The sequence below is a fragment of the Dendrobates tinctorius genome, unplaced genomic scaffold (genome assembly GCF_039654945.1).
Source record: "Dendrobates tinctorius isolate UK_male_01 unplaced genomic scaffold, ASM3965494v1 ptg000021l, whole genome shotgun sequence".
NCBI lineage: Eukaryota > Metazoa > Chordata > Amphibia > Anura > Dendrobatidae > Dendrobates > Dendrobates tinctorius.
In genome coordinates, this window is record NW_027361689.1 from 28,118,334 (window position 1) to 28,262,512 (window position 144,179).

Below are 144,179 nucleotides of genomic sequence, written 5' to 3' on the forward strand. Positions count from 1 at the left end.
TTAAATGATCCTTAGGTTTAAGGGTCTACCCTAAAAACACCCCCTCCTGTCACTACCCCAAGAGGTCTGCACAGCAGGTACGCCCAGGGTACAGGACACCCACCTCCATGACTGCCTAGTTAACAGCTCCTATTTAGGCCACAGCAAAGAAAATGAGCAAGGCGAAGAGAAAGACCAGCAACCAGATGGCTTGATACTATCGGCAGAGAAGACCCTCGTGGACCTATCTAGGCTTGTACAAGATCGATCTTCCTATAGAGCATTTGGGTCGCCCTCCCAGGGCTGCGGGGTACTCGGTACCGGGCCAGTATCAGGGGGACGTGTCACAGCAGCGGTGACCCGGACCGTGGCCCTGGGCACCCAAGCAATGGCGGTTGATGTTGTGAATGGTGGAATTTAGTTAGATGAATAGTTTGTGACGCCACCTGTGGTGTTCGGCAAGGGAGGTGTTAAGCCGACGCTGCAGACAGATCCTCTGGGACAGATGGTGTGGTGCAGCAGTGATGGTATAACCCTCCACAGGCAGGGCTGTTGTCCCAGGGCAGTATAGATGTGGAGATACTTAGAGGGTGTAGTGTCCGGTGCAGGGGATGTAGCGGTGTTAGGCGGACGGACGCAGGAAGGAATGGAGGATACCAGGGCATGTAGTTCAAAGCTTTACTCACAGTCTGTAGTGCCCGCTTCTGTGCCGTGTCCTCCGGGTCAGGGACTCAGTCAACCTCCAGGCAAGATGGAAAGCTCCCTTCCACACTCCGCCAACTTATGTGCCTTTTCTGAACGTCTCCTCTATAGCGCCTTTAAGTGTGAAGATCTCCTAGTACTGTGTTACACTGGAGTTCCTCCTAACAGATGTTCCCAAGAACTCTACTTGCACGGCAGACAGCTGTAGCCTGCTTCGGGGACTCTCTACTCCTGAATCCCAGCTCTCTATCCGTGTTGCTGTTGTGCCCTCAAGTCTTAGGCTGGTTTCACACTTGCGTTTTTTTGCGCTGTATTTTAGCGCTAAAAAACGCATGCGTTTTTTTTCCTATATTTTGCATGGGAGGCGCTTATGTGCGCATACACATGCGTTTGTATGCGTTTTTCCGCGCATGCGTTTTTTTGTGGTGTGCGCTTGGGCGCACAAAATGCATCCTGTTGCATTTTTTGGGCGTCCGACTTGCCTCAAAAAAACGCATGCGCGCACAATGCATTTTTTTACAGCAAGACACCCATTATAAGTCTATGGGTGCGCATATGTGCGCATTGCCATGCTCATGTATGCGTTTCTTTGCACATGCGTTTTTTTGTTGACCATTAGTTAGACAATGGAATTTAGGGGTTTGGGTTAGAGTTAGGGTTAGTTAAGGGGGTTTAGGGTTAGGGTTAGGGTTTGGGTTAGGGTTAGTATGGTTTGGTTAAGGGTTAGGGTTTAGGGTTAGTTAGGGTTTAGGGTTAGGGTTAGGGTTTGGGTAGGGTTTGGTTAAGGGTCAGGGTTAGGGTTAGTATGTTTGGTTAAGGGTTAGGGTTAGGGTCAGGGTTAGGATTAGGGTTAGGGTCAGGGTTAGGGTTAGGGTATGGTTTGGTTAAGGGTTAGGGTTAGGGTCAGGGTTAGGGTCAGGGTTAGGGTTAGGGTTAGGGTTAGGGTTAGTAAAGTCATGGTTTGGGTTAGTGTGAGGGGCCAACTAATGTTGGAAAAAAACGCAAACGCGGTAAAAACGCACTAAAAACGCATACAAACGCATAAAAACGCTGCGTTTTTTTCATGCATGCTCATAAAAATGCTTGAAAAAAACGCAGCATTTGTATGCGTTTTTTCCATGCGTTTTTTTGCGGGAAAAACGCGCTGCAAAAAAAAGCAAGTGTGAAAGTAGCCTTAGATGGGAATAGTGCATTTACAGCCCACTACTCCACCGGTGTCTGCTGCAGAACCATTAGCGTTCCCTTTTACTCCTACGTTCCGTACTTGTCTTTTCCCCTCTATAGAAGCTCAGGCTTCGGTTCAATGTCCGGTTCAATGTCCTTCTCCTTCTTTCCTTTCCTTTCTCGTGCCAGCATGCTCAGGTCACTGAGGCAGCTGCAGCACTCCTTCCTCCATCCCTTCTTCCAGGGATCCCCACTCCTCCCGAGTGGCCTTTGACCCTCCTGTCAGACTGAACCCCGACTGAACCTCAATCCTGGAACTGTCCCACTCTTTTATATCTTGTCTAAACTCCACCCACCTCCCAGCACGTCTAGTGTTCCAAGCAGGGAACCACCAAAGGTGCTCTAGTTCTCTCTAAGCAAGGAGCCGCAATGTGGTTATGCTGAACTACTCTATTGTGTGGGGTGCGAGTGTTGGAGCATGGTCAGGAGCCTCCAACTTACCTGGATGGTGGGGCACCACACCTTAGGAGAAGGTGCAGTACCTCTGTGGCGACTGAGCCTCAGGGGAGCCACACATTCATCCATCAAGTCAAAATAACTCAGGATCGAGCCGAAAGCCATGAAAAAAACCCTTTCTAATGTGTGCCAAAAAAATAACTTTGGCCGTCACAAACCATCCACTTTCATGAACAAGTTTCTTCAGGCCCAATGACAGCCCAAATATCAGGTTCCGGAATTCCACTGCATTTTGGAGATTTACATGCATTATTCTCTTCATAAAATATAGATATATATGTTACTTCCTCAGTGCACAAGTAACGTGACCCAGTCCAAAATCTGTAGCAAAGTTTCCCTACCCACCACAGGGCATTTATATTACTTGGGAGGGGCATTTATCATCGTGTTTGCGCATGTTGCAACATTACCTTGTTGCAAAGGCACCTATTGATGTTTTACACCATTTCTTACACCGTTTTTAATATTTATGCCAAAACATAATATTTACTATTAAACAGGTACCAGGATGGTTTTAAGCAATTTTGCTTAAAGTACAACATATTTATCACTTTGCACATTGATGTATTTGTGGATTTTATTGCGGGTATTTTTTGCCCTTGTTATTTCCCTTATATAAAATGGCGTTTTCAGAGTGAGCGCATGCTCAGTGGGGTGGTCCCCATGACGCATGTTTTTTATATGTTTAATATATTTACACTATTTATGGCACGTTTCTTCACAGTATTAATGAATTTATTTGTGTATTATGTTGTGCCCTTCTTTTGCCCCTACATAAGATGATGTCTTCAGTGTGAGCGCATGCCCAGTGTGGCTGGTCCTATGGTGCATCTCCCCGGTGGCTGGCTGTGACACGGGAGGCTGGTGACGTCACGAGGGATTTCCCTCTGCCTTCCAGTCACATGAGCGGCTATGGGCGTTGACATACAGGGTCCTGCTTAGCATTGCGCATGCGCCGGTAATGGCGCTGATTATCGGTCACACCTGGGTCCCATGCATAAATGCCCACATTTTTCAACACACAGACACAGCCCCCCAAGGAAGCCCACGCGAAACGCGTGTCGGGGCTGCTCTTTTCTGTGCCGCGCTCACCTGCAGACATCTATGGGTAAGATATCAATTGTATCTGCAGTGGTCTTTTCACTTATTACTATTTTGATATATATTTTTTAGGCCACAGTAGTTTGTGAGTGTTACAGCTCTGTCTGCTTATGATTAATGATCATGCACGATGCATTTTTTGAAATTTATCTGATGGCAGTTTGAGAATTACTGTTACATTCTGATGTTGCCCTTTCTGCTACGTAGTGTGTTGCTGCGGCTACCATATATGAGCCTTGTATGAGCACTTATGTCCTTTGTCTGTACTATGTATGTTTCTATTCATAATTTATTAATAAAGTAGATCTTTTATTAAAATAAATCGGATTATATCTCTGTGGTCTTTTGTAGGATTAAAAACATATTTATGAATGCATTTCTGTATAAAATTAGCAAAAGTCGCATATTTTGGACAAGTCATAGTTGTTTTGAAAAAGGTGTGGAACAAATACAATTCGGCTGCACCTTTATTGTGTTCAAAATTCAACATTTACCTGCAACATTTTGATATTGGTCTCCCATTCTTTTCTAACATTAGAAAATGCGTTAAACATGTTTAAAGAGGTGCACATTTGCACCAAATTTCCTATTAAGAGACGATATTTGATAAATATGGAGCCATGAAATTGAAGGGAGTACACTAAAGAGTTGGCACAAATTATGTCTTTGTTTTTTGGGGGGATGGCTAGAAATGAGCAAATTGGTTCCTGTTGGAATAAGTTTGGTGCAACAACTCCATTCCTGTCTATGAGTGTTTAGTTGCTAGATTTGTATGATGTTTATAAAGTTAAAAAAAACTCCCAAAGGCTCGCACAGGGAGAGCATGTGACTGTATTTTCCTGTTTTTCCTGTGTGTGTGTATGAGAGAAGCAGCCTGCTGTAGATGCTGCACAGATAGAGACAAACAAATTATTTATTTCTGATCTATTAAGCTTATCATATGTTGCTCCTGATTTTTCCTGGATAAACAAGTTCTGTTGTCACACGCATGGAGACTATTGTGAATAATCAGCTGCCAACAGTTCCAGGCAAACAGAATTTTCCTCGACTATTGCAAAATGGTTGAATTCTTTTGAAATCTGAATTTTTAGTCATTCGATTCAGAAAAATGAAGAAAAATGGTAGGAGTCCAGCCATCATTTTATTGAATTACACAGGGAACTTGGGATAAAAACAAAATGAGGAAATACCCTGCAGTAAGTGAATAAATAGTAATAACATATATATATATAACAGATGGTTAGTTAACATTATTTTGATCAAAAGGGCACCACGACAAGGTGTACCCAGGATGGTCCCTAACTCTTGTAGTTTACCTATCTACATGCCAACAGGCTTCAAAATAGACAGATGTAGAGCAAGACCCAGACCTGACTGTTAAAATACACCTGTTAAAACCTGCTGGAACATAGAGAAGTGAACTAAAAGAGTGCGGGACCTTCCTGATTGGGTACACCTTGTTGCGATGGGATGGATTTTGATCAAAACAGTGTCAACTAAGTCCATTATGTTACTTACATGTACTATTATTATACTATATATTCATTTATTTAATTACTACAGGGTATTTGTTCATTTTGTGTTTTTCCTAGGTTCTGTCTGCTAATGGCCACAGTGTGAAAGTACAACTACACATTGCACTTATATCAACATGTGTTCCGATTCATTTATTTGGTTTTGATTTACGGGGGGGGTCAAGCCAAAAAATATTCAGTCTGCCCTTACCTGTTTTGTCATGTAGCACGACTCTGGTCTGATTGTCTTCTGTCTGCTCACTGCAGTGAAGCCTCCACCAGGGGGAGCTGGTGAGGGAAGAGAGGTTACACACTACGGGTAGCAACACTGAGCAACCGCACAGGTGTCACCGATAATGAGAGAGAATGGTCAGACGAACCGAGTCAGAAACTATCAGGAGCAGACGAACCAGAAGCAGCAGCAATACACGTAGTCAAAATACCAAGCCGAGGGTCAGAAAGCCAAACATGAGCATGGGGTCCAAAAACGTGAGGCGAAATACATGGTCGGGGTACAAGCCGGGGAATCAAATGCCAGAGAAGGAATGTAGCAGCAGAGACGAAAACCAAGAGATCGGGACAGAGATCAGTCCGGGTCATACACGTGGATACCAGTCAAAGGCAGGAGGATCACCAAGGTACAAGGGTCAGAGGCTCTAAACTGGAAGCTAGAGCTATCACTAACACTGGTCAGCAGGCTGTGACAGACTGAAATAGCCCAGCTAGCTCCAGAACGGGCTGAGGAGATTAACCCCCGCATGACCAGTCCAGAGTGAAGACAGCAGAAAATAAACTCTGGACTGGACCATGACACTCACCAGTGCGGTCTCTTCAAAGGCATCTTCTACCCGACCACGTTGACTAGGCTATAAAAAGTCATGTGTCACCGCAAGCCAGGACCCAGGAGGTGTTGAAGGTGCATTTTACGAGATCACCCAAGGTCACTGTACAGGGAAAGACAAAAAAACTGGAGTGGTACTGTTTGTCGATGACATGAGGGCCGGGTGAGAATATTTTTTGTATTTTGTTTCACCTATGTTTATTATACTCTGTGATCTGAAGAGGCCTCTGATCACATTAATGCACATTCAAATGGATTTTTCCAGCCTAGTTCGAGCGAATTTGCCTAATTCAACATTAGGCCTGTGTAACAAAGGAACCTTTGGGCCTTTAAGTCATCAGGGTCCAGGTACGATTATTATCTCTGCAACCCTTATTACCATGCTTCTGATAAAAGCGGTGGCCACAGCTGGTGACATTTACACGGTATTTTCTTACCACTGTGTGCATGAAGCAGGGCATATGCTAAACAAAATGCAAAAGACACCCCTGGGTGCGTTCATAATAGTTTTGAGGGAGCAGGCTTTCTCAGGCCTTGGGAACGTTCCTGTAGAAGGTGTGGATCTGGCACGATCTACGGACAAGGCTGCACAAGGAATTCCTTTGGAGCTAATGAATACCATTAACGTGGCTGGCTTTCACTTCTCTGGTTTGGATCGGTGCCATCTTAAGTCTAACATTTACAGTGTCAAGCTGGCAAATACTCATTTTCAGCTGATTGTGCTCTTATTAAACAGGCCGTTCAACTTAATTATGGTCCGGAGCTCCAGCTGAGGTAACAACATATAGTTATAAGCACAAGCACAAATTACTCACCATAAATATCCAACTTCTCGATCATTTTCCATGAAATGTGATGGGGACAAAATCGAGATCTCACTTGCTCTAAGTGATTCTACAAAAAAAACTTCCAAAAGATTAAAGGACCACTCCAGGCAAACACTGTGCTCCATCTAAGTGCAGGCCCAATGGAGGGGACATGATACAAAGATTCAGAGGACATCAAAAGGAAAATTACAATTTTGTCAGTTTCAATGAAGATAGCCAAATGGATAGACAACAAAGCAGACTTAAAAAATAATTTTTGTCTTTTATTTAGATATTATTCGTAGATATGCCATAAGTGTGTGATAAGGGTCCAAAAATTATAATAGGAAAATGATATTTATTGAAGATGAAGTGAAAAAAGTAGAAAACAAGGAAGAGACGGGTTTTCCTAGAATTCCTAGCGGAGGACCTAAGGTTACTTCACAAGACATTCTCAAAAAGGAAAAATACGTCCGAAAAACGAACGTTCAATCATAACCATCCAAGTTAATCTTAAGTGAACATTAATAAAATCAAAACACTTCGAACCGTATCTTCAATTTTTTACTTTTCTTTCTTGGATCCAGATTGCTATCCGAGTCCTGTATCTGAATGTCAATATTTTGTTGTCCAGGACGAGTTGTACAGGGTGGGCCATTATATGGATACAGCTAAATAAAATGGGAATGGTTGGTGATATCAACTTCCTGTTTGTGGCACATTAGTATATGGGAGGGGGGAAACTTTTCAAGATGGTTGGTGACCATGGTAGCCATTTTGAAGTCGGCCATTTTGGATCCAACTTTATAAATGGCCAACCCAGGTGTATCCATATAAATGGCCCACCGTGTAGATTTCGATGACACCGTTTATTTTACCATATAATGTACTGAAAACAGAAAAAAATCTAAGTGAGGCAAAATGGTTAATCCCCCTTCCTCAATCATGCCATTTTTTAAGGCACTCATTGTGCGGCAAAAATTACCTGGCAGCATGATTTTTCAGGTCAGTACGATTACGGCGATACCAAACATGCATACATTTTTTTAACAGAACTTTTAAAAAAAAAAAAAAAATTTGTGTCACAATTTCCTGAAGCCTGTAACTTTAACTTCTCCATTTTTTTTAACTACATGAGGACTTGCTTTTTTACCTTTTTTTTTACATGATGAGCTGTAGTTTATTGAAACCATTTTGGGCGTATACAGTATAGAGAATTTTTATTTAATTTTTGGAGGGAGATGTGGTGATCTAAAAAATGTAAATGATCATGTTTTGCTTTTTTATCTCTGTTTATAGTATTGGTTAATAAATGTCATATTTTTATTGATAGGACTATAATATATGCAACAATATGAAATATGTTTATTTTTTAAATCCATTTATTTTTGGAATGAGAAATAGGATTATAACTTTTATAGTTTTTAAAGAAAAATGTAATATTTTTAAAGGTTTTTCTTTATGCTTTTCATTTAATTTTTTTAGTCCCTCTGGAGACATGAAACTGAGATGATCAGATCTCTTTTATTGTAAACTGCAGTAATTTAGTATTGTTGAGACGACAGCACATTAGTAGCCGGGTTGGGGATTAGGTGTAGGATTGGACACAACATCAGAATCGCACTGCTTAAAGGGAATCTGTCACCCCTTTCTTGAGATATCATATAATGATATCATTCAATTGTGTGTCACATAAGGATTCTCTTAGTACTTTTGCTTCCCCCTGACCCCGCACCTTTCATGCATAAATACCTTGTTTATATCGGTTCAGATGTATGTAACCTGCCGCGGTCCGGTCCGCTGGGCGGGGCTTATTCAACTGCTCCTCCCCTCCCTGTCTTGCTCTACACAAGAAGAAATGCGTAGAGCAAGACAGGGAGGGGAGGACATTTTCTGATTGGTAGATCTAATGCAACATAATGCACAGAGTTGGACTGGCCCACCAGAGAACCAGAGAATCCTCCGGTGGGCCCTGGATTATCCTTCAGGAGGGTTCATAGTGCAAACCTTGCATTTGCTATGGGGCTCATCAGTGTGGGAGGAAGGTGGTCCCCAGGAATCAAATCCTCCGGTGGGCCTAATGTTCTTCAGTCTGACACTGGTCATGTATATGTCAACCCAAAACAATGAAGTTGCACCAGATCTACCAATTAGAAAAAACAGAGATAGCCAAGAGAAAATGAAGTTATGTTTTCCCTTTAAATGCTCACTTCCAGTTATCGGAGGTGAAGGAGACTGTAAGGCTGGGGCCACGCAGGCTTATTATGCTATTGTCACTCAGATCAAACTTGGTCAGAGATGTTAGTGATCCGAATGTCACCGAGTGTGATCCGATTCTCTTGAAAGAATGACTCACTTCACAGGAACTTAATTTCTCCATCATCTCTGTGTCCACTGTAATCGTACTGTACTCGAATGGCATCCGAATGCAGTCCAGTGTTTCACACACATCCACAGACATGTATGGGCGCAGGTGATCCGATTCACTGTTCAACCACATCCAAGAAGTATTGTTTCTCCTTGTGGAGATTGACATGCTAAGCATGCCGAGATGAGGAGACGTAAAGCTGCAATGCTCCTCTGGGAAATATGCAAATTGTCTCTTCAGAGAGGAAGAGGACTAGAACTCTAGTGCCACCTATTGGAAGTAGCAATCCTATTGCTACTTCCAATAGGTGGCACTAAAGTTCTAGTCCTCTTCCTCTCTGAAGAGACAATTTGCACTGTTCAACAAGAAAATCGTAAATTGAACAAAAGTATCCGAATCATATAGATTTGATGCTGCTAAAATTGAAAATGACAGATAAAATTGAAAATTAGCTCTATTAAGTGTCAATCGTGGAGAATTATGTAGTAAATGTATGGAAGTGAAGACATTTTTACATATCAGGCTGGTGAATGAGGGTATCTTTGTTGGCCTACAGATTAGGGAGCTTTACGAAGACATTCGGTTTCTTTGACGTACTTCAGTCTGTCGAGAAGGCAGCGTGGAATAGTTTTAAGATTGTTCAGGATTTTTAGGAAACAAACGTGCATCAAGTTACAAAGAGCTGGTGAATGAGATGTTCATGTGCTACGATAAACTTGGGGTACACATGTCTCTGAAGATTTACTTTTTCTATTCCCACCTCGACTTCTTCCAAGTGAACTGTGGAGCCGTCAGTGATTATGATGGTGAGCGATTCCATCAGGACATTGCTGCCGCTAACTAAAAGTATGAAGGGAAATGGAGCCCAGCAATGTAAGGAGACTACTGCTGGTCAATCAAGAGAAAAGCTCCAGAGCTATACTGCAAACAGCAGCCAAGAGAAAGCAACCAACTTGAAATTGCTATAAATGTACTTATGTAGTTCCCCCTTCTCACTCTACCCCTCCACCAGACCTATCCATCAATGTCAATGGCTGCCCTCTTTCCCCAGTTCCGCATGCTCTGTGCTTCGGGGTAATCCTCGTCTCTACCCTCTCTTTCAAGCCACATATCCAAGCCCTTGCCTCCTCCTGCCGACTCCAGCTCAAAAATATTTCCCAGGTCCACATATTCATTGACCAAGAAACTGCAAAAAAGCGCGTGTACGCCCTCATCATCTCCCACCTCGACTATTGCAACCTCCTAAGGCCAGGTTCACGCTTTCAGTATTTGGTCAGTAACTGACATCACTATTTGTAAGCCAAAACCTGGATGGGCAACAAGCAGGTTTTTCAATATAGTCTATTGTGGAGATAATGACCTCTAGTCTGACTCTGCACTCCTCCCATTAACCTACCGGTGATTTTAGCCAATTCTACTTGCCCATTCAAGTTGCAGGCTTGTAACCCAAAAAGACAGGTTTGTCCATTATTGTAAATGCTTTAGCCTGAAAATGGCATGTTCAGTAGGACAGGAAAGAGGTATGATAGGATCCATTAGAGAAGTGTCACCTTGCCATGATTGATGGGCACACATGAATTGGCCAATGTATGCGATAAGAACCTTCGCTTTTTTGGAAGTGCATCTTACTTAATAACAATACAGTTTGGAGTTAATGTTCTCAGTGTTTTTGTATGTCCTGGCCCTCATAGAGTGCTGCTGTGTTTTCTTTTTGCATATCTATTTCTCTATCTATCTATCTATCTATCTATCTATCTATCTATCTATCATATATCTTTCTATGTAATATCTATCTATTATCTGTTATCTATCTATATAACATCTATCTATCTATTCTATATTTATATATGTGTGTGTTTTGAAGAATATTTCCTTTGAAAATGATGTGTAAATGACATAGCGAATTGCTGTATGTAAAAGCTCGTGTTAAAATCGCATTGTATTCGGATAGCAATCGCACTGCACTCGGATGTAAATTGGATGCTAAGGCTAGTTTCACACTAGCGTTTATTCCACGCAGCGCACGGTGCCACTAAGCCCCGCCCCCTGCCGGCTCCCTGCCCACCCCATCCGGTCATCGCCGCCTACTATCGCACATGGACGCTTGCGATCTGCGCACCCTATCTTTAGCATAGGGTGCGCAGATCGTGCGCTGGCCGTGCGCTAGTAGGATTTTGGCGTGCGCTGCGCACCTTTGAAGGTGCGCCGAGTGCGCCGAAATGCAACATGCTGCGTTTGGCGCACACGGGCGCACCTTCAAAAGTGTGCAGCGCACGCCAAAATCCTACTAGCGCATGGCCAGCGCACGATCTGCGCACCCAATGCTAAAGATAGGGTGCGCAGATCGCAAGCGTCCATGTGCGATAGTAGGCGGCGATGACCGGATGGGGCGAGCAGGGAGCCGGCAGGGGGCGGGGCTTAGCGGTGCCGTGCGCTGCGTGGAATAAACGCTAGTGAGAAACTAGCCTAAGTGTTAAAAATCAGATTGCACTTGCATGTAAAACGCATGACACTTGCCAGACTTTGCTAGTGTGTCCCCGGCCTTTGTGTTAATTCTGATTTATATATTGTCTATTACATTAATTTCCAATTTTTTTAGCTCATTCTGTTCTTGCATTCTTGTCTCCTATTTTGCACAGCCAATTAGTGAGTCCCAGAAATAACCTTCAGCAGGTAACCAGTATGGCAGACAGGTTACACATAGCATACGACTGGGAAATAGATATTCTCTGCCAAGGGTGCTTTAAAATATTACCTTAATGAAATGTCATTTGAAATTCTCGGTGTTTGCTGCACTGGGAGGCTGGATAACATTCAGGAGCATATGGAGCCCTTGGCTCTAGCGCAGAGCATCTGGTTAATTTCAAAGGTTCTTTTAGAGTTGACTTTCAGTGATAAATGTTTGTCACTTCTTATTTATTGGCCTCTAATTTTATTTCTACTGTTGCTTCCAAATGTTATTCGCCAAGTTTATTTTTTTAGATATTTTGGCACCTTAGTTAACCTATCACTTTCATTCTTACAGTAGAATCTCATGATGGCTAGTGGCTGCTATGTTGAAAGCTTGCCCTACTAGGCTCGCCACTGTTCTCAGATTTTATCCTTCCGCTACGAGTTTATAGAGTGAAGTTCTTATTTACTCTGGTTTTCCTCTGGCAACTATGGATGTGATGATTTTCAGACATTTGGTTTTGGCTTGTCTTATATCACTGGTCATGTTACAGGCATGTTAATGGATAAAATAATAATTTTGCTACCACCCAATGTTGCCTCTAGAAAGGTAGCACTCTTTCTTTGTTGGTCGGAGCTAATATGCATGTTTTGTTTTCCATGGAACATTACTTTTCATACCGATGGTTTCCTTGAGCAGAGCCAGTTCTCCCCTTATGTAGATATTTGTTTGAAGGGTAGCACGGTGACTCAGTGGTTAGCACTGTGGCCTTGCCGCACTGGTCTACAATGGGGACACTGATCATGATGTCTGTAAAGCGCTTAAAGGGAACCTCTCACCCCCCAGGGCGTTTTTAAGTAAAAGAGCCACCTTGAGCAGCACTAAGGCTGCAATCTGAGAAGGTGGCTCTTCCGTTTCTGACCCCCAGTAATGCCGAAATATTATCTTTTATAAATAGGTCCTCATACCTGTTATGCGTCCCATAGGTATGGAGCCTCCCCCTGAAGCAGCCGCCTCCCCGCCATCAATCAAGTCTCTGCAGCGTCTGGGCCCCGCCTCCCATATCCGTCCATCATGCCCCTATGCTGCCGTTTGGGCCATGCCTCCCATAGACATAGTAACATAGTTATTAAGGTTGAAGGAAGACTTTAAGTCCATCTAGTTCAATCCATATCCTATCCTAACTTGCCCTAACATGTTGATCCAGAGGAAGGCAAAAAAAAACCATGTGGCAAACAGTAAGCTTCACATTGAGGAAAAAAATTCCTTCCCGACTCCACATACGGCAATCAGACTAGCTCCCTGGATCAACGCAATATTAAGGAAACTAGTGTATATACCCTGTAATATTATACTTTTCAAGAAAGGCATCCAGACCCTTCTTAAATTTTAGTAGGGAATCACTCATTACAACATCATATGGCAGAGAGTTCCATAGTCTCACTGCTCTTACAGTAAAGAATCCGCGTCTGTGAGTATGCTTAAACCTTCTTTCCTCCAGACGTAGAGCATGCCCCCTTGTCCCCATCACAGTTCTAAGAGTAAAAAGATCATTAGAAAGGTCTTTGTACTGTCCCCGCATATATTTATTCATTGTAATAAGATCACCCCTAAACCTTCGATTTTCCAAACTAAATAACCCCAAGTGTAATAACCTGTCTCAGTATTGCAGACCCCCCAGTTCCCTAATAACCTTGTTCGCTCTTCTCTGCACCCGCTCCAGTTCAGCTATGTCTTTCTTATACTCCGGAGACCAGAACTGTACACAGTATTCTAAGTGTGGTCGCACTAGCGACTTATATAGAGGTAAGATTATGTTCTCCTCATGAGCATCTATGCCTCTTTTAATGCATCCCATTATTTTATTTGCCTTTGCAGCAGCTGCCTGACACTGGACACTAAATGTGAGTTTGTCGTCCACCCATACCCCCAGGTCTTTTTCAGTGACAGTTTTGCCAAGTGTTTTACAACTAAGCACATAATTATACATCTTGTTCGTTCTACCCAAGTGCATGACCTTACATTTATCCCCATTAAAGCTCATTTGCCATTTATCAGCCCAAGCTTCTAGTTTACATAAATCCTCCTGTGATATAAAATTGTCCTCCTCTGTATTGATTACCCTGCAGAGTTTAGTGTCATCTGCAAATATTGAAATTCCACTCTCTATGCCCCTTACAAGGTCATTAATAAATATGTTAAAAAGAAGCGGGCCCAATACTGACCCCTGTGGTACCCCACTGCTAACCGTGACCCAGTCCGAGTGTGCTCCATTAATATAACCACCCTTTGTTTCCTATCCCTGAGCCAGCTCTTAACCCACCTACACATATTTTCCCCTATCCCCATTGTTCTCATTTTATGTATCAACCTTTTGTGTGGCACCGTATCAAAAGCTTTTGAAAAGTCCATGTACACCACGTCCACTGCATTCCCTTGGTCCAGTCCGGAACTTACCTCTTCATAAAAGCCTATCAGATTAGTCTGACAGGAACGGTCCCTCGCAAACCCATGTTGATATTGGGTCATGAGGTTATTCTTCTCCAGATACTCCAGTATAGTATCTCTTAGAAAACCCTCCAGGATTTTACCCACAGTTGACGTTAAACTCACTGGCCTATAATTTCCAAGTTCAGTTTTTGTCCCCTTTTTGAATATTGGCACCACATTTGCCATACGCCAGTCCTGTGGTACAGACCCTGTTATTATGGAATCTTTAAAGATTTAAAATAATGGTCTATCTATGACTGTACTTAATTCCTGCAGTACTCGGGGGGGTGTATCCCATCCGGGCCCAGGGATTTGTCAATTTTAGTGATTTTTAGACGACGCCGTACTTCCTGCTGGGTTAAGCAGGTGACATTTAAAGGAGAAATTTTATCCCTGATCATGTTGTCCGTCATGGGATTTTCTTGTGTAAATACTGTTGAAAAAAGTCATTTAGCGTATTGGCTTTTTCCTCATCCTCATCCACCATTTCACCCAGACTATTTTTAAGGGGACCAACACTATCATTTTTTAGTTTCTTACTATTTATGTAGTTAAAGAATATTTTGGGATTATTTTTACTTTCTCTGGCAATGAGTCTCTCTGTCTCAATCTTTGCTGTCTTGATTTGCTTTTTACAGAATTTATTTAATTTTCTGTATCTATTTAATGCCTCATCACTACCTACTTGCTTTAATTCTCTAAATGCTTTATTTTTATCTCTTATTGCTCCCCTTACAGCTCTATTTAGCCATAGTGGTTTCCTCCTATTTCTCGCATGTTTATTCCCATACGGTATATATTGTGCACAGCTCCTATTCAGGATGCTAATAAACGTCTCCCATTTTCTTTGTGTATTTTTATGTCTCAGGATATCGTCCCAGTTAATTGCACCAAGATCATCTCTCATCCGTTGGAAATTTGCTTTCCTGAAGTTTAATGTCCTTGTAACCCCTCTACTACATATCTTTTTAAAGGATACATGAAAACTTATTAATTTGTGATCACTATTACCCAAGTGACCCTCAATCCTTATATTTGATATGTGGTCTGGCCTGTTGGTTAATATTAGGTCCAGCAGTGCCCCCCCTCTTGTTGGGTCCTGAACCAGTTGTGAAAGGTAATTGTCTCTCATAGTTGTCAAAAACCTATTACCTTTGCTGGAACTGCAGGTTTCGGTTCCCCAATGTATTTCAGGGTAGTTGAAGTCCCCCATAATAATGACTTCTCATTGAGTCGCTGCTTCATCTATTTGCTTTATGAGGATATTCTCTGTTGCTTCCATTATTTTTGGAGACTTATAACAAACCCCTATCAGTAATTTATTATTTTTTCCCCCTCCCTTTAGCTCCACCCACAGGGACTCTACATTTTCATTAGATTCATATATATTATCACGTAGGATGGGGTTTTAAGGATGATTTTACATATAAACACACACCTCCCCCTCGCTTATTCATACCGTCATTTCTGAACAGACTATAGGCCTGTAAATTAACCGCCCAGTCATGGCTCTCATCCAGCCATGTCTCAGATATCACCACATGTCATAATTATGTTCCAACAAAATTAACTCCAATTCCTCCATTTTGTTGGCGAGGCTTCTGGCATTAGTATACATGCACTTTATGTATCTCTCTGTACCTCTATTCTTTCTTAAATTATTAACTGTTCTAACCCCACCCCCCCATGCCACCCCCACCCCCAATTTCATTATTTGTGCCCAGGTCTCTATCTGCACTGTCTTCCCCTCCTATAAAAGGAATACCCTCCCCCGTCCCTAGTTTAAACACTCCTCCAACCTTATAGCCATTTTCTCCCCCAGCACAGCTGCACCCTCCCCATTGAGGTGCATCCCGTCCCTAGCGTAGAACCTGTAGCCAACTGAGAAGTCAGCCCAGTTCTCCAGGAACCCATACCCCTCCTTCCTACACCAATTCCTGAGCGTGGCACATGGTACAGGAAGTTTTTCCGAAAATACCACCTTGGAGGTCCATGCTTTAAGCTTGCAGCCTAATTCCCTGAAATCATCTTTAAGGACCTTCCAACTTCCTCTAACTTTGTCATTTGTGCCAATGTTCACCATGACCGCTGGATCCTTTACCAGGCCCTCCCAGTAATCTATCAACCCGATCAGCGATGTGTCGGACTCAAGCGCCAGGTAGGCAGCACACCCTTCGACGATCCCTGTCTTTGTGACAGATTGCCCTATCTGTTCCCCTAATAATTGAGTCCCCCACTACCAGCACCTGTCTGGCCTGCCCTGCTCTCCTATTTCCCCCCTTACTGGAGCAGACACTCTTCCGGCTTTCAGAGGACATGCCTTGCTGCCGCAGTGCTACTCCTGCACTGACACTCCCCTCATTTGCCAACTTAGCAAACTTATTGTGGTGTGCCAGATCAGGACTAGCCTCCCTGGCACTCTTCCCTCTACCCCGCCTTCTAACTGTCACCCAGCTGACTGCTTCACTGTCCTGCAGCTCCAGCCTAGCATCACCCCTCATCTATCCCATTGAGCGTCTGCTCAGTGAGCAGAAGACTCCTTTCCATATTGTCTATGGATCTCAGTGTTGCCAGCTGCACATTTAGATCCAGTATCTGGGCTTCCAAATGCACAACATGCTCACATCTCGCACAGCAGTATGCACCCTCGACCGGCTGTTCAAGGATTTCATACATGCGGCAAGACGTATGTAGTGCCCCTGAGGGTTCAGTCGCCACAGAGGTACTGCACCTCCTCCTGAGGTGTGGTACCCCACTATCCAGGTAAGGTGGAGGCACCTGACCACACTCCAACACCTGCATCCCACACAGCATAGTAGTGTAGCAAAGCACCTTTGGTGGCTCCCTGCTTGGAACACGAAGAGTGCTGGGAGGTGGGTGGAGCTTAGACTGCACAAGAGAGCGGGAGAATATTAGGAAAAGGTCAGTCGGTGAGAGAAGATTCCCTGAGAGGGATGGAGTGAAGGAAGTGCTGCAGCAGACTCCTGTGACCTGGAGCTGCTGGCACGGGAAAGAGCCATAGAAAGCCTGATTCTTCAGAAGGAAGATAGCTTAGTACAGAACGTAAGGAGAAGAAGATAACTAAGGACTAGGATCAGAGCAAAGCCCTTCCTCAAGTTCGAAGTGCATGGCCGGGGTCCGGTCCCCGAGATTGTATGGATGCTGATGTTCCTGCAGCAGACACCGGAGGAATAGAAGTTGTCACCACTTTATTCCCACCTAAGACTTGGGGGCACAACAGCAACGTGAGTGAGCCGGGACTTGTTAGCAAGGAGTCCCCGAAGCAGGCTACAGCTGTCTGCCGTACAAGTAGAGTTCTAAGTAACATCAAGAAGGAGGAACTTGAGTTTAATACGCAACTACAAGTACTTCAGATTAGGCGCTAGTGTGGTGACGTTCAGAGAAGGCACATGTTGGAGGAGTGCTGGAAGGGTTTACTTTACCTTGCCTGGGAGTTGGCTGAGCCCCTGACCTGGAGGACACTGCACCGATGTGCATGCTTTTGCATATTTCCCATAAGGGATGGGGGCAGTGCTCTAGAATCACTGCGTTGAGAAACACGTGATGGTGTCTCCGCAGTGTTGGATGTTGATCTCCATGAGGTCAATCATCCTCATGTTTCATAGTCTTCTACTAGGCATTGCTCCTACTAGCCAGTTTCCTACTCCACACTGATGAGGGGCAAATACCCCGAAACAGCTGTCTGTGGATGGATACCATGTTTTGGCATAGGTGGTTTCCTTCATTGGAGACTGCCATTCCCGTGGTTGTTCCTTCCCGGTGAAAGACCTGGCTAGTCATTGCTTGCGTTGAGAAACATGTGATGGTGTCTCCGCGGCTTCTGTTTTGCATGCTTTTGCATATTTCCCATAAGGGATGGGGGCAGTGCTCTAGAATCACTGCGTTGAGAAACACGTGATGGTGTCTCCGCAGTGTTGGATGTTGATCTCCATGAGGTCAATCATCCTCATTTTTCACTGCACCGAAGCGGGCACCTGTATGCGCAACAGACTGTGAGTAAAGCTTTGGAACTACATGCCCTTGTGTCCTCCACTTATTCTTGCGCCTTACACCCGGCTCTGCTACATCTACTTCTTTACACCATCTCCCCACTTGCCAACCTCATCTACGCTGCCCTGGGACTACAGCTGCACCAGTGAGGAGCTTCAACATCATTGCTGCACCACACCATCTGTCCCAGAGAAGCAACCCTGCAGCGCTGGTCAAACTGACCAGAAACCACAGGTGGCGTCACGAATCATCTCAATGACTTTATCCCCATCACTCTACCCCTTTTACATCGACCGCCTGAGGCCACGGACCGGGTCACTGCCGCTGTGACATCACCCATTGTAATCAACGGACCCAGAACCGAGTACCCCATGGCCTCTGGGGGCGAGTCACGTACACTGGATGGCATTGGCAATATTGGAGTACATCCTAATGGGGATTGCACCAGACAGAAAGATAAGCAAAAATAAATAAAAAGTATTAATAAAAATATAGCAGTAATTCAGTAATATCTCCCTTGGAATCTCCATGAATCCAAAGTCACTGAATTACAAGTCTCACACTTACCACAGTTCGCACTTACGCTCAGGTCACACTCAGCTCGTTCACACTCGCTCAGGCAGAAGATTTAAAAGAGATTTTTTTTCCCTTTTACCAACACACCACCCTGCTGCTCAATGCACTTCCAAAAAAAAGTAAAAAAAAAATCATGCCCCTGTGCTGCCATCTGGGCCCCGCCTCCCATAGACGTCCATCATGCCCCTGCTCTACCATCTGTGCACAACCTCCTTCTGTCTCCTATGGCGGCGCCTGCTCTGTGAAAACAGTTCTCAGGCATGCACAGTGCACGTTGCCCGTGAACTGACATCAGGCGATCAAGCCTTTGTGTTGTGGAGGCGCACTGCGCACTGCGCATGCCCGAGAACTGTTTTCACAGAGCAGGCGCCGCCATAGGAGACAGAAGGAGGCGGGGCACAGGCGGCAGAGCAGGGGCATGATGGACGTCTATGGGAGGCGGGGCCCCGATGGCAGCACAGGGGCATGATTGACGTCTATGGGAGGCGTGGCCCAGACGCTGCAGAGACATGATATGACCAAAGTAGCCTCTCCCATTTCACAAGAAGGGTTCGTCCTGCTTCCTTCCTTCTCGGATCACACCTACCACATACCAGTGATGTTGTCCCTCCATTTTGAGTGACACTGGTTCCAGAAATTAGCTCTTGCAGCCTTGAGGCAAGTGTTCCATCTCTACTGCCGTTAATTTAATAAAATGCGATGAAGGGTTCCAAGTTCTTCTATGGACCCCCAGCTCTACTGCTGGTCGTGCATAAAGACCTCTCCCCAGGATGCCAACACTCGGTACCTTGTGGCTAGCTCGCCTGCTAGCAAGCCTCCAGCCCTGGTCCTGGCACATCTCCTTCTCTCTTCTGACAAGCTTAGGCCCCACAGTCTGCTTACCAGTTGCTGGATCTTGGTTCTCCCATCCACAGTCTGCAAGAACCCCAGTAGTGAAAGCTGCGGCCTGAGTTCAGGCCTTGATGGTTTCGGTAAAACAGACGGTTACGGACCGCAGGCTCCTGCTACCTCTGCTCTCATGCCAGCTTTGTCTGGCTTCAATATTCCTCCAGTCGCTATCTCTGGAGTCTCACGGGATTCTGCCATCTTAAGCACATTACACTGTATCGATTACTAATTAAATCCAGAAAAAAATTTGAATGCTTTTTTGGAGTGGTATATACCACCCAAATGTAACACAAACCCTGTAATACTCTATGGATGACTAACTGAATCCAGAAAAAAAATTTCAACCCTTTTTTAAGGGTTATATACCACTAAAATATAATTTACTATGAATGTCTAATTGAATCCAGAACATTTTTTGAATGATTTTTTGCAGTGTTATATACATCCAAAATGTAGAACAAAGCACTCAATACTCTATGGATGACAAATTCAATCCAAAAAATATTTTGAACACTCTTTTGGAGTGCCAAGCACATCCTAGCACCCGGATAATCAAGTGATATCCGAGTATCACCAAGCACATTCGCTCATCTCTACTCCTAATCTCTAATAGGAAAAACTTAGCATGTGTCAAAGTGACGTCAATGTGAATAAGGGCTGAGCATAACGAGGTCCCAAATATGGATACCCACTCACAGCAAATGGGAAGCTATATAAACATAATGTCCAGCTCAAAGAAAGGGCGGCCAGACCCTCATCTGCACTTAGTGAAGAAACCTAAAACTTAACTGAAAAAAAATAACTGGAGTATAAATTCGTAAGCATGCAAGATAGGAGCATTTTGATATACTCACTGTTCCCCACTCCAGCATCATGATCATCTTGACACTGCTTCAACTTACCACACTCTAGCCTTGTCCTCCTAGCTCTGACTCATGGCTTTGTCTGATTATCCTTAAGTGCAGTCCTCAAGCTAACAGCTCCATCTGATCATGTTCCAGACAAGATTTTTGGCATTGATCCACATTTCCATCTCACCACTCTTCAATCTGATCTTCCAAAATCTGATATCTAACCCTGTTCCTAGTCTCTATCACAGCCTGTTTTTCCTTCTGTACTGTATTGAGTAGAATTGCCAACTGCTGAACAGAGGGTCATCTTGAACCCAAATCTATACCGACAAATGGCACTAAGGGTTTAAATATGTTGATCACTTAACATTCCCACTCCAGTCTAGCTTACTTCACCCAACTTGTAGGATCTAATTTCCAAGCCACAATAGATTGTGGTACCATTTCCCGATACTTGTACAGCTACTTCAGATTTCACAAATACGAATATGCAAATAAAGTCCGTGGAGCCTCATTCAAGAGTCTCAAACATGGGACTAGCCAGATCTTCCTCCAGGGAAGGACCCAGCCAAGGAGTGGCTCCTTTCGGAAAACCACCAGGTATCCATCCACAGACAGCTGTTTCGGGGTGTTTGCCAGGTATCCATCCACAGACAGCTGTTTCGGGGTGTTTGCCAGGTATCCATCCACAGACAGCTGTTTTGGGGTGGATGGATACCTGGCCTTGGTATTTCCCTTGTTATATCTGTATACTCGTAAAGAGCTGGATATTGACTTAAAGGGCCACTTAATATGGTGGTAATGGTGGTTTCCGAAAGGAGCCACTCCTTGGCTGGATCCTTCCCTGGAGGAAGATCTGGCTAGTCCCGTGTTTGAGACTCTTAAATGAGGCTCCACAGACTTTATTTGCATATTCGTATTTCCCAGGGAGCAATGCACCTAGGATTTCACTGATTGAGCGCTTTTGCCGGCTGTCGCAGTGTTTTCTTTGACTGGTCTCCCTGATGTCAGTGATTGTTTCGAGATTTCACATATAGGGAGACATTCTACCCTAGAACCAGGTTTATTTTTTCTAATTTGTACGGGAAGCCTCTGTAAACCTCAAGGTTAAATTGGAGGCATTGGAAGGTGCAGTAAAGGACCCATACACTAGAATGAGTGCCTTTTTCCCCTCCATATAAAACAGAGCCAAAATACATTCATGAGCATGATGCCTGTAACATATCTGTGGCTTGAGTCTTCTTTTGGAGAAATTTTTTTAGGTGTCCTTTAAAAAAAAAAGGGAGTAAGTGAAACCCAAAAGCCAGAATATTCACAAGCTCCTGGAAAATCCCATTGCAGTTTGTAGCCTTGAGAAGAGGATTGAAAGCTCCCCACATGGGAACCCCTAGAGATCAGCTTAGGGCAGGGGACAATATTTTTAAAGTGGGGTTGTTATGTTGAATGCTAATTGAATTATTGCTTTGAAAAGCAGCAGAACTTAATCCCGGTTCACATTGCCTGAATTTTAGGGGTTCAAATGTCAAGTGACTGTGCTAACGTTCTGTTTTTAAAATGCTAGCTGTTGTAGTTTCCCGTCTATTTTTCCTCTAACTTCAAAGAATGTCACATACGGTTTATATTTTTAAGAACACACAGCTATTCAGAGGTTCATATTAAATTTGCTTCCTGCAGGCTTTAACATTTCTGTTTGGGTCCATAAATTTTGGTAGGGCCGTCTTGAATGGTACTTAGCTTTCTTTCATTTTACCTTACTTCATCACCTTACCATGATATTTTTTTTAACTACATAACAAGTAACAGCTGATACCTTAAATATATATATATATACGTATGTGTATGAAGAAATGTATACATGTAGAGATTTGACTTTTTTTGCCATTGTTCTTTTTTATAGTCACAAAGTTTCTCCAACTTTTTCAGCTGTTGTTTGCAATTAGAAATTATAATTAAAAGTTCATACAATAGGATTGATGCTACAAACATAAGAGTAACTACTGAATTATGATAGAAAGTGCTAAAGGTCCGAGGAACCGAAGTGGTAAATCTCCTTTTGGAGGCGTGATTCAACATTTGATAGCAATGAATGATGAAAATGAGAATAAGATGCAAAAAATGATGAAAAAAAATAGAAAACAATGCAAATCACTGAGAAAGACTCCAGGGACAAAAGTAGAAACCAATATAATCTTAAATAGTTTGAAGCAAGTTGTAAAGTCATCATTTATTCATGTGATAACTTGATGATCACAGGGATCCCAACCAATCCAGAAGATATGTCTCTCATATCTAAACAGAACATGGTTGAGCTTGAGCAGCGGCTCTACCGACAGCCCATTCTCAGACCTAATGGTAGTCTCAGAGATCAGCAAATTATCAACTTTAAAACTTGGTACAAACCTCTTTCAGCTTTTCAAGCTTTGATGGAGGAGATCAGAATTTTCAACCTAACTATGTTGTCTCATGGTTATGTGTCATTTTGCAATTATTACACTGGTCCCTAGGTCTTATATAATGAAATTTATTGAAAGCAAGTGCTCTTATAGTGATTGCGACAGAATGACGTTTCGGTCATTCAAGACCTTGATCACATAAGTCTCCGTAGTAGTTCTGAACTAAGGGCTGTCCTGAATTAGGTAATGGTCACTTATGCCTTTAGGTTAGCCAGGGTCAGAGCGGTCGCTCTATGTGGGGTGGTGGCGAGACGGTGGAGTGTGTTAACACTCAGTTGTAGCAAGGAGGAGTCACTCCACCGTCTCGCCACCACCCCACATAGAGCGACCGCTCTGACCCTGGCTAACCTAAAGGCATAAGTGACCATTACCTAATTCAGGACAGCCCTTAGTTCAGAACTACTACGGCGACTTATGTGATCAAGGTCTTGAATGACCGAAACATCATTCTGTTGCAATCATTATAAGAGCACTTGCTTTCAATAAATTTCACTAATAGGCAAATACTCCTTAAGTGTATGTGTGCAGTGATTCTAATAGACATTTATGTGGGACTCATGAGCCTCCTTCACTAGCACCATACCCCCTTACCTATCGTGTGCTAGCCATTGAATCTCATACTAGGTCTTATATAACGCGTATGAGCGTATGAAGTATGATTCTTGTTCTTCATATGGACAATTATAGCAAAAAAACTGAATGCACTATTTGTTTTCATGGAAGCCATGTTTGAGCATGCTTTCATCTGGTCAAAGACCATTATGTAGGGAGGGGGAGGAGGTGAGCTGTGATATCACCTATTGTGAAGGGTAGCAATTATCACCAAGCTATGACTTGCCGAATTTGGACATATCATGCGAAGACAGCAATCACTGTAGAAGGACAACATGGTCTGAAGAATAGACTGAACAAGGCCAAGGTGAAGAGGAAGATCAGAAACCTGATGGCTAGATACTATCAAAATAACAGTGGAGAAGACCCTGGTTGACCAATGTAGGCTTGCACAAAATTGATCTTCCTACAGAGAGCGTTCATCTGTCCAGTCGCCATGACATGAAATCTAGCTGAAGGCTGTTAACAAAAAAAAACAAGGATCTTGTGTAGATTCTGTAATTTTTAATTGTTACCGTGTCTGTAATGATAATGAGACTGCTGAAACGTTGTTTGAACAGAATAGGAAGTATGAGTCTAGTGGCCAGTGCAATAATTGCAACATGTGTGTGTGTATATGGATATATGGAGAACACCACTACCAGACACCTCTTTTTTCTCCTCTCTTTTCCTCTCTCTCATCAAGTCAGGATGGATGACTGTCTCCTGAGCAGCTTTCTAATTAGTATGGCCACGATTAGACATGTACCCACCCACATCAGATGGGTGGCAGGACACACTAAAATGGACATGTTTCACTTTTTTCTAATATATCAAGAAAAATACATATTAGGGGATCTGTTAAGATTAGGTCACCGAGGAGGATAGCCGGGGAATAAGCTAGGCAACCAGAAAACCAGAAAGGTGTGTAACTTAGCGGATTGCAGACCACTAAAACTAACAACACAACTAGAATTAGCCGTGGGACGTACCTACGATGCCCTAGACGCCTCGACACAGCCAAAGAATTAACTAAGCCTAAAGCAAGAAAGGGGAAAGCTAAACTGCCCTGGAGTAGAACCGCAAAGGAATAGATAGCCCCCAAACATATATTGCTGGTGAGACAAGATGAGGCACAAACACAGGCAGAAAATAGAGTAAGCAAATGATGGGGTGCAAACTGTCTAGATAGAACTGGACAGGAAAGACACTGTCTGCAATCACACAAAAAACTAAGAAAAATCCAACACGTCTGAAATGCAAAAATACTGAGGCCACACACCTCTCCCCCACTAGATCACAATTCTGGTGTGAACTGGAAGCAAAACAAAAGATGCTGATATAACAGGGGAATAGCAATACTGAACAGACTGACATAAGCTGTGGCATATAGAACGGGGTCCAGCACAGGTCCCAGCAGGGAACAATGCTGAATCCACACAGCAAAGCAGAAAGCAGAGAATGGCAAACACTGGATCAAATGCAAAAAGATTCCAGCAAACAAATAACTTATCTGAACGATGCAGGACCAAGTAGGGGGCAAGCAGACTTGAAAATGCACAGGAAGAAAACCAAATCACCAGCAACAACTGAGGGAAGCTTGCTGACTTAAATCTCCCAGTCTGTAACACCTGACCTCCAATCATCCTCTTCAGGTGATTGACTTCTGTCAACCCGACCAGCTCCATTACCCGCAGCAACCACCAGAGGGAGCCCAAACTCAGAAGTCAGGTCAAAAGTGTTCAAAACAGGGACCACATTGTGAACTTGGGAGGGATATATATGTAATTATTCAAAACAATTAGGGAAACTCCCCCAAAAAACCTCACTAACAAGCCCTAAAACTTAACTTTTATTATTATTTAAAACAGTGGGATACATAGATATCTATACATTTGTTCCATACACTGCCTAAATGATTATAATTATGTGTATAGGCGATCGCCTAGGATATCAAGTGGTGACACCATGGAGTGACGACCCTATTTGTCAAGAAAGGACAATTATTTAAAAGCACACAATAACACCAAACATGTTTCACCACAGAAGCGATGTCATCAGGGGATGGGACAATAGCTAGAATCAATACCTGTTATCCCGTCCCCTGATGACGCTGCTTCTGCGGCAAAATGTGTTGGGGGGATGTGTGCTTTAAAATAATGGTCCTTTAGTGCCAAATAAGGTCGACACCCAAGGGTGTCACCACTTGATATCCTAGGCGATTGCCTATACACATAATTATAATCATTTAGGCAGTGTAGGGAATAAATGTATAAATATCTATGTATCCCACTGTTTTAAATAATAATAAAAGTTAATTTATAGGCGTTGTTACTGAGGATTTCCCCAATTGGTTTGACTAATTTCTCTTTATATTCCACAAATATTCATGAAATTGCAGCAATTACTAAACATAAAAGCATGATTTTGATAAAAAAAAATCCTTTAGAAAACATGAATACAGGCCAGAAATATTGACAATAATTACCCTTTAACCCCTTCCTGCCATCCGACGTACTATCCCGTCCACGGTACCCGGGCCCGTATGACCGGGGACAGGATAGTACGTCGGCGCGATCAGCGGCGCCCACGTGGTGAGCGCCGCTGATCGCGGCCGGGTGTCAGCTGATTATCACAGCTGACACCCGGCACAATGTGTCAGGGGCGGTCACGGACCGCCCCGACACGTTAACCCCTTGCACACCGCGATCAAACACGATCGCGGTGTACCGGGGGTTAAAGGGAAGCATCGGCAGGGAGGGGGCTCCCTCCGTGCTTCCCTGAGCCCCCCACGGCAGCGCAATGTGCAGCGCTGCTGCGAGGGACTCCCTTCCTCCAGGCCCCCGAATCCAAGATGGCGACGGGGGCCTTCGGGGTCCTGCGGAAGCTGGCTTCCTCAGTGCCTGCAAAGCGCAGGCATGAGGAAGCCTTCTGCAGTGCCTGTGTCAGATCGCTGATCTGTCACAGTGATCTGTGATGTGTCAGATCAGCTATCTGTCACAGGACAGTGATGTCCCACCTGGGACTATTTAATAAAGTAAAAAAAAAAATAAAAAAAAGTGTAAAAATAATTAAAAAAAAAATCGCCAAATAAATTAGAAAAAAAAAAAAAATATTCCCCCAATAAATCCATTTTTTGGAAATAATAAAAAAAAAAACAATAAAAGTACACATATTAGGTATCGCCGCGTCCATAATGACCGGCCCTATAAAACTGTCCCATTAGTTAACCCCTTTAGTGAACCCCTTAAAAAATAAAAATAAAAAACGAAGCAAAAAATAATGATTTATTATCATACCGCCAAACAAAAAGTGTAATAACGCGCAATCAAAAAGACGCATATAAATAGCCATGGTACCTCTGAAAACGTCATCTTGTCCCGCAAAAAACGAGCCACCACACAGCATCATCAGCGAAAAAATAAAAAAGTTATAGCTCGCTGAATAAAGCGATGCAAAAATAATTGTTTTTTATATAAAATAGTTTTCATTGCATAAAACCGACAAAAACGTAAAAAACGACCTAAATGAGGTACCGCTGTAACCATACTGACCCGAAGAATAAAACCGCTTTATCAATTTTACCGCACGCGGAACGGTGTAAACGCACCCCCCCCAAAAGAAATTCATGAAACGCTGGTTTTTGTTCATTCTGCGTCCCAAAAATCTGAATAAAAAGCGATCAAAAAATTTCACGTGCCCGAACATGGTACCACTAAAAACGTCAACTTGTCCCGCAAAAAATAAGACCTCACATGACTCGGTGGGTCAAAATACGGAAAAATTATAGCTCTCAATATGTGGTGATGCAAAAACTATTTTTACAATAAAAAGCGTTTTTTAGCGTGCGACAGCCGCCAAACATAAAAACCGCCATAAATAGTAAATCAAACCCCCCGTTATCACCCCCTTAGTTAGGGAAAAATAATAAAATTAAAAAAATGTATTTATTTCCATTTTTCCATTAGGGTTAGGGCTAGGGTTAGGGCTAGGGGTGTGTTGGGGTAGGGTTAGGGTTAGGGTAGGGTTAGGGTTAGGGCTAGGGCTAGGGTTAGGGTTAGGGCTAGGGTTAGGGTTAGGGCTAGGGTTAGGGCTAGGGTTAGGGTTAGGGGCGTGTTGGGGTTCGGGTTGGAGTTAGAATTGGGGGTTTCCACTGTTTGGGCACATCAGGTGCTCTCCAAATGCAACATGGCGTCTGATCTCAATTCCAGCCAATTCTGAGTTGAAAAAGTCAAATGGTGCTCCGTCCCTTCCAAGCTCTGCTATGCGCCCAAACAGTTTTTTACCCCCACATGTAGGGTATCAGCCTACTCAGGACAAATTGCAAAACAATTTTTGGGGTCCAATTTCTCCTGTTACCCTTAGGAAAATAAAAAATTGGGGGCAAAAATATCATTTTTGTGGAAAAAAATGATTTTTTTATTTTCACGTCCGAGTGTTATAAACTTCTGTGAAGCACTTGGGGGTTCAAAGTGCTCACCACACATCTAGATAAGTTCCGTGGGGGGTCTAGTGTCCAAAATGGGGTCACTTGTGGGGAGTTTCAATAGTTTAGGTACATCAGGGGCTCTCCAAACGCACATGACACCCGCAGACCATTCCATCAAAGTCTGCATTCCAAAACGTCCCTGCTTCCCTTCCGAGCCCTGACGTGTGTCCATACAGTAGTTTTCTCCCACATATGGGGTATCAGCGTACTCAGGACAAATTGGACAACAACTTTTGGGGTCCAATTTCTCCTGTTACCCTTGGGAAAATGAAAAAATTGGGGACTAATTGATCATGTTTGTGGAAAAAATACGATTTTTTTATTTTCATGCCCTGGCATTATAAACTTCTGTGAAGCCCTTGGGGGTTCAAAGTGCTCACCTCACATCTCGATACGTTCCTTAGTGGGTCTAGTTTTCAAAATGGGGTCACTTGTGGGGGTTTCTACTGTTTAGGTACATTAGGGGCTCTCCAAAGGCAACATGACACCCGCAGACCATTCCATCAAAGTCTGCATTCCAAAACATCACTACTTCCCTTCCGAGCCCCGACGTGTGCCCATACAGTAGTTTTCTCCCACATATGGGGTATCAGCATACTCAGGACAAATTGGACAACAACTTTTGGGGTCCAATTTCTCCTGGTACCCTTGGGAAAATAAAAAAATGGTGACTAAAAGATCATGTTTGTGGAAAAAATACGAATTTTTTATTTTCACGCCCGGGCGTTGTAAACTTCTGTGAAGCACTGGGGGGTTCAAAGTGCTCACCACACATCTAGATAAGTTCCTTGGGGGGTCTAGTATACAAAATGGTGTCATTTGTGGGGGGTTTCCACTGTTTAGGTACATTAGGGGCTCTCCAAAGGCAACATGACACCCGCAGACCATTCCATCAAATTCTGCATTCCAAAACGTCACTACTTCCCTTCCGAGCCCCGACGTGTGCCCATACAGTAGTTTTCTCCCATATATGGGGTATCAGCATACTCAGGACAAATTGGACAACAACTTTTGGGGTCCAATTTCTCCTGGTACCCTTGGGAAAATAAAAAAATGGTGACTAAAAGATCATGTTTGTGGAAAAAATACGAATTTTTTTATTTTCACGCCCGGGCGTTGTAAACTTCTGTGAAGCACTGGGGGGTTCAAAGTGCTCACCACACATCTAGATAAGTTCCTTGGGGGGTCTAGTATACAAAATGGTGTCATTTGTGGGGGGTTTCCACTGTTTAGGTACATTAGGGGCTCTCCAAAGGCAACATGACACCCGCAGACCATTCCATCAAAGTCTGCATTCCAAAACGTCACTACTTCCCTTCCGAGCCCCGACGTGTGCCCATACAGTAGTTTTCTCCCACATATGGGGTATCAGCATACTCAGGACAAATTGGACAACAACTTTTGGGGTCCAATTTCTCCTGGTACCCTTGGGAAAATAAAAAAATGGTGACTAAAAGATCATGTTTGTGGAAAAAATACAATTTTTTTTATTTTCACGCCCGGGCGTTGTAAACTTCTGTGAAGCACTGGGGGGTTCAAAGTGCTCACCACACATCTAGATAAGTTCCTTGGGGGGTCTAGTATACAAAATGGTGTCATTTGTGGGGGGTTTCCACTGTTTAGGTACATTAGGGGCTCTCCAAAGGCAACATGACACCCGCAGACCATTCCATCAAAGTCTGCATTCCAAAACGTCACTACTTCCCTTCCGAGCCCCGACGTGTGCCCATACAGTAGTTTTCTCCCACATATGGGGTATCAGCATACTCAGGACAAATTGGACAACAACTTTTGGGGTCCAATTTCTCCTGGTACCCTTGGGAAAATAAAAAAATGGTGATTAAAAGATCATGTTTGTGGAAAAAATACGAATTTTTTATTTTCACGCCCGGGTGTTATAAACTTCTGTGAAGCACTGGGGGGGTCAAAGTGCTCACCACACATCTAGATAAGTTCCTTAGGGGGTCTAGTTTCCAAAATGGTGTCATTTGTGGGGGGGTTCAACTGTTTTGGTACATCAGGAGTTTTCCAAACGCGACATGGTGTCCGATCTCAATTCCAGCCCAAAACGTCAAATGGCGCTGCTTCCCTTCCGAGCTCTGCCATGCGCCCAAATAGTGGTTTACCCCCACATGTGGGGTATCAGCGTACTCAGGACAAATTGCACAATAACTTTTAGGGTGCTGTTACCCTTGGAAAAATAAGAATTGAGGGTGAAAAGATCATTTTTGTGGAAAAAATATGATTTTTTAATTGTATGGCTTTATGTTATAAACTTCTGTGAAGCCCATGGGGGTTCAAAGTTCTCACCACAGATCTAGATAAGTTCCTTAGGGGGTCTAGTTTCCAAAATGGTGTCATTTGTGGGGGGTTTCCACTGTTTTGGTACATCAGGGGTTTTCCAAACGCGACATCGTGTCCGATCTCAATTCCAGCCAAAAACGTCAAATGGCGCTGCTTCCCTTCCGAGCTCTGCCATGCGCCCAAATAGTGGTTTACCCCCACATGTGGGGTATCAGCGTACTCAGGACAAATTGCACAATAACTTTTAGGGTCCTGTTACCCTTGGGAAAATAAAAATTGGGGTGAAAAGATCATTTTTGTGGAAAAAATATGATTTTTTAATTGTACCGCTGTACGTTATAAACTTCTGTAAAGCCCTTGTGGGTTCAAAGTTCTCACCACATATCTAGATAAGTTCCTTGGGGGGTCTAGTTTCCAAAATGGGGTCACTTGTAGGGGGTTTCCACTGTTTAGGTACATCAGGGACTCTCCAAACGTGACATGGCGTCCAATCTGAATTCCAGCCAATTTTGCATTGAAAAAGTCAAACGGGGCTCCTTCCATTCTGAGCTCTGCCATGCGCTGAAACAGTCGTTCCCCCCCACATATCAGGTATCTGCGTACTCAGGACAAATTGCACAATAACTTTTGCAGTTCAATTTCTCCTGTTACCCTTGGTAAAATAAAAAAAATTGAACCTGAAGTATTTTTTTTATGAAAAAAAGTTAGATGTTCATTTTTTTTTAAATATTCAAAAAAATTCCTGTGACGCACCTAAAGGGTTAATAAACTTCTTGAATGTGGTTTTGAGCACCTTAAGGGGTACAGTTTTTAGAATGGTGTCACTTTTGGGTATTTTCTATCATATAGACCCCTCAAAGTGGCTTCAAATGTGATGTGGTCCTAAAAATAAAATGGTGTTGTAAAAATGAGAAATCGCTGGTCAACTTTTAACCCTTATAACTTCCTAACAAAAAAAAATTTTGGTTCCAAAATTGTGCTGATGTAAAGTAAACATGTGGGAAATGTTAGTTATCAAGTTTTTTGTGTGCCGTATCTCTGTGATTTAAGGGCATAAAAATTCAAAGTTGGAAAATCGCGAAATGTTCAAAATTTTCAAAATTTTCGCCAAATTTCCGTTTTTCTCACAAATAAATGCAAGTTATTTGAATGAAATTTTACCACTAACATGAAGTACAATATGTCACGAGAAAACAATGTCAGAATCACCGGGATCCATGGAAGCGTTCCAGAGTTATGACCTCATAAAGGTACAGTGGTCAGAATTGTAAAAATTGGCCCGGTCATGAACGTGCAAACCACCCTTGGGGGTGAAGGGGTTAATGACAACAAAAGCATTTCTCTTAAGAATCACAGACCAGAGTGCACAGTGGACAGATTGAATAGGAAAGAATAGTAGCACAGTAGTGGCGTGCAGGTAACGTGACTTCTCGCAGAGTGTAATTTCTTATAAAGGCGCTATAAATATTGTGTTGGCCCATGGCTTCTTGCTCTTGGCTTGGCCACATACACAGAGCCTGTATGGAGATACACCCTCTGTTTATTATGGAGCTCCTATGTTCTGCTTCTAAGAATATATCAGTGTATAAAATGATGGTATATGGAGGTACAGAAGAATGGAATTCACACACCCTACCGGATGCTGCATTACTGCTCTGCACAGGTCACAAGTTTTTAACCACTTAACGTCCAATGACTCCACCAACTCCTCCACTATGTGCAACGGGCTGTGCTAAAATATTGTAGTCTCTTTCCCCCTGAGGAAGCCATGCAGTGAGGCGATACACGTGAGGTTCTATTTCCTCCACTCACCATGACGTGACCGGGGGGCGACCTTTATCCAAATATTTCTACCACCAGGTCTTATACAGTCTAAGGCTAGTTTCACACTAGCGTATGGAGGAGCTGCGGACGGCTGCAGGCTTCCTCCGTGAAGCTCTGCCCCTGGCCGCACCTCCTCCGGTCAACTCCGCCTCTGTCGGCATGCAGCCTGCGTTTCCTATCTTTAGCATTAGGTATGCAGGCCGTGCCGATGTATGCGGATGCCTCCGCATGCGTCGTTTCGACGGTGTAGCGACAGCACCAAAATGCAACATGCTGCATTTGGCGCATGTCGCCACACCGTCAAATCGACGTATGCAAAGGCATCCGCATACATCAGCATGGCTTGCATACCTAATGCTAAAGATAGGGTATGCAGACCGCATACCGGTTTTAGGTGGAGCTGACCGGAGGAGGTGCGGCCAGGGGGCGGAGCTTCACAGAGGAAGCCCGCAACCGTCTGCAGCTCCTCCTTACGCTAGTATGAAACTAGCCTTACTTACCGGTTTCTTTTTGTGTCCTTCCATTTGTGTTTCTGTATCCCCCACCTCTGGGATACCTCTACATTTGCCTATACTTTTACTACCTTCCTACAGGAATTTTTGTTTTTTTTGCGGGGCTAAATGGTTAAGGATTTTGCATTTTCTTGTGTTGTCAAATCCATGGTATATAAACTTTATTTCATAGACTGACTTTCTACAGTGCGCAATATTTTAGCACACCCCAGTGCACATTATGGAGGAGTCAGGGGGGGTCCTTACACAGTCCTCCAGTTGTTATTTACCCTTAGTCTTTTTGGCATTTTTAATTGTTTTTAAATGTACATCTTGTCTTTCTTGTTATTTTGAACCTCAACAAATTTCATTTTTGTATATTAATGGTGATCCTTGCCTTTTAAACACTTCTTTATTCTTCTCTCCACTGGTACCTCTGTAGGGTCGGTGGGGGGTCGGGCCAGCTGGGGGGGTGATCCCTCTTTCACTACCGCGCAGAGATGACACAGAGACAAGATGGAGGCAGGTACTGGGTGCAACAGGTCCAAGTTTATTTCTTCACTTGCCGTCCGCCTGACGGCCTCCGCAGCACACCGCACGTTTCTTCACTTATCGGCCCTCCGTTTCTAGAGCCGGTTACACACCGTACTTTTACAATAGAGACGTACATATGCGTAACGTCCCTCCTTTACTGTTTGACGCTCCTGACAGGTCCGCCACTGTGGCCGCCTTAGGCCCAATAACCAACAGCGCTTTCACTGGTCAGTCGTCGTGTCCAATACGGTATATATCACTCACTGCCTCGTCTCTTCTGCGGTATCTTCCTGTCAGGACCACCCCCCTGACGTTTCCTCTCCTCAGTCCCCTTGGTCGGATTCTCCTCAGAGCGCACAGACTGGCGCAGTCATCCTGTCACCTGGGCTCCCCCTGGAGACTGGAACCTTCTGGAACCCTCCCTCAGTATTTATAACTCTCCCGGTTCCTTGAAACTGTCACTCTAACTGTCACTCCGCCCCCCATGACCAACGGTTTCTAAAGCCCTAAGCTGATGTCACGTCCTTTGCTCACACTCCACCCTGCCATCTAATGGTCATCCCAAGGTACTGCACGTAACCTACACTTCCTAGCTGTTTCCCCACTGTAATAACTGACACCTACCTACACTGTGCAAACCTTTCCTTCCTCACTCTGACTAGTCCGTCCATCCGTCAGGTCACCTTCCCTACACCTCCTAAGTGTGTGGCCAGTGATCCCATATACTGTATATACATCTTAGGCTGTGTGCCCACAATGCGATTTTTAGCATTTTTGCCGTGATTATCGGCGCGAAAACGCTGCGAAAATGTTTAAAAATCGTGTACAGAACGCCCCCCATGCATTCCTATGGCATTCCGCACATGCTGTGCTAATGCTGCGCTTTTTTCCGCGGCGGAATCGCATCACGGAAAAAATCACAGCATGCTCATTCTTTTGTGCGGAATCGCAAAGAATTGCCGCGATTCCGCACCCATAGGAATGCATGAGAACCGCTTACTTCCCGCATGTGGCTATGCCCACCATGCGGGAAGTTAAGCGTCTTATGTGCGGTTGGTACCCACGGTGTGGAGGAGAGGAGACTGTCCTCCAGGCCCTGGGTACCATACCCCTGTAAAAAAAAGAATAAAAAAATCGGGGTATATTGACCTTCCGGCGTCCCGCGCTGCATTCCCGGCCTAAGCGTTCCCAGTAATGCCTTGCGGCAAGGTCCTGTGATGACGTAGTCTTGCGTGACTCTAGCAGTCTCGTGAGATCGCTATAGCAACGCGAGACTACGTCATCACAGGTCTCACAAGGCATCGCTGGGAACGGGAGCGCCGCTGAGACTGCGCGGGATGTCGGAAGGTAAATATACCCCGATTTTTTATTTTTTAATTATTTTTTACATTCTTTCTTTTACTATTGATGCCGCATAGGCGGCCTCAATAGTAAAAAGCTACTCACACTTGTCAAACACTATGTTTGACGAGTGTGACCAACCTGTCAATCACTTTCCAAGCGATGCTTCAAATCGCTGGGAAAGTGCTTGAATATTGCACGTGAAAATCGCTGCAAAATCGCGAACATAATCGCGGTAAAATCGCGTGGAAAAAAATGTGCGATTTCTGGGAAGGAGTCCGGTTTTCAGTGTCCGGATTTAAACACAACGTGGGCACATAGCCTAAGTGGCGGCCTCAGTTTGTTTCTCTTCACCGGTAGGTGCCATCCTAGTGCAGTTTTTTGAGGCACTTACCTAAATACACTCAGGAGGATAACACGATCTTGGGTGTTTAAATAAAACAAAATATAATATTTTACATATGGGATGTCTTCTTTATGCCATATTAGTAGATTTTACCTATAAACCAATGTGTTTTAGGTTTAATAGGGTTTTCGGGTCAATAATCAATAGGGGCATTATTAATGTCGATTAAGTCATAATACAACGGTAAAACATCTTTGCATGGCTGCCCGCATGTTTATAGCTGCCAACTGGATGCAGGATCTGTTACACTTGTAAAGGTCATTCAACAAATAAATTTTATTAGCAATTACATAAGAAACAAACAGAAAACATGAAACAACTAATGAAGCTAATGGCCGTAACTGTGAGGCTTAGGTGAAGCAAGTGCTGTACTTAGTAGATAAAAAAACACATCTAGGGTCTTAGGGGAGTTGTCAAAAGTAAACATGATTGGACGGATAAAGGGAAGGGAGTCCGGCTTAAGATGCACCAAGCTGAGCCAAAATGATATGTAAGATGGCCACTGGATAGGTCCTTGAGGGGAGATATGTATCATGGAGGTTGGTAGCTTTGGTGATGTAAGCCCGAGAAAGCATGACCCAATACGTATACTGCTGAGTTAATAGGGCATTTCAGGGTCGGGTTTAACGAGCCGTCAAATGAGGTGGGTGGGAATGACTGCTCACATATCCCCACCCCAGGGGAGTAGTTTGGCAGATAAAATGGAGGCAGAGTCTCTCATTCAGTGTCTGGACCTGGAGATGTGTGGATCTCCTGTGTGTTGGTCTGTGCTAAGACCTAAAGAACCAGACACTATCCTGAGCAGGCGGACCCACAATATTGTATGGACTTTATACTTTGTGTTTTTACTTTGTGCCGGAAAAGGCTGGTCTTTTGTTTGGTTTCCTGAGTGACTTATGCAGTTCTAATAAACCTGCCTGGACTTTATAACGAAACTGACCTCATCTGCAGGTGAGTGACTACAAACCTCTACAGTTGGCATAAACAATGTTCTAAAGTAAGCCAACCGTGGGGGGCATAAAGTGAAACAAAAGCAACTAAAGATATCTAAGCTGAATTAAAAAGTTTTGATAAATGTGTCATAATGTATTGTATTTAGAAGTATTACTTGTTCCCTTTCCTCTGTTTTAAAGTGGCTGTTAAAGAAGTTGTACTGTATATGTTTCACAGCCTTTTTTGTTTAAAGGGAATCCGTCATCAGATTTTTACTATGTAATGATAATGTGTGCAAACTTGTAAAATGCTGCGGAATATGTTAGCGCTATATAAAAATAAAGATTATTATTATTAGTATAAGTCTGACGGCATCATGAGGTAGGGATAGAGACCCTGTTTCCAGTGATGTATCACTTAGTTTACTGGGTGCAGCAGTTGTGATACAGTCACAGTTTCCTCTGCTGCAGATCTAACAGAGCTCTGAATGCTGAGCTGGGTATAGCCCCGCCCACACCACTGATTAACTGATTTCTATGTATACTGTATATTGACAGAAAGCTGCTAATCAGTTGTGGGGGTGGAGTTGGACCAGGAGGCACGTGACACCTAGTCCTTTAACGATACTCTCCTGCCAATAAATCACTGATTGTATTGAAACAGCAAAACACAACCTAGTAAGTGACACATCCATGGAATCAGAGCCTCTTCCCCTACATTAGGCTGCTCTCAGATTACTTAGTATTCTGTGACAGATTCCCTTTAAAGGTTTATGGAGCAATAAGTTCACTGGCTGTTTGCCTGCTGGGATCCCTATTGAGTAGTAGTAATCTGGTTCTCTGCATTGCCACAACAGGTGAACTTGAACATTAGACAGTTTATAAGCTACTGTATGGGTTATCCACTTAGAGTGAGGGGAAAAAAATATGTGTTCTGTAGGGAAATCCTCCAGAATAGGTTGCAGTAGAGAGCAATTAGAGGTAAGGAATCCAGGGGCTGGGGTGATCCCAAGAAAATGAATATTTCCCAGTGTTCAGCAAAGTGAACAAGAAAAAGTAAAAAATAAAATGAAACCTGATGAAGGCTGATCACAGGCGAAACACATTGTGGTTTTAATACATTTTCAGTTCTTTCTAGTTTTATTTTTACTTTTTCTTGATCACTTTGGTGAACATGTAGGGTTGAGCAGGTTCGCAGGATGCAGTGACGAGACACTAGACGACTGATGGTTTGCAAAATAACTTTTATCTAATTTTAGCCACTGGGCTTGTTTGAAGAAACATACAATTGTGAACCAAACAAACAGTCCACGCAGGGACTCAACAATCTTATTCAAATTCTAAAGCCACTTAGCCTTCCAGGGACTGCTGGCTTCGTGAGCGTGGCTGCGTTGAGGTCGCTGAGGCAGCTGTCCTGAAGTATCGCTTCCCCAGGAAGGAATGGGGCTCAACAGGCCCTGAAGAAAGTGATGACGGTGGGGTGCAACAGGCCCTGAAGAAAGCAATACCGTTGGGGCGCAACAGGCCCTGAAGAAAGCGAGGCCGCTGGGGCGCAACAGGCCCTGAAGAAAGCGCTGCCGCTGGGGCGCAACAGGCCCTGAAGGAAACGCTGCCGCTGGGGCGCAACAGGCCCTGAAGAAAGCGCTGCCGCTGGGGCGCAACAGGCCCTGAAGGAAACGCTGCCACTGGGGCGCAACAGGCCCTGAAGAAAGCGCTGCCGCTGGGGCGCAACAGGCCCTGAAGGAAACGCTGCCGCTGGGGCGCAACAGGCCCTGAAGAAAGCGCTGCCGCTGGGGCGCAACAGGCCCTGAAGGAAACGCTGCCACTGGGGCACAACAGGCCCTGAAGAAAGCGATGCAGTTGGGGCGCAACAGGCCCTGAAGAAAATGATGGAGGTGGCGCGCGGTGATGACGCAGTTCCCCAGATGACCTGTAGCCGTCCTTTATCAAGGAGTCTCTCCCAAAGCCAGGGTAGCGAGCCTTTTATCTCGCCTGTGACGAGGTGGCGTATCTTCAGGCCGGTGACGGCCGGGTCGGCGTGATGGGGGAAGGCTGGGGGGAAGTGCCCAGGCCTTTGTGACCTGGTTTCGGGTACTCACGGCCACAACCTGAGGTAAAGTTCCTCTCTCGCCAAGGCGGGGGGTAGCGGGGATGCTTCTCTCAGAATGGGAGCGGGGAGCAGTCTCTGGGAACAGTCTCTCACGTCTCTCTTGTCGGTAAATGTCCAGCTTTTTCCTCGAAGGCTCCTCTCGGTGCCCCTGCAAGTCACCCTGCGTCCTGCCTTTACTCGCTCTCTTCCCCAACTGCCACTTCAGCGTTTCCCCTGCTCCTTTTACACTAGCCCCGCCCCCTGTTGCCCTGACAACCTCAGTCGCATGTCTCCCTTTGTAATCCCCCTGATGTGATTCCTTGAGTAACTCTGATGGCGGTCCCCTTGGTTTCCGGCCCAAACACTATATGGGGGTCCTCCTCCCCACAAACACTGGGAATTATCCATCTTCTTGGGAGCGCCCAGCATCTGGATTTCTTACCGCTAACATTTCTAATGATGTGATTCCTACACAGGGCAATCTATTGAACTATGATTTTAGGATATAGATCCCCCCTTTTATAACTGACTGCATTAGCCTTTACCACAATCAACAATCAATGCAACCAAATGTTTTCCAGAATTTGAGGCACAACTTGAATTAGGCCGGGGTCACACTGGTGAGGAATACAGCCGAGTGAGAGGCGCTAAAAGCACGCATTAGACACGGGCCAATGATTCTCTATGGGGTCCCTCGCACCAGCCGTATATTTCTCATCCATATTCTACGCTCCATGCCAATCGCAGCATGCTGCGATTGTCAGCGTACTACGACCGTAGTACACCAATGCAAGTCTATGGGTGCGCAAAAAATACGGATTACACACGGACCACACATGTGACTTGCGAGAAATACGCATCCGGTGTCTTTTACAAAAGCCGGCAATTCAGTGCGCTATACAGTAAACTCACACTGACAGGTTTAATAAAGAAACAAATGAATAGATATAGACACATAGAATACATATATATATATATTCATTCTATGTGTCTATATCTATTCTTTGGTTTCTGTTAGAAAACCTGTCATAGGGCTCCATTATATGTCCATTTTGCAAGCCTGCGAGAAAATCTCGCCATACGGATGCCATACGGATTACATACGGATGCTGACATGCGCAAAACACGCGACCACACCTTGATTACGGATGACATACAGAGCACTGTTTAGGGGCCATTCATCCGTATTACGCATGTAAAATACTGACCGTATTTTGCGTCGGTTAGTGTGACCCCGGCCTTATAATTAACAAATTTTATCCAGTTGTTATTTTTAAGAAATGCTCTTATATTAAGGAAAGCTAGGCGGTATTTGTGCCGTTTTAAATTCTGGCATTTTTTGATGTGATGACAATCGAATGTGCCCCGACAACTTTTAAAATGCTGTTTGCTATACTTTGAAGTCTCCCAAAGAGCAAAGGAGAGGTTGCAAACTAATAAAATATTCCACTCTCCTAGCCCCTGACCTGTTCACACCACAACATCTTTCCAGGTGTTTTAGGAAGCAAGCAGAGGATCAGAGGAAAGGTGTGCTGGCAGGGTGTAAGGCTACTTTTACACATCAGGTTTTTTCCAACAGGCAGGATCGTCTATTTTTAGAAAAACCAGATCCAGCAAAATCAGGCGCCGGAACCGTTTTTTTCTCATTGAATTGTATTAGTGCCGTTCCGTTTCTTCCGATTTTCGCATGATCCGGCAAAAATTTTGATTCCAGCATCTGGAAAAAACATTTCTAGTAACGTTTTTTGTCTGCGACGAAAAACTGGACAGCGCTTTTTGCCACAATGGAAGTCTATGGGCGCCGGAATGCACCGAATCTGGAAAAGATGGATCCGGCCACCGGATCTGTTTTTTTTAAGTCTGCACATGCTCAGATCCAATTGGCCAGCCCCCAGGAAACAGATATAAACCTGCTAGACGGATCCGGCAGAAAAACTGATCCATTTCTTCAGTTCTCCAAAATTTACGCCGGATCCGGTTTTTCTAAAAATAGCAGGATCCTGCCTGTCGGAAAAAAACTGATGTGTGAAAGTAGCATAAGTTATACAACCTTTATTAGTAAATGCCGTGATAACTGATCATGGTGTAGGGAGGAGGACTCCCGTAAGGTGTCTGGGCCGGAACCAAGGGGGCCGCCATCTGGGTTCCGGAAGGAACGGGAAGCGGGGGACAATGAAGGAGAGCGGGCGACTGAAGGGGACAGAGCAGCAGGGGGCGGGGCAAGGTTAAAAGGAGGAGGGAGCGCGCTGAGAGGGCAGTTGGCAGAAAGGCTGACAGGAGACAGGAAGCTGTGGAAGGTAGAGAGGGCTGGTTTGACAGACGTTGATCCGCGGGAAGACCGTCAGGGGTCTGTGGAGGGTAAGCGATGAACACACCGGCAAAAGACTCGCGCTTTACTTCAATCCGGGGCCGCTCTCCGCCTGCGGTCAGCCGCAGCCGTTACCGCTGCTTCTCTCGCTGGTGTGGCTTGCCCACGACCCCGAGTCTCCGCTGTGACGATACATCAGCCCTCGGCGGCGTCCTGTACACTGCCTCCCTGCCTCAGCCCGCGGCTGCGACCTTTTCATCACCGACTACAGTGGATGTCATCTTGCCACAGTCGTCAATCGAGGCCTACTTCCCGCCTACCGAGGGACCCTGAATGTAGGCCTTCCAACCGTCATTTCTGCAACTGTGACGCATTCCCGCTTTGGAGACGGGAGTCCGTTGAGACTTTCTGAGAGTCCGTCCCTGCTGAGTTTACAGGGGGTCATTTCCCAGAGGATTTCCCCAGGGCCTGTTGTGCCCCAACAGCCAAGATCCTTCAGGGCCTGTTGTGCCCCAACAGCCAAGATCCTTTAGGGCCTGCTGTGCCCCAACAGCCAAGATCCTCCAGGGCCTTCTGTGCCCCATCAGCCAAGATCCTTTGGGGCCTGCTGTGCCCCAACAGCCAAGATCCCCCAGGGCCTGCTGTGCCCCATCAGCCAAGATCCTTTAGGGCCTGTTGTGCCCCAACAGCCAAGATCCTTCAGGGCCTGTTGTGCCCCAACAGCCAAGATCCTTCAGTGCCTGTTGTGCCCAACTTCTCCAGGGTGTTGAAGCGCCCAGAAGTCGCAGCCGTACTTCAGCAGCTGGACTCAACAGTTGCGACATCAAAGCAGCCACACCCGTGGCGTCGAAACAGGCACCTCGGCGTCTTCAAAGCAGACACACCAGCGATGCCGAAGGACGTCTGGAAGGATAAGTTGACTTTAGGAGATAAGGACCCATAGTTGGCCATTTCGAGGCCCATAATAGCCGGCTTTGCCGGGTTAGTCGCATTCTCGATAAGCAAAGTACTGTTATTGTTGTTGAGTCCCTGCGTGAACAATTGGTGTTATCCCTTTTTGGGTTGCTCAGCACAGCCCTACTGGTTCCAGTTCATAAAAGTTGCTTTTACAAAACCACACCGTCTCGTGTCTCATCACTGCATCCTGAGAACCTGCTGGTACCTACAATGGAACGACCTTGGTTCAATCAATCTAATATTACATTTTTTCTTACAAAAATGAACAATCTTTCGAGGTGACATCTGAAATGAAGCAAATCCTTTTCCTCCACATTTGCTATTTTTTTTCTTTTTCTTTTCACCTTCAACCTCTGTGCAATTATCCTAGGCAGAGAAGAATTTTCCGTGGCTTATGGGCTCATTCACACGTCTGATTTTTCCACATATGAGAAAAACGGACTGATCATTTTGATCAGAGTTTGATCATAGCGTGATCCGAGCGTCATCCGTTTTTCTCGTACCTGGATAGAATATAAAGATAAAAAAATTCTTCAAACTCTGAGTGCTGTCCAATTTTTTTCACACACCTATAGACTTGCATTGCCGATTTTGATCCAACCCTGGGATCAAGATTTGACATATCTCCAAGAGGTCCGCGAAAAATCAGGGACATGAGAATGGCCTCATAGACTCTCAGAGTGTCATCCCTTTTTTTCTCGTATATGGAGAAATTTTAAAAAGTTTCTCTGAACTCGGCGTGCGGTCTGATTATTTTCACCCACTAATTGACTTGCTTTGCTGACTTTGATCCAACCCTGGGATCAAAATCAGACCTGTCTCCAAGATGTCCACGAAAAATCACTGACTTGGGATTGATACCACAGACTATCCTAAGTACGTGAAAATCAAAGAATATATATTGTACCCAGTTTTATCAAATGGTAAATCATGGATCAGTGTCCCAACTCTAAGTACCTTCCATCTTTCGACATGTGTTCTTTTTATTCCATGAATAAACCAGACACTGCCATTCTCATATGTTCTGGAAGATAAAATTTGAGGGTCTTTTTTTTTCATTTTTACGAGGCATCATAACTTCCCGGCGTTGACAGATGCCACATTCGAGAGGAAAATAAGATTTTCTATCGGGATGAACATGCACATGATTTAACTGGCCTACTTGGCACCATGGCTAAGACGATATACTGAAAAGATTATCAGTCTACACCTAGAGATTTATAATTACCTAATTGGAAGTCAAATCCTCTCAGGGCAAGCTGGGTGATTCTCATTCAGACGAGTAACTCAGGCCACACTAATTGCACAGCGCTATTCATGGGGGTCATAATCTCTGGAACAGACTGGTGTCTTCCGGTCACTCCTAATGAGGCGATGCCCATGGAGAGGTTACTGTGGCTTCAGCTTCAATGTCATGGCAGCTATTAACTCTGACAGACTGCCAATTGTCTCATAATACATCTCCCCGTAGCTCTGAATAACCTACAATGATTCAGTCGGTTGAGGTTGACAGCCTGGCTTTAAAAATACCGTGCGCAGAATTCCTTAGGTCATTGTAAGTTTACAGACTTGAACTCCAACAGTGATGAATGGATGTCAGCCAACGAAACCTGGGTTTAGGCAACAGATTGAACCAATTGCGCTTTCTAATCAGTAGCTCACTTGGCAACGTGTGGGGAAAAACACCTGTCTGCTTTCCAGTGGACACCGAAATGATTTTTTTTCTTTTTTTTTCTTTCGGAAAAATTCCATTTGAAAATGTTAAGGACCATAGGGGGTTTATGGCTAATGGGTATAGAGCCAGACAGTATAATCATTTTTGGAATACTAATGACTGTTCTGTGTCTTATAAAAATATAAAACTAGTCTACACCATTGCCAAAGTGCCAAGGAAAAAAGTTTTAGGGGAATTAGCAAATGTTATGAATTTCAGTTAAAGGAAATCTGTCACCAGGTGTTTGCCATGTGATCTGACAGCAGCATAATGTAGAGTATCCCTGATTCTAGCAATATATTAATTCATTTACTGGGTGCAGAAGTTGTGATAGAATCCCAGTTTTCTCTGCTGAAGCTCTAGCAGAGCTCAGAATGTTGAGCTCTGTATAACCCCGCCCACACCACTGATTGGCTGCTTTCTGTGTACAGTGTATAGTGACAGAAAGCTGCTAGTCAGTGTTGGGGTGGGGTTGGACAAGGAAGCATGAGACAACTTGTCCTATGGTGATAATCTTCTGCTTATAAAATACTGATTGTGCTAAAACAGGAAAACACAGCTCAGTAAGTGACACATTGATGGACTCAGGATTTCTCCCTACTACATGGTTCAGTCAAATTGCATAGTAAAAACCGCCTAACAGATTCCCTTTAATTATAGATGGTACTGTTATCCTGGAGCTTCTTATGGAGGATATCAGATGATAAAGCTTCTTAAAACGTTCTTGAAATGTATGTCACTATGTTAGTGTGGTGTCACTAGGTCTAAACCAGGGGTAAAGACTAAACGATCTGTCATTTTTATGTGAAAATGCCTTTCATGGTTGTAGTGGCTGAAGCTTGCAGTCCTGAAGATGTCCTTCTGTTGATTGCGATTCTGAAGCATCATACCCAAATCTGATAAATGACTGGATTCAGGCCTGGCAGAGATACCAGTCAGCGCAGATAGTAGAAATCACAACAATCAATATTCACATCCGGTGAGTGCCATTCCCGCAATGTTGGCACTGCTATGAGGCAGAGATCACATTACATTGTTTTGACTTTTAACCACTGCAGTCAATTAGCGGATGCACCGCATCGATATTCCAATAGAGCAGATGTCTGACAGACTCTGATTGGCTGCAGTGGTCAAGTGACAAAGCAAAAACAATGTTGCATATAGTGGCTATGGAAGGTCAATGTATTGCTTTGCTTTTTTTCTACGGGGCTCCCAAAATAATTAAGGAAGGGGACAACATCTTTAACTACTTGCTTTTCTTGAAGTGTGATCATCTTACTTGAGATTTAAACTTCTATTATGGTCCACAGAACATTTGGTAGTGAGCCACAGGTTGCACTGCTAAGCATGGGAGTATTTTCTTTGTGTAAAGATCCAAATAGTATTCTTCTTTATCTTTACAGGTATATTATACTGGTACATATAGATACAACTCCATGTACCAGAACATACAGTGGGGAAAAACGTATTTAGTCAGCCACTTGTGCAAGTTCTCCCACTTAAAAAGATGAGATAGGCCTGTAATTGATATCATAGGTAGACCACAACTATTAGAGTCAAAACGAGAAAACAAATCCAGAAAATCACCTTGTCTGATTTGGCAAGATTTATTTTGCAAATTATGGTGGAAAATAAGTATTTGATCACCTAAATACATGCATGATTTCTGGCTCTCACAGACCTGTAACTTCTTCTTTAAGAGGCTCCTCTGTCCTCCACATGCAGCAACTTTAATGGTATACAACTCTGCTTGCTTTCTATCATCTACTGCCTTGTTATCCTGCAATTACTTTAATGATACTCAATACTCACTGCTGTATATCCATAGTTGGGGTCACTGTAGATATTATCTTGGTAAAGGTGTTATTGCATAGAGATGGAGCCATGACTAGTGTCTTTGATCATCTATCCACCCCTGGTATGTTGAGCAGCTGCTAATTTATCCCAAACCAGCTCCCACAATCCCTCTTTCCTTACACTGTAGTGTGGCCTATAAATTTAGAAGCATTCTAAGGGGTGCATGCAGTGTGGGGTGCATGCACGCATCCCCTCAGCAAAGCATCCCAGTAGCTAAGCATCTAGAAGAAGCAGTTAATCCATGGTAGTTAGTCTGGGCAGGAGACAGGTAACCCACAGTTTGCTCACCCTTTAAGCCATGTGCTTTTTTTCTATCCTCCTGTGTTCCCTTGCCATCCACATTCTTGCCACATCCCCTCTCCCTCACAACTCATACACATAAGCCCCTCTATACTTCCCTCTCCCTTGTACAGATCCCATGTACTTCTCACCTTTCTGAAAAACCTCAGCCCATCTTACCCAAACACATCGCACAAAAAAGCTTCCTAAAATTCTAATAACTACTTGCTCTTTATCTTCCTACTCCTGCTGATTTCAGGGGACATCTCCCCCAACCCTGGTCCACCATCCCCCAACCTCAACTCCTACCCTACCTCACATCGAAACCTTACTAACCTTATTAATAATAGTTGCACTCCTTCATCTCCTGCTTTTAATTGTGCCCTCTGGAATCCATGGTCTGTATGTAACAAACTTCCTTTCCTGCACTATTACTTTCTGAACTCTCTTAATCTGTTGGCCCTCAGTGAAACCTGGATTCAGGATTTTGACACTGTCTCCCTTGCTGTCATTACCCATAGTGGCTTACAATTCTCCTATTCCCCGAGACCAACAAACAGACTTGGTGGTGGAGTCGGCATACTCCTGTCCCTATAATGCACTTTCCAGGTCATCGCCCCAGTTCCATCACTCTCTTTCCCTTCTTTTGAGGTTCACACCATCATGCTCTTCTATCCCCTCTCCCTCAGAGTAGCGGTCATATACCGGCCCCCAAGCTCACCCACCCACTTCCTTGACCATTTCTCTGCCTGGCTGCTGCACTTCATTTCCTCAGAACTCCCAACCCTTATCCTGAAAGACTTCAACATCCCCATTAACAGCCCCACTTCCACATCTGCATCCCAGCTTCTATCACTAACAACTTCTCTTGGCCTTTCACAGCTCTCAACCTCGGAAACACACAAATACAATACCTGGTCTTTGTCCAGCACTGTTCAATTTCCTACCTAGATACCTCACCGCTTCCTCTCTCTGACCACACCATTCTGTCCTTCACACTCAAGAATCCTCGCCCATCCCAGCACACTCCTACCTACCACACATTCTGAAATCTACAAGCCATTAACCCTCATACACTTTCAGACTCCCTACACTCATCACTGTCCCCAATCTCCTCTTTTTCCTGTCCTGATCTGGCGTACATTAATACAATGACACTCTCAGAAGCACCCTTGACCAAGTAGCTCCCCTTACCCTCAGAACTTCTAAGTACAGAGTAAAACAGCCCTGGATCACATCGCAAACTCTATTTCTCCAGCAATGCTCTAGGAGTGCTGAACGCTTATGGAGGAAAACGCGCACACCAGAAGACTTCATTCACTTTAAATTTATGTTAATAACCTATAATTCTGCCCTTCACCTCGCCAAACAGACCCACTACACCACCCTGATCTCCTCACTATTCAACAACCCCAAGAAACATTTTGACATTTTTCACTCCCTAATCAGGTTAAAAGCACAAGCCCCTATTACAGACATTTGTGCCTATGACCTGGTGTCGGAATATATTTGGTGTAACAACTCCATTCCTGTCTATGAGTGTTTAGTTGCTAGATTTCTATGCTGTTTATAAAGTTAAAAAAAACTCCCAGAGGCTCACAAAAGAAGAGCATGTGACTGTATTTCCTGTTTTTCCTGTGTTTGTGTATGAAAGAAGCAACCTGCTGTAGATGCTGCACAGATAGAGGCACACAAATGATTTATTCCTGATCTATTAAGCTTATTATTCCTGATTGTTCCTGAATAAAGAAGCTCTGTTGTCACATGCTTGTAGAGTATCCGGAATAATCCGCTGCCAACAGGTTATGGGCCCAGAGTGACACAGAACCCCAGAGTAAAGGCCCCATTATACATAGCGATGTCCCAGCAATCCCACCAACAATCCGACATGATGGGATCGCTGGGACATCGCAAGGCTGATCGCTGGTGAGCTGTCACAAGACAGCCCCTCCAGCGATCAGGACCAGCGACGCTGGACGGTGGTTTCTAATGTAAACATTGGGTATCCAGGAGCTGCGGCTCTTGGATACCCAATGTTTACCTTGGAAACTGGCGTACATGCTGGTTTCCAAAGTAAACATCGGGTATCTAAGAGCCACGCGGCTCCTGGATACCCGCTGTTTACCTTGGAAACCAGCGTCCAGCGTCACTGATCACTGGTCTCTCGCTGCCACATGCAGCGATGCGTGCTGGGCAGCGGGAGACCAGTGATAAAAAAGGCCCAGGCCGATCCAGCACAATCAGTGATACCCGGCTGGGGGGCCGGTCACTGATCCCCATCACACACAGCGATCTCGCTGGCGAGATCGCTGTAGCATCACAAAATCAGCGATCTTGCTAGCAAGATCGCTGTGTGTGACGGGGCCTTAACACAGCAACAGAAGCCCAAAGCAAAAGCAGCACAGAGCAACAGAGAAGATGTCCACTAGCAGCAATCCTGTCAAGTTCTCAGTGCCAAGCCTCACTAACCAAAACTTCCAGTTCTGGAAATTCAAGGTGAAGATGCTGCTTATAAGAGAAGGTACATGGAAATATACTCAGGAACAAGTGTCTCATCCATTACCAGATGGTTGGTTAAAGAAGGATCAGAAAGCACAAAGCACAATCTCCCTCAGTGTAGATGATAATCAGATTGTGCATATATGCAAGTGTGCAACTGCAAAGGAGATGTTGGAAGAGTTACAGAAAGTGCATGAAAGATCAAATCTCAGCAATAAGCTTTATCTCATGAGAAAGCTGTATCAGTCTAAGCTAAGTGATGGACAGAATATGCAGGACTATATAAGAAACACCATAGAGATTGTGGAGCATCCCAGGGGTATTGGAGAAGAAATTAAAGATATTCATGTGGCTGCACTTCTAGTAAGTGAAAAAACAAGAAAAAGCACTACTGCAAGAAATGCACAATACACCAAAATAAAAATATACAAAAACTTTATTAGCGTGTGTAAGCAAACAAGTGAAATAAAACATAATTAAAAACACATGGTATACCCACTCAGGTTACCCCCAATAATACATAGGCAATAAACATATTTCACTTATGAGTATGCATGACCAAGCGTCAAAGGTAAGGAACAGGAACAATGGCTTATACGGCTAATAAGGTATGGGTCCCTAAGCCTGGGGTCTAGAAAGACCCTTGCTGAGCAAAAATATGCAAAAACATGTACAATAATAAAACCAAAGGGCAATGGAGCCCAGGCAGAAAATATATATGTATAATGCCTCAGATGTAACTGCAATCACCAAGCTGCCCAATAGTGGGACCATATAGTAGCAAAGCCAAGAAAAATACCCAAGATAAACCAATAACCACAAACAGGTCAGCACAAACAGCCCAGTATAGTTACCCAAATGGTATAAATAGCCCAAATCCTAGGGGCATAAACCTGAGTAGGGACCAAGGAAGAGGCCCCACGCGTATCGCCATAACCCGTACGGCTTCGTCAGGGAAAGTGGTCTTCCAGAGAGTTTTGACACACTAGAGTATGTTAAAGGCAAACTTGTGGATGAATTCAAGAGAAAAACGCAATATGTGCGCAGCAGTAATGAACCCAGAGCAGAAACAGCATTAAAGACACAGGATTTCCCTAAATATAAGAGCAATATAAGAGAAACTCGTGAATGTTTTGTCTATAAAAAGCCCGGCCACCTTAAAGCAGACTGCAGACTCTATAAAGCAAGAATGAGTCAACTTAAAAAGCAGAACAGTCATCAAAGAGTTAAAACAGCTGTAAAGTGAGATTCTGCATGTGTTGAAACTGCATTTAATGCCAGTGCAGACCCATCTGCAAAGCATATATGGTGTATAGATTCTGGTGCAAGCATTCATATGACAAATAACAAGGATTTCTTTACTAACCTTATTGAAAGCAAGTCAGAAAAAGTCATCTAAGCTAATGGTCACTATATGACTTCAGAAGGCATAGGAGACGGATACCTCCACTGTTCAGTTTCCTCAGCACAAAGCAGAAAGATCCCAATAAAGGATGTTCTCTTTGTTCCCAGCCTTGAAAGCAATTTTCTGTCAGTAAAGAAGCTTATCCAAAAGGGGAATGTAGTTACTTTTAGAGATAACAGCTGCATCATCTCAAAGAAGATGATCACACTCTTGCAGAAGGAAAAATCCAAGATGAATTTTATCAGCTAAAATGCAAAGAAAGTGTGTACAGTGCTAGACAAGATCTACATAAGAACTGTATCAATGTACGGCACAGACATCTTGAGCACAGAGACCCAGAAGCAGTAAGGGAGCTAGCTCAACTTGCAAATGGTATTGAAATCAACCAGTGTAGTCAAATGATGAAGTGCACTAGCTGTCTTAAAGGGAAAATGTCCAGAAAATCAATTCCTAAAATAAGCACCACTAGATCTCCACAGCCCCTGGATCTGATACATACAGATGTATGTTGTCCAATGAGTGGTCAAACTCCTAGCAAGAAGAGACATTTTCTCACAATTTATTTGATGATTACTCCAGATATACAGTCGCCTACATGCTTCACAGTAAGGCTGTGTGCACACGCTGCGGATTTTGCTGCGGTTCCGCAGTGGTTTTGGCCGCTGCGGACCCGCAGCAGTTTTTGCTGCGGTGTACAGTACCATGATTCCCTATGGGAATCAAAAACCGCAGTGCAGACGGTGCGGAATTTTCCGCGTGGATTATCTGTGGTTTTCAATCCGCAGAAAGAATTGACATGTCAATTCTTTCTGCGGATTCTCCTGCGGTTTGCCATCTGCTCCATTGAGGAGATGAAAAACCGCAGGGCAAAACCGCAGAACAATCCGCAGGTAAAACCACAGGTCTTTTGACCTGCGGTTTCACCTGCGGATTTTACAAAATCCGCGCGGATGAATCCGCACCTAATCCGCAGCGTGTGCACACAGCCTAAGGATGAAGTTTCAAAGAAACTTGAAGAATATTTTACTGTAGTGTTTAACAAATTTGGAAGAATGCCAAAAGCCCTGCGTGCAGATAATAGAACCGAATATACAAGTGGTAAGGTGCTAACCATTTGAAAAAGGATGGAATCATGTCCCAGACTACCATTCCATACAACTCAGAACAAAATGGCATTGCAGAGAGAAAGAACCATACTTTCTGTGAACGTGGAAGTACTGTATGTTGTTTGATGTGAATCTACCTGCAACAAATTGGGGAGAAGCCATCATGACAGCTTGCTATCTTCAAAACAGAATGCCAGGTAAAGCCACAAATAAAACTCCATATGAGCTATGGAACTACGAGAAGCCTAACCTGAAGCACCTCAGGATATATGGAAGCAAAACGTTTATGTATGTTCCCAAAGAAAAACGTTCCAAGTGGGAATCACACGCAAAGCAAGGAGTCCAGGTGGGCTGTAGCAAAACTCAAAAGGGACACAGAATCCTGCACCCAGAAACCAACATAGTAACAATCAGCAGAGATGTAGTGATTGATGAAAACTCTGTATCGCTCAAATTCCATGAAGTTGCACCAGTTATTCAACCTAAGAATCAAGAACAAGAATCTCAATCACCAAACCCAGATGCCAAAAAGGAAAACACTGAAGTGTGGATAAACTCTGAAGCCACCAAGAAAGACAAAGAACCAAGTCAACCTCCAGTTAGGAGATCAGAAAGGCCAAACAAAGGTACCCCAGCTAGACGCCTTTCTTATATTGTCAGAACACTTCCTGAACCAGAGGCACAGACATGGCAAGAGATGCAAAACATGCTTGTCCACGAGAAGCAGAAGTGGATAAATGCTGCTAATGACGAGATGGAGTCCCTTCATCAACTCCTGACATGGCAGGGCAGTACGTCTGCACTGGAGCCACAACGGGAAGCAAGGAAGAGGACGTCATCGCTAAAAGATGGGAGGTGCCGGACCCGGACCGCGACACCCCTCGGACCGAACCGCCCCCTGGGTGAGTATAATATAACTTGTTTTTCTTATCTTTCAGGTTACATCAGGGGCTTATCTACAGCATTATAGAATTCTGTAAGATAAGCCCCTGATGGCGGGGGCGGCATTGTATATGTGAAAAAATAGGTGACAGATTCCCTTTAAAAGATCTCAAGCTGATCCATGTTTGTATACGAAAAATGCAGCGAAGGAGTGGATGTATGTTTTCCTATATGTAAATGATATGACCATGTCTCATCAAGATGAAAAGGAAATTTCAAACCTAGGTGAAATTCTCAACCATCACTTTGAGACTAAGGACCTTGGAAATGTGACATTATTTGGGAATCCAAAGCCAGAGAGAGGAAGATGGGAGTTTTCTTCTCAACCAAAGTTCTAAAATTTCCGAAATACTAAACAAGTTGGGAACGTCAGAAGCCAAAGATGCGTCAACAACACCAATGGATCCATCCTACTTAAAGTTGGAAGGAGAAGAAGATCTGCCACACAGCAATGAGAGTTACAGGCAAGCAGAGGCTCTTCTGTACATAGCAACCACAACTTGTGTGGATATCACAGCCAGAGTTGGAATTTTCTGCCAACGTGTAAGCAAGCCATGCCAAAGAGACTGGAATGCAAATAAGAGAATTCTTCAACATCTTAAAGAAACTCAAAGACTAAATCTTAACATATCTGCATCAGGAGATCTCACTCTCAGAGGTTACTTGGTCAAACAGAAAACAAGTGTCAGTCGCATTATCTTCTACAGAAGCAGAATATATGTCTGCTGCTTATGCAAGTCCAGAAGTAACTTGGTTGAAACAACTTTTGGAAGATTTCGGCAAGCCATTAGCTCAACCAACAGTTGTCTAGGAGGACAACCAAGGATGCATTAAACTTGCCAGCAGTGAGATTAGTACAAGGACTAAGCACATTGATGTAAAACATCACCACTTACGTGACTTTGTGGAACGTGGTGTACTCGAGTTTGTTTATTGTGAGTCTGACAAGACGATAGCTGATGGTATGACAAAGCCATTATCAAGAGCCAAGTTTGTGGACTTCAGAACTGCAATGGGACTAACAGGATAAGTAGTTGTTGAGTGGGGGTGTTGGAATATGTTTGGTGCAACAATTCCATTCCTGTCTATGAGTGTTTAGTTGCTAGATTTGTAAGCTGTTTATAAAGTAAAAAAAAACCTCCCAGAGGCTCACACAGGGATAGCATGTGACTGTATTCCCGTTTTTCCTGTGTCTGTGTATAGAGAAGTAGACTGCTGTAGATGCTGCACAGATGGAGATGCACAAATGATTTTTTCCTGATCTATTATGCATATTGGTCCTGAATAAAGAAGCTCTGTTGTCACATGCTTGGAGAGTATACTGAATAATCCGCTACCAACACCTGGCCTCCCACTTTATAGAGAAAATAGATAATATCTATCAGGAAATCTGCTCCCAGCCACCAGGTGCTGTGACTCCCATCCCTCCCTGCATTTCCCCTGGCTCACTCTCCTCATTTGATCCCATCACAGAAGAAGAAGTCTCCAGGCTCCTCTCTTCTTCTCATCCGACTACATGCACTACTGATCCCATTCCCTTACATCTCCTCCAGTCTCTCTCTCCAGTCGTCACAACTCACCTAACTACAATCTTTAATCTATCCCTCTCCTCAGGCATTTTCCCCTCCTTCTTAAAACACTCTATCATTACTCCATTATTAAAGAAACCCGCTCTCAACCCATCCTGCACAAACAACTACAGACCAGCCTCTAATCTCCCCTTCATCTCTAAATTCTTGGAGCACCTGGTCTACTCCCACCTTACCTGCTACTTCTACACTCATTCCCTCCTGGACCCTTCACAGTCCGGCTTCCGCCTCCTACATTTGACAGAAACTGCACTCATCAAAGTGACCAATGACCTTCTGACTGCAAAATGTAACAGTGACCACTCTCTGCTCATTCTTCTCGACCTTTCTGCAGCTTTCGATAATGTTGACCACCATCACCTACTCTCTAGGCTCCAGTCACTAGGCATTAAGGACTGCTATCTTCTGGTTCTCTTCCTATCTTTCTGACCGCTCCTTCAGTGTTTTGTTTGCTGGCTCCACTTCATCTCATCCTCTCACTGTTGGGGTACTTCAGGGCTCAGTCCTTGGCCCCCTTCTCTTCTCTCTCTACACGGCCCCAATTGGACAGACCATCAGCAGATTTGGCTTTCAGTACCATCTTTATGCTGATGACACACAACTATACACGTCATCCCCTGACCTTACCCCCGCTGTATTACAGAACACCAGTGACTGTCCGCAGTCTCCAACATCATGTCCGCTCTCTATCTGAAACTCAACCTTTCCAAAACTGAACTTCATCTGCTCCCGCAGTCTACTGACCTCCCTAAATCTGACATTTCACTCTCCGTGGGTAGAACCATAATAACACCCCGGCAGCAGGCGCACTGCCTGGGTGTTATGTTCACCTCCAATATACACACAAAATTTGCGTGCACACCTAGTATAATATAATGTATGCAAAATCTTTTATTGCAAAAAACCCAGGACAAACAACAACATTAAAAACATCTAAAACCAGGATACAGCATAATAATCCAAACACACCCTCAATAATAGTAACATATGTATAAAGCAGTGATATTACAAAGCTCCACAACCATTGCTTAATAACAATACAGCAAAATTCATTAATCTCCCCCTCTAAGAAATAAGTATACTAATGACTGACCATAATGCACAATCCTATAAGGCTGGATCTGTATAGTCACCTAACAGAAAGCCTAAAAAAGTTTGGAATTGCATGATATGGATGTCAGAGCAGAGACACAAATTATCAATCAATCAATCAAATCAATCAAATTTATTATCGCCAAGTACATATTACATATATACAAGGAATTCTTTGTGGCAAAGAGGCAACATAATATATAACAACAGATACAACAAGTAACATCTAACAAGACAGATACAGTATATAGTCTACACATGACGATTTAATTGTTGAACAGAGAGTGGATAGAAGCTGTTCATATGGCGGTTGGTACTGCATTTGGGGACTCTGAAGCGACGTCCTGAAGGGAGTAGTTGGAATGAGGAGTCTCCCGGGTGAGAGGGATCGGATGAAATTTTCAATGCGTGGGATCGAATACTCTTATCATAAAGATCCTGGATTTTAGGCAGGGGGGAGCCTATAATTCTCTCTGCTGTTCTGAAAGTCCTTTGTAAGCGGAGTTTGTCATGCGCAGTGGCTCCCCCATACCTGACTATCAGAGAGGAACAAATCACAGATCTGATGACAGCATTAAAGAATAAGATCAGCAGATTCTTAGACAAACCATATCTTTTCAGCTGACACAGGAAGAACATCCTCTGTTGTGCTTTTCTTATAACAGCATCCACGTTTTTCCCCCATTTAAGATCATGAGAGATGATAACACCAAGGAATTTGGTCTCTGTGACCCTAAGAACCACTTCGTCATGGATGTAGATTGGAAGTATCTCATGTTGATCTTTCCTAAAATCCACAACCATCTCAGCAGTTTTTTTAATGTTGAGTACAAGATTATTGGCTTTACACCATTCACATATTCTTTCCACCTCACTCCGATACAAGTCTTCAGCATTTCCCCTGATGAGACCAATCAGTGTCATATCATCGGCAAATTTCAAGATTTTTACTGAGTCTGCTGAAGAGATGCAATCATTCGTATAGAGAGAAAACAGTAACGGGGACAAAACACACCCCTGAGGTGCCCCGATGTTTGTGACCAAGGTGTCCGAAGTGAATGGTCCAACTTTTACACTCTGTATCCTGGCTGTCAGGAAGTTATAAATCCACAAGCATAAGTTGAGAGGGACTCCAAGAGCTACCATTTTCTTATGAAGTAAATTCGGATCAATGGTATTGAACGCTGAGCTAAAGTCCATGAAAAGAATCCGGACATATGAGTGCCGTTCATCTGTATGATCCAAAATGTTCTTCAGTGCCAGATTGACAGTGTCGTTTGCCGAACGATTCTCCTTATAGGCAAACTGAAGCGGGTCCCATAGCTTCTGCGTGAATTTTATCAGGTGGGACATCATAATTCTTTCGAAGACTTTCATAGCTACAGATGTGAGTGCTACTGGTCTATAGTCGTTCAACTCAGAGGATCCCACTTTCTTGGGGACAGGGATAATTGTGGAATTTTTCCAACACTGAGGTACAACGCACTCTTTCAGTGACACATTGTATATATTTGTCAGTATAGGGGCAAGCTGGGTAGCACATACTTTCAGACACATTGGAGATACACCATCAGGGCCAGGTGCCTTTTTGACCTTAAGTCCCTTCAGGATGCGTATCACCTCTGCCTCGGAGATCACTACTTGGGTGTTGCACAATGAATGATCTTTATATGAACAGACTGAGGAGCTTAGAGATGAATAGCCACAGTGTGTAGAGCTTGCCTCAAATCTGCAGTAGAATTCATTTAACTCTGCTGCCAGACTTCTGCTGGGGTTCACTATAGTGGGGTGGCTTTTATAATTGGTGACCTCTCTTAATCCTCTCCATGCAGATCTAGTATCTTTTGATGAGAACCTTTCCCCCAGAATCTTTGCATACTCGTGTTTGGCTAACTTGATCTCTTTAGATAGCGAGTTCCTAAGTTTCTTGAATTCAGTAATATCGCCTGCTTTATAAGCCTCCTCTTTTCTCTTACGGATCAACCTGACTTTATTTGTAAACCACGGCTTGTTGTTTCCCCGAAAGTGGACAGATTTGGATGGAATAAACATGTCTTCACAAAAACGGATATATGAGGACACTGCATCAACCCATTCATCCAGACCCGAGCATGTTTCCTGGAATACCTCCCAGTCCGTGCATTCAAAGCATGCTTGCAGTTGCAATTTTGCCTCCTCAGACCATGTTTTCTTTGTATAAACTGTAGGTTTGGATGTTTTCAACCTTTGCCTGTAGGCTGGAATTAAATGAATTAGACAATGATCTGAAAAGCCCACTGCTGCTCTCCTCACTGCCCTGTAGGCCCCTTTTAAGACAGTATAGCAGTGATCAAGCGTATTGTTCTCTCTCGTGAAGCAGTTTATATGTTGAGTAAATTTGGGGAGATCCAGGTTGAGTTTTCCTTTGTTAAAGTCCCCCATTACGATCACAAATGCTTCAGGAGATCCTTTCTCCCATTCTGATATTTTGCAAGCTAATTCACCAATAGCAGCTTTAACAGATGCTTGAGGGGGAATATATACTGCAACCAGAACCATAGATGAAAACTCTCTTGGAGCGTAAAATGGTCTACAATTGAGTGCAAGGTACTCTAGATCTGGAGAGCAACCTTTTCCCAGTATGTTAACATCACAGCACCAGCTAGTGTTGATGTAGAGACATACCCCCCCTTTGTTTACCTGAAGCTACACAATCACGGTCAGCTCTGTAGATAACAAAACCAGGTAGATCCAGACTACAATCAGGGATGGTGTCATTCAACCAGGTCTCAGTAAAACAAAGAGCAGCTGAATTGGCCATATCAGATCTCATGTTACAAAGTAAGTTCAGATCCTCCATTTTGTTAGATAAGGAACGGACATTAGCCAAGTGGAGTGAAGGAAGAGCTGTTCTGAACCCTCTCCTCCGAAGGCGTGCCAGGATGCCTCCTCTCCTACCTCTCTTGCAGTACACCTCCACAGGTTTCACAGAAGTAATGGATTTTATGTACTCAATTGTTGAATTAGCAATCATGCTCCAAGAAGGGGAGTCCATGAGAAATTGCGGATGATTCAAGAATAATAAATCGTCCCTTGAAATCATAAGAGTAGGTTTACAGAGTGCAGTGGCCATGACTACACTCAGCTTGTAGCTATGAAGACTGAACAGTCACAGCTTAGCAGAGTTAAATGTACAACTTTCCATAAAGGGTGCTCCCAGCACTGCTGGGGGGGAGGGCATGGGTGCAACAAGACAGGGACATCAGGGGACACGCCAACAGTCAGTCCAAACCTGCCCAGCTCACCCTTTCAGCTCCACCTGGATCACAAGATCTCCAGAACATCTCCAGCACCGCACACTCCACCAGCTTTCCTATCCCGGGATCATCTGCATGCTGGAAATGGGTACAAGGCAGGTAGCCAGCAGCTTCACTCTCTCCCAGCTGAAACCAGGCACGGAGCTCCACGAGGACAGAAAGACACCGGTCCCAGCTGGTCGCAGTCTCCACACTACTCCCAGCTCTGCCGAATCCTGTAGCCCTACAGCTCCATGTGGACCACAAGATCTCCAGAACAACTCCAGCACCGCACACTCCACCAGGTTTCCTATCCTGGGATCATCTGCATGCTGGAAATGGGTACAAGGCAGGCAGCCAGCAGCTTCACTCTCTCCCAGCTGAATCCAGGCACGGAGCTCCACGAGGACAGAAAGACACCGGTCCCAGCTGATCGCAGTCTCCACACTACTCCCAGCTCTGCCGAATCCTGTAGCTACGCAATGGTGAGTGAACCAAAGGGAGAATTAACAATTAAACGGGGTAAAAAACTAAAAAACTCAGGAGCCTCATGCCAGAGCAGCCATCTCTCGGCGCTCCTCCTCCTTAATCCTTAAAATTATATATGTATGCTAGTGTTTTAACTGAAAGCACCAGCTGCAACATACCAATAGCTCTGATAGGACACAAAGAACTCATAAACAGGGAGGTAAATCTAATGATAGCTACCCGGGTAGCTCAAGAGAAAGGAGCCATCATCAAATCTAAAAGGACAATCAATCACGTGCCACAGAGGTGTGTGGGAAAGCCCCACGCGTATCGCTGTGCAAGACAGCTTCGTCAGGAGAAGTCTGTACCGGGTCCAATAGACAAACATTATATAGATTAAATTAATGAGTCCAAATATTTTACCGGTGTGTAGAGAATGTCCCACCAACATTAACCGGGAGGCAAGCGAGGATGCATGACGTCCAGCATACTGAACAACAGCGTGCAAGCCGATATGAGTTTGAGGAAGCCAACTGTTATATTGAACTTCACCTGAGTAATGATGACCTTGCTGCGCCTGCGCAATAGAGCAAAAAGCACTGTTGCACCCCACTTCACTTAAGCAATGATGACCTTATTGCGCATGCGCAATGAACAAAAATAGTCCACAAAGATATGGGGATCAAATGATGTCTATTACTAAATGAAAATATCCCCATAATAGACATCAAAGAGCGGGCTAAGATGCATAATACCCAATGTATAATTCAAAGCAAGTGCGAAAATCAGCTTGCGCAGACGCATTAGGCTACTTTCAGACTAGCGTTCTGAGGCGCAGCACAGGGCCGCTGCTAAGCTCCGCCCCAGTTAGCTCCTCCTATGATCGCATGACGCTGCATGCGATCAGCGTACCCTATATTTAGCGTTGGGAACGCTGGCCGTGCGCTGGTATGATTTTGCCATAGCTTGCGCCCTTTTGGCGCTGCGCCAAATGCACCGTGTTGCATTTTTGTGCTCTCGATACCCTGACGAAGGAGACTTCCGAAACGCGCGTCGGGGGCGTTCTATTGGCACACCGCTTCTCCCACCTCCTGGCATTCGCAGGTAATCATTTCTATTATTACAGCCCTTCATGGCACTATTGACTGACCCAGTCATCAAGGCAGCAGCCTGGATATATATGCTTTTAACTATAGTTAACTCTGCATATCCCTTGCACTTTGCAAACACAGCACATGTGATATTCACTATTGTGATTTGCCTGGATATACATATTTTTGATTCACAGTTAAACTCTGCATATCCTTTGCACTTTGCAATCATTGCACACTTTGTGAAATTTGCATATATATTCTTTTGTGGTATATATTTCACATTTCTTTAACAATTGTTTACATTTTTGCACAATTTGCACATCTCAGCAATTTTTGGCACTTTTTGCACAATTTGCACTTTTTTTTGCACCTCCAGCATACTTTGCACATTTTACAAAAAATCTTTTGCTGTATCCATTCAAGATACAGATTCATGCATCTTCAAGGTTATTGTTTTTAGCACCATTTCTTGCACTTTTTGCGCCTTACACAACCTCATTCTGCTTAATAATTTTACATGGGTTCAATCTAAACTGTGACAGGTTGTGTGGTACACAGAGATTACTAACATTTGAGTAAATAATTGTCAAATTAATTATTTGTGTAAATTGGACTCTATATACTCATTTCTCTTCAGCAGTTCAACTGCCTTATGTACCAGTTTTTCATGATATTTTATATTTTATATATATAACTTTTATCTTGTTGTGCCAAAAAAAACATTAATTAATAAAGGCAATTTTATTGAATATTTTATTCTCCTCACTTTTTTCCATCCACATTCACGGTCCTCACCAGGTTTTTCACTCACCATCTTCAGTTGGTTCTTCTCATCTATACCGGGTGGTCTGCCATCCACTTGTCTGGGAGAGGGCACTTCGTTCACATAAGTGCTCTCTATATTGAAATTATTGAGTCAAATAAATTCATTTGAATTGTTCCCTCCCTTCTCTAATCCTGACAAAAGAGTCACGTGGGTAGGTAAGTCCGGAATCCAGAATCTTGATGTGAAATGAGAAGATTATTCCCACTCATAGCTCCACCGAAATAACCGGGTGAAGAAAAGAATATATAATACAAAAATCCTGATTTTATTAAAGCAAAATATTTAACCCAAAAAACCTGTAGATAATAATTCCTCATTGAGGCCAGCAGGAGCGACAGTCTGGAGTTCAAAAATCCATCTGGACTCCATTTGTAAAAGACGCCTACGACTATTGCCACCCCTACCACTATAAATGATCTTTTGAAGACCAATAATCTTAAGATTAGAAGGGGACCCACAGTGTGTTGTCAAAAAATGGGCAGCCAACAGGAGTCAAAGCATTGCCCTTTTTCTGATCAGAAACCGCTAAATGAATCGTAGAGATATGTTTTTGAGCTGTTTTACGTAGCTCCTGTGAAGTTTGTTCAACGTAAACTTTCCTGCATGGACAAATGATAGCATAAATAACATCCTTGCTTTTTCAATTAATATATGCTTTAAGGGGATATCGCCTCAAATCCAGAGGAATCAGAAACGCATCCCGTGTCGGGTCCATATACGGACAAACATTGCAATCTCCACATGGAAATGATCCCTTCAAAGAAACACCCCTATTCAACTTATTCGTAGGTCGTGAAAAATGACTCCTAGTGAGCAAGTCACGCAGATTTGGAGCACACCTGGCTGTAAGCAGGGGGCATGAACTTGTCACCACTGAGGTTTGGCCATCGGTGGTCAAAATTGACCAATGTTTAGTAAGTATATTTCTCACCTGATGCCAACTGTTGTTATATTCGTGATGAACCTTGGATAAGGATCTTGTTCACGTACAAGAAATCTGCGAAATCTGATCTTGCTGTTTAGCCCTCTGAAAAGCGAAAGAAATAATCGTCCTGGGATAACACCTTTGTAAAAAGCGATTGGTAAGATTGCCAGCCTGAGAAAGGAAATCATGACTACTACTACAGTTTCGTCTAATTCTGAGGAATTGACCAGTAGGCACTCCTACTTTGGTGTGCATAGGATGAAAACTACTGAATTGGAACAAGGAGTTCGTAGCAGTCGATTTTCGATGCAGATCTGTGGCCAAACGGTTTTCATGTGGGAAAATCCTGAGATCCAAAAAGGTTGTGGTACTAGAAGAAATTGTATAAGTCAAAAAGATGTTATAAGGATTCTGATTAAATCTTTTTAAAAATTGCTCACATTCCATCTCTGTACCTACCTATAAAAAGATGTTATCAATGTAGCGATGCCAATGGCAGACATGTTCCTCAAAAATCTTAGAAGGATATACCACATTCTCTTCCCACCATCCAAGGAAGATATTTGCCTGAGCGCATCACGCCCCCATTGCGACTCCCGATATCTGTAGAAAAAATGTTCTATCAAAGACAAAATAATTGTGATGGAGGATGAAGTTCAATGAATCAATAATGAAGTAATTATGCCTTTGATTAGTGTGATTGCATTTATCCTAAAAGAAAGTGACCGCATTCACTCCATCACTGTGGCTGATATTAGAATATAGCGATTCCACATCGCAAGTCACTATAAAGAAATTCGATATCCCTAATAAAAGAGGGCAAGGTTTGTACCAGTAGCTGTAGAAAAAATTCCACATAAGCACGGGATTTTTCACATATGTTCCCAATGCTGGAAACTATTGGCCGACCGGGTGGCTTGTTGGTATCTTTGTGGATCTTTGGCAACATATAAAAGGTGGAAATTGCAGGATGTTCTACCCACATGTATTTTTTCTCATTGGAAGTGATAATACTCAACTGCTCTTTCATAAGTAAAGAATGGAATTTAGTCAAAAAGACAGATGTCGGATCAGAGGGTAACTTCTGGTAAAACCTGGAGTTGCCCAATTGCCTGTTGGATTCCTCTAAATACATGTCGGTAGGCCAAAGAACCACATTGCCACCCTTGTCGGCCTCCTTGATTAGGAAAGCATTGTTGTTTTTTAGTGAAAATAATGCCTGTCTCTCAGTTGTCGAAAGATTAGGTAAGGTACCAACCTGAGGAGACATACACAAAATATCCCGATTGACCAGTTCAAAAAATATCTTCACTGCAAGAACAAGTGAGAAGGAAGGAGCTCTTGTAGACTTATTTCTAAGAGGAAATGGTGTTCTGGTAGAAGTAGAATAATTCTCTTCAAGAAGTCCAAGTAGATCTGTAAATACTTGCCGATCATCTTCTGAAAGTGTCTGCATAATGTCAGATTTCCAATACATCACCTGGAATGTCAAATTTCTGCAGAATAAATAAAGATCTTTAATAACATTAAATTTATCAACTCTGTGGGTAGGCACAAATGTGAGACCCTTTTGTAAAACAGAAATCTCCGGGGGAGACAGCACATAGTCAAATAGGTTAATAATTTCCAATGACTGGGAACTAACTTCCAAGTCCTCAGTCATGGAAGATGGCACACACTCTAGAATTGTTTGTGCCTGGTTCCGTGGACCTGTCGAAAAAGTTATATCCGACCCCTTTATCTGGTTGGCCTTCTTCTTGTTACCCTTTCGTCGTCCTTCCCACCAGGTCCGGTGTCTAGCTCGCTTCCGGCCAATGATAAAAAAAATCACTGGAACTGGCCTCACTAGACGGGAGGTCTGTTACATTGGTAGTCTGTGGTTTTTTATTATTATTTGCCTTAATATGGCGAGAATTAAAAATATGTCTCCACCTGAACACTGCCTGATGTTCGAAATCCAGTTTGTCTCTTAGGAACTTTTTCCATTTTCTAGAAGTTATATCTAGTTCCTATTTGTCCAAAGACTCCTTTAATTTGCCCAATTTTGACTTCATATCTTTAATATGTGTCCCTTCGCCGTCGGACTCGGGGGCTGGTGTTCTGGCCTCGGCCACTGGGAGGCGCCGGACTGTCACATCGCCATCAGACTCGGGGGCTGCTGTTCCTGCCTCGGCCACTGGGAGGCACCGGACTCCTTCTGGTGGTGCCGGCGATAGGAGGGCTATGTTCTCATGTGGGTCCGCTCCTTTGTCGCATGCATCTGTCATTGGGCATCGCCGTGGTTCTCCCATGGGTGATGGTAGTGACAGAGAAGGGGCTCCTGCGCAGGCATCTGGTGGGCGCAGGCTCTGCTCCTCTGTCAGATGTGAAAGGGTTGGTGCATCGCCATCTAGCCTGGTTCTGGGGGCGGTCCAGATGAGGTCATCAGACTGTGAGCCTGTGAGGGATAGCCTTATCCTTCAAATGCTTTGGGGCCTGTCCTGCTGTCCGCCAGATATAGTCTTGGTTTCCCCAGTGTGCTAGTGTTTTATTTGCTATTTCTGACTCTGACCTTAGCCTGGATTTCTGACCTTTTCTACAGCCTGTCGATTTTGTACCTCTGCTACTCTTCTGCTTTTTTGACTCTGACCTTGGCCTGAATTTTTGACCCTTCTTCAGCCTGCCGATTTTGTACCTCTGCTGACCTGGTTTAGACTTGGACTCCTGACTATGCTTTCGGTCCCGTTTATTAGTCCTTTTCTGGCGACCGTCCTGCTCTGGTCCGCTGCTCTTATACAGACAGCTACCTCCTGGGCTCTGCTTTAATTCCAGATCCCTGTATAGGGGTAAAAGGTCTCGGGGTTGCTCAGGGTGCTGTCTTACTTTCAGCCCAGACTCGCACCAGACGGACGTCACAATATGGGTCTTAGCAGATTAAAAAAAGATTCTTATTATGCTCAAGGAACATATTAATTAGAATATTAGAACATTGTATGAGCCCCTGTTCCCAAGTTTTACGAAACGAATCAGAGGGTTCCCAAGCAGGAAAGATATAGGCCCCGAGGAATAAAGCCTGATTTCAAATACTCCTCTAAACTTCACATATTCCACCAAAGCATTATGTTAGGGCTAGCGGAACGCACCAAGTAATAAAAAATGGTATCAAGGTGCATTCGCAGCCCGGGGTCCACCGTGCAGAGATGTTACCTACTGCTTGGTAACGGCGTATGCTATAAGGCAATATAATACCTGAACACAGGCGGGTGTTTACAGAGGCAGATTCTGTTACTGCACAGAACCGCGGAACATAAACGCTGGAGCCTGTTAACGCTTACAGAGCTCGGCAAGTGAGCGCTAGTGTACAGTCACAGGACTCTGCCCCAAGGACACAGGGTTAGAATCCCTCTAGACCACTAGCGCTCGGTGCCGCAACTGCGGAGCCAGCAACAGAGAAAACTAAAGATATAACTCACAAGTGTGCACAGCACTGTTCTGGCGGATTCCACTAACCACCCAGAGTTGGGCTAGGAAAGCACACAACTTGCGCATGGCACTGCACTGGTGGTTGCTGCTACTTGACGTGGTACGATAGCGCCTTGTGTTGAATGGCAATATCGGGCGCTAAGTATGTGCTGATAACTAGAGAGTACGGTGGCGTAAGCAATGCCACTAGAAGGCGCTGACCCTAATTCTTGTTCCCTATACACAAGCACAACCAGAGGGAGGGAGTCATCACACACACAAGTAGCAAGAAGAGTCTATACTAGCGCATGGCCGAACGGCCATGCAAACCTTTTATAGCAGCGACCTTCCGGGACCTTCCCCGTGGACCAATTGGGGAAACGATAGGACCTGAGCATGTGACCCCTGACCTCCAATGAGAGGTCGACCCACGGGCATGCTCAGTAGCCCAAAAGAAGGACTTAGTCCCAGGAGCTGCTAGCTGCTGGCTAGTGCAGGTTGTTATAGCTGACCCCATGATGGCAGCAGCAACCAGACCGATAGCACTAGCTTGGGTAAGACGCCGGGATCGACGTCTTTGCTGAGCAGCCTCCTCTGCGGTCGGGAGTGAATGAGAGACTGCAGAAGGTAAGGCTCAGGATTCCTCTTGTGCAGAAACAGGAACCCGACGCCTAACATATTATATCTGCTTTATGTGCATTAGTCAACTCAGAACAAATCTGTGAAAAATCAGAACCCACAGCAGGGGTATCAGGGACCTGAAACACATTAGATGGTTGTGCATGCCATGCTGCCTCACACACATGCCAATCCATATTGGAAAGAACAACAAACTGTGCAAACACCAGAACAAATCACATAAACAATGAAAATATTTAAAATAATGGATCCACCTCAATAGGCATGTGCAATCGTAGGAAAAAGTTCCCTGGGTCACAGGGAAAGTGTCACGATCCATTTTCAGATCTGTGGCAGAGTCTGGACTCTCTCATATGAACCTTTTTCCTTTCTGGCCTCGGGGGTTAATATGGAGTTTTGCCCCCGGTGGCCGCTGGTGTTACTACAACTGTAGTTGGTCGGCTGCTGGGTTTTTGCCCCCGGTGGCCGCTGGTGTTACTACATGTTTAATTAGTCAGCAGGTGGTGACCTCCCCCCTCCTTCCTATAAAAGGTCATCAGCTGCTGCTGCTCCCTGTTGGTAATACTGGTCATTCACTAACCAACCTTTCTGAAGAGAGGAGCTATCTGGAGAAGTGCTGTTGCAGCTTGTTGTTTCTGCTGTAAGCTGTATCCGGGTGCCTTACTGTGCGGTCCTGTCCATGACTGCAGAGCAAGCTAAGTGTTGTTTGTGTTTCCCTGTCTGTTGTTTTCCCTGGTGTCTTATTAGTGCAGTGGTGAGGACCAATGTCCGCACTTGCCAGTTCCCTAATAAGGGAAAGATGCAGGGCAAGTGAGGGACCTAGGTATCCTGGTTGGCGACAGGTTGAAAGAACCTGTATAGGGAACGTGAGGAGAGTTCAGGGCTCTTCCTTAGGAGAGTGCAGGAGGTGTTCACTTCCCCATTTCCTATTATAGGGCCCACCATTGTAATTGTTTCCCTGGTGTCCCCTTGTCTGTTTTGTTGTTTTGTGACCGACCGATCATTGCGTCACGTCATGCAGAGCCAGACATATCGTGACAGAAAGAAATGCATACAATATATAAAAGATATATAGCTTTGTACCGTGTTAGCCAGTAGATAGAAGAATATGTTTTATTAGTCTAGCCTGATGAAGAGACCTGAGTAGTCTCGAAAGCTTGCAATGTGTTACCATCTTTTCAGTTAGCCATTAAAAGGTATCAACCACTGAGGACTCTCAATTCTGAATATTCTTCTACAATATATTAAGAATAGGATGCACCTCCATAATAAAATACTAATGATAGGGACTTGACTGTATGGCGGACAGGTATGGGATATTGTTGCTTTTATTTTGGATTTTTCACAGGAGAACGATGGCTTTGCTTGGATTGAGAGCTAAATAAAGATGGAAAATATGTGTCTTTATTTATTTCATTAAAAGTCTTTATTCTTAATGTCTTTGTGTTTTTTTTAAACACTTTCAAACTAGTGAATTAATAATGGAAAGGTGTCTTATTGACAACTTTCAATTATTAACCAGGCTTAATGTCACCTTACAATAGCAAGGTGATATTAACCCCTTATTACCCCATATGCCACCGATACATGGCAGTGGGAAGAGAGTGGGTAAGTGCCAGAATTTGCGCATCTTACAGATGCACCTTTTCTGGGGTGGTAGGGGGCAGATATTTTTAGCCAGGGGGGCCCTAAAACAATGGTCCCTCTCTAGGCTATTAATATCTGCCCTCAGTCACTGGCTTGCCCTCTCTGACAGAGAAAATTGCGTGGGAGACCAAGCAAGTTTTTTCCGTGAATTAATCCTTTAATTTAACACCTACAGCTCCAAAATTTTACACACTACTAACATTTTTAGTGAGGGACATATATAAATCTAACTGATATGCAATGGTCTGCTGTATGTAAAACATGTCTCATATCCTGTTGGGTTCTGTAATGATTTTGCAGATAAATATAACTGAATTTTCACATATTTTGCTATCTATATCTCTATGAAATATAAATATATACTGTATATATGTGTGTGTCAATGACATATATATATATATATATATATATATATATATACACACACTTATACTATGTGTATACATGTATTCTTTCTATTCTATTTTAACCTGACAGTGTGATTTTACAGTTTAGCTCACTGAATTGCCGGCATTTCTAAAGAACACCGATGATGGGAGCTGCCCCATATATTAACAATGGTCCGAGTATTTCTTTCTAGTGTGACTCTGGCATTAGTGGGAGAACTTGCACAATTCATGACTGACTAAATACTTTTTTTCCCCACTGTATACTTGTATGTTAGGGGTAAAATAAAAAGTTAAGATTTTTTTAATATATAAAATTAATCAAAAATAATGAAAATCCATTGCAATAATCAACATTTTTTAATATACTTTTTAAAATAAATGTCACAAACATGTAAATAGCGTGGAATTTCTTGTAAAAATCTGTACAGATTATTTTCGGTGATTGGTAAATGATGCAAATAAATAGTGTTTGTTTATTTGCTGCTCTATTAAATGTCACTTAAAAAAAATCTACAGCTGATCTAGCAAGAAAGCAAGACCTCAAGTATTAAAACTCACTAAACATAAAAAAGTTATGGCTGTTAAAACTATGAATGAATTAACAAACAGATCAGCTGGTTGTCAAAACAAGTGCATCGCAAAAATGTCATTGTGTACAGTATATGCATGTGCTACGTGAGTCATTTTTTATATACCGGCATGTCTATGCATGTTTGTACCACGTATATGTGTTTCTAATATACCAATGTTTGTATAATGTGCATATTTTATATCTGTCTGTTCAGTGTGAATATGAATGTATATATGCAGCTCAGCATATAAAACAATCATGGTGACATAAGAAGGCACTAGAGGTAAAATAATAGCAGTTTGGTAAAATGTTTAGGGATGTGCCGACTGGATGCCGTTTGGCAGTCGGACAGCTATTCCTTGGAGATGTCACCTCCATTTATTGGCTTGGGTTTTACTACGGAAACAGATATTAAGGCTTTCACTTTCAATCAATAGTGTTGCACGTACCGCTCCATCATTGCTTTAGCTTCTTTTTCACCCTGAGTAAAAGCAATGTCACGGCTAAGCTATAAACTTTACAGACGCAATTTGGATTGTAGGATGTTCTGTGCCTTTTGCCACCATTACGAAATAATACTTTTACTGGCGTCCTCTTATAAAGAACTTTTATAGTGCTGAAGGGGACAATCGCGGTCAGTGCGAGTGTCAGCATTCAAAAACAAAAAGTTTTCCGATTGTTTCCAATGAGTCTGTTTGAACTGGAAGCAGATTGTAAGAGTTCTTCATTTCTCCGGCTTTGTTAATTATTTCCTTGAGGATGTTGAACTAAGCTGAAACTGCATCTCTATAAATTTGAAATCTTCTGTCCTATCAGATATATTCGCCTTATTAACCAGCTAACATATTTTGTTATCTTCATTATTATTCAGTCATAAACTGGAGCTTTTTCTAAGATTGGATCTTCAAATGTTCAGCTACAATTTTTTCCAAAAGATTTTGAAAGCACAGGATCTTGTTCTCTGTGGAGGAAGTGGATCCTTAGGCTGGGTTCACATAGCATTCAGGTAGTCCGTTTATCGGATTGCGCTACACCACAGTATTAACGCGATGCAACGCATCCGTTAACGCTGCCATACGTTGCTATTATCGAGCGCATCGTTAATGCATGTCATAATCGACCTGCGTTAGCGATGCACTGTCATTCTGTGATGGACCCTCGGATGCGGTCTGCAGCGTTTGGGGGTCCATCACTGCTAGCGAAGATGGAGAAGCTGCGCTAGCGCGATCTCATAGCGCGATCGCATTAGGGGGTAGCGTTAACGCAGTCCGTCAACACTATGCATTGAATGGACTGAATTAACGCTATGTGAACCTAGCCCTATAGCCCAATTGAGCTAAAGTGCTGAACTTCCTAGAACTTCCCTCTAGGACTGCTCCTCACAGAAACTCCAGCTTGTGATCCAAGTGCTCTATGGAAATATTTGTAAATCCAGAGGCAAAGTGAAGCCATGAGGCATTACTGGGTGAGTACTCATTGTGTGACAAATCTGATGGAGCAAAATGAAGACAAAATTCAAAAGCAAAGTTAAAGGGAATCTGTCACCCCATTTTCGGCCTATAAGCTGCGGCCACCGCCATCAGGGACTTGTCTACAGCATTCTGTAATGCTGTAGATAAGTCCCCGATGTAACCTGAAAGAGAAGAAAAACAAGTTAGATTATACTCACAGGGGGGCGGGGGCGGTGGGTGCCGCGGTCCGGTCCAGCGCCTCCCATCTTCTAGAAATGATGTCCTCCTCCTTACTTCTGCTGTGGCTCCTGCGCAGGTGTGGGGAAGGTGACCGGACGAACGGACTTGTCAGAAGGAAGAAGGGACGGTTTGTGCACTTTAGACAGATGTTAGTAACGACAGAAGGGAAACAGCTGGGAAAAAGTGTAGAATGAGTGCAGTACCTTGGTTTGACCACAAGATAGGCGGGGGGAGTGTGAGTACAGGACTTGACAGCAGCTTATGGCTCTAGAAACCATTAGTCATGGGGGGCGGGGTTGCAGGGACCCAGGAAGGTGATAAATAGGACAGGAGGGTTCCAGAAAGCTCCAGTCTCGGGAGGAGCTCAGTAGGAGAGGAGTCAGTGAAGGAGTACGAACAGTGTGGGGAGCTCAACTAGGGGACTGAGGAGAAAAGAAGTCATGGGGGTGGCCCCCGACACGAAGAACCGTAGAACAGACGAGGCCCCGGGGGGTACCAAATTGACGACGACCTCTGACCGGTGAAGTGCTGGCTGTAGATAGGCCTAGGGCGGCCCCAGTGACAGAGCCATGAGGAACGTCACTACGACAGAAGAAAGGTGTAGGTACCTGGGCCTGAATACGGAGAGCTGTGGAAGTGCTGCGGTGTATTGCTGAGGTCGTCAGGAGGACGGCCAATAAACTCGGACCTGTTGTACCCGAAAACTGCCTCCGTCTCGTGTCTGTGACGTCTGTTCGCGGTAACCAGGGGACCACCCCCCAAGCTAGGCACCTTACTACATTTGGCGTAGTCGGCAGGATCGCTGCTGCCAATACTTCAACTTCAGTGGCAGGCCTGCGACAGAGGAAAGCAAAAGGATTTGGGCTGCTTTATTTGTGGATTACAAATTTGGGACTTGGTTTCTGTCACCAGAGGAACCAGAGCGGTACAAGAACTGGAAGAATGGCTGTGGCGATTTGGCGCCAAAGAGAGACACACATTTCTAATTGGACTGGATGATCCGGGGTTATATCAAATTCGCCACTGGGGGGAGTGGTGTTCATCTGGAGACAACCGCCCCCTCATGTTAGACCCTGGAAGATGGGTGGAGAAGCCGACCACCGCCCCACCCAAGAACGGGAGTGGACCGGGTGGAGAGACCTGCTGCGGCTGTTTGGCGCCATTCAGCTACTGGACACCGGACGGAATGAGACACTGCAGCTGTCGTGGTATCGGACGCCTGGAATGGCGGTGGTGCCAGGAGTTCGAGTCTCGTCAGGAGACCTGCCCAGGGAGCCTCCCCGCAGAACCATCGAGCCTGGAGGCCAGCCCTGCTGGATGGCGGGGTGAAGATCAACGGCTGGGGAAGGAGCGGTGGGAAAGCCTGCTGGGAGCCGCGGCGCCTGGGAAGGTGAGCGTGTCCCCAGCCCCGCCGGCGGCACCCCAGGGAAATCCCGTCCCCACGCTCCGTGTGCCAGATAGACCTCGGGGCCCCGACACAGGACCTCGGCATCCCCGCCCGACTTCTCACTCTTTTGTGTCCCCGGCTCCGGATGACTACATGGTCCCTGCCAGGCCGACCGTCGCCACTTACAACGAGCCCGAGCCACCCCTCCCGGCGACACCTCGTACTGTGTTGCCGGCGCGGAACCAACCCGTGGCCGCCCCTGCCATGCTCCATCTTCCAGCGGCGGCCTATCCATCGGGGCCTGCCGCCACGTCGGCCCCACTCCCGGTCACTGCGGTAATCGGCCCATCAGTCACCGCGGTTGACTCACCGGCATCTGCGGTATCTGCTCCATCTGCGGCCTTGACTGCGGTCGACTTGCCGGTGCCCGCGGCCGCCTTGGTTCCAGCTGCGGCCTCCCACGGAACCCCGCCAACTTCACTTCTGAAGCCGGCTGCGGCCTCCTCATTGGAATCTGTGGCCGCCTCTGGCCGGCTCTCGACCCCGACCGCGGCCCGCCCACCGGACTCTGCGGCCTACACCTGACCCTCTGCTTGGGTTGCGGAGGTCATTGAGGGAAAGAAGACCAGAGAGCAGGAGATCTGGGGGCTACTCCATGAGAAAGGAGAGGCTGGCATGACGGCTCCACGGTCCACCAGGCGGCTGGTATACACAAATGTGGAAAAAGGCTATGGGTTCATCTGGGACCTCGCCACTGGTCAAAAAGTGTACTTGAATGTGACTTCCATCCGTCACGGCCGGGCTCTGCAGGAGGGAGACTTGGTCTCCTACTATAAGGAGTACTGCCCCCGCGGCTACTATGCTGCTGCAGTGGTCGCCTACTCCGAAGACTACAAGCCTCCTTCAAAAGACTCACAGAGACACCTCAAGTATCCCGGGGACTTCACAGCTGTGGAGTCCCCTGCTGAATTGGCGGAACATCAGCCGTCAGGAGATGGCCCAGACAACCGGGATTGTCATGCACCGTTGTGCAGTCTACAGGACAGTTTTACGTCCACATTAAGGGAAATGTTTTTTTTTTGTTGTTGTTTGTTGTTTTCTCCTGACACAGCGGGGATGCATACGGGAAAGTGCTTATGTTAAAGGAAGGGGGAGTATGCCTGTTTTGTTTTTTATGTTGGTTTAAAGAAAAATTAAAAAAAAAAAAAAAAAAGGGGTTACTTATGCTATTAGTAAAATCTGGTTATACAAAAGTTGGTTTAATGTATAATATGCATAAGGAATATGCAACAGGTCCCGGGTACAAGTTATGTGTGACGAAGACGCCGACCATGACTTTTTAAATTGAAGGACAAAGAGATGGAAGATATTGAATCAGACAGTGGTCCCAAGCGAGGTCCCTGACACCATGGACACCCCAGAAGAATAGGCGGACACTGACAATGACCTGGTAGGCGTAAGGCCTCGGTCATGGCGTTCGGGACAGTTGAGGGTGACAGAAGAGGAGAGTAGTGGGAGGTACATGCCGTAGAGTAAAGCAAAGAAGTTCATCACAATCTTAAAAATTTCAGGTAAAAAACTTTTAACCCTTTCATGACATGCACCATAAATGTAGGGCTCATGTCAGGTCTCCTCCTTTGATGTGTACTTCGGCGCTGAACCCACATCTTTTTTGGCACATGTCAGCTGATTTCAACAGCTATATATATATATATATATATATATATACACAGTATACAGTATCTCTATCTATCTTTCCTTGATCTGTCACAATATATATACAGTAGCGACCAAAAGTTTTGCATTTTTTTTAAAAGGGTGATTACTTCTGTCTGGTTGTTGTGATGCCATTTTCCTGGTGATGAATTGAAAGTACAGGAAGTTATCATCATACAAGACCTCACTTTTAACCAAAATGCTTTAGATTATAGTTATGGTCATTTAATTAAAGAAAAGTGACTGCCAAAAGTTTTCCATTTACTGTTCATTGATCACAACATAGAGAGATATTCATTGATTACAATCCCATAACTTAGTATTTTGAAGCATAACATATTGCTTTATTACTGCACTCCACCAGCGGGGCATTGAATCCACTCGGGTATCCAAGACATCCTGAGGGATCTTGCTCCATTCTATTTCGCAAATTTGCAAACAATTCATCTTTATTGCTATGGGTACTGGCCTGAACTCGTCACTCTAACTCATCCCAAAGGTGCTCTATAGGGTGTAAATCAGGTGATTGGCTTGGCCTTTGCAACAGGCGAACATTTTTCTTTGCTTGCCAATTTTAAACTAAATTGGATGTGTACTTAGGATCATTGTCTTCCTGGAATTTCCTACCTTGGTTTTACCATGTGTCAGCATTACATTCTCCAGTATTTCCTTGCACATGGTAGCATAAATATTTTCGTCAATTCTATGCAGAGGGCCAATGACAGATACAGAAAAATGGCACCAAACCATGACATTGCCACCACTATGTTTCACTGTAGGTGTTTGGTACCTTACATCATTATGTTTCCCAGTAGGGCAGTATACAGTGGGGCAAAAAAGTATTTAGTCAGTCAGCAATAGTGCAAGTTCCACCACTTAAAAAGATGAGAGGCGTCTGTAATTTAGATCATAGGTAGACCTCAACTATGGGAGACAAACTGAGAAAAAAAAATCCAGAAAATCACATTGTCTGTTTTTTTTTCCTTTTATTTGCATATTATGGTGGAAAATAAGTATTTGGTCAGAAAAAAAATTTCATCTCAATACTTTGTGATATATCCTTTGTTGGCAATGACAGAGGTCAAACGTTTTCTGTAAGTCTTCACAAGGTTTCCACACACTGTTGTTGGTATGTTGGCCCATTCCTCCATGCAGATCTCCTCTAGAGCAGTGATGTTTTTGGCTTTTCGCTTGGCAACACGGACTTTCAACTCCCTCCAAAGGTTTTCTATAGGGTTGAGATCTGGAGACTGGCTAGGCCACTCCAGGACCTTGAAATGCTTCTTACGAAGCCACTCCTTCATTGCCCTGGCGGTGTGCTTTGGATCATTGTCATGTTGAAAGACCCAGCCACGTTTCATCATCAATGCCCTTGCTGATGGAAGGAGGTTTGCACTCAAAATCTCACGATACATGGCCCCATTCATTCTTTCATGTACCCGGATCAGTCGTCCTGGCCCCTTTGCAGAGAAACAGCCCCAAAGCATGATGTTTCCACCACCATGCTTTACAGTAGGTATGGTGTTTGATGGATGCAACTCAGTATTCTTTTTCCTCCAAACACGACAAGTTGTGTTTCTACCAAACAGTTCCAGTTTGGTTTCATCAGACCATAGGACATTCTCCCAAAACTCCTCTGGATCATCCAAATGCTCTCTAGCAAACTTCAGATGGGCCCGGACATGTACAGGCTTAAGCAGTGCGACACGTCTGGCACTGCAGGATCTGAGTCCATGGTGGCGTAGTGTGTTACTTATGGTAGGCCTTGTTACATTGGTCCCAGCTCTCTGCAGTTCATTCACTAGGTCCCCCCGCATGGTTCTGGGATTTTTGCTCACCGTTCTTGTGATCATTCTGACCCCACGGGGTGGGATTTTGCGTGGAGCACCAGATCGAGGGAGATTATCAGTGGTCTTGTATGTCTTCCATTTTCTAATTATTGCTCCCACAGTTGATTTCTTCACTCCAAGCTGGTTGGCTATTGCAGATTCAGTCTTCCCAGCCTGGTGCAGGGCTACAATTTTGTTTCTGGTGTCCTTTGACAGCTCTTTGGTCTTCACCATAGTGGAGTTTGGAGTCAGACTGTTTGAGGGTGTGCACAGGTGTCTTTTTATACTGATAACAAGTTTAAACAGGTGCCATTACTACAGGTAATGAGTGGAGGAAAGAGGAGACTCTTAAAGAAGAAGTTACAGGTCTGTGAGAGCCAGAAATCTTGATTGCTTGTTTCTGACCAAATACTTATTTTCCACCATAATATGCAAATAAAAGGAAAAAAAAAAACAGACAATGTGATTTTCTGGATTTTTTTTTCCTCAGTTTGTCTCCCATAGTTGAGTTCTACCTATGATGTAAATTACAGACGCCTCTCATCTTTTTAAGTGGTGGAACTTGCACTATTGCTGACTGACTAAATACTTTTTTGCCCCACTGTATATAATGCTTGTCATAATTTCCAATCAGTTTGAACTTGGATTCATCTAACCACAACACCTTAGTCCAATCTGTCTTTTTCCATTTGCTGTGTTCTTTTGCAAACTCAAGTCAGACCTTCTGGTTCTTTGATGAGATAAAAGGCTTCTTGACTGGAACTCATGCTTTCAACCCTACTGCTCTTAGCCATCGCCCCACAGCTTTGCGACTCACTTTGACCCCATATTCTTCATTCATTTCATGTGAAATCTGCACAGCACTTTTATGGACATCAGGTACTGACTTTTTCTTAATATTGAGATCTACTTTGGAGGAAGTTTTCTGTGGTCGTCCAATTCTAGGTTTGTCAGCTGTTCCATAACCTTCTTTTCGTCTTTTCATTTCCCTATTGTATGTGGCACTTGACTCTGAGGACAGATGAATTCCATAGCTCCTCTTTTTGGCCTTTGTCTGACTTCACTCTCATAATAATAAGCTTCTTGACATCTGGTGATAAATTTGGCTTTGTCTTGCCATGTTTTACCTAAAAACAAACAAATCAAAAATAAAAAAAATCAACTACTCATGACTATCAAAAATTTGACTACCCATGACAAAATATGCAAAACATTTGGCCCAACAAATTTTGAAAACTAACTCATAAAGGGATAAAACAATGTCAAACACAATTTTCATCCTTATAGCTGACAACCATTTCCTTCCGGTTTACTAAAATCACCAGGAAAATGGCATCACAACAACCAGACAGAAGTAATCACACTTAAAAAAAAATGCAAAACTTTACTGTATATTTAAACACATTTATGTACGGTGTGTACACTATTTGCCTTCAAAACAGCATCAAATCATCAATTCCTCTAAATACTCTTGCACACAGTTTTTGAACCAACAAGGCAAGGAGGCTGTTCCAAACATCTTGGAGAACTAACCACAGATCTTCCAGAGATGTCCCTTGTGCAAATCCTTCTATCTCTTCATATAATTCCAGATTAATGGAGCTGTGGGGGCCATATTATAATTTCCAGGACTCCTTGCTCTTCTTTTTGTCAAAGATAGATTTTATTGACATTGGCTGTATTTTTGGGGTCATTTTCATACTGCAGAATAAATTTGGAGCCAATCAGACGCCTTCCTTATGGGATCACCCAATATTGATTTCATATAGATTTAATTTTTCTTCATTCATTTTGCATTTTGTTAATTAACAAAAAATAAACGATTCACACTTCTATTTAGAGCACGCTATGTTATTGCCTTGTGTGAACATTTTTATGTCTCTTTCCCTTTTGTAGCAGCTCTTGCATTTTGCTGCAGTATGTGCGGCCTTCTTTCTACAACAGTCAGTGATCTGATTAGCAGCAGCTCTTCAAAAGTGATGGAAAGTGCTTTGTGAGCAGACAGGAGGAGACGGGAAGTGGAAAACCTACGGTTGGTCATGTCTGGAGTCCGGGGGATGTCACACAGCCTGCGATGATCTTCCTTTCTCTGTTTTCCTGCATCTTTCCTGAAGTCCAGCCTGTTCCTTAGCGAGTACATTCAATGTCAGCCATACAGTATACAGTATATCTGGGTGACGAAGGCCACAATTTAGGCACAGGTCTAAAATAAGCCAAACAAAAAGTGGCGTAAGTTAATGAAGTGTGTCTAACATCCCTGACAAGATGTGTCAAATTACCTGTCTCCTTTTGTTTTATGATAGAGACTAGATGGTGGCCCGATTCTAATGCATCGGGTATTCTAAAATATGTAGTTTATTTATGAAGTTTTAATAATAATGCAATAATGCACCCCCCAATCCTTATATGCATGGTTCTCTCACCCCCCAATCCTGGTATGCATGGTACCCCTCCCCCCTATCCTGATATGCATGGTACTCCTCCCCCCCTATCCTGGTATGCATGGTCCCCTCACCCCCCAATCCTGATATGCATGGTCCCCTCACCCCCCAATCCTGGTAAGCATGGTCCCCTCAGCCTCCAATCCTGGAATGCATGGTCCTCTCACCCCCCCAAACCTGGTATGCATGGTCCTCTCACCCCTCTTTCCTGGTAAGAATGGTCCCCTCACCCCCCTTTCCTGGTATGCATGGTCCCCCTCACCCCCCGTTCCTGGTATGCATGGTCCCATCACCCCCCTTTCCTGGTATGCATGGTCCCCTCACGCCCCAATCCTGATATGCATGGTCCCCTCACCTCCCAATCCTGATATGCATGATCCTCTCACCCCCCAATCCTGATATGCATGGTACCCCTCACCCCCAATCCTGGTAAGCATGGTCCCCTCACCCTCCAATCCAGGAATGCATGGCCCTCTCACCCCCCAATCCTGGTATGCATGGTCCTCTCACCCCTCTTTCCTGGTAAGCATGGTCCCCTCACCCCCCTTTCCTGGTATGCATGGTCCCCCTCACCCCCCTTCCCTGGTAGGCATGGTCCCGTCACCCCCCTTTCCTGGTATGCATGGTCCCCTCACCTTCCTTTCCTGGTATGCATGGTCCCCTCAGCTCCCTTTCCTGGTATGCATGGTACCCCTCCCCCCTATCCTGATATGCATGGTACTCCTCCCCCCCTATCCTGGTATGCATGGTCCCCTCACCCCCCAATCCTGATATGCATGGTCCCCTCACCCCCCAATCCTGGTAAGCATGGTCCCCTCAGCCTCCAATCCTGGAATGCATGGTCCTCTCACCCCCCCAAACCTGGTATGCATGGTCCTCTCACCCCTCTTTCCTGGTAAGAATGGTCCCCTCACCCCCCTTTCCTGGTATGCATGGTCCCCCTCACCCCCCGTTCCTGGTATGCATGGTCCCATCACCCCCCTTTCCTGGTATGCATGGTCCCCTCACGCCCCAATCCTGATATGCATGGTCCCCTCACCTCCCAATCCTGATATGCATGATCCTCTCACCCCCCAATCCTGATATGCATGGTACCCCTCACCCCCAATCCTGGTAAGCATGGTCCCCTCACCCTCCAATCCAGGAATGCATGGCCCTCTCACCCCCCAATCCTGGTATGCATGGTCCTCTCACCCCTCTTTCCTGGTAAGCATGGTCCCCTCACCCCCCTTTCCTGGTATGCATGGTCCCCCTCACCCCCCTTCCCTGGTAGGCATGGTCCCGTCACCCCCCTTTCCTGGTATGCATGGTCCCCTCACCTTCCTTTCCTGGTATGCATGGTCCCCTCAGCTCCCTTTCCTGGTATGCATGGTCACCCTCACCCCCCTATCCTGGTATGCATGGTCACCCTCACTTCCCTATCCTGGTATGCATGGTCCCCCTCACCCCCCTTTCCTGGTATGCACGGTCCCCTCACCACCCTTTGCTGGTATGTATGGTCCCCCTCACCCCCCTTTACTGGGACCGCGAGGCCGGGCCGTCGATAGGTGAGTATAACCTTTTTTTTATTTTAATTCTCTTTTTTTTTACAGAGCCCTGTACCCAATTGAGCGCTGCGTGCGACTGCGCCTGTCACTGATTGGTCGCGGCCTATCAGCGGCAGGAGCAGCTTACCGTTACAAACAGCTTCGGTTACAGACAGACAGACGTGATAAGACGTAATTTTATATAGTCATTACCTTATCCTTCCATCATTCTGGGACTGAAGAGCAAGTGGCTAAAAGCTTCAATATGGAGGGGCCAATTCATCAAGACTGGTATAGCGCATGCTCGCAGTATGCCATTCTTGACAGTGTACACATCGTACGTCTGGCACCACAACTAAGTGGCGTCCACCTCCATGCACTGCACCACAAGTGTTAGTCTATTTAGGGATGGGAGTGCCATTTTTGTGGTAGAAAACACCAGCAGAATTGATGAGAGGCCGGGCTGGTGTTGCCACTTCCTGACTCTGCACAAATCTGATACAATGTTGCGTAGAAAAGCCAAATTTCACAAAACTTTAGCACAACTCCACATTGCACAAAACAAATTACAACTTTTTCAAAGCTTTTACGCCACTTTTGTGACGTAACATCATTGAATATTCCGCCCCAATATGTTTTATGCTTTTATGTAATCATTTTTTGTTGAAATTCTTTTGCATATGTGGCCTTTTAAGGGGTGCATCCTCTGCTCTATAGATTTGAACTATTCACTGGACTATGGTTAAATTGTAAATTGTGCACTATTGGGTCATGAGGAATTTTCACCATCAAGGTGATTAGCGCCATGAAATGTAGTGGAGTAGCACCCCCAATGACCCATAGAAGTCCCCTTTGCCTCCTGCAAAGTGATTGATGTGCCATGTTGTGGACAAATTTTACGGCTGTGCTATGTCTAAAGGGCAACACCTCAAGGACCCACAGTGGCAGAGCAGGAGCAGGCTGCAGAGCCTATGGTCAATTTGGCAAAACTTGTTGGGACTCCCTAGGTAATCAACATATGAGACCTCGATTCATGTCCGCCTTTTGTTACTGTTATATTGCTAGGCTACCAATAAAGTTGAGGCTGCTTATCATGTTGTAAGAAAAGGTCAAGTTGTTATGTCAACATATTTTAAAGATTCTTGGGATGTAAATTTTACTATCGTCAATATTTAATCTCACTCTGGTTCTTTTTCCTCAATGCTCTGCCATTAATCCCTTATGCAGGGCCTGCATCACAACCCGATGCACCTGGGCAAGTGACGAGGCCCTGAACACACATGGAAGCCCACTCGCTGTCAGGGACACCGGGCCTTGAGTCAGTGAGGCACCTGCACCAGGCCCCCCCTCCGCATCATACTTTCAACTGCCAATACAGTTGAAAACAGTGATGAGAGAGGGAGCCATCACCTGACACTCCCTCTCACATCATTCCCCCTCATCATCTGTGTTCTGTGACGTCTCCGTGCAGAGGGTGGGATGACTTCACTACAGCATACCCTCTGTGCCGAGCAATGCAGAGGATCTGAAGAAGAATGGAGTAGCGGGGGAATGGGCAGAGGCGAGTATTTGATTATTTATTTTTTATGTATGTAGCATTATATAGGGTCCATAATACTGTATGGAGTAATTTAATGGGCCCATTATACTGCATGGAACAATATATGGGGCCCATTATGCTGTATGGAGTAATATATTGGGCCCATTATACTGTGTGGAGCATTATATGGGGCCCATTATACAGTATAGAGCATTATATGGGGCACATTATACTGTTTGGAGCATTATTTGGGCCCATTATGCTGTATGCAACAATATATGGAGCCCATCATACTGTATGGAGCATTTGTATGGAGCATTTATTTGTGGTTCTTTATACTGTATAGAGCAATATATGGGGCCCTGTTGTGAACACTTTTGACCTGACTTCTGAGTTTGGGCTCCCTCTGGTGGTTGCTGCGGGTAATGGAGCAGGTCAAGTTGACAGAAGTCAATCACCTGAAGAGGATGATTGGAGGTCAAGTGTTGCAGACTGGGAAGATTTAAGTGAGCAAGCTTCCCTCAGTTGTTGCTGGTGATTTGGTTTTCTTTCTGTGCATTTTGAAGTCCGCTTGCCCCCTGCTTGGTCCTGCATCATTCAGATAAGTTATTTGTTTGCTGGAATCTTTTTGCATTTGATCCAGTTTTTGCCTTTCTCTGCTTTCTGCTATGCTGTGTGGGTTCAGCATGGTTCCCTGCTGGGACCTGTGCTGGACCCCGTTCCATATGCCACAGCTCTTGTCAGTCTGTTCAGTATTGCTAGTCCCCTGTTATATCAGTATCTTTTATTTTGCTTCCAGTTCACACCAGAATGCTGATCTAGTGGGGGAGAGGTCGTGTGGCCTCAGTATTTTTGCATTTCAGACGTGTTGGATTTTTCTTAGGGTTTTTTTGCGCGATTGCAGACAGTATCTTTCCCGTCCTGTTCTATCTAGACAGTTTGGGCCCCATCCTTTGCTTATTCTATTTTCTGTCTGTGTTTGTGCCTCATCTTGTCTCACCGGCAACATAGGTTTGGGGGCTATCTATTCCTTTGGGGTTCTACTCCGGGGCAGTTTAGCTTTCCCCTTTCTTGCTTTAGGCTTAGTTAATTCTTTGGCTGTGTCGAGGCATCTTGGGCATCGTAGGTACGTCCCACGGCTAATTCTAGTTGTGTTGTTAGTTTTAGTGGTCTACAATCCGCTAAGTTAAAAACTTTTCTGGTCACCTGGTTGCCTAGCTTATTCCCCGGCTATCCTCCTCGGTGACCTAATCGTAACAGGGCCCATTATACTGTATAGAATAATATATGGAACCCATTACACTGTATGGAATAATATATGGGGACCATTATACTATATTGAGTATTATATGGGGACCATTATAGTGAGTGAACTAACATATGGGGCACATTACACTGAATAGAGCAATATATTTGCACCCATTATACTGTATGGAGCACTATATGGGGCCATTATACTGTATGGAGTAATAAATGGGGCCCATTATATTGAATGAAGCAATATATGGAGCAACATTACACTGAATAGAGCAATATATTTGCACCCATTATACTGTATGGAATAGCATATGGGGCCCATTATACTGTATGGAGTAATATATGGGACCTATTATACTGAATGAAGCAATATATGGGGCTCGTTTAACTCTACGGAGTAAAATATGAGGTCCGTTATACTGAATGGAGCAATATATGGGGCCCATCATATTGAATGAAGCAATAATGGGGCACGTTATACCCTATGGAGCAATATATGGAGCCCATTATACTGTAAGGAGCATTATATGGAGCCATTATACTGTATGGAGTACTATGTGGAGCCATTATACTGTATGGAATAATGTATGGGGCCATTTATATTGAATGGAGCAATATATGCGGCCCAATATACTCTATGGAGTAATATATGGGGCTTTTTATACTGAATGGAGCAATATATTTGGACCCATTATATTGAATGAAGCAATATATGGGGCCCATTATACTCTATGGATATATGGGGCTCATTATACTGAATGGAGTATTGTATGAGGTCGATTAAACTGAATGGAACAATATATTTGGATCCATTATATTGAATGGAGTAATATATGGGGCCCATTATACTGAATGGAGCAATATATGGGGCCCATTAATTATACTGTATGGAGTAATATATGTTACAATAATATACTGCATGGAGCACTATGTGGGGCTTTATACTGGAGTAATATATGGGCACATTATTCTCTATGGAGCTCTATGTGGGCCCATAATACTACAATAATAAGTCGTTCCCTTGATGTATTGCAGAATTTAGTAACAACGACCAAACAATCGCAGGTTTAAGTCTCCTAAAGAGACTATAAAAAGTAATTAGAATTATTTTTAAAAAATGAATAAAGAAACATTAAAGTTTGTCCCCCCCCTCTTTTCCCAATACTAAAATAAAGAAATAATAATAAAAAACAAAAACATATTTGGTAATGCAAAAGTCTGACTTATCATGGTAATTTTTTTAAACCTATACCATAAACATTGTTAAGAAAAAAAAATTCAAAATGCTAGAACTACGATTTTTGGGTCACCCCAATAAATGCAATTAAAAGTGACAAAAATATTGCTTGTATCCCACAATAGTTAAAAAAAACTGTGTACAAAAAAGATCCTCACACAGCACCATCGATGGAAACATAAGGAAAGCTCCCAAATGTTGACAAGAGTCGGTACGAACCGATTCTCAGGACCAGTTCAATGGAAATATCAGTAATATGTGATCGCTGTACAGGAGCCCTGAGAACCGGCTCCTAACTCTTTTTGGGGCTTTTGTTTTGAGTAGTCAGCGGCAAAACATTTCAACGTGTGCACATGTCAGGTTGGCTAATCAAAAGAAGAGCCGTGGATGCCGGGAAGTAGAAGGAATCTTTTCAGGACTTCTGTTTAGTAACAATATATTACTGACCTGGCCACTGGTCTCGGTCTTGCGAATCATTTTGCCTCAACTCAATTCACACAGAAAAATTTTTAGATTATTTCAGAATTTTGTTTTTACCTTTTACATGAAAAAAACCTTGAAAATTATGTGCCTACATTTTGTTTTTACCACGCCATGAAAGCTGTAAAACTAAAACCCAAAAACGATGGCGGAATTGTGTTTTTCTCTATTTCACTCTCCTTGAAATCTTTTTAAACTTTTAGTACATTACATGGAATAATAAATGGTATCATTCAAAAGTACCACTCGTCCCATAAAAAAAACAAGCCCTTTCATGGCTATAATGGGAAAAATATTAAATAAGCTCTCCTGTCTCTGACATCTAATTCACAACCTTTGACTGTCTATTTGATAATATTTCCAATGATGTATTGAGAATATATAGGATGTTCAGTTTTCTATAGATTGTATTGTTTTCATTGTTTCTGGCTTCATCTAGTGGCCAGAGTCATAACCGCAGTGTTATTCTATTTTACTTTCATTTTTGCTTCTATTTTCCCTTCGTTCACAATGTATTCTGGGAAAGTTGCAAGGCACCCTGGTAAGTTTGCAAAGGATCATGATTAGTCCAGCCCCCATTTTCCCTCCAGTTCTCCATTTTTTCTCAGCCTGCATCCTGGAAATGTCTCATTCCTCTTCCCCCCTTGTGACAGCATCGCTGGTAAGCAAACATGCTTCTTATATCTAATTTCTGTCTCCGATCAGCCTGCTCAGTTAGTTTCCCCTCCTCAGCTAGTAGTGCAGATGTTGATTCTTAGTGTATTATGTATGATATGTATCCCTGATGTACCCTGTATTGACTCGGTGTATGTATATGTTTTATTTGTAGTTTCACCGCATCAATATACCACCACGTTCGATAAACTACAGATTCAACCTACAGCCTTCTTATTGGACCCGGTATAGCGGTTTAGCTGCCTGTTTAAGCTACATGAAGTCTGCTTCAATTAGTGAGGACAGAACATAAGCTAAAATGAAAAATAAGAATTCGACAAGACGGGAAGGGGTCTATATGAGTGGCTTTACCATCCCTTCATCAATCATCTTCTCCTTATGACGTCAGAAGTTTTCTAAAAATGTATGCACCTCCCCACATTGCTCCATGGGGGGTAGGATGTTACTACTCTGGTCAAAGTGAAGAATTTCAATTAGAAAGATGCAGGGAAGTTATCACATACTTGTAGCTCGACAGCAGTGTAACTGTTCAATTCCCACATATTTGCCATGTTGTGAGAAAAAGATCAGTCTTGTGAGATCCCAAACTTCACAGCGGTGTGCCATTAAGCTGTTTCCAAGTAAGCTGATCAAAAGCAACGCTGCCGAAGGAAAACACTGAAAGGTGTAACATATACACCCCTAAGAAAACATTATAGCTGCATTGCCGGGGCCAGCATTAACGACTTAGCAATGCCAATCAAAGCTGTTTCTGAAAGGTCTTAAGAAACTGATGCTTACATTGAATTCCCCAAATTTTTCTTTTTATTATGGCAAAAAAAAAAAATGACCGGATTGGGGTTATATGACTTTTACGGTAATAAAAGCTTTAAGGATTTAGTATCTGATACTGCCAAAGACCGGAATTAACAACGTAACCCGGCTGATACACTATCCTCGCATGGTTTAACATTTAATTCTTTTTTTTTTTTTACTACATGCATCTGTGGGTTTCTACCATGGGAAAATTACTGACTGTATTTAGTGGGAAATCAACAGTTAAAGTGTAAACTGTAAGATAGGGCCAGAGATTGAATTATATATTAGGAGACGTATAACCTCAGGGCTGATTCCCATGTGCCACTAAGCATCCTACTTTCTAGTTTTCTAGGGAGTCACATGCGGGCACGGTGCATTAACCTTAATGATTACTTTTTCTGGGATTGGAAGTCTTAGCGTGTCCCCGTCAGCTACACGGGATGGATGCAGTCATTCAGTAGTAGTGAGAAAAGTACCATCCTTTTTTCAATTCCGTAAGAAACACATGAAGCCAAAAAACGCTGACTCCAATATAGATGCCGTCAGAAAAAAATAAATATTGGTTGATATATACAGTAGTGCCTGCAACATTCCTGGTGTGACTCCCAAGGTCTGCTTTCAAGAGCAATCAATGACCCTCAGCTGATTACGATGCTTACTCAGGCATAGCATTTTCAGATCTGACTTGGTTAACAGCTACTAGGGACGGCGCCGCCGACAAAAAGCACTGACAGGATCATGGTACTGGACAAAAGGAATTTTCCCCATGGCTACATGCTGTTTTTATTCTGCATCGTTTGCAGTATATATAGCTGTACATATTGTAGACTTCCAAATAAAGACCTGATCATAGATTATGATTAAAGGGGTTATCTAGGGCTATATTAATATTTTACTGTGGACCTAAGAACTGACAGGCAGGTAGTTATTAACTACCTGCCTGTTCTGCCCTGTACAGATCTTTGCCAGCACAGTGACACTGCTCCTGCCGGCGATTTTGCGACTTCCACTGATGTAACATTTTCAGAACGGTAACTTCTCTACCGCTCTGTTCTGCCGATAGGGCGTGACTACCAACGTCATGCTGATTGACTGCCGGCTCTCCGCTGCCTAACTGCAGGAAGCCAGCTGTCAATCAACATGATGTCAGCAGTCACGCCTCATCGACAAAGCAGTCTGGAAGAAGAAGAGCTGCTCTGTTGATGTGGAACAGTTGAATCACAGGTAGGAAAGGTCAGTGACTGCTTTGATCAAGCACTGGATAGCACAGGCAGGCAGTTGCAAAGTCTTTAGTCTTGGATATCTCCTGTAAGACAAAAATATTTTTTATATTCCACCATACCATTTCTACAAAATCTCATAATGGAAATTTATGGGATTGCAAAATGTTAAAACTCTTAACAGGACCTGACTACTAAACACAGACACAATGCAACGGTGACAAACTGCGCTCCAGCTCCGATACCCTCTCCCTATCCAAACGTTCCAGCACAATGGAACTCCGGAAACCAATCAGGATTCCTGACATTCTGTTTAGTGTTTCCTATATGTAATGTTTTGTGCCAGCTTTTGTATTTAATATTGCTACCTGATACCTTTATTTGGATTGTTACTCTCTAGTCCATGTCTTCTGGATAAACCCCCAAATTCTTGTTCGGGTTTATCTTCGGCATTTCTTATTAGTCTCTTCCTGGTGCCCCCTGGATTTTGATCCAAATATCTTTGACAACGTTTCTCATTCTATCTGTGTTTTTTTTCTTTGATTTTGATCTTAAGTAACTGTTTTCTCCTTTAGACCCAGAAGCTACTTCATACACAACCTAGGGGCCTCTGCAATAAAAAAAGATAAGTGTAAAGGGTTTAGACATGAAAATCAGTGTGCCCCTAGACCTAGAGAAACAGCATAACCAGTGCAAAGCATGACAGAGTGTAAAGCCATCAACCCAAACTAACTACCTCGGATATACTTGGCTAAAGTCACTCTGCATGTAGGAAAATGGACTTACAATATGGCCCCCTTTGTTGCATTCTAAGTGTGATCGCAGGCTGGAGGAGCAAGTCTGCAGCAAGGATGGTGAAACAAAGCCAAAGCAGAATCAGAAGAGCCTAAACCAAGTACAGAGCAGTACACAAAACAGAAATCAGAGGGAAAGTCAGGACCAGACAAGTGAAAATCAGAATCAGGAGATATTACAGGACAAACTTGGTGCAGAATCAGGAGCAGAGTATTGATGGGCGAACCCGAACACTTAAGTTTGAGGCCTGTACCGAACACTGCAGTTCATCTGCACATCTCACACTGAAGTGAGCTAGGAAAGCAGCCTCAGTGACCTGCTGTAAACTCGATGACACCACCCGTAGTCACTGATGCTGCGCTGGCAGCAGCTCATTCTCCCGTGATTTTCAGTCTGGATGGTCTCATCTTGGCACCATCCAGGTTGAAAAGCGATTATCGCAGACATGGATTACGGCATGGGACAGTGTTTTCGACAGGTAGAGATATTGTTTTTTATTTTTATTTTTTTTACAGGAAACCAGGGCTTCAATGGAATGGGCTTGTTATTTTTTAAATAAAAAAGGAAAACTGTGTTTTGCTTTTATTTCAAATAAATGACTTTATACTTGGTGTGTGTTTATTTACAATACAACTATAGGATTAGGAATTGATAGGCATAAACTTGGCACACACCAAAGGTTTCTGATGCAGAAAGGTGATTTTTAATTATACAACAGTACATACATACACTTGGGATTCGCGGCGGATACTGCGTCCACACTCCACAAACCACCACGCAGTGGGACGGCTTCATGTGCCTCCTCACAGGATTGGTCTATCTCACAAAGCCCAGTCACTAAGAATCTCACAGTACAACATATCGTACATTGATGAAGGTCCTAGACCGAAACGTCTGTGTATGTATGTACTGTTGTATAATTAAAAATCACCTTTCTGCATCAGAAACCTTTGGTGTGTGCCAAGTTTATATATATTTAGTTCACGGATTGGGATCCTACTTGGGCACCACCTACAATTCTCAGGGTTGTGCCAACGGTTTTGTTCTTACATAGGAATTGATAGGCGTCTTATTGACACCTCTCCATTACTAATCATTGAGCTTTATGTCACCAGACAATACAAAGGTGACATCAACTCCACAAATATGAACCCCACTTGCCACCACCATAGGACAAGTGGGAAGAGCCTGGCAAAGCTCCAGAACTGGATCATCAAGATGTTTCTTTTCTGGAACGACTGCGGGCTGCTATTTTGAGGCTGGGGGGACAATATCCATGGCTGGTTGTCAAAAATGGGGGGACCTCTCATTGTTTTTTTAAATTATTTATTTAAATAATTTTACAAAACTGCATGAGGACCCCTCTAGACTTGATAACCAGCCATAATAAAGCTGAAAGTTGAGGGTGGCAGCCAGTCACTGTCAGTTTTGCCATGCTGGCTATCAAAAATATAAAAACCCCATGTAATTTTTTTAAAATTTATACCGCAGGCACTAGCAGATGAATACTCTCATCAGTGGCACCTGCTCTTGCATTTATTAGTTGCAGCAGGTGTAGGCTGATGGGAGTAATACTCACATCAGTCGACACCTCTGTGACCAGAGGTAATCTTTTTACCGCCAGTCACAGCTGTGGGCTCACACTGTCATCTGACAACATGGAAACCACAGCTCTCTGACCGCCAGTGATAATCTTACAGCTGATCAGAGGCAGTGTTTGACCCGCTGTCATGCAGATGACATTGTGACAAACAACTGATGTTCAGGCCCCCCATTCATCTGAATAGGGTTTGGGTACTGTTCTGGTACCTGAACCAAATTTTTTTTTAAATGTTAGATGGAAGCCGCCGGACATAAACATCCAGGGGTTCGCCCATCACTAGAGCAGAGCATACAAACAGCACCAGAGTTGTAAGAAAACCAAACTGTTAACTCCAGACACCAAGCTTTCTTGTTTAAATTGGATGTGGTAAGGCCTGCTTGGCCGCAGGAGAGAGCTGATTATAGCTGCTCGGCAGCACACACCCATTCTGTCTGATTTGCTGACACCACCTATCCTAGCCACACCAGTAGACTTTAGTGCTGCCCATCAATATTTTCCATAAAATCTACACTATCACCAATTCTCCTGCAAGATGAATATGGTAAAGGCTAGCCTCAGAGGCAGATGTCACTGGAGCAGGTTTGGGTAGATTTGTGACACTGAGGTACTCAATGTCTACTCACTCTATACATAAAAATCTGCACATCCCAATAGGACCACTATTTATTTATTTTATTCACATATATACTGTAGCTCCATTAATTCCACAGTGATTTACAGACATTATCACCACTGTCCCCATTAGGGCTCACAATCTAGATTCCCTATAAGAATGTTTTTTGTAGTGTGGTAGGAAACCAGATGGAAAAACCATGCAAACATGGGGAGAACATACAAACTCCTTGCAAATCTTGTCCTTGGTGGGATTTGAAGCCAGGACCCCAGTGCTACAAGTCTACATAAGAAACATAAAACCTCCAAAGTATTTCCTCCATCGTCCTTCATTGTGCTGTACTCCTCCACCAACAGGAGCTTGTAGATATATCTCTGGTCAGAGATCAACTCTGGACAATTCCTTAGAGAGAAGCAATGTATGACTGATCTCTTTTATCAGGGAGATCTTTTGTATTTTGGTAACTCCTGTATAATCCCAGAAGTAGACTTATAAATTCTTCTTCCTTACCCTTACACAGTAAAATATCAGTATTTGCAGATGATACAAAACTATGTAAGGTAGTTAACACAAAGGCGGACAGTTTGCAACTACAGACAGATTTGAGTAAATTGGAGAATTGGGCTGAAAAATGGCAAATGAGGTTTAACACAGATAAGTGTAAGGTTATGCACATGGGAAAGAGAAACAGATGCTACAATTTCTTACTAAATGGGAAACTGCTGGGGAAATCGGACGTGGAAAAAGACTTAGGCATCTTAGTCAATAAGAAGCTAAATTGGAGTGCCCAGTGTCAGGCAGCTGCCACCAAAGCAAATAGGGTCAAGGGAAGCATTAGAAGAGGTCTAGGGACACGAGATGAAAACATCATTCTCCCTCTGTACAAATCACTCGTCAGACCACACTTGGAGTATTGTGTGTAATTTTGGACGCCGGTGCTCAAGAAAGACATTACTGAACTTGAAAGGGTTCAAAGGCGGGCTACTAAAATGATAAATGGAGTTGGTTCACTACAATACCCGGAAAGGTTATCAAAATTAGGTCTATTTACTCTAGAAAAGAGAAGACTTAGGGGAAACCTAATATATATGTACAAGTATATCAGAGGGCAATACAGAGATCTCTCCAATGAACTGTTTGTACCAAGGACTGTGACAAGAACAGTACCGGGATGTCGTATCTCCTTCCAAGAATGTTACCCCATAATAAGGATTGTCGATTTTCTTTTCCTTTTTTGTTGTTATTTGCTATATGCTATTTAATGCCTATTTGTGTGTTCTCTAGTTTTAATTTTTTTCCGTACCTGTACAAGGTTCTTTACTTCCCATTCCCTTTCCTCCCTTCCTACCTTCCTTCCCTTACCCTGTTTAATGACTGAAAACCAATAAAATTATTTGAAAAGAAAAAAGTTCATTTTGTTTCTCATTAATGTACACTCTGCACCCCATCTTGACTGAAAAAAAAAACAGAAATGTAGAAAGTTTTGCAAATTTATTAAAAAAGAAAAAACTAAATATCATATGGTCATAAGTGTTCAGACCCTTTGCTCAGTATTGAGTAGAAGCACCCTTTGAGCTAGTACTGCCATGAGTCTTCATGGGAATGATGCAACAAGTTTTTCACACCTGGATTTGGGGATCCTCTACCATTCTTCCTTGCAGATCTTCTCCAGTTCCGTCAGGTTGGATGGTGAACATTGGTGGACAGCCATTTTCAGGTTTCTCCAAGGATGCTCAACTGGGTTTAGGTCAGGGCTCTGGCTGGGCCAGTCAAGAATGGTCACAGACACAGGCGCACCTACCTCCCTTGCAGCCCGTTCATTGAACGGGGCCCCGGGGGAAGGGGGGCCCCTCCAGCACCGCATGGCTAATTCATGGCTCCAACTGTCCCAACTTTGACACCCCCATCCCGCGTCCTGCACGGGATGCTATTTTTCCCGCATTGCACTGAGCCGCCATGCCACACAGCCTTCAATGATGTGGCTGGGCTGTGTGTGTTCTGCCACTGTGCAGAGGACCTGTGAGAGGGGAGGAGTCAGGGGTCACATGTGTGTTCTGTTCTCACAGGACCTGTGAGAGGAGAGGAGTAAGGGGATCACATGATCAGGGGCCGTGTCTGCCTCTGTGTCTGTCTGCACTCTGCAGGACTTTGCTGTGCTGGTTGAGGTAAAGTTTCTGTGTGGGGTCAGGAGGGTTTTTCAGTGTGGATGTAGCAGAGCCGTGTGTGTTTGAGGTGTACGGAGCCGGGCCGTGTGTGTACGAGGTGTACGGAGCGGAGTCACGTGTGTACGAGGTGTACGGAGCGGAGCCGTGTGTGTACGAGGTGTACAGAGCGGAGGCATGTGTGTACGAGGTGTACGGAGCGGAGCCGCGTGTGTACGACGTGTACGGAGCGGAGCCGGGTGTGTACGAGGTATACGGTGTGGAGCCGCGTGTGTACGAGGTGTACGGAGCGGAGCCGCGTGTGTACGAGGTGTACGGAGCAGAGGCGTGTGTGATTGAGGTGTATGGTGCGGAGCCGCGTGTGTACGAGGTGTACAGAGCGGAGCCGTGTGTGTACAAGGTGTACGGAGCGGAGCCGTGTGTGTACGAGGAGTACGGATCGCAGCCGTGTGTGTACGAGGCGTACGGAGCGGAGCCGCGTGTGTACGAGGAGTACAAAGCAGAGCAGCGTGTGTACGAGGTGTACGGAGCGGAGCCACATGTGTACGAGGTGTACGGAGCGGAGCTGCATGTGTGCGAGGTGTACGGAGCGAAGCCGCGTGTGTCCGATGTGTACGGAGTGGAGCCGCGTGTGTCCGAGGTGTACAAAGAGGAGCCGTATGTGTACGAGGTGTACGGAGCGGAGCCGCGTGTGTACGAGGTGTACGGATTGGAGCCGCATGTGTACAAGGTGTACAAAGTGAAGCCGAGCGTGTCCGAGGTGTACGGAGCGGAGCCACAGGTGTCCGAGGTGTACGAAGAGGAGCCGCATGTGTCTGAGGTGTACGGAGCAGAGACGCGGGTGTCCGAGGTGTATGGAGTGCAGCCGCATGTGTTCAAGGTGTACGGAGCGGAGCCTCATGTGTACGAGGTGTACGGAGCGGAGCCGCGTGTGTACGAGGTGTATGGAGCGGAGCCGCACGTGTACGGAGCGGAACCACATGTGTACAAGGTGTACGGAGCGGAGTCGCCCTGTGTACGAGGTGTACAGAGCGGAGCCACGTGTGTACGAGGTGTACGGAGCGGAGCCACATGTGTACGAGGTGTACGGAGCGGAGTTGCGTGTGTACTTGGTGTACGGAGTGGAGCCAAGTGTGTATGAGACATACAAAGTGGCCTTTTCCCACAGACACAGAAGTACACGGCAGAGCCCCGAGGATCACTTTAAAACTCGCACAAGACGTTCCACCGGAAGTGATGTGCTGGAAGCTGACTGAAAATGAGGTAATTTCATGAGGAGATTGTGACGGAACCAGGAATGCTTCAGATCCATCACCATGTCCTCCTTGGACAGCAGGATCACCTTGGAATCAGGGATGCTGGCCAGGTGAGCAGATCATGATATGTCCTGCATCGGGATGCTCAGGTGGGCATTACAATGGGAGCCGGGCTGCTATAGTATCTTTATAGAATCTTTCTTTCTTTGTTTCTTTCTTTCTCTACTCTTTCTTTCTCTCTGTTTCTTTCTAATTCTCTGCTCTGTTTCCCTCTCTTTTCCTTTCTCTCTCTCTCTGTTCTTTCTTTCTCTCTCTCTAATGTTTCTTTTTTCTTTTTCTCTGTTCTTTCTTTCCCCTCTTTCTTTCTTTCTTTCTTTCCTCTCTTTCATTCACTCTGTTCTTTCTTTCTTACTTCTTTCTCTCTCTGTTCTTTCTCTTTCTATCTCTGTTCTTTCTTTACCCTCTTTCTTTCTCTCTATCTCTCTGTTCTTTCTTCCCCTCTTTCTTTCTCTCTGTTCTTTCTTTCATTTTTTTCTCTTTCCTTCTCTTTCTTTCTCTCTGTTCTGTCTTCCCCTCTTTCTTTCTCTCTATCGCCCTGTTCTTTCTTTCCCCTTTTACTTTCTTTTTCTCTCTGTTCTTTCTTTCTTTCTTTTCTCTTTCTTTCTTTTTCTTTCGCTCTCTCTATTCTTTCTTTCTTTTCCCTCTTTCTTTCCTTCTTTCGCTCTCCCTCTGTTCTCTTTTTCTGTCCCCTCTTTCTTTCTCTCTTTGTTCTTTTTTTCCCTCTTTCTTTCTCTCTGTTCTTTTTCTCTCATTTCTTTGTTTTTTTCTTTCCCCTCTTTCTGTCTCTGTCTGTCCTTTCTTTCTCTCTCTGTCCTTTCTTTCTCTCTCTCTCTGTTCTTTTTTTCTGTCCCCACTTTCTTTCTCTTTGTGTTCTTTCTTTCTCTTTCTTACTTTTTCTCTGTTCTGTCTTTATTTTCCCTTTTTATTTTTCTCTGTTCTTTCTTTCTTTCCCTTTTCTTTCTCTCTCTGTTCTTTCTTTCACTCTCTGTTCTTTCTTTCCCCTCTTTCTTTATCTCTCTCTGTTCTTTCTTCCGCTCTCTGTTCTTTCTTTCCCCTCTTTCTTTCTCTCTGTTCTTTCTTCTTTCTCTGTTCTTCTCTCTGTTTTTTCTCTCACTCTCCTTTCTTTCTTTCTTTCTTTCTTTCTCTCTCTATTTTCTTTTTTCTCTCTCTCTGTTTTCTTTCTTTCTTTTCCTTAGTACCAGTCAGTGTGCCCACAGTACCAGCCACTGTGCCCATAATGCCAGCCACTATGCCCCTAATAACAGTCAGTGTGTTCAGCAGTGCTAAATGGGTGCAGCTGGGCGTGGACATGGGTGTGACTAGTCAAGAAATGGGTGTGGTCGGCGGGCATGGCCTAAAACTTGCGGCGGCCGCAGCCTTTGTCCCTCTTTCTCTTCTTCAAAAGTTGGGAGGTATGCTAATTATTTACCTATTCAAATTTACCATGTGGAGCACCGCGAAGCCGAGGTGCAAGGTGGAGAGCAGCGCTGCGGGAGGAGCACAGGAGCGGGTCCTGAGAGTGAGAGCGCCGGTGCAGAGGAGCCAGCCCGTAGGTGAGATCAGCGTCAGTGCTGTGCTGCGCTGCCACTGTGGGGGGAGGAGAGGAGACAGACTGACTGTCACTCACTGTGCGTGTGGCGCCAGTCAGACGATGGCTGCAGTCGCAGCGCCAGCATGTGTCTGTGAAGTCACTGTGTGTCGTGCTCCATAACTAAATGCTGCAGCTCAGTAATGTGCGGACAGTGGATGGATGCTTTTGTTGTGGCCTGCCCTGCCTGCTCCAGGTACGAGTACCAGAGCTGAGCAGTACTGAGGGACTGGGACCGAGGCAGGCATGATTTTGGGGGGCTCCTGGGGGAGAACTGAAGCATGGCAGGCATGATTTTTTGGGGGCTCCATCCTGGGGGAGAACTGAAGCATGGCCTGGCTGCTCATGAAAGGGGTCCCCTGGCCTGGGGAGAAGGGTAGCATGGCCTGGCTGCTCATGAATGTGGGGGCCCCTGGCCTGGGGAGAACTTGTAGCATGGCCTGGCTGCTCATAAATGGGGGGCCCCTGGCCTGGGGAGAAGCATGGCCTTGGCTGCTCATGAATGGGGGCCCCTGGGGAGAAGCATGGCTGCTCATGAATGTGGGTGCCCGTGGGGGAGATGCTTGGCTGCTCATGAATTGGGCGGCTCATGGGGGGAGAAGAAACATGAATCGGGCAGCCCACATAGGGGGAGAAGCAGCATAAACTGGGGGGGCACATGGGGAGAATCAGCATAAACTGGGGGTCACGTAGGGCGAGAAGCACTATGCCAAAAGTAGACCGCATATGGGGGAGAGCATTATGAAACAAAGGGAAATGGGGGTGCCTTTATATATTACATGGAGGCTGTCTTGGACTATATATGTTATTTAGAGGCTATGCTGGGCTGTATATATTACCTGGAGGCTGTGGTGGGCTGTATATACCTGAAGGCTGTGCTGGGCTGTATATATTAACTGGAGGCTTTGCTGGGCTGTATATATTAACTGGAGGCTGTGCTGGTCTGTATATATTACCTGGAGTCTGTGCTGGGCTCTGTATATATTACTGGAGTCTGTGCTGGATGCTGTATATATTACCTGAAGGCTGTTGCTGGACTGTATATATTAACTGGAGGCTATGCTGGGCTGTATGTTATTTGGATGCTGTGCTGGGCTTTATATATTAACTGAAGGCTATGCTGGGCTGTATAGTATACTTTATTTGGAGGCTATGCTGGGATGTATATATTAACAACTAGAGGCAATGCTGGGCTAGTGGGCTATATATGTTATTTGGAGGCTGTGCTGGCCTGTATATATAATTTGAAGGCTGCAACTGGCAAATAATAAATATAGCCCAGCAGCACCCTACAGATATTATATCCAGCCCTGCATAGCCTCAATGTTAGGTAACAACAAATAACAAATAATTTTGTTGCCCTTTGAAGGGCGGGGGGGGGCCAAAAAATTTCTTGCACAGGGGCCCACTACAGCCTGTGTCCGCCCCTGGTCCCAGAGTTGTTCCGAAGCCACTCCTTTGTTATTTTAGCTGTGTGCTTAGGGTCTCGTTGGAAAGTGAACCTTGAAAGTGAGCAGGATATCAAGTCAGGAGTTTTTACTCATTATGATTAAGATCCACACATGGGTCAAAAAAACGCGTAAAGTTTTATTCTCATGGGGGACTAGCTATCCCTTTCTGTCTTGATCTCTAACAATATTTTTAAGAGGATTTGAATGAAGTAAAAGTTTTTTTTATTATCAAGGAGGTGTATTGGATTATCATGGATTGAGAACTAGGCCCAGTATACAGGACAGGAGAAGTGGTATTGTGCAGTGTCCACAGAATAACACAGATACTGAGAATTACACTGCTATAAAGAACAGGAGATGTGGTACAGTGATTATACATAATAACATGGTGGCTCAGTGGCTAGCACTGTGCTATGCGGTTCTGGGTTCAAGAACAACCTCTGCAAGGATTTTGTATGTTCTCCCTGTATTTGCGTGGGTTACTTTCAAGTACTCTGGTTTCCTCTCACACTCCAAAGACATCCTGATAGGGAATTTGGACAGTGCCGACAATGTCTGTAAAGTTTTGTGGAATTAATGGCGCTATATAAGTGAGTGCAATAAATAAATAACATATATAGAGAGCAAGCGACACTACTCTGTCCTCCTCCTCCTGGACCTGTCAGCTGCCTTTGACACAGTGGACCATTCCCTATTATTACAGACCCTCTCATCCCTTGGCATCACAGACTTGGCCCTATCCTGGATCTCATCATACCTAACAGACCGGACATTCAGCGTCTTCCACTCATACACCACCTCCTCACCTCGCCCCCTATCTGTCGGAGTCCCACAAGGTTCAGTCCTAGGACCCCTGCTCTTCTAATAATAATAATATAATAATAAATTTTATTTCTATAGCGCTGACATATTTCGCAGCACTTTACATTTCAGAGGGGATTTGTACAGACAATAGACATTACAGCATAACAATAATCACATAGATCATAACAGATACCAAGAGGAATGAGGGCCCTGCTCACAAGCTTACAGTCTATGAGGAAAAAAGGGGAGACACGAAAGGTGGGTGGTAACAGTTGCCCTGATTGTATGGACCAGCCATAATGTTAAGTGTGTAACAGTACGGATGCAGAGGGCTAATGGATGCATAAAGCATGTGGGAACATGATGCGGGGAACCTGGTTATGGTAAAAAACTTTTGGCTGTGCCACACAGGGATAGATTAGGTTAATATGTTGAGGCGATAGGCCAGTCTGAATAAATGCGTTTTCAGGGCACGCTTAAAATTGTGGGGATTGGGGACTAATCGTATTGACCTGGGAAGTGCATTCCAAAGAATTGGCGCAGCACGTGTATAGTCTTGAAGACGGGAGTGGGAGGTTCTGATTATTGAGGATGCTAACCTCAGGTCATCAGCAGAATGGAGGGTGTGGATAGGATGGTATACTGAAACAAGGCAGGAGATGTAGGGTGGTGCTGAGCCATGGCTTTGTGGGTGAGGGTAATATGTTTGTACTGGATTCTGGAGTGGATGGGTAGCCAGTGTAATGACTGGCACAAGGTAGAAGCATCGGCGTAACGATTGGCGAGGAATATGATCCTGGCAGCTGCATTCAAGACAGATTGGAGAGGGGAGAGTTTGGTAAGAGGGAGACTGATTAGAAGGGAGTTACAATAGTCGAGACGAGAATGAATAAGAGAAACAGTAAGAGTTTTTGCAGAGTCAAAAGTAAGAAAAGGTCGAATTCTAGAAATGTTTTTAACGTGCAGATAACAAGAGCGAGTCAGTGATCGGATGTGGGGGACAAAGGAAAGCTCAGAGTCAAATATGACCCCAAGACAGCGGGCCTGTTGCTGGGGAGTAATAGTGGATCCACACACGGAAATGGCAATGTCGGGTATAGGTACATTAGTAGCGGGAGGAAACACAAGGAGTTCAGTCTTTGTCAGGTTCAGTTTCATATATAGTGAGGACATGATGTTAGACACAGCATTTAGACAATTGCCAATGTTTTCTAGAAAGGCTGGCGTGATGTCAGGAGAAGAAGCGTATAATTGGGTGTCGTCAGCATAGAGATGGTACTGGAAACCAAATCTACTGATTGTTTGACCAATAGGGGCAGGGTACAAAGAGAAGAGGAGGGGGCCTAGGACTGATCCTTGAGGAACCCCAACAGTAAGGGGAAGATGAGAGGAGGAGGAGCCAGAAAAAGATACAGTAAAGGAGCGGTCAAAGAGATAGAAAGAGAACCAGGAGAGAATGGTGTCCTTGAGGCCAATGGAAAGGAGCATAGTGAGGAGGAGCTGATGATCCACAGTGTCGAATGCTGCAGAGAGATCCAAGAGAATTAGCATGGAGTAATGACCATTTGATTTAGCTGTTAGTAGATCATTAGAGACTTTAGTGAGGGCAGTTTCAGTAGAATGTAAAGAGCGGAAACCGGATTGGAGACTAATTATCCTAGGTGGAGTTCCCTGACTGACCTGAGGGTAAGGGGGCGCCGGAGAGCTGCGAGTTCCAAAGTGGAACTGAGAGCGTGGGATGTACATAAATCCCTGCAGTACTTAGAAGATTGATAGCAGTGGTGGGGCACCTAAAATACCCCCCTGCGTCAAATTGTAGAGCGAGATTAGCTTGCTGGATATTTTTGTCACATGGTGCCAGTGGTGGGATAACTAAGATAAGCCCCCACTGCGCCTGTGATAGCCGTGTGCCGGCAGTGTGTCGCGTCCCTGTCATGTCCAGCTCTACCCTCGCCTACTGTATTCTCACCCATCCCTTGTAGATTGTGAGCCTTCGCGGGCAGGGTCCTCTCTCCTCCTGTACCAGTCGTGACTTGTATTGTTTAACATTATTGTACTTGTTTTTATTATGTATACTCCTGCTTACATGAAAGTGCCATGGAATAAATGGTGCTATAACAATAAATAATAATAATAATATATACTCGAGCAGGGCCGGACTGGGACAAAAAAGCAGCCCTGCAATACAAACCCCACCAGCCCACAAACTATAACACTCCTCACCCAATCAGTGAATTTTACTTTACTTTGTCGTGCCCCTCACTCTCCTAAAAGGGGATATTTGAAGAGCCACATGTGAATGGCACCACAGTGCTTATGATTGACCACAGCTGCATTTGCATGGTGCTCCACAGAGCTCCGATTTTCAGGATCATGGAGGTCCCAGCAGTCAGATTTCCAGCAATTGGAAAGATATCCCCTATTCAGAGGAGAGGGGATTACTTGGGATAATCCATTTAAACAACTTTTCCAATATTTTATTTTTATTTGGCCATAGTAATATTGAAAATACTAAACCAATATTGATCCTCCCAAAGCCCAATGTCGCCTCTTCGACAACAGGACAGGAGAAGTGGTAGTGTGCAGTGCATACAGGGCTGGCTCCAGGTTTTTGTGGGCCCTGGGTCAATGTCCCAGTGGGCCTCTTTAACACATACCACAATTCATAATGCACAGATACAGCAGAGAAATATAGGTATACAATGCCAAAGATTTCACTTCTTACATTACATGAGTGATAACTTGTACATTCTACAAAACGTCATAAATCAGACAGTATAGTCCTCCTTACAGTATTATGGGCACCACATAGTGCTCCATACAGAAAACTGTGCTCCATATATTGCTCCATACAGTATAATGAGACCCATATGTTGCTCCATGCAGTATAATGGGCAACATATAATGCTTCATACAGTATAATGAGCCCCATATATTGCTCCATACAGTATTATGGGTACCACATAGTGTTCCATACAGTATAATGAGCCCCATGTATTGCTCCATACTGAATAATGAGCCCCATATAATGCTCCATACAGTATAATGACTCCCATATAATCCTGCATACAGAAGAATGATCGCCATATATTGCTCCATGCAGTATAATGAGCCCCATATAATGCTCCAAGCAGTAAAATGAGCTCCATATAATACTCCATACAGTATAATGAGCCCCATACCTTGCTTCATACAGAATGGGCTCCAGATAATGCTCAATACAGAATATGATGGGCCCAATATAATGCTCCAAACTCCAAACAGAATGGGTCCCATATAATGCTCCATATATAATGGGCCCCATATGAGGCTCCATATATAATGGGCTCCATATGATGCTCCATATATAATGAGCTCCATACGATGCTCCAGTATACAATGGGCCCCATATTATGCTTCAGTATAATGGGTCCCATATGATGCTCCATATAATGCTCCAGTGTATGATTGGCCCCATATGATGCTCAAAACATTTTAAAAAATAACCTGAAACCCTCACCTCTCCTTGCTGGCCGCTGCTCTGCTCTGGACTCCTCAGCGTCGGAGTTATATATATATATATATAGTGGATATACTATATAAACATCTGTACATTTTTTATTTATGGTGTGTGTATATATATATATATATATATATATATAAGCACAACTCTACATTTTACACTATATTAAGACAGCATTACAGTATACTATATTATGTTGCATAGATCATATACTGTACCTTATATAGGTGATACTGTGATTACACAGATTTAGCAACCAGTATTACCTATATATTGTATACACAGCAGCAGTCTATATACAGTATACAGGTGATAGTTCAAGTGCTGTACATACATAAAACCAAGTTTCCATATTGGGACTCACCCAGTTATGGAGATGGGGGGAGGATGAACAGCTGAGGTGCATCCATCGTTGGGCATGCACAGGAGCGGGTCCCTGGCTCGGATGGTAAGTAGAGCAGGAAACAAAAAAAAGTGGGATATACAGCACTTACGGGAACAGGCATCACTGGGGAGGCACATAGATCACCGGGTGGGGCTTATAGATCACCGGAAGGGGGACACAGATCACCAGGGGGTGGCACGAAGATCACAGGCGGGGATGTACAGAGATCACAGGAAGGAGCATAAAGATCACAGTAGGGCACATAGCTGAAGGGTACAGAGATCACCGGGGGGTGTCATGAAGATCACGGGGGATACAGAGATCACAGGGGGAGCACAAAGATCACAGGGGGCACATAGCTGGGGGGCACAGAAATCACCAGGGGGTGGCACTAAGATCACAGGGGGTACAGAGATCACAGGGGGAGCACAAAGACCACAGGGGGCACATAGCTTAGAGCATAGAGATTACCGGGGGGTGGCACAAAAATAGAGGGCACAGAAATCACAGGGCAGATAGCTGGAGGACACAGAGATTGCAGAGGGGCACATTGCTGGGGGGCACAGAGATCACAGGTGGCACAGAGATCACATGGGAGCACACATATCACAGGGGATACATAGCAGAGGGGCACAGGGATCACATAGATCACAGGGGGCAGAAAGCTGGGAGCCACAGAGATCACAGGGGTGCACATAGCTGGGGGGCACAGATCACAGTGGGCATATAGTTGGGGGGCACAGAGATTATATTGGGGCACATAGCTGAGGGGCACAGATCACCGGCAGAAAGTCACAGAAATTACCAGCAGACAAGCACTGAGCTGCCAGCACAGAGATGCTCTGGATTTTCTGGCACTGCAGCAGCTTTTCTTCCAGGACAGGAGAGCATCGTGCGCTAACCCCACCAATCTCTGCGTTAACCCCACCCACCTCTGCGCTAACCCCACCCACCTCGTTGACATCATCATTCATATGCAGGCAGCGTTCTGTATGCATGGCACCCCTGTCCCTGTCATTGCATACATGGCTCCCCCGTCCCTGTCAATGTATGCATGGCTCCCCCATCCCTGTCAATGTATGCATGGCTCCCCTGTCTCTGTCATTGTATACATGGCTCCCCTGTCCCTGTCATTGTATACATGGCTCCCCTGTCCCTGTCATTGTATACATGGCTCCCCAGTCCCTGTCATTGTATACATGGCTCCCCTGTCCCTGGCATGTCCTTTATTCCCTATCCTTGTGTGCATGATTAAAAAAAAAAAAAAACATCCTATTTACCTTTCTACGCGCCCTCGTTCTGGCTGCCAGCACCAGCAGACCTTCCTGCCGAGCAATCACGTGTCCCCATTCATTAAAGTAATGAATATGCACTCCACGCCTATGGGAGTGGAGAGGCGTGCATATTCATTACTTTAATGACCGGGGCCACGTGATTGCTCGTCCGGAAGAGCTGCTGACGCCAGAACCAATGAGATGCAGTGACAGCAACGAAGGGCACGCAGGAAGTTGAGTATGTGCGCTGGAAGCCGGCTGCTGCGGCTGGCACTGTGCAATATTACAGCAGTGGCACAGGCTTTAGCCACAGCTGCCAGCTCCTGGCCTCTGTGACCCGCTGCTTCGCCGCTCCCCCTCCCCCATCGGCCCTCTGGAACAATTGACTAATGTATGAGCCGAGGGGGACGTTTTCAGCACACAAAAATGTGCTGAAAAACTCGGCTTATACACGAGTATATACGGTAATACAGATACTGAGATTTACGCCCAGTATACATGACAGAAGAAGTGGAACTGTGCAGTTGTGGTAGGGGGCCGGATTGGGGGGTGGTCCACTGCTTACCGCGACCAGACGATGCAAAGACGAGACCGAGGCAGATTCCAATTGTAATAGGTCCGAGTTTATTGGCCGTCCTCCTGACGACTGTAGCCACACACCACAGCACCTTTAAAGCTCTCCATATCCAGGCCCGGGTACCTTCACCTTTCCTTCAGTTGTGGTGACGTTTCTCGCGGATCTTTCTCTGGGGCTGTCCTAGACCAATCTACCGCCAGCACTTCACCTGCCCGAGGTCGTCATCCAATCGGTACCCCCGGGGCCTTGTCTGTCTTGCGGTATGCCGTGTCAGGGTCACCCCCCTGACTGTCTTCTCCTGTCAGTCTCTTGGCTGAGCTCTCCACCGTCAGTTTTCTGTAGTGAGTCTCTCCACCTGAGCTCCTCCCGGGACTAACCTAACCTGGAACCCTGTCCTGTCCTATTTATCCCCTCTCTCACTGGGAATTTCCCTCCTGGGTTCCTATCTCCCCACCCCCATGACTAAGCAGTTTCTATAGCCGTAAGCTGATGTCAAGTCCTGAACTACACTCCCCCCTGCCATCTTGTGGTCAGATTTCGGTACTGCACTCCCTTTTCTGTCTTTCCCTGCTGTTACATTTCTGTCATTGCCAATCTCCGTCTACAGTGCACAAATCGTCCCCTCCCACCTCCAGTCAAGCCCGTCCATCAAGTCACCTTCCCCACACAGTGAATATACAGAATAATACAAATACTGAGAATTACACTCAGTGGACAGGAGAAGTGGTGCTGTGCAGTGCATGTATGCCAAATCATACAAATACTGAGAATAACACTCAGTATACAGGACAGGATAAGTGGTATAAAGAAGAAGCTGGGTGAAACGTGCGTCAGGGCTGAAGGGACATGGTGCAACATGGTTCATTGTCATTGAACAATTTCTTCACCAGTCTCGATGTGCTTCTGGTCGTTGTCCTGCAAGAACACTATATCATCTTTTTCATACCCATATTACTTCATTGTGTAAGGAGGAAGGCCAGGCTGCAGGTACTTGCGCCGAGCCGGGTCCGGAACTATCTAGGCTGCTTCCCATGGTACCCGTGGGAAGGAATAGGGGACCGGACAAATCCCATGACCCGGAAAGAGGGGGCGTGTTAAGAGGTAGGACAGAGCAGAAAGCGTGCGAAGCAGCAGGCAGTTTCCCGCCATCAGGGAAAGTGCAGGGGAGTGAGAAGCGTGCTCCCCACTCCGAGCAGCAGCGTCGCGATGTACTGCGGCTGAGATCTCCTGAGCGCTCCAGCTGGACAGTGAGTGTGGGAAGCGCTGTGTGCCCGGCTAAGCATAGGGCCGCACGCGTGCAGAGAAGCGTAGGCCAGTTACAGGACATTGAAGTTCAGTTCCCTTGGCCGACTAGCACGCATCACCCCACGGTTGGTACAGAGACTTCTGCAGCTTTTCCCACTTTGATTGCTTGGGCTTATGGACTACGGGCTCAGTGGGTAAAACTGGAGACCACCCGCTGCCGCCAGAAAACGGATCACTAACCTTGGACCCGACATTGCCGGTATTACTACCCCCATTGGACTGTGGACTAATGACCACACCAGGAGCTATGATAAGTGTCGCTTGAAACTTAGACTGTAGCACTCATTCTGCTTGTTTCATTTAATCCTTGTGGTCCTATTAACTCTTTGCCACTGCTTATTAACTCCCTGCAAGGAGATTATTACTTTATCCTTTACTGTTAAAAAAATAAATAGTAATGTTATACCGTTCTGCTCCGCGATCCCTACGTACTGCATCTCAGCACATGCTTACAAGTTTACGAAGTAACTCGTCTCATCTCTGCAAAGACATACTGAAAGGGAATTTAGATTGTGAGTCCCATTGGGAATAGATAATAGATGATAATGTGTTTGTAAAACGCTGTGGAATATGATTGCAAAGTATAATAAATAAAAAAGCAAAGCATAATATACTCACATATAGCTCAGCATTGAGACCACCATCGATCCTGGTCAAGTATCCAATGCCTTTGGCTGTGAAACAACCCCATCTCATCAGGCTTCCTCCTCTGAACTTGACAGTTCCTTCAATTCCTCGATCCGTTAGCCCCTTTATCCCTTGTTTCCTCTAGATCAGGGGTCTCAAACACACTGGCCACGGGCCGCATGCAGTCCCTGAGGCTGCTTCATGCAACCCGCGGGCACTATAGACCCCTTAGCATCCCTGCTTGGTTCAGGGGGCAACCATTAGCAGCATTTCAATCAGCTGAATGTGCATCCTGAGACGCACATTCAATTGAAATGATGTACCTGCTGTGGTGGGGTTGTGGGGGAGAGTCTGCGGCAGAGCTGCAGGTCACAGGAGGCAGGACCCGGCTGCCTCTGCTAACCCCAGTGCCCGCTGCTAAAAAGAAATTAATATTCACAACTGTCCATGCCCATGGAAGTGGAGAGCAGTGAATATTCATTTCTTTATAATAGCGGGCTCAGTAAACGCAGCTGCCGACTTCCTGCAGTGGCGGGTCCAACACGTGTGTGCACATTAATAAAATGAATATTCACTGCTCTCCATGCCAGGACTATAGGAGTGGAGAGCAGTGAATATTCATTCCCTTAATTAGTGGGCGCAGGTGATCGCCCGGCCACAGAAATCCATCTACTGTGACCGTTATTAAAGATCAATGAGTATTCACTGCTCTCCACTCCTATAGTCACGGCGTCGGGAGCAGTGAGTATTCCAGCAGCTGTCCTCTGCTTCTAGGCAGCGCATGATGTCACTGCCATGCGCTGCTTAGAAGCATAAATCAGCAACTGGCATCAGAAAAAGACGCAGCGAGGAAGAGCCTGAAATGTAAGTAAAATGTATGGGGGCCATGCATACCAGGATAGGGATGAGGAGACACCATGCATACCAGGATAGGGAAGAGGAGGCTATGCATACCAGACCAGGATAGGGATGAGAAAGCTATGCATACCAGGATAGGGATGAGGGGGCCATGCATACCAGGATAGGCATTAGGGGGCCATGTATACCAGGATGGGGATGAAGGACCATGCATACCAGGATAGGGATGAGGGGGCCATGCATACCAGGATAGGGATGAGAGGGACAATGCATACCAGGATAGGGGGGTGAGAGGACCCTGCATACCACAATAGAGATCAAGAGGACATGCATACCAGGATAGGGATGAGGAGGCCCTGCATACCAAGAGAGAGGGGGAGGCCATGCATACCAGAATGGGGATGAGTTGACAATGCATACCAGGATGGAGATGGCTGCCATGAATACCAGGGTAGGGATGGGAATGGGTGCCATGCATACCAGGATAGGGATGAGTGGCTCATGCATACCAAGATAGGGATGAGTGGCCCATGCATATCATGATAGGGATGAGGTAACCATGCATATCAGGATGGGGATGAGCGGACCATGCGTACCAGGATGGGGATGGGCGCCATGAATACCAGGATAGGGATGAGGAAGGGCGCCATGCATACCAGAATATGGATGGGGGGTCATTCATACCAGAATAGGGATGAGGGGGCCATGTATACCAGAATAACTATGAGGGGGTCATGAAAATCTGGATTGGAGATATATATATATATATATGTATATATATATATATATATATATATATATATATACACACACACCAGGATGGGGGCTATTACTACAAAATTGACCACCCATTTTTTGCTTCACTTGTTTTTCTATTTTCCTCATCTAAAACCTAGAGCCATAACTACAGTATGTGGACCTGGATAGGGAAATGACTACAATATGGGGACCTGGATATGGGGACATGTATATAAAATGGGGACCTGGATGGGGACATATCTGTAATATGGGTACCTGGATGGGGCCATAACTACAAAATAGGGACATAACTACAATATGAGTGTCATGATCCATGCTGGATCCTGACACATATAATGCACTAGTAACCTTTTTTTTCTCAAGCTGTGCTTAGAGATGGTTTTGCCCCCAGTGACCATTATGGTCATTGCACAATGGTGTCTTTTGTTCTAGTGTGCCCCCGGTGGTGGTGAGCGTTATTGCACATGATTAAAGCAGGTATGATTGCTCTGGCTCTGCTATAAGAGTGTCAGGTGTTGCAATCACTGTTGGTGAACGTGTTCATTTCAACCATCCTTGGTGGAGGAAAGATCTAGAGAGAGGTCCTGGCAGCTCAGTCAGAGCCCTGTTGTGGAAGGAGTCAGAGGGGATTTCCTTGCAGCTCTGACAGAGCTTGGTGGCAGCTATTCAGGAGGAAAAGCTGCATTCTGGTGGTGGACTTTGTTGCTGGGAGAAAGAGCAACAGAGCAAAGCTAAGTGGTGTTTCCCTTTTGTATTTTTCCCTAGTGTGTATTAGTACAGCGGTGGGGCCAGTGCCTGCATCACTCAGCTCCCTAGCAAGGGATAGGTGTAGGGTGTGCTAGGGTGACAGGTATCCTGAGCGGTGCCCAGTGCGGAACCGGCCTAGGGAACGTTAGGAGTGTGAGGGACACTGACTCAGGGGAGTGCAGGAGATCTCCACGTCCCCGTTCCCTACTGTAGGGCCCACCGTTGTAACTGTTTCCCCTTTCCCCGTGTCTTGTTGTTTTAGCTACCGGCCTGCAGGCCGTGTCACACAGGACAGTTTCACGTGCCGTGTCTTATTGTTTCAGTTACCTGCCTGTGGGTCGTGTCACACAGGACGGGTCCACGTGACATTATCACCAACTATAAAAAAATTTTTCCCTCTGGTGAGCCATGGGCCAAGTTCAGACCAGAGAGCAGTTGTTGCTGGCCCTCACTGAGATTAGTGAGGAGTTGAATGATGCAGTTCAGCAGCACCTGCAGCGGAGTTATGGGTCTGAGGCCTATCCTCTGCCTCAACTAGAGGGTCCATATACGGCTTTGGCAAGGATGTGCCGTGGAGTCCCTGCTGGGGAGCAGGACTTGCTTATACAGGCGGACGTACCCAAGCAGGTGGGTGGAGTCGGTGTCCCCATGGTGCTGCCTGGTGTTCCCCAAGGTGAAGGGGTACATACCTGTAATGAGCAGACTATTGATTTAGTCCTGGGCACTGACGCCGAAAATTCTGTACTGTCAGAGAAGCCGTGCCCCCCTGGTCGTGTGGAGGACGTCCTGGGAGTGTATATTTCCTCCTCGCCCTCAGAAGGTACTATGTCAGCAGAGGTGATGGTTGGCGAGGTACCTGAGGGCATACCGGTGCTTGTGAACAGTGGAGCTGAAGTCAGTCTGGTGGATGCTCAGTTTGTCCAGACTCATGGTCTGAGGTGTGAGACGCCGGACAGACCCATAAGTGTCCAGGCCATTAACTCTGTCCCACTGAGCCAGGGGGGTAAAACCAAGTCGTAGAAGACTTTGAGCTGCATAGCGGACATCAGGATGTGTCCCAGCCATACTACATCTTGGAGGGAAATCCAGCGCCTATCGTTGTGGGCCCCCCTTGGTCTAAAAAACACACCCCGGTCTTAGATTGGCGGACTAGGGAAGAAGTCAGCTGGGAGCAGTCGTGTGAGGGCTGCTGCCTAGGGGCTACTATCTCTGCCGTGTCTCCACAATCGTCCCCTTCCTCTCCAGTGAGAGCAGCGGAGATGCTGCAGGAGAGTAGGGGCAAGTCTCAACCCTCGCCATTAGCCAACCCTGGGAGGCGGAGACCTCGTGGTGGAAGGGGTTGGAGGGTGGTGTTTCCCTTGGTGAATTGCGGGGGTGTGAGTGTGGTGACACAGGGGGACACCCCTGCTGTCAGTGCCAGAAAAAGTTCACCCTATTTTGACAAATGAATGTGTGGCAATAAACGTTCAGGTCCGGACCTGTGTGTGAACGAGCATGTATGGGTGGCCACCAAAAACATCCAGTGGAAGTGTGTTGCGGGGGTCTGGAATTCTCAGGTGATCGGGCCGTAACTGGTGTCGGCTGTCCAGGGCCCGGAGACTTACCAGCTGGAGTTACCCACATACTTGCCCATACATGTCTCGTTCCCCTGATTGGCGCTTTGGAGATGGGTGGTGCCTCCGGAACATACATTGCCAATACCAGCGGTGCTTGTTTGTTATAAAGACTGAAGTGCAGGTAGTTGCTGGGGTGAACTCTGGACCTGGGAGTCTCCGCTGTAGGTGGTTCCCTGATGAGGAGCGGTCTTGAGGATCCAGAGGGGAGGGTACTGTCATGATCCATGCTGGATCATGACAGATATAATGCACTAGTAACCTTTTTTTTTCTCAAGCTGTGCTTAGAGATGGTTTTGCCCCTGGTGGCCATTAGGGTCATTGCACAGTGGTGTCTTTTGTTCTTGTTTGCCCCCGTTGGTGGTGAGCGTTATTGCACATGATTAAAGCAGGTGTGATTGCTCTGGCTCTGCTATAAAAGAGTGTCAGGTGTTGCAATCACTGTTGGTGAAAGTGTTCATTTCAACCATCCTTGGTGGAGGAAGGATCTAGAGAGAGGTCCTGGCAGCTCAGTCAGAGCCCTGTTGTGGAAGGAGTCAGAGGGGATTTCCTTGCAGCTCTGACAGAGCTTGGTGGTAGCTATTCAGGAGGAAAAGCTGCATTCTGGTGGTGGACTTTGTTGCTGGGAGCAAGAGCAACAGAGCAAAGCTAAGTGGTGTTTCCCTGTTTGTATTTTTCCCTGGTGTGTATTAGTACAGCGGTGGGGCCAGTGCCTGCATCACCCAGCTCCCTAGCAAGGGATTGGTGTAGGGTGTGCTAAAGTGACAGGTATCCTGAGCGGTGCCCGATGCGGAACCGGCCTAGGGAACGTTAGGAGTGTGAGGGACACTGACTCAGGGGAGTGCAGGAGATCTCCACGTCCCCGTTCCCTATCGCAGGGCCCGCCGTTGTAACTGTTTCCCCTTTCCCCGTGTCTTGTTGTTTTAGTTACCGACCTGCGGGCCGTGTCACACAGGACAGTTTCACGTGCCGTGTCTTGTTGTTTCAGTTACCGGCCTGCGGGTCGTGTCACACAGGACGGGTCCACGTGACAATGAGGACCTGAATGGGGCCATAGCTACAATATGGGTACATAACTACAAAATGAGAACCTGGATAGGGATACAATTACAATATGGGGACTGGATGGGGACATATCTACATTATGGGAACCTAGATGGGAACATAACTACAATATGGGGATTTAAATACAATATGAGGCCCAGGATGGGGACATATCTAGAATATGGGGACCTGGATGGGGACATAACTACAATATGGGGACCTAGATATGGGAACATAGCCACAATATGGGGACATAACTACAATATGAGTGCACACTTGTTATCACCACATCCATAATGACCCAAGCTCTAAAAAAAAGAAAAAAACACTGCAAAAATGTCCAGAAAAAAAATGCTATCACTAAAAATGTCACTTTGTCCTTCAAAGAATGCGGCCCCCCCCAAATTCAATTTTTTTCTATATGCAGCTAGACCCATTTGCACCCATCAGAGCTTAGTCTATTGACTTTTGACTCATCGCTCCAAATCAACCATTTCCAATCTTTTACTGTCCACTTTTTGAACTTTTCTGCAAACTCGAGTTGATGCTTCTTATGATGATATTGAAGTCAAGGCCAATTCAGACTTGTGTAATGTGCTTGCATGGACATCTGTGATCTCTCTATTACGAAGCATACGAGCCACCTCCACCAGCATGTTTGTTGCACCAGAACTGATAGACGTTATGATGAGCCGAGTTGTTGACTCTGATATTTTGTCTGGACCTTCACCTCTAAAAATTTGAATGGATGAACGGACTTCATTTCCTATTCTTCCAATTGTCATGGCACTTGCATGATGCAGTTTGTCTATTTTCTTGGCCAAGAGACTGCTATTTTAGAACCGTCATCCTTGCGGGTCTCCGCCCCTTCCCCTGCAAGGATGCCGACATAAACACCGCTCATCACCGCACACCGCACACCAACCCATCGATATCTCCTGCCTCTTCTCCCGCTCCCCATGGTGTGTGCATGCCTAGCAGATCCTCTGGCAGCATGCATAGGGTGTGAGTCTCTTAAAAAGACATCACGCACGCTCTAAAGTGTCCCAAGCCAATAGCTGGGAGACACTTACTATTTAAGGCACCTCCACCTATTGGGAGGTGCCTGAGCAACAATTGTGTTAGTTTGTTACTTTACTTGCTTGCCTATTGTTAGGTGCTCTTGTCCATTTTGTCTGACCTTGATTCAGTGTTGTCTAACCTGTATCCTGCTTTCACACCTGACCAGTTTGCTATCCAGTGCCCCAAAGTCTGTACCAGTACCATTGGCCATCCTGTCTGCTACCCAGAGCCGCACAGTTCATACCAGTACCCATAGCCATTTTGTCCTCTATCCAGAGTTGCACAATCTGTACCTACATTAGTGGCCATCCTATTCTGTCTGGGACACTTTATCCAAACCAACTTCTGACTCTTGGGGTCAGCTGCTACTGTTCCAGACATTGCACTGGAGTGGCACCTGGCAGCTAACTGCCGCACAAGCCTGACCTCACTATAAGATGCTCCAATGAAAACCAGGTAGCTGCCTAGTTACGCCCCTCCATGCTAAGCCCGCCCTGTAGTGCAATGGGCTGGATAATGCTGTTTCTCTTTTCTTGGGAAATCTTCATCATGCCTGCACCACTATTCAAAACAGTGAACGTTCACTTAGGAATCAACCTAATATCTCAACCCTGGTGAGATATGGAGCCTGAAAGTCAAATGTTCAAAACATTGTTAGGCCGGTTTCACATTCGCGCTTTTGAGCGCAGAGACGGCCTGCGCACGGCCGCCGCTAAGCCCCGCCTCCTGCCCCGCCTCCACCGGTATCTCCGCCTCCGGGCGCATGACGTTGCATGCGTCGTGCGTCCCCTATCTTCATCACAGAGGGCGCAGGCCGTGCGCAGTCTGCGCACAGTCTGCGTTTGGCGGCGCATGCGTCCTCTTGACGGTGCGCCGAGCACAACCAAAATGCAACAGGTTGCGTTTGGCGCTGCTCGGCGCACCGTCAAAAAGACGCATGCGCCGCCAAACGCAGACTGTGCGCAGACTGCGCACGGCCTGCGCCCTCTGTGATGAAGATAGGGGACGCACGACGCATGCAACGTCATGCGCCCGGAGGCGGAGATACCGGTGGAGGCGGGGCAGGAGGCGGGGCTTAGCGGCGGCCGTGCGCAGGCCGTCGCTGCGCTCAAAAGCGCGAATGTGAAACCGGCCTTAGCCTTTTGCACGTCAGTGTATTGCAACCTAAGGCTGGAGTCACACTTAACGTATAAAAATACGGACCGTATTGTACGGTCGTAATACGCAGAAATGGTCCCTGAATAGTGCTCCGTATGTCATCCATTGTCAAGGTGTGGTCGCGTATTTTGTGCATGTAAGCATACGTATGTAATCCGTATGGCATCCGTATGCCGAGATTTTCTCACAGGCTTGCAAAATAGACATTTAATGGATCCCTATGACAGGGTTTATAACACAAACGAAAGAAGAATAGATATATACACATAGAATAGATATATACATATATATACATGTAATTGAGACACACATATATATATATAGTGTATGTGTAAAATGAGGATGAATGAACTCATGGAGATCAACATCCAACACTGCGGAGACACCATCACGTTTCTCAACGCAGTGATTCTAGAGCCCTGCCCCCATCCCTTATGGGAAATATGCAAAACATGCAAAACAGAAGCCGTGGAGACACCATCACATGTTTCTCAACGCAAGCAATGACTAGCCAGGTCTTTCCCCGGGAAGGAACAACCACGGGAAGGACAGTCTCCAATGAAGGAAACCACCTATGCCAAAACATATATACATGCTGCGATTGTCTCGGCCCGTAAAATACGGCCGAGAAATATACGGCTGTTGGGAGCTGACCCATAGAGAATCATTGGTCCGTGTGCAATGCCTGGTTTTTACGCCTCTCACTCGTCCGCATTTCACTCTAGTGTGACCCCGGCCTCATCCAACAAATCAAAACACAACTCTTTGGTCTCATGCTCTTTGATTCAGGGAGACTCCATTTCCCTTAAATAAAATATGAAAGTAAGATTTCACCCCCAAACTATTTATATGCTTATGTAGCTCTCTGAAGGACAAGTCCAGCAATACCTTTCCATGGCCACTCTGTTCTTGTGTAACTGAGAAATCTACATTTGACTTGAAATTCAAATGAGGCTCAAAAGCTATTTGTAGTTCTTCCTGATTGACAACCTTTATCTTGTGTGCCTTTAGACACATAAGCCATCAGTCAGGCAGGAGGAGGCGACTCGGGGCAGTCTCAGTAATGGAGGAATCAACTGGCCATGTAAAGGTATTGCGGGACTTGTCTTTGGAAGATCAAAGTGTGCATATAAATAGCTTGAGGTTTAAAATCCTGCTGACAGATTCTCTTTAAGGATTATCATGCAGGGAAGCTATCATTCTACCTGCCGGACTCATAACACTGGTAACCACTTGTTCTAGATCAGCTCTTCCAAAGTACACTTCAGCTTCTCGTGCACCACTGTAATCAGTCTCTGGCGCATGCTGCAAGAAAATCCACTCACTTTGTAGACTCTCACTCAACTTTATCTCCCTCCTCTAAAATATTGCCGTACACTATATTGAAATGAACACCAACATTGGGTATTACAGAGAGTGCCAACCACAGTAAAGCTAGCCCAAGCTTTGGGTTTATGTCTCACTAGCTGAAGAGCCCGGAGCTGCTCGGGCATAGTAACTAACTATGGTTAGTTATAACAAATTATAATGATTATATCTATATATATAAAACTGAGTGTAGAGCCCCGCCCACTCCGCATAGCCACATTCACTATAATATCCCTCATCATCCCGTCAGCCAGAGCCACCGGACTACTACCCCTAATATCCCACATCATCCCATCAGCCAGAGCCACTGGACAACTACCCCTAATATCCCACATCGTCCCGTCAGCCAGAGCCAACGGACAACTACCACTAATATCCCACATCATCCCGTCAGCCAGAGCCACCGGACTACAACCCCTAATATCCCACATCATCCCGTCAGCCAGAGCTACCGGACTACTGCCACTAATATCCCACATCATCCCTTCAGCCAGAGCCACCGGACTACTACCCCTAATATCCCACATCATCCCGTCAGCCAGAGCTACCGGACTACTGCCACTAATATCCCACATCTTCCCGTCAGCCAGAGCCACCGGACTACTACCCCAAATATTCCACATCGTCCCGTCAGCCAGAGCCACCGGACTACTACCCCTAATATCCCACATCATCCCGTCAGCCAGAACCACCGGACTACTACCCCTAATATCCCACATCATCCCATCAGCCAGAGTTACCGGACTACTACCCCTAATATCCCACATCATCCCGTCAGCCAGAGCCACCGGACTACTACCCCTAATATCCCACATCATCCCATCAGCCAGAGCCACCTGACTACTACCCCTAATATCCCACATCATCCCATCAGCCAGAGTTACCGGACTACTACCCCTAATATCCCACATTGTCCAGTCAGCCAGAGCCACCGGACTACTACCCCTAATATCCCACATCATCCCATCAGCCAGAGCTACCGGACTACTACCCCTAATATCCCACATCGTCCCATCAGACAGAGCTACCGGACTACTACCCCAAATATCCCACATCATCCCATCAGCCATACCCACTGGACTACTCCTAATATCCCACATCATCCCGTCAGCCAGAGCCACCGGACTACTACCCCTAATATCCCACATCATCCCATCAGCCAGAGTTACCGGACTACTACCCCTAATATCCCACATTGTCCTGTCAGCCAGAGCCACCGGACTACTACCCCTAATATCCCACATCATCCCGTCAGCCATACCCACCGGACAACTACCACTAATATCCCACATCATCCCATCAGCCAGAGCCACCGGACTACTACCCCTAATATCCCACATCATCCCGTCAGACAGAGCTACCGGACTACTACCCCTAATATCCCACATCGTCCCATCAGCCAGTCACCCGACAACTACTCCTAATATCCCACATCATCCCGTCAGCCAGAGCCACCAGACTATCCCACATCATCCCATCAGCCAGTCACCCGACAAATACTCCTAATATCCCACATCATCCCATCAGCCAGAGCCACCGGACTACTACCCCTAATATCCCACATCATCCCGTCAGACAGAGCTACCAGACTACTACCCCTAATATCCCACATCATCCCATCAGCCAGAGCCACTGGACAACTACCCCTAATATCCCACATCGTCCCGTCAGCCAGAGCCAACGGACAACTACCACTAATATCCCACATCATCCCGTCAGCCAGAGCCACCGGACTACTACCCCTAATATCCCACATCATCCCGTCAGACAGAGCTACCGGACTACTACCCCTAATATCCCACATCGTCCCATCAGCCAGTCACCCGACAACTACTCCTAATATCCCACATCATCCCGTCAGCCAGAGCCACCAGACTATCCCACATCATCCCATCAGCCAGAGTCACCCGACAACTACTCCTAATATCCCACATCATCCCATCAGCCAGAGCCACCGGACTACTACCCCTAATATCCCTCATCATCCCGTCAGCCAGAGCCACCGGACTACTACCCCTAATATCCCACATCATCCCATCAGCCAGAGCCACTGGACAACTACCCCTAATATCCCACATCGTCCCGTCAGCCAGAGCCAACGGACAACTACCACTAATATCCCACATCATCCCGTCAGCCAGAGCCACCGGACTACTACCCCTAATATCCCACATCATCCCGTCAGCCAGAGCTACCGGACTACTGCCACTAATATCCCACATCATCCCTTCAGCCAGAGCCACCGGACTACTACCCCTAATATCCCACATCATCCCGTCAGCCAGAGCTACCGGACTACTGCCACTAATATCCCACATCATCCCGTCAGCCAGAGCCACCGGACTACTACCCCAAATATCCCACATCGTCCCGTCAGCCAGAGCCACCGGACTACTACCCCTAATATCCCACATCATCCCGTCAGCCAGAGCCACCGGACTACTACCCCTAATATCCCACATCATCCCATCAGCCAGAGTTACAGGACTACTACCCCTAATATCCCACATCATCCCGTCAGCCAGAGCCACCGGACTACTACCCCTAATATCCCACATCATCCCATCAGCCAGAGCCACCGGACTACTACCCCTAATATCCCACATCATCCCATCAGCCAGAGTTACCGGACTACTACCCCTAATATCCCACATTGTCCAGTCAGCCAGAGCCACCGGACTACTACCCCTAATATCCCACATCATCCCATCAGCCAGAGCTACCGGACTACTACCCCTAATATCCCACATCGTCCCATCAGACAGAGCTACCGGACTACTACCCCAAATATCCCACATCATCCCATCAGCCATACCCACTGGACTACTCCTAATATCCCACATCATCCCGTCAGCCAGAGCCACCGGACTACTACCCCTAATATCCCACATCATCCCATCAGCCAGAGTTACCGGACTACTACCCCTAATATCCCACATTGTCCTGTCAGCCAGAGCCACCGGACTACTACCCCTAATATCCCACATCATCCCGTCAGCCATACCCACCGGACAACTACCACTAATATCCCACATCATCCCATCAGCCAGAGCCACCGGACTACTACCCCTAATATCCCACATCATCCCGTCAGACAGAGCTACCGGACTACTACCCCTAATATCCCACATCGTCCCATCAGCCAGTCACCCGACAACTACTCCTAATATCCCACATCATCCCGTCAGCCAGAGCCACCAGACTATCCCACATCATCCCATCAGCCAGAGTCACCCGACAACTACTCCTAATATCCCACATCATCCCATCAGCCAGAGCCACCGGACTACTACCCCTAATATCCCACATCATCCTGTCAGCCTGGGGTGATAATCAGAGCGGGTTCTAAGGCCTGGCATTAGAACCAGAGTGCAGAGTAGATTTGCCCTAACTTCCATACCGGGGATCCCTTTAAGAGAGGCCTGGCGTCAGTACCAAAGCGCAGAGTGGATTTGCCCTAACTTCCATACCGAGTATCCCTTTAAGAGACCCTGGGGTCAGAACCACAGAGCACTGAGTGGAACTGCCCTAACTTCCATACCAATAATCCCTTTAAGAGACAATGGGGGGTCAGAACCACAGAGCTGAATGGAACGCTCCTAATTTCCATACCAATGATCCCTTTAAGAGAAGCCTGGGGTCAGTATCAGAACGCTGAGAGATTTTCCCTAACTTCCATACCGGAGATCCCTTTAAGAGGGAAGATGTGCCTATGGGATGGAAGATGTGTGATTGATATATGGGCACGGGAGGGGGTGATTCTTTTCTGTCAAGTGCTCTCTGCTCCTTTTAGGGGGGCAGACAATGACTGGGAGCTTATGTTTCCGGGGATGCACACACATTCAATTTTATATATATAGATGTATGACTTACAGTTGTGTTGTAGGAATTGAGTATATTGTAGCTCCTTTTAGCAGCAACCTTCATCACATTAATAAGAGTGTGATCACAGTGTGATCCAATTTTCTCGGATGAGAAGATGGAAAAAAATTCTCCGTCTTCTCCATTCTTTCAGTCCGTGAAAATAGAACTGCACTCAGATGTCATCCAAGTGCAGTCCGATATTTTCAAATACTCATTAATTTGCAAGGCCAAGTGCGACCTGAATACTGGATGCAAATAGCGCACAGAAGAGACCATGTCTGAGGAAAAAATTGGATGTTCACGGGCCCATAAAATAACATTGGTACAAGTGTGATTCAATGTTTTGCCGGATCGAACTCGGACCGAAATTATGGTTGTCTGCATGAGCCCTTATGGACATTTATATTTATTATAAGTATGTATAGAGTAAAAGAGACGTGTTATAACAAAATCAATTACAAAACTATGGCAAAAAAAACCTAAATTGCGCCGCAGTATTAGCATATGGCCAGTCGTTTAGAGACCGACAGATTTGAATGTTATCGGTAAAGCGGATTTTGAAAAGTTCGATTGCATCCATCAGTCATGCATTAACATTTATCGCTGATCGTTACCAATCCCACTTATGGATGTCGAGAAGTGTAAACATTCGATGCTTCTGATTTTTACTACGATCTAAAGGAATTTCCATAGTAAAATGGTTCCCATGGTAGTAAAATATCTGCAACCGCTCCTGTAGTGAATGCTTTTTGGAACACTTGTCAGATCAAGGTTTTGGAAGGGCGGGGGGAACAGAATCGCTATGTCTTAAAGTGAACGGCGGTCATATTACCACCGGGCGCAGCCGTTGCCTATACTTCATCCATTTCTTTCCCCTTGTTACTCAATCCTTCCCTGAGTTCCTATGGCCCACAAGAGCCCCCCAGAATCTCCTTAATCAGCATCTAGCTTGGCTGCTGTCACAGCAAGAAAATTGATAGGATCTGCATTGCAGATGAATCACTAGAGCCAGATTAGCTGCTGATGCTGAGGCGCCTGCTCCAGCTCCGCTGCTCTCTGCAATTTCCTTTGTCTTCCACTGTCTGCATCTATGTATAGATAGACACATTCACAGGCTGGTGCCAGACAGACACAAACTGGTTGACAGACAGGTCCGCTTCTGATACAACAGCGCCATCTAGAGATAAAATACGATTATGACAGGTCACGCCGCTTATTCACGAGTTACCTATGAGAATAAAATTACGAGAAATATCAAATGAAAAATAATGAGCGTTAGGAATAACGGGTGGAGATACATAGACGACATCTTTTTTTTTTTCACCTCTTCTTCAAGTTAATTTTAAAATAGCCAAGTCTGGGTGTGGAGCTCGGAGCAAGGTCATTTGGTGGTCACACGACAGCTTCCTGCGGAGATAGAGCCCTGAATGAAAGCGACATGGTTATTTAGGTACAATTGGGAGATAGTTAACAAATGACCGCCGTAGAATAGTGATAGCATTTGGGTTGCAACCAGCACACAAAATAACGACTTTATTCCAGGCGCGTTATTTCTCTCGGGGTGTCACACCACTTAGGATACAATAAAGGCAATGTGTCATTGAATGCGCCGTAGAATTCAGAAATTATTCCACCGCCGCTCCCCTATCAATGCCTTGTAGACGGAGATCTAAGTTCTAGGCAATAAAATGTGCACTTGCAGCAAAAGGAATATAAACAATGTGATGTGGACACTTTGATCTTAATACAATTATCTAAATTCAAGAGGAACTGAGTCATTACATTGGGAACTGCGACTATCCATCGATGGGAAAACAGAGTTCTGACTAGTGAAAAATATTTTTTCTTTTTTAGCCTTTGAGTAGTTGAAGAATAAAAATTTATACAATTAGATTATGTTTTTTAAGTGAACGTTCAAAAACGAATAACATAGAACTTTTCTAAAGAAGTTAAAATTATTTTCTGGTGAATTTGCGAATATACATACATATTTGCAGCAGTCTCCTACATGTAAAATATAAAATTGTGCCTGCCTGCAGCTGCCACTAGAGGGAGCTCACTGTATACTCATCTCAATAATCACCTAGGATGTAGTAAGCTCCCTCAGTGGCAGCTGCAGGAACTCATTAAGTCATTAAAGTGTTTGTCCAGCAAATAAAAATTATTTTTAGAGGGCTTAGGTTGCTTATAATAAATTCACCTTCATTGGTTCCTCATAGCTTCTGTTCCAATACTGACCCAGTCCCTGCTGGTGTTTGCTTCTAGGTCCCACAGTATGGAGTAAACACAGAAACAGTCAAATTGTTAATTAGAAGACTAATGTCTTAGATAAAAATAGTTTTTTTTTTTTTTAATTGATCACGCTAGTCAAAAAAGAAATAATGCCTTCACTAACTCCCCGCAGCTCACTCTCCAATGCTTACAGGGTCCCATCTGGTGTCTAATTCCAGCTCCTATTGTGACACACCAAAAATAGCTGGGAGTGACTGCAAAGCCAGACATGTCACTATGTCCCTAAAGGGGTTATCTTGTCTTGAGATACAAGTCTGCAGTCACTTAATGTGACTGCAGACTTGCCAATCATCACAGTGTGCACTGTGCACTGTGAGGATTCTCCAGTGCTAGGAGCTGATGGTCATGTGAAAATTGCATACTTCCGGCCACATTCTAACGAGACTTCCTCAATTCACTTATATTAAGAGAGGACGTGCAAGTCTAGTCTGCAAGTTACTGTTAGGCGTCAGGTTTCTGCATCTGCTCTGCATGAATCCAGAGCCTCACATTCTGCGGTCTCCTGCTGTCTATCTACTGCAGAGAAGATTACTTTGCAGCAGACCGCTCCAGAGACTAAGTTCCTCTGTGCTCCTACTGGGCATGCTCAGAAGGCGATCTCTCATTGGAGATCGTGAGTCATGTGCCCAGGTCCTGCTCCAGATCTCATTGGTCCATCTCGGAGATCTGGAAGGTCCCGCACAGCTATAAAAAGCGCGCATGGCCGTTCGGCCATACGCTAGTATAGACTATACTGCTATGTGTGAATGGTGACGGATGTATGACTCTGGTGACTGACTTATTATGAAACCCATTCCCTCTGATATTACGCATGTGGTTAGGAGATTAGTTCAGTAGTCTGCGCCAGTCTGTGGCAAGCCTTAGGCCACTGTGCACACCGCACCTCTGCGCTAGCATCCGACATAGCGCCTGCCTTGTAGCTGTGTCGTCCATTGGCAGTGTTCTGCGCTGCGCTGCAGTTGCAGCCCTTTTTGGCGTTCGCAGTAGCGACGCCGCACACATGGTAGGTCTAGATGGGCGCAGCCCCTCTGTCTTAGTTCCTGCTCCTGTGACCTTATACCGTGTGTGCATTTACCTGAGGCCTGTGACACTAACAGGCTCAGCGTTTTTGTATGTTTATGTTGCGGCGCCTCTGTGTGTGAAAAGAGCCCGCTCTGCGCACTTCGGGTGAAGTTGAATCCGTGCGCATTATACCGCCATATTTTGCTCGTCTGCCATTACTCAGCAGCGGTTGTAACACCTACTGCACGGTGGACCCCGAGCGGCGAACGCACTTTATTATTTTTATTTACTGCGTTCCGCCGTTCCTAACAGTTACCGCATGTGTGCGAATCACATATTTGTGATCACACGTCCGCCGCTGCCTGCGCTGACATGGAGAATTCATGCGCTGTGAGGATTAACAAGTCTGCAGTCACATAAAGTGACTGTAGACTTGTACCGTTAGGCCGGACAACCCCCTTTACACTGCCACTGAATGTGACTATATTCATCGTGTAACGCGATCTCTCCTGGTGCCGCCTGTTTGCTGTTTGCTTCCTTTTCTGCACAGATCGCCATTTTACTATTTATAAGCTGCTGCAGTGGTAGAGTGGGCGGTGAGTAGTCTGAACCACAACACTAGAAATGCATCGGAGGAGGCTCAGCAGAGGAGGCAAACAGAGGGCATCAAGTAAGGCATCAATATACAGCCACGCTTAAGTATCAGGTTAGAGGGTCACTTTAAAATGAGGGGGGATAAAATATTATCAGTGTGTATAATAGATAGTTAGAACACTTCATGTGATGGCAATTTAAAGGAGTTGTAAAGAATACTTCTTTGTCCTTCAGTTTTGTCTGTTATTATAGCTGAACGCCACTGAAGTAAATGAGCTGAGCTGCAATACCACATACAACCTGGAGACAGGTGTGGCGCTGTTTTTGGAAGAAAATAGCCCTGTTTTCTATTCTTATCCATTCCTTTTAAGCCATATTTTATACTGTAGGTATGGGTTTTAATTCCTCCATGACCCCTACTGATCATCAGTGGGAACTTTAGGCAAACTCCATTCACTTCAATGTAATTTTCACACTTTCTTCAGTCCAAGAGATAAACTGCACCATGAGAATCTGCTTCTTCTCAAATATCTAGATAAACTTATGATGGATTTATTTGTAGACATATACTCAAGGTGCCTCTATGAATAATCATACTCTATTTGCAAAATGTATATACGTGACTTACATTATAGTTTCATAGTTTTAACCCCTTTGCGCCGCAGCCCTTTTTCGATTTCCCTCCCCTCCTTCCCAGAGCCATAACTTTTTTGTTTTTCCTTCAATATGGCCATTTGGGGATTATTTTATGCGGGATGAGTTGTACTTTTGAACGACACCATTGGCTTTACCATGTCGTGTACTGGAAAACGGGAAAAGAAATCCAAATGTGGTGAAATTGCAAAAAAAGTTCAATTCCACAACTGTTTTTTGATTTTTTTTACCATGTTCACCAAATGCTAAAACTGACCATTCTGATCCTCCAGGTCTTTTTGAGACTGTAGATACCAAACATGTATCAGTTGTTTTTTATTTAAGCGGTGAAAAAAAACAAAGTTTAAAAAGAAATAAAAATTGTGCAATTTTCCTAGAGCCATAGCGTCTCCATTTTTCATGATCTAAGGTTGAGTGAGGGCTTCTTTTTTGTGTGCAGATCTGACGTTTTTAATGATACCATTTTGTTGTGGATACGATCTTTTGACCACCCGTTATTGCATTTTAATGCAATGTTGTTGCGACAAAAAAAAAAAAATTATTGTTTTGCTACCCTTGTTAAATTATCAAGTCACAAAAGGGACTTAAAGGGACAACCGTCGTGGAGCGGGGGCACCATTCCGCTGACCAGGAGGGTGCCAACCTCGGCTGCTAGGAAGGTTTTTCAGTCACAGGGAACAGTATAGTCAGGTACTCAATTGTTTGGCACATGTCACTTTATTGCTTGTGTTTACGGCACGTTTTTGCACACTTTTTCATTGTTGCCTACCCAACTACCTACATTGGCAATATGTATACACTCTTTTCCTGGTCAATTGGGTAACTGTATGCGGCACCAGTCCATGGTTATTTAGAAGTACTAGGGTTCAGCCATCGTTGAGCGGGGGCGCCAATCTCGATTGTGTTTAGGGTGCCAACCTCCGCTGTTAGGTAGTTCAACATCAGGGCCCCCTAATAGGGCTATAGTAGGTGACACGGTTGGTTGGTTTTTCTGTGTGGTTGTCTTGTTTTTAGATACATTTTCAATAAAGGTTTAATTGATTTTATCATAGATATTGTTGTAGTAAGGCTGCTCTTAAGCAAAGTCCCAGTTCAACCTACAAGTTAACATGTAGAAAGAAAAAAAACCCTAATTGCCTCGTATTAGGGGAAAACAGACACTGGTTTACCATTAACTACGTAATTGTAAGTTTTATTTCCTTGCCCCAAGTGCATGACCTTACATATGTCTGCATAAAATTCATTTCAAAGTCCCAATTTCCATCTTACACATAAATCCTTTTCTAATATTAAATTTTTCTCTGTGTTGATTTCCATTCAGAGTTTAGTATTATTTGAAAATATTGAAATTATATTTGGATGCCTCTTACAAGGTCATTAATAAATTTATTGAAAAAAGAGGGCCCAGTACTGACCCTTGCAGTACCACGCTGTTAACTGTGACTCAATCAGACTGTATTCCATTAATAAACAAGCCCTTCCATGAACTTTTTCCCCCAAATCTATCATCTATTTGTGTACGTACTGTAGTGTCAGTGTGTTAATACACTCACCTCCTGTCATCTTTTCAACAATCCAGCGCTATTCTGATACTCATTTGAGTAACGACATCACTCTTCAGACTCTCCAGATTACTATGTGCTCTATGTGTGAGACGGAAATCTCTTTTGCAATGTAACCTATGGTGCCTTGCTCTGACACCCCTAAGATTTATGTTGTAAGAGCCACTTCTGAGTCACAATGTGACCTGAAGAGTATGCAGAGCGGTGACGTCACTCAGAAGAGGACCAGAGAGGTGCTGGATACAGACGACAGTGGCAGGTAAGTATATTAACACACTGACACTACAGTATATGCACATATACACAGGTTTAGGTTTAAAACAAGTTCATGGGAAGGATTCTTTAACCACTCTGTTTCGTTATGATTAAACCAAGGTAACTAAATTACACATATTTTCCCCCAGTCCCATTATCTCATTTTATGTACCACCCTTTTATGTTGCACTGAATCAAATGGCTTTGAAAAGTCCAGATGTGCAACATCAATGGCCTTACGTTTGTCCAGTCTGGAACTTACCTCCTCATAGAAGCCCATCAGATTATCACACTGAGGTTTGCAGTGAGTAGTTTAATCGAGTTTTCCAACCATAGACTTCATGTCACCTATAGGGGTCCAAGGGTTCCAGTACTTATTCCCCCACCTGTGCATGATCACTCTCCTGTACAGTAAATAGGAAATGGAACCTGGGAAGTAACTTTACTCTTATAAAGAGATTGTCCACTACTTTTACACTGATGATCTATCCTTATGACTAAGGGCAGTGACGTGCCTGAAATGTGTCAGGTCGGTACTCGATTTTAATCCTTTTATGTTTGTGAGAACTTAATAAAAGTATTTTCTACGTTATTTGGATAGCCCTGCTGAACTCACTCCTCCCTTCTTGCTTCCATTTTGCCGTAGTCAACGGCAGGACCGGAACACCCCAGTAAAAATCAACCGAGACTCTGCATTATACAGCGGTAAGCTGAATCCACCTTCTTCTACTTTGCTTTTTATTATTAGAATATGTCATCAATGTGTGATCAACCGGGGTCCGACACCCGCCGATCAACTGTTATCGGTGGCAGTCGAAAGTACTTGCAGATCTGGCCACCTACATCTAGTGGCCGACTCAGGGTACTACACATCCACCTCCGATACAAATCAATAGGAGGCAGATTTGCAGTAACAAGCCGCAGCCACTACAAGCAGATGGTCAGCTCCAGAAGTATTTCCAACTGCCACTGATAACAACTGATCGGCAGGTGTCAGACTCTGGCCGATCAGACATTGATGATCTATCCTAAGGATAAGTGTGGCACCCCTGAGGGTTCAGTCACCACAGAGGTACTGCACCTCATCCAGAGGTGTGGTCTCCCGCTCTCAGGTAAGGAGGGAGCACTACCCAGGTCTCTAACACTCGCACCCAACCCACACCAGTTCAGTTAGGGCATCTGGGTGTAAAGAGTCAGTCAGTCAGAGGGGAGTGAGAGAAAGAGTGAGGGCTGACAGGGTCTGAGGAGAATTAGTGAGAATGTGAGGAGACAGAGAAGTAGAAGGACTGCAGTAGTAAGAACTGGAGAGAGAGTTGTGAGGGGAGCCTGAGGGAAGCTCCTGGGAGGAAAGAAGGGGTTCTTGGGGCACGGGAAGTGCGGAAGCCACCCGTGGGGTCTGTATCCAGAAGTGGAGGGACCAGGTCGCAGTGGGGGAGCCGGCCCCTAAGACTAGTGGAGGGCTACATGACTCATTTAGCAAGCCGTAGGCTGAGGTAACTGTATGTACCTCACCCACAACCACATTCATTCACCAAAAAGGCAGCCATATAGGAGCAAGGGGACTCAGAGAACATCACCCAATGAGGTCCGCGGCTGCCGGCTTGGGGACACTGTGAAGGTGCTGGGCAGAAGAAGTGGAAACCAGTACAGTGAGACGGCCAGGAGAGAAATACATAGAAAGGAGTCCTGGAAAGGTGTATCCCAATCCACCTGGGAATTTGCTGGACCCCTCACCTTGAGGACATGGCACCTGTGTACACAAGAACTGTGAGTAAAACTCTAGAAACTGCACCCAGCTGTGTCCTCTGTGTCATTCACGTCTCACCTGCCCTGCACCGCACTCACCACCACAGCAACCATCTTTACTTATAACATCCCAACTGCCCTGGGACAAAGCTCTGCCCAAACACCATCCCAGAGGATGTGCATTTCAGCGTCAGCTAGCTTTGCCGAATACCACGGATGGCATCACAACTAAATCCCCTATAAACTACCCCATCATCATTTTTTATTAATTTGGACGGACTGGGTCACTGCTGCCGTGACATCCCCTTTAAGAACCGTCCGGCCCGGTACCGAGTAACCTAAGGCCCTGTGGGGTGCTCCATAGGCCATCAATGTAAAGATAGTAGACAACCTCTTTAGGCAAAGGAAGAATTTAATTTGTAAAAATAAGTCAACATTTTATCAGTGAAAACTTGAGTACAACAAATAAGCTTTTGTTATTTTCCCACCAATCTCAAACAGTTCGGAAAAAAGTTATAAGAAAAGTGTGACAAAAAGGGGTCATAAAATGCACCAAAATGAAATATGAAAATTTATGGCACAAAGTGAGGTGACGCAAGCAAGAGGTTGAACTTAGCTAGTGAGCTCCATCAAACATAGTTTGCTGTATGCCCCATTTTAATAAATTTAGTGCTGAATGTATTCATAAATGTATGTATAGATGTATAAGCAGATACAGTGGGTGCGGAAAGTATTCAGACCCCTTTAAATTTTTCACTCTTTGTTTCATTGCAGCCATTTGGTAAATTCAAAAAAGTTCATTTTTATTATCATTAATGTACACTCTGCACCCTATCTTGACTGAAAAAAACAGAAATATAGAAATTTTTGCAAACTTATTAAAAAAGAAAAACTTGAAATATCACATGGTCATAAGTATTCAGACCCTTTGCTCAGACACTCATATTTAAGTCACATGCTGCCATTTCCTTGTGATCCTCCTTGAGATGGTTCTACTCCTTCATTGGAGTCCAGCTGTGTTTAATTAAACTGATAGGACTTGATTTGTAAAGGCATACTTTGTGTCTTCGTCCTGTTTCTTCCCACACTCCAAAGACATACTGATAGGAAACTCAGATTGTGAGTCCCAATGGGGACAGTGATGATAATACTGGTAAAGCGCTGTGCATTATAATGGCGCTATATAAGTGACTAAAATAAATATATACTTAAATAAAATGTTGTTGAGCTTTTCACTTATAGATGTATTATGAGTAAAAGGCTAAAAGCTTGTAAAAACAAGAAACTTTGCAATTTTCTTTTCAAAATTCTGCGTTCTCAAGAACGGAGAGATTTTTTAATTCTTCAGTGTATGTCTCATTGGCATGATTACTGGCCACCTCAGAGGCGCTCTCTTGCAATCTGGTGGACATCAGTGTCATTGTGCCTCTCCCATTCCGCAGAGGTAAAGCCGCCTCTGTTTGTTTCATGCTAGAGTGCACAATTTATGTAAGCTGCTCAGCAGTGCCACTGGCCTGAACTGTAAATCTTCAGCTTCTGATGAAAGGAAAACAAGAGATCCCCTTTAATAAGGGAGTTGTGCAGAACTTATACAGTGATTAGTGGGGGTCCGACACCTGACATCCCCAGAGATCAGCTACTTCTGCAAACTGATGGACAAAGTGTTAAGAGCTGGAACAGCACAGCTCCGTACAGTGTGCAATGGCTGGTTTTTGGGACTACAGCTCAGAACACAATCACTTCAATTGGAGCTGCAGTACCAAGAACCTCCATGCACAGTGTTACAGGCGTGCTGTTTTGTCTCTGTACACAGAGTATTTCCAGCTGCTGTATTATTGGTGAGGGTGCAGTGTGTTGGATCCTCACTGATCTGATATTGATGGCTTATCCTAAAATGGGTCATCATTAACATATAAGTTTTGGACAGTCCCGTTAAGCTTCTTTTACCTAATTATAAAAGCCCTTTAAATCCTCATTATATGGTAATACATGCTATGAATGAATCTGATTAAATTCTCCAAAGAGAACTATTTATACATTTCTAGTCACTGCAAGCTTTCTACAAGATATTGGGGGCAGTATATGCCGTATATACAGATGGAAAGTCATTCGCCAGCTCAGATTGCCAATAAGCACCTTGTAAATTTGAGACCTAGATTCAGATTGTTTAGGATCAATGGTCCATTTGTCATGGTGCAGCCGAACAGGTGGAGAGGCACAAAATCATTGCATTTATACGACGCCTGCTCCGGTACACACCTGCCTACTGAAATTGGGGAGCACATTTTTTTCTTTATTAGGCTGAATATTATATGATTTTACGATGTTGGATTATTTTGAAATTATGGAGAAACCTTATTACTGAAATACCTTAACTGTACAGTAAAACCACAAGACTCTGAATTATGTTAAATAAAGTTTCAAAATTATTAATTTTAAAAGCAATCACCCACTTTAAAAGTGATTCTTAAAGGGGCTGTAGAGAAAGGCTATTAGGTAAACTATCCATTACAAGCCGCCAGCCAATCAGAGGTCGGCAGTAGAGTTGAGCGAAACGGGTCTGTCATATTCAAAAGTCGGCGACTTTTGCTGAAGGCGGGTTTCATAAAACGAAACCCGACCATAGCGTGTGGTCGGCCACGAGGTCGGCGACCAGAGCGCCAAAGTCGCGTTTCAAATGATGCTTCCAGCGCCCTTTTTCAGCCAATGATGGAGGACGCACACTGTGGGCAACGCGATGACATGGGCAGCGGTCACCACCATCTTTGAGAAGGGCATGCAAGTGATTGGCTGGCTTTGTGTGGCGTCACAGGGGCTATAAAAGGGCGTACACGCCGACAGCCATCTTACTTCTGCCGATCTTAGCATAGGGAGAGGTTGCTGCTGCTGATTCTGAATAAGGGAGAGCGTTAGGCAGGGAAGAAGAACCAAAAAACTGCTTCTGCTGTTAGCGATTTCCACTTACAACACAACAGTTTGTGTGCAGTGACAGGGGAGGATATATTTTTGTGCATCAGCTCTGTTGGTTATTAGGCTGCCTTATAAGGCTCCCTGATAGCTGCATTGCTGTTTGCACACTGCTGTGCAAACTGCTTTTTTAAAAGCAAAAATACTTTTCTTCCTCTTTTCTGCACAGTTACCAAGCGTTCATTTTTCCACCCTTTTGTGTGCAGCAGTCCTGCTTATTAGGCTGCCTGCGTCCATACTTGGACTGAGAGCATCATTGCCAGTGTCCTCAAATCTCTAGTGAGATCCAAATTCTCACCAATCCTATAGACACCCTCCACCTTGTCATACACCATCTAATTTCAGTCTGTTACATTGAGGTGTAATCTCTACTGGGCCAGAGACAATAGTTCAGCGTCCTCAAATCTATAGTGAGATTCAAATTCTCACCAATAGTAGATACACCTTTTACCTTGTTTTACAGTACCATATAGCTGGTGGTATTTTGGGTACATTTTCACAAAAATCAGGAAGTATGGTGGAAGACGCCATGGAAGTGGGCGGGGGTTGCCAGCTGGTCCCGATGGTGGTGGTGGTGGTGTTGCATCTGTTGGTAGTGGCAAAAGCACAATAGCACCTAAGGCAGGAGGTGTTGAGCCTGCATCATCGTCTGGCTGCACAAGGCCTCAAAGGCTCTCTTTTCTGGGAGTAGGTAAACCACTTTTAAAGCCGGAGCTTCAGGAACAAGTTTTTGTTTACATTGTGTCATGATGCATGCTGGATCATGACAGATAAAATACACTAGTAACCTTTTTTTTTCTTAAGCTGTGGTGCTTAAAGATAGTTTTTGCCCCCAGTGGCCATTAGGGTCATTGCACTGTGGTGGTTTCAGTTCTAGTTTTGCCCCGGGTGGCCGTTAGGGTCATTGCACCCTGGTTTATTTAGTATAGTGCATGTGATTATAAAGCAGGTGTGATTGCTCTGGCTCTGCTATAAAAGAGTGTCAGGTGTTGCAATCAGTGTTGGTTATAGAATTCATTTCCAACCATCCCTGGTGGAGAAAGGAGCTGGAGAGAGTTCATTGCAGCACAGTCAGAGCCCTGGTTTGGAAGGAGTCAGAGGGGATTTCCTAGCAGCTCTGACAGAGCTTGGCAGCTCTTCTAGAGGAAAGCTGCATTCTGGTGGTGGACTCTGTTGCTGGGAGCAAGAGCAACAGAGCAAAGCTAAGTGGTGTTTCCCTGTTTGTATTTTTCCCTTGTGTGTATTAGTACAGCGGTGGGGCCAGTGCCTGCAACACCCAGCTCCCTAGCAAGGGATAGGAGTAGGGTGTGCTAGGGTGACAGGTATCCTGATCGGCGCTCGGTGCGGAACCGGCCTAGGGAACGTTAGGAGTGTGAGGGACACTGACTCAGGGGAGTGCAGGAGGTCTCCACATCCCCGTTCCCTATTGCGGGGCCCACCATTGTAACTGTTTCCCTTCCCCTTGTCTTGTTGTTTTAGTTACCGGCCTGCGGGTAGTGTCACGCAGGACAGTTTCACGTGCCGTGTCTTGTTTTTCTGTTACTGGCCTGCGGGTCGTGTCACACAGGACTGGTCCTCGTGACACATTGCTGATACAGCCTCCAGCTCTCTCGCCTCCTCTTCTGAAGTTTCAAAAAATAAAAGCGCTGAGTCGTCAGTGGAGGCTACTGGTCAGGAACAACACCTTTCCTTGTGTCCTTCACCCCTACCAAAAGTGAAGGATGTGGCAAGCCACACTACCGATTACTCCATGGGGCTCTTTTCACATTGAAAAAGATACATTTCAGCTCACCTCTTGTAAGTTTGTAAGAACTATTGAAAAGCTCTGAGCGCAGACACGTCTCTGCCAGGACATATAATGACTCCAAGAAGAGGAAGAAAGGTCCAGCTCCAGAAATTTAAAATCCAGGATTTTTATTGTGTCATGTTTAAAATACATTAAATGGCTGCTTGTGATCAAGTAACGGCAACGCGTACAGAGACCTGGAGAATATCCCCATGCGGTGAACGTTGTTGCCGTTACTTGATCACAAGCAGCCATGAATGTATTTTAAACATGATACAATAAAAATCCTGGATTTTAAATTTCTGGAGCTGGACCTTTCTTCCTTTTCTTGGGCTCTTTTCACATACCATGCCTGGGTTAGCAAGTCAAATCGTGAATTCCCCAGTCCAAGATGAATCTGACATGGAGTGCACTGATGCACAGCCACTGCTAGATGATTCTGCTGGTACATTCACTCAGAGCACTACATTGTCCTCGCAGTGTACTGAGGCAGAATCAGACCCTGATGAAACTCAGGTGCCCCTTCCCGCATACTATACCATCTTACACTGTGACAGAGAGGAAGGTGCACAGGAAATTGAAGAGGAGGTGATGGATGACCCAGTTGCTGACCTAGATTGGCATCCATTGGGGGAAGAGAGTGCCGCTGCCAATAGCTCAGAAGAGGAGGAGGAGGATGCGCAGCAGGCAACGACATCGCAACAGCTGTTATCTGGCATGACCGTAGCAGTCCAAAAACGTGTAACAAAAACCAAAAGAGTTGCAGGACAGCTTGGCCAGACGGTCAAATTAGCACAGCCTGCAAGGTCTCAAAATGTCTTCCATAGTAGGAAAAGTGCAGTGTGGCACTTTTTTGAACAAAATCCTAATGATCAGGCAAAAGTTATCTGTAAGAAGTGCGCAAAGACCTTTAGCCGAGGGAAAAATCTGAGAAATTTGAATACCAGTTGCATGCTTAGACATTTAACCACCATGCACTTGCAAGCGTGGACGGACTACCAAACCTCACATACCACATGTGCACCTGCTCGGAATGAAGGTAGTCAGCAACGCTACATCGCTTCCCCCACTGTAAGCCCACCGGTTAGCACACCACAAGCAGCAAATGTCGAGGTGTCATCGCAAGGGCAAAGCAGTCATGGAATAACAATGTTATTGCTACGAAAGACTAAATCTAGGCCATCAGCAACACCACCAACACCATCACCAACCCTCTCTCAGTCCGCCATGTCCACCGCTAGTTCCACCATATGCAGCTCTCAAGTCCAGATCACCCTACCAGAGACTCTGAGTAGGACAAGAAAGTACTCAGTCTCTCATCCGCGTACACTGGCTTTGAACGCCCACATTGCCAAACTAATCTCGTTAGAGATGATGCCCTACCGGTTGGTTGAAAGCAAAGCTTTCTGTGAGCTCATGGCCTACGCAGTACCACGCTATGACCTACCCCTTCGGCACTTCTTTTCACGGAAAGCCTTCCCAGCCCTCCACGTGCGTGTGAAAGACCGCATTGTCCATGCACTCAAGCAATCAGTGAGTGGAAAGGTGAACCTCACAACAGGTGCATGGTCCAGTAGGCATGGCCAGGGCCGTTACGTGTCCATCACTGCGCACTGGGTTAATGTGGTGGATGCAGGGTCCACAGGAGACAGCGGAGGTGGGACAGTTCTGCCTAGCCCATGGTATAGAAAACAGTTGGCTGTAGGCGTTCGACCCTCCTCCTCCTCATCCTCCAGAAGCGAAAGCTCGTCCACAGAGCGCAGTCGCACGAGCACTCCATCCGCAGCTGCCAGTGTTGCACACGAGTTGTCCCACTATCGAACAGCTAGTGGTAAGCGTCAGCAGACTGTGTTGAAGATGATGTGTTTGGGCAACAACAGACACACCGCGGAGGTACTGGCCGACTACTTGCAGCGACAAACTGAGTCATGGCTGGGCAGTCTACATCTTGAGGCAGGCAAGGTAGTTAGTGATATCGGACAGAATATTGTGGCAGCCATAGCCCTTTCAAAACTCAGACACATATCTTGCCTATCTCACACCTTGAACCTGGTGGTGCAGTACTTCCTCAATAATTATCCGGAGTTAACACCCCCGCTCCATAAGGTGCGAAAACTGTGCTCGCACATCCGCCGGTCGCCCGTACACTCTAGTCGTATGCAGAAGCTGCAGCGATTGCTCCACCTTCCCAAGCACCGCCTAATTATCGACGTTGCAACAAGGTGGAACTCCACCCTGCACATGGTTCAGAGGCTGTGCGAACAGAGGCAGGCTGTAATTCATTTGTGGGAGGACACATGGACAGGCAGTTTGCAGGCAGACATGGAGTTGTCTGGTGTTCAGTGGTCGAAGCTGAAAGACCTCTGTAAAGTCCTTCAGTGTTTTGAGGAATGCACACAGCTAGTAAGCGCAGACGATACCATCATAAGCATGAGCATCCCACTTATGCGTCTGCTCATGCAAACTTTGAAGTACAGTAAGGAGCAGGCGTCTGCAGCCAAGGAGGAAGAGGAGGAGGGAAGCCTTGATGACAGTCAGCCATTGTCTGCTCAGGGAAGTCTCGTGGACGAGGTGGAGGAAAAAGAGGACGAGGAGGAGGATCATGGGGATGATTAATTATTTTAGGGAGGAGGATGCTTCTCAGGGGGCAAGAAAAAATGTTGGCGTGGCAAGGTCAGGTACAGGGTTTGTGCGTGACTGATGGGATGATTTGCCAGAAAGTGCTCCTCCATCCAGCACTTGCAGTGCATCATTGACACCTGGAACATTGGCCCACATGTCTGATTATGCCTTGCAGATCCTAAAAAGGGACCCCCGCATTGCCAAAATGATGAACGATACGACTACTGGTTGGCCAGCATCCTGGATCCACGCTATAAAGGCAAATTCCAAAGCATCATGCCACAGGAGAACCTAGAGCTAATACTGGCTAACAAACAAGCAACTCTGGTAAACCGTTTGTTTGAGGCATTCACAGCACACAGCAGCTGTGATGTTTTTCCAGCGAGCCGTAGGGGGCAACATGGAAGAGGTGTTCATGGTGCACACAGCCGAAGTGGCGTTGGACACAGGAGTTTCATGACAATGTTGTGGACTGATTTTTCAAGTACAGCTCACGTGACTTGTAATACTGCATCGATCGAAAGTGACAGGAGACAGCAGTTGTCAAGTATGGTAACAAACTACTTCTCCTCCCATATCGATGTTCTCCCTCACCGGTCATTCTCCTTTTACTATTGGGCCAGTAAACTTGACACCTGGCCTGAATTGGCACAATATGCCTTACAGGAGCTCGCTTGCCCTGCTGCTAGTGTGTTATCTGAACGACTCTTCAGTGCTGCTGGATCAATCCTGACAGAAAAAAAGACCCATCTGTCGACCCAAAATGTTGATGATCTAACCTTCATTAAAATGAACCATGCATGGGTTTCAAAGGATTTTGTCCCACCCTCCCCTGCTGACACGTAGGTTGCCAGAAAAATGGCTTGCTTTTGTCCTCCTCTTCCGCAAACTTCTCAATTACTCCATTTGTTTGCAGCTGCTGAATGTCCAACATCAACATATGCCATTTTTTCCACCTCCCTAACTGGGCTGCCTCCCCCCACAGGCCCGGGGTCACCACCTGGCGCACGCATCTGTGAGAGTGCCCTGGACAGGTGGGTGGGCATACTCTTTGGCAACGGCACTGACACAAGGTCCCTCATAGTAGAATCAAGTGTCTCTGACGGTGGGGGTGCACACCCGCCGTCAGACACACCGGCGTACTATGAGGGGCCCTGTGCCAGTAATGCCGCCCACGATTGGGCCCCCCCTGCTTGCTCAGGGCACCAGCACTTGCAATACTTACCTCTCCCTGCTCCACCACTGTGTAGTCTGGTCTGTTAAATACTTCACTGGGACTGCCAATACAAATTTCATGAAATGATAGATGATGGTTAAGACGTAGCTATGCCCTGTCCTGCTGGGCTCTAACTTCAGATGATCAATGCCTTCCATTTGTTATGGACGTCGACTCACAATGAGATGCAGTGGTGGTTTATCATCAGCTTTCATGGTTTTCCGACTCACAGACGTGTGACATTCCTGCCCACATTTTTAAATGTGTCCTCTCATGCCAATCCAATAGAATCGCCTACGGCCTGTGGCTTGTGTCTTTTGCACTCCAAAGTTACCTGACAGATCATGATAAGCAATGAGGACAATGTCTACATCTGTCTCTGTGATCACAATTTGATGGAGATGAGTAACGGTGATGGGTTCCACGGTACTGCGATACAGCAAACCTTTCTTCACAAGAACTGTTTTCGCTGTCTCCACAGACAAAGTAATTGAGAGTCAGCATCACCTCTGAGAATTCTCCCGTGAGTTTTTACCGTGATTAGAAAAATATTCAGGATTGAGAGTCCTCAGTAGTTGATACCTTTTAATGGCTAACTGAAAAGATGGTAATACATTGCAAGCTTTCGAGACTACTCAGGTCTCTTCATCAGGCTAGACTAATACAAAATCTGAAGTCACATATTTATGCACAATACAGCCTAGAAAAAAGGCTGTATTGTGCATAAATATGTGACTTCAGATTTTGTATTAGTCTAGCCTGATGAAGAGACCTGAGTAGTCTCGAAAGCTTGCAATGTATTACCATCTTTTCAGTTAGCCATTAAAAGGTATCAACTACTGAGGACTCTCAATCCTGAATATTTTTCTATCCACTGGCTAACACGGTACAAAGATATACATCTTTCCTGTACCGTGATTAGTAATTCTAAAATTTCTGCAATCAGTCGACTTTCCGTCTGTACTTGTATCCATCTCGTTTCCTCTTGCGGTGTATACTGGTGTACGCTTCGAGTACATAACCCTTTATCTACTTTTTAGATTCTTGTCTAATCCATACTGAGGCTGTGAGTGTCTTTGTCGGACTCCGGAAATATACACGCAGATTTTTAATGTTTAAACTATGCTATATATACCTGCTATCTAGTGATTCTGTACCATTTCTCAACTTTGTACAATCACGTCAAATCCATACTGGGCCTGAGACCCTCTGAGTCTGCCTCCTGATATATAGACACAGGTTTTTAATGTTTAAACTATGCTATATATACCTGTTATCCGGTGATACTGTACCCTTTCTCAACTTTGTACAATCACGTCAAATCCATACTGGGCCTGAGACCCTCTGAGTCTGCCTCCTGATATATAGACATAGGTTTTTAATGTTTAAACTATGGGATATATACCTGTTATCCAGTGACACTTGTGACATCGGCGGCTGTACCCGCCGAGGTCCCTTCAGCGGCGGCGCACGCCACAGCGTCCTCTCACCGGCGCGCCCCCGTCCACGTGCGCGCCCGCTCGGCGTTCCTCTCCGCTGCGGCTCCAGGCACCCGCTCTCGGTCACGCACACGCATCCTCCCGCTCTCTCCCTCCAGCGGTGGGCGTCGCTGAGGGGCAGGGCTAGGAGACGCATTTCCGGGTGCCAGGATACTTCAGGCATCCTCGCTATGAGGAGGGCGCCTGATGATCGTGTAGTCTTCCTGCACCCTCTGGCCGCTACAGTACACCTGTAGTTCCTCCCGTCCCCTGTGTTTCTTCTGTCTCCAGCCTGTCCAGGCACAGCCCCCCTGCCGTCCTCTGTGTTGTTTCTTCTGTCTCCAGCCTGTCCAGGCTCAGCCTCCCTGCCGCTCCCTGTATTACATTTCCTCTGTGTCCTCCGGTCCTTGGCCGTATCTAAGCCCACCGCCTCCCTAGTCCTCATTTGTCCGTCGAGCCGTCCCTCTTGGTTCCGGCTGTCGCGCCTCCGTCCTCTGTGGTCCTGCCCCAAACGATCCCTGTATAGGGGTCGGTCTTCACTTGGCGTGCTCGGCCCAGGGGCTCCGGATCCGCGATCCAGAGGGTCCACTCTCTGACGTAGTTTGTACCTAAAAACGTCACAGTATCATCAGGCCATGGACCCCGCCGGTGCCGCAGCTGCCACTCAGAAAGAACTGCCTTTCTTAAGGGAGAATCAGACCCGAATTATGTCCTTCATGAAATCCATGGACACCCGGCTCTCCGCCCTGCAAACCACTGACCCAGGGCATGCTCCTCTCTTAGCCAGCCTCCAGCAGGAGCTCGCGCAGCAGCGCGACACTCAATCTCACATTTTGGGGTATATGGCGTCCGTGGATGATCGACTGCTTGCTCTGCAGTCCTCCGCGGCCGCTTCTACCCAAGCCCGGGACGCTGTCTCATCTCCACCTCCCCGCCTTGGAAAGCCGCCCAGGTATTGTGGGGACCCAAAGTTGTGTAGGGGTTTTTTAAACCAGTGCAGACTGCACTTTGAGCTTCTGCCCCAACAATATCCCACGGACCGTGCTAAGGTGGCCTTTATAGTGTCCCATCTAGAGGGAGAGGCGTTGGCTTGGGTGAATCCGTTGTGGGAGAGGGATGACCCGGTGGTTACTAATATCCAGAGTTTTTTGGAAACATTTCGCAAGGTGTTTGATGAACCCGGCGCCTTGCTTCCTCTACGGAGGCCCTTTTTAACCTTCGCCAGGGATCCCTTACGGTAGGGCAATACGCCATCCGCTTTCGGACCCTGTCCTCGGAGCTGGGGTGGAATAATGAAGCCCTTGTTGGTGCCTTTTGGAGAGGTCTTTCTAGTAAAATCAAGGACGAGCTTGCCGGGCGTGACATTCCAACCACCCTGGAAGATCTCATCTCTCTGGCTACTCGTATTGATCTGCGTTTTTTGGAACGTGCCAGGGAGTCAGCTAGGGAGAGAAGGCCCTTTAGGTTGTATTAAGCCCCCATTCCGCGCTCTGTTGCACCCTCTATTAACTCTGCTCCCGAGCCCATGCAGGTAGATCGCGTCAAGCTGTCCGAACAACGGCGCAGGGAGAGGATGACGAATGGACTCTGTTTGTATTGCGGTGGAGCCAACCACTTCGTACGCACCTGTCCTGAGAGACCAGGAAACGCATCCGCCTAGGCCAGGTAAGAGAGGGCCTCCTAGGTGATCAGACCTCCTCTCCCCCACTTACCCTTTCAGCTCTGCTTATTACAGGTCGGGGGCGTGGATCTGTGGAGGCGTATGTGGACTCGGGCGCAGCGGGCAACTTCATCCGCCAGGAAGAGGTTGACAAACTACAGATTCCTGTGGTCATCCTGAGGAACCCACGAGCAATCTCCTCCGTCGATGGCAAACCTCTGCCCGAACTCATCACCACGGTGACCACCGAAGTTGATCTACAAATTGGTGCACTTCACCTCGAGAAGATTGCCTTTTATGTCCTGCCTCAATTGTCCCACGCCGTTCTCTTAGGGTTACCCTGGCTCAGGCGACATGAGCCAGTTGTCGACTGGCGCTCAGGGGAGATCTTGCGTTAGGGGCACACTTGTCATGCACGCTGTTTGCGGACCCTTGTTCGCCCCCATTTCCAGCCTAGGTCAGCCGATCTCTCGGGTCTTCCTGTTCCATATCACGCGTACGCCGATGTCTTCTGCAAGAAGGAAGCGGATTCTCTGCCGCCGCATCGGGCCTACGACTGCCCTATCGACCTGATTCCCGGAGCTGTTCCGCCCAGAGGAAGAACGTATCCTCTTTCCCCAGCTGAGACCACGGCCATGACGGAATACATTCAAGAAAACCTGACCAAGGGGTTTATCCGGAAGTTCTCTTCTCCTGCGGGCGTGGGTTTTTTCTTCGTCCGAAAGAAGGACGGATCACTGCGACCTTGCATAGATTACCGGGGTCTAAACAATATCACCGTTAAAAACCGGTATCCTCTTCCGTTGATTTCTGAACTCTTTGACCGGCTGAGAGGGGCCCGGATCTTCACGAAGTTAGACCTGCGGGGAGCTTACAGTCTGATCCGGATCCGCGCAGGGGATGAGTGGAAAACGGCCTTCAATACCCGTGACGGGCATTATACTTAGTCATGCCGTTTGGTCTTTGCAACGTGCCAGCTGTATTTCAAGAATTCATTAACGAGGTGTTTCGGGATCTACTCTATTCCTGTGTGGTGGTGTATTTAGACGACATTCTCGTTTTCTCGCCCGATCTGTCCTCCCATCGCAAGAGCGTACGCTTGGTCTTGCATCGCCTTCGAGAGAATCGGCTCTACGCCAAGATTGAAAAATGCCTCTTTGAGCAGACGTCGTTGCCCTTCTTGGGATATATCATCACCGATTCCGGTCTGAAGATGGATCCTGAAAAACTCAGTGCGGTACTCAAGTGGCCCTGTCCAGTGGGGGTAAAGGTCATCCAGCGGTTCCTTGGGTTCGCAAACTATTACCGACAATTCGTGCCTCATTTTTCTGCACTTATTAAACCCATCACGGCCTTGACCCGTAAAGGAACGAAGTCCAACAGCTGGTCCCCCGAAGCTGAAGACGCCTTCCTTGCTCTGAAACGTTCTTTTGCATCTGCACCCATCTTACATCGACCGGTTGCCAGCAGGCCCTTCGTCCTTGAAGTGGACGCTTCCTCCACCGCAGCTGGGGCGGTCCTGTCCCAGCAGGCCTCATCTGGACGTCTGGTACCTTGCGTTTTTTTCTCTAAAACCTTTTCGCCTGCGGAGTGCAATTACTCCATTGGAGACCGGGAATTACTTGCCATTAAGATGGCCTTGGCAGAGTGGCGATACTTACTTGAGGGGGCTGTACACCCTTTCACCATCCTCACGGACCACAAGAATCTGGCCTACCTGCAGTCCGCCCAAAGACTCAATGCCCGGCAAGCCAGATGGGCTCTGTATTTCTCCCGTTTTGACTTTCAACTTTACTTCCGACCTGGCAATAGGAACATCAAAGCCGATGCACTTTCCAGGTCGTTACAGTCACCAGAGAAGGATGAAGATCCATCATATATTATCGAGCCTGCTAAGATGATCACCGTGGCTCCTGTGAATTTTTCCACTCCTCCACCAGGTAAAACATTCGTCCCTCAAAGCAGACGTTCGGAGGTGCTACGCTGGGGGCATTCCTCCAAGGTTGCTGGGCACGTTGGGACTAAGAAGACCCTCTTGCTGCTTTCCCGGTACTACTGGTGGCCCGCTCTTCGCCAGGATGTGATGGACTATGTAGCCTCGTGCACAACCTGTGCCCAGAACAAGGTGGCTAGGGCTTTGCCCTCCGGACTTCTTCACACATTACCAGTTCCAGAGGCTCCCTGGCAGCAAATTGCTATGGAATTCGTGACTGATCTACCCCGCTCAGCTGGATGTACCAACATCTTAGTCGTAGCAGATCGTTTTTCCAAGATGGCCCATTTCATTCCCTTACCGGGTCTGCCGTCCGCCCCGAGGTTGGCCGAGATCTTCATCCACCAGGTCTTCAGGCTGCATGGTCTTCCGCAGCGGATCGTGTCGGATCGGGGGGTCCAGTTTACCTCTCACTTCTGGAGGGCTCTCTGCCGGCTTATGGGTACATCTCGCGACTTTTCCTCTGCATAGCATCCTCAGACTAACGGGCAAGTGGAGCGGATTAATCAGGCGTTAACTACCTTCTTATGTCACTTCTCCAACGCCCATCAGGACAATTGGGTTGCTCTCCTACCGTGGGCTGAATTTTCGTACAATAACCATCCCAGCGAATCTACCGCCAAGTCACCATTTTTCGTGGTAACCGGTCAGAATCCAGGTATTCCGCTACCCTTTTCCACATCTACGGGAGTGCCCGCAGCAGATTCGCTCGCCATGGAATTCTCGCAGATTTGGAGGGAGACCAGGGAAGCGCTCAAGAGTGCCAATACCCGAATCAAGAAACATGCGGACAAGAGACGGAAGGACGTGCCTCCGTACCATCCGGGTGACAAGGTCTGTCTTTCAACCAAACATATTCGTCTGAAAGCCCCCTCTTACAAATTGAGCCCTCGGTACATTGGGCCCTTTGAAGTGATTGGACGCATTAATGAAGTGGCTTATAAGCTGAGGTTGCCTGCTTCGCTCCGGGTTCCCAACGCCTTCCATGTCTCGCTCTTGAAACCTGTAGTTCTGAATCGGTTCCAACCAGTTTCCACTGCCTCTCCCTCACCAATTGGCTCGGACGACGTCTTTGAAGTCAAAGACATCTTGGCTATGAAAAGAGTCAAGGGAAAAACTCTTTTTCTTATTGATTGGAGGGGTTTTGGCCCCGAGGAAAGGTCCTGGGAGCCTCGAGAAAACATCAATGCCCCCCTGATCCTGAAAAAATTTTTGGCCAATCTCAGAAGGGGAGGGCGTAAGGGGGAGGGTACTGTGACATCGGCGGCTGTACCCGCCGATGTCCCTTCAGCGGCGGCGCACTCCGCAGCGTCCTCTCACAGGGGCGCTCCCGTCCACGCGCGCGCCCGCTCGGCGTTCCTCTCCGCTGCAGCTCCAGGCACCCGCTCTCGGTCACGCGCACGCATCCTCCCGCTCTCTCCCTCCAGCGGTGGGCGTCGCTGAGGGGCAGGGCTAGGAGACGCATTTCCGAGTGCCAGGATACTTCAGGCGTCCTCGCTATGAGGAGGGCGCCTGATGATCGTGTAGTCTTCCTGCACCCTCTGGCCGCTACAGTACACCTGTAGTTCCTCCCGTCCCCTGTGTTTCTTCTGTCTCCAGCCTGTCCAGGCACAGCCCCCCTGCCGTCCTCTGTGTTGTTTCTTCTGTCTCCAGCCTGTCCAGGCACAGCCTCCCTGCCGTCCTCTGTGTTGTGTTTCTTCTGTCTCCAGCCTGTCCAGGCTCAGCCTCCCTGCAGCTCCCTGTATTACATTTCCTCTGTGTCCTCCGGTCCTTGGCCGTATCTAAGCCCATCGCCTCCCTAGTCCTCATTTGTCCGTCGAGCCGTCCCTCTTGGTTCCGGCTGTCACGCCTCCGTCCTCTGTGGTCCTGCCCCAAACGATCCCTGTATAGGGGGTCGGTCTTCACCTGGCGTGCTCGGCCCAGGGGCTCCGGATCCGTGATCCAGAGGGTCCACTCTCTGACGTAGTTTGTACCTAAAAACGTGACAACACTGTACCCTTGCTCAACTTTGTACAATCACGTCAAATCCATACTGGGCCTGAGACCCTCTGAGTCTGCCTCCTGATATATAGACATAGGTTTTTAATGTTTAAACTATGCTATATATACCTGTTATCCAGTGATACTGTACCCTTTCTCAACTTGGTACAATCACGTCAAATCCATACTGGGCCCGAGACCCTCTGAATCTGCCACCTGATAAATAGACATAGGTTTTACATGTGTAAACTATGCTACATATATACCTGTTATCGGGTGATACTGTACCCTTTCTCAACTTTCTACAATCTTGTCGAATCCATACTGGGCCTGAGAACGTCTGAGTCTGCCTCCTGATTAGAGATGAGCGGTGTTCGAGTCGACCTGTTCGCCAAGTTAAAATTCCAGCTGTTTTGGGCGGTGTGCGAGCCGTTCGTCGAACTCGAACACTTTGCTTAAAATTCGGCTGTTCGAGGCTCCGTTCACCTAGTACACGTGTCAAGGAACTACACCGTGTGTGTTTCTAATTATTTTTTACCGCATCTTGTCCAGAAAATCCTTTTGGGCCTTGTAGCACTGTCTGCTACTCAGCAGAGGAGCCCCCCAGTGAACCAAGCTATGCCGCCTGTTTATGTAAGAATTGCGTGCTACTCAGCATAGGAGCCCAGCTGTTAAGCAAACTACAGCACCTGTGGTTTGGACACTTAATTTTTTCATTTTTTCTGGAATGCCGGTTAGGCCTAATTCCAGAATTCCGATTGACCTGCACTTATTGGGAAATCCTCGTTCGCGGGGAAGAATTGTAATCCCAGATCACCATCACTAACGGGGTTCAGCGTTTTATCTGCACCTGTAAGCGACACATGCTGGACCTTTCAGTGTAGCGCGCATGCAGCCCCGGACACGTAAGGGCATGACAGATCTGTTATTTATCGATCTCGCGTGCCAGAGCCTTGCGTGTCCCTCAAGTAAGCTTGACGCGTACCGTGGGGGCATGCTGGAGTCTCGTTCGTTAACGGAATTAAGCTGACAAATCGCTAGCACAACCAAAAACGGACATCCACCACCACCCACAGAATCAACAAAGCTTGCAATCTGTCAATCTTTTCTGTAGCTGGCATGGTTGAGGTTTCCCGGGTGGGGTCGAATTAAGCCGCAGGCTCCACTCCTAGTGGTGCCCTTCAGGACATTCCGTTAAGGTTCAGCTTTGCAACCATACTGCCCCCGGAAACCAAACACTTTGCCTTCATGGATGCTGTTCGGAGGTTCGTGGGAATAACGCCGCCCGATCAGCAGTTGGCCTAATTTATGGTGGGAAGTCCGACGGTATATGATCGTCTTCGATTTCAGATTTTTACTGTTTTTTGGTATTTTACATTTTTATTCCAGCCTTTCTTGACTTCATAAGGGCATGACATGCCTATATCTGTGTCTCCTCCTCCTCCTTTTACTCTTCCACCTCTTTTCTATATGAAGTTGCTGTTTTCCATATGTTATTTTTGTATTCTGAGCATTTTGTCTGCTTTGGGACACCTTTTAAGGTGTTTTGTAATTGTTTTCTATGTGTTTGTGTTTGCCTGCCCTTGTTTTTAATGGTGTTCAACGTTGTTCGTCGAACGTTTGACAAACATTCGACGAACCTGTCTCGTGTTCGACGAACCAAAATGAACTGGAACACTAGCGGGGTGGCTCAACACTACTCCTGAATATATAGACGTACATTTTTAATGTTAAAACTATGCTATATATACCTGGTATCTGGTGATACTGTACCCTTTCTGTCAGGAAATCCTCCTCCAGCCAACATTGTCCCACATGTGTGATTATTTCTTGAGGATCTTCTTGTTATATTGTGGTATGATCCATTGTGAGCGTGTGACAGTCTGTGGATTACTCCTGCAATTTAGATGTACATTTAAAAATTACCCCAACACTAGTATGTACAGCTCTACGCTTGTGATACATTACCCATTTACTGCTTTTTATATTCTGGTCTAATCCAAACTGACCAAGTGAGAGTTATTTTCTGACTGTGGAAATAAATACTGAGATTGACAACAATGACCCCTACACTGTGTACAGCTGTACACTGCCTCCTGAAATATCTACGGAGATTTAGAATGTTTAAACTATACTATATATACCTGCTATCTGATGATACTGTACACTTTTTCTACTTTTTATATTCTTGTCTAATCCATACTGAGCCTGTGAGCGTCTCTGTGTGACTGATGGAATATATAGGGAGATTGACAATCATCCTTTGACTGTATAGAGCTGTACGCTTCTGATACAGTACCATATATCAGATGTTATTTTGGGTTCATGTTCTGCAACATTTTGAAGTTTGGTGGAAGAAGCCGCAGACGTGGGCGCGGGGGGGCCAGCTGGGGCTGATGGTGGTGGTGCATCTGCTGGTAGTGGCAAAAATACAAGAGCAGCTAAGTCAGGAGGTGTTGAGCCTGCGTCATGGTCTGGCTCCGGAACGCCTGGAAGGCTACCTTTTCTGGGAGTAGGTTAACCACTTTTAAAACCCGGATCATCATGATCTGGTTTTGGCTTACATTGCCGAAACAGACTCCAGCAAATATGCCCTCCTCTTCTGAAGTTTCAAAAAAATGCAAGCACTGAGTGGTCAAGTGCTGGCTCCTGGTCAGGAAGAACCCCTTTCCTTGTGTCCTTCACCACCATCAAAAGTGAATGATGCAGCAGGCCACACTTCACATTAGTCCATGTAGCTCTTTCTATCATACCATGCCTGGGTTATCAAGTCAAATCGTGAATTCCCCAGTCCAAGATGAATCTGACATGGAGTGTGGGTGGCCAGCCAGGGCAGTGGGGTTAATCAGTACCAGACCGGTGTCTCAGAGAGATGTGTCACGTTGGTGATGATGACCCGTTCCGTGGCCCTGGGCGTCCATGCAAAGGGGTGAATAACGTTTATAGGTGAATGATACGTGACGCCACCTGTGGTTTCTGATCAGATTGACCCGCGTTGCAGTGTCGCTTCTCTGGGACAGATGTTGTGGCGCAGCTAAGATGTAGAAGCCCTGCACAGGTAGGGCCATAGTCGCAGGGCAGATGAAAGAGTTGGTAGATGGTGTGCAGTGCAGGATGTAGCAGAGCCGTGCGCCAGGCGCAGGAGAAAGATGATAGACACAGTCGTGCAGTTCCTTTACCTGTACTTGGTAAGTGCCGTCCAGGACCCAGAGTACAGATGGAGAAGGAGTTGGTCAGCCTGGAAGCAAATTTGGAATTCTCTCTATGCAGATAGGTAGTGTGGCCTCCGTTCTAGCGCTTATCTGAGGTACTCGCAGTACTGAGTTCACTGAAGTTCCCCATGTTGACTCTCTTTTGGAACTTTCTCATATGGCAGGCAGCCATAGTCTTTTCCTTCTGGCTCACACACATCGCTGCTGGGGCCTCCGAGCCTTAGTTGGGAACAGAGCATTTACACCTGCTACTTTCTCCAGTTTCTGCTGCAGGACCGTCAGTGTCCCTACAAATTCGGAGACCTGAATCCCGACCATGCGCTCCAGCTAGGAGTGAGCCTTAACTATGCTCATCCTCCAGCTCCCCTTCTCACGTCCACACACTACCCCTTCACAGACTTCCCTAACTTACCTCCTCCCGACCACAGAGAGCAGCTCCTCAGCAGTCAGGTTCAGAGGTCTCCCTGCTGGCCTGGAGTGGGAACTGTGTTGTGTGTTGGTTTAACTGCTAGAGAGATCCTTCGTTGCTCCCAAGCATGACATCACACTCCCTAGGAGGAAGGTAATGCCACTGTGGTGACCGTACTCCTGGGGGCGCCACAAGTGCACTGATGCCCAGCTACTGCTAGATGATTCTGCTGTTACATTGACCCAGACCACTACATTCCCCTTGCACTCTACACAGCCAGAATCTGACCCTGATGAAACTCAGGTTCCCCTTCCCGCATACTATTCCACCTTACACGGTGACAAAAAGGAAGATGCAGATGAAAGAGCAGGTTCCTTGAGCAGGTGGGGGGGGCATACTCATGGGCGACGGCACTGGCACAGGGCCCCTCATAGTACGCAAAAGTGTCTCTGCCGGTGGGAGGGCCCTCCACCCGCCATCAGACACACCGCCGTACTATGAGGGGCCCTGTGCCAGTGCCGTCGCCAACGAGTGGGCCCCCCCCCTACTTGCTCAGGATCACAGCACTTGCAAAGTTGAAATGCTTACCTCTCCCTGCTCCATACTGCCCCCGGACACCAAACACTTTTCTTGACAGTGACATTCTGGTCAGAGAGCGCGATGACATCACGTCTGTACACTCTCTGTCTAAACAGTCCAAGTGCAGTGAGATGGAAGATGGGGACGACGAGGAGTCCAGAGTCCAAACTAGTACAGGGATTCCCTAGCGAGGAGACTTATTTAATTGTTTTCAATGTTGGTACAGCTATTCTTGGGGAGCACTATACTCTGGAGAATGATATATGAGGCCCACCATACACTGGAGCATTCCAAAGGTGGACATCAAACACTGGAGCAGCATTTACAGGGCCCATTATGCACTAGAACATTAGAAATGGGGCCCATTATATGTGGAGCATTATTTGGGCCCATAACAGAGTGGAGCTTCATCCATGGGGACCAACATATACTGTAGCATTATGTGGAGCTCATCATATACTGTTTCAAACATTATATGGGACCAATGATTCTGTATGGAGAAATATATGGGCCTCATTACTATGTATGGCGCACTATGCGGTGGCCATAATACTGTATGGATTAATATACTCTCCGTTTTTGGAACTATTGGAGAATTTAAAATGGATATCAGTAATGAGATGTAAGAAGATAAGTATTTTTCATTGTACTATACCGCTATTTCTCTGCCGTATCAGAGGATCATGAATTGTGGCATGTGTTAAAAGAGCCCAGTGACACTCTTTGGCCCAGGGCCCACGAAAATCTGGAGCCAGCCCTTCCCCCCACAACTTTAGCCAAATAACCCTAGGTTTTCAATGCCTAACTATTATTATAAAGTAAATTAAGGTTGACAAGCTTAAGTAATAAGAATTGATGTTTTTGGCAATAAAATGGGCACTGTAGGTGTGTTTCCTGTCCTCCACTCCCTGCCGACCTTGATTCCCCATTGACTTGCATTGGGTT